The 144,179-nt window shown below is 43.6% G+C and overlaps 2 protein-coding genes and 1 pseudogene across 3 annotated transcripts in view; all 3 read left to right on the top strand.

The window, feature by feature from the left end:
* Positions 1-1,649: 1,649 nt before the first annotated feature.
* Positions 1,650-4,914, top strand: LOC127910373 (uncharacterized protein K02A2.6-like; annotated as a pseudogene).
* A 33,556-nt stretch (positions 4,915-38,470) lies between these two features.
* Positions 38,471-120,277, top strand: LOC118400566 (pleckstrin homology domain-containing family G member 4B-like). Of its 2 annotated transcripts, none has more exons than XM_035797547.1 (24): positions 38,471-38,801; positions 61,975-62,172; positions 63,563-65,162; positions 66,525-66,731; positions 66,909-67,032; positions 69,424-69,517; positions 75,460-75,546; positions 75,814-75,930; positions 76,402-76,500; positions 76,584-76,732; positions 76,993-77,131; positions 79,689-79,763; positions 85,160-85,357; positions 85,810-86,825; positions 88,866-89,115; positions 92,344-92,433; positions 92,743-92,967; positions 95,927-96,097; positions 96,916-97,093; positions 116,057-116,173; positions 116,445-116,720; positions 119,182-119,396; positions 119,667-119,717; positions 119,911-120,277. In XM_035797547.1, exons 1-23 carry the CDS (start codon positions 38,799-38,801, stop codon positions 119,703-119,705), a joined length of 5,667 nt encoding a protein of 1,888 aa, XP_035653440.1. In that variant the 5' UTR covers positions 38,471-38,798; the 3' UTR covers positions 119,706-119,717; positions 119,911-120,277. The 2 variants fall into 2 exon arrangements, with proteins under 2 accessions (XP_035653440.1, XP_035653439.1); XM_035797546.2 differs by having other exon boundaries at positions 38,472-38,801; positions 79,689-79,811.
* Positions 120,278-128,511: 8,234 nt separating this feature from the next.
* The window catches only part of LOC118400567 (protein-glutamine gamma-glutamyltransferase 2-like), a 23,830-nt gene continuing 8,162 nt past the window's right edge, over positions 128,512-144,179 (top strand). Inside the window, exons 1-6 of the mRNA XM_035797548.2 lie at positions 128,512-128,687; positions 135,394-135,573; positions 138,720-138,938; positions 140,865-140,983; positions 142,468-142,596; positions 142,782-142,959. Coding sequence (XP_035653441.1) covers positions 128,678-128,687; positions 135,394-135,573; positions 138,720-138,938; positions 140,865-140,983; positions 142,468-142,596; positions 142,782-142,959 — 835 coding nt within the window. The 5' untranslated portion in view covers positions 128,512-128,677. The remainder of the gene's footprint in view (positions 128,688-135,393; positions 135,574-138,719; positions 138,939-140,864; positions 140,984-142,467; positions 142,597-142,781; positions 142,960-144,179) is intronic.

Here is a 144,179-nt window from a genome sequence, read left to right on the forward strand (position 1 = left end):
ACGGCACCTCAGTACCTCCAGGCTCTGATCAGGCCCTACACCCAAACAAGGGCACTGCGTTCATCCACCTCTGGCCTGCTCGCCTCCCTACCACTGAGGAAGTACAGTTCCCGCTCAGCCCAGTCAAAACTGTTCGCTGCTCTGGCCCCCAATGGTGGAACAAACTCCCTCACGACGCCAGGACAGCGGAGTCAATCACCACCTTCCGGAGACACCTGAAACCCCACCTCTTTAAGGAATAGCTAGGATAGGATAAAGTAATCCTTCTCACCCCCCCCCCCCTTAAAAGATTTAGATGCACTATTGTAAAGTGGCTGTTCCACTGGATGTCATAAGGTGAATGCACCAATTTGTAAGTCGCTCTGGATAAGAGCGTCTGCTAAATGACTTAAATGTAATGTAATGTAATGTGTTATGTTCTGTTAATTACTGATGTCCCCTTTAAGGATGAAGCGCCCTTGGTCATGCGCAGCATTGTTCTATGTTATTCTGGTACTAACCTGTTTGAGTAAATGTGAAGCTCCAGTTCAATTACTTGTATTCAGAGTCTTTCTTATTACATAAATAAGTACTAAGTGTTAAGACACTACAATGGCGACGAGGATGATTACCTGCAGTGTGCATAACGAATACAGATGGAGTTCGTAGGAAGAGAGGAAGATTTTGACCCTTTAGCACAACAGCTAGCAAGCAGTGAGGACGAGGGGAGAGCTGACGAGAACGAGGCGGCAGATCAAAGACCCGTGGAGCCGGAGGTAAAGAGAATTCCTAGCATCGGGAAAATAGATGTGTTTGATGACACGCAAGAAAATTGGGCAACTTACATTGAACGACTGGAACAGTACTTCATTGCAAACGACATTGCTGATAACAAGAGAGTGCCAGCGTTGTTGCGTTTAATTGGCCCAAAAACATACAGTTTGCTAAGAGATCTGACTGCCCCTCTGAAGCCCTCAAATAAAACATTCACAGAGATTGTGGAGATATTGTAAAATCACCTATCACCTAAACCACTCCTCATCGCGGAACGTTTTCGTTTCCACAAGAGAGATCAGAATGAGGGGGAGGGTGTTAGTACATATGTAGCAGTGTTGAAGAAACTGTCTGAACATTGCCAGTTGGGAGAGAACCTAAATGACACATTAAGGGATAGATTTGTTTGTGGACTGAAACATGAACACATTCAAAAACGTTTGCTCACAGAATCAGAGCTCACGTTTGCAAAGGCTGTTGAAATTGCTGTGGCTATGGAAATCGCGACTAAAGATACTTTTGAGTTGCAAAGTAAAAGAAGTACCGACCTGTCACAAATTTCCCTGCACAAGTTTTCACGCAGTCAACAACGCCCCCGTGTGGCCGAAAAATGCAACAGGTGTGACAGAGATGGTCACAGAACAGAGGACTGCCGTTTCAAAGACGAAATTTGTCACAAATGCAGTAGAAGGGGGCACATTCAAAGAGCATGCAAAGCCAAATTCAGTCACAACAGGAAAACTGAGAAAAATAAAGGGTCTGTGAATGCACTAGCAGAGAACAGTGGCAGTGATTCAGATGAACGATTAATTGGTACAATGGAGTTAAAAACAGTGACTTCTCCCAGCAGTAGCATAATATGGGTGACACCAGATATCGAAGGCAAACCTCTCAAAATGGAGCTGGACACAGGATCTGCAGTGTCTATAATTTCCACTACTGTCTACAATGAGCACTTTAAGGCTATCAAGCTGAAGAACACAAATGTGTTGCTGAAGACATACTCAGGAGAGAGATTGAGCCCAATGGGGGCGTTGCAGGTCAGAGTGCATTATGGGGGGCAAACACAGCAGTTACAGCTGTATGTGGTGCCTGGAACTGGGCCCCCATTATTTGGCAGGGAATGGCTTTCAAAAATAAAGCTGAATTGGTGTGACTTGAAAATGCTCCACACGTTCCAGTCCAAAGAGAAAGGCACAGACCAAACACTGGAACACTTGCGGAATAAATACAACACAGTTTTCAGTGATCAGATGGGAACAGTAAAAGGCTTCACAGCAAAACTTGTACTAAGAGATGATGCAACCCCCAAATTCTGCAAAGCCAGATCTGTTCCATACTCCCTGAGACCAAAGGTGGAAGCGGAAATCGATCGCCTGCAGGATACAGGGATCCTGACGAAAGTGGACAGAAGCGAATGGGCCACACCCATAGTTCCTATTGTGAAGAAAGACAGGTCTGTTAGAATGTGTGGGGACTTCAAGGTAACTGTGAATTCAATGTTGCATGTGGACCAATACCCCCTACCACGTCTGGATGACATCTTTGCTGCACTAGCTGGTGGGAAACACTTCAGTAAAATCGATCTGAAACAGGCTTACCTGCAGCTACCAGTTGAAGAGTTCCAAACAGTACCTGACAATAAACACACACAAAGGTCTATACAGGTATAACCGCCTGGTGTTTGGCATTGCATCAGCCCCAGCCATTTGGCAACGAACTATTGACCAGATTTTGCAAGGAATCCCAGGAACCCAGTGTATCCTGGATGACATGATCATAACAGGACATGATCACCGACAAAGAGCACCTGGCTAACCTGGAAGAGGTCCTGAAAAGACTGAAAGAGTATGGTCTACAGGCAAACTTAAAGAAGTGTGAGTTCTTCAAAGACAAGATTGTCTTCTGTGGACATGAGATTGACTGTAATGGATTGCACAAAACACAGGACAAAATCGAGGCAGTGGTACAGGCACCACGACCACAAAATATCACAGAAGTGAGATCTTTCACGGGACTGATCAATTACTACAGAAGATTCCTCCCAAACCTTTCAGCAGTACTGCAGCCTCTAAATCAGCTCCTGGAAAAGAATAGGACATGGCGGTGGACAGAGCAATGTGAAAATGCATTTCTGGAGGCAAAACGGCTCATAACATCTGAACAGGTCCTGATGCATTACAACCCTGAAATGCCAGTGAAGTTAGCTTGTGATGCGTCCCCTTATGGATTAGGGGCAGTCCTTTCACACACACTGAAAGATGGGTCAGAGAGGCCAGTTGCATTTGCGTCACGAACATTGAATGATGCAGAGAAAAACTACTCACAAATCGACAAAGAAGCACTGGCACTAGTGTGGGGCGTCAAGAAATTCCACGCATACCTATATGGCAAGCGTTTCACACTGGTTACAGATCACCAGCCGTTGCTTTCCGTTTTCAGTCCAAAGAAAGGCATTCCGGCAATGACAGCAGCCAGGTTACAGCGATACGCCCTGTTCCTTGCCAGTCATATGTATGACATTGAGTTTAAGCCGTCATCCCTCCACACAAATGCAGATGGATTATCCAGACTGCCGTGTACAAGAGAAAGGCAAAGGAGGGTGGATGCAGTGGACATGTTCCATACCGCTCAGCTCGAGGCACTACCGGTCACAAGCACAGTTATCAAACATGAGACAAGGAAAGATGTGACCTTGTCAAAAGTGTACACCTCCACCATGTCAGGATGGCCAGCTACTGGCAGAAAGGAGCTGACTCCGTATTTCCAGCGGAGAAACGAAATTACAACGTACCAAGGATGTTTGATGTGGGGAATGAGAGTCATGATACCCCAGAAATGCCAACATCGAGTCTTGCAGCAACTACATGAAGGTCATGTTAGAATTGTCAAAATGAAGCTGCTCGCAAGGAGCCACTTCTGGTGGCCAGGTCTGGACCAACAGATAGAAAATATGGCAAAGAACTGTAGTGGATGTTTGGAAACCCTTCACATGCCTGCTCCTGTCCCAGTCCACCCATGGGAATGGCCCGCAGAGCCATGGCAGAGAATTCATGTGGACTACGCTGGTCCCTTTGAAAAGCACATGTTTCTGGTTATAGTGGATGCCCATTCCAAATGGCCAGAGGTGTTTTGCACTGACTCCTCCACCTCAGCTCAGATGATAGAGTGTCTCAGAACAACGTTTGCACGCTTCGGGTTGCCACTGCAGCTGGTAAGTGACAACGCGCAAGCTTTTGTAAGTGACGAGTTTACAAGATTCATGTCAGTAAATGGAATCAAACACTCAACTTCAGCTCCGTACCACCCTGCCACCAATGGGCTGGCACAACGCTTTGTGCAAACCCTAAAGCAAGGACTCCGTGCAGCAAAACGAGACGAAGGGACTTTGCAAACAAAACTGGCCAAGTTCCTGGCCTCCTACCGAAACACCCCACATGCCACAACAAATGAAAGCCCAGCCGCACTGATGTTCGGGAGGCCTCTCCGCACACAGCTGGACATCATGAAGCCAAACAGGCGTAATGAAGTGCTGAACAAACAAGCCAAGATGCTCTCCGGTGGCCGGGAGCGCCATCTCCAAACAGGACAGGAAGTGATGGTGCGAGACTACAGAAGAGGAGGGAAATGGACAAGAGGGATCGTACACACACAAACGGGACCCAGAACTTACCAGGTTCAAGTGAGCCCAGACATAATGTGGCGGCGTCACATTAACCAAATGCATTCCACGGAAAACAGCACAACAATCGAGAGAGAACAGGCACAGAGAGCTCCCGAGAGTGACACACAAGGAACTGTAGAGGACGGTGGGGCAGTAGAGAGACCCCAGGCTGAAAGAAGGGAACGTGTTGATGAAGGTGCTGCTATAGCAGACGCTATAATGGAACAAGCACACACTGAGGATGTTCAGGAGCCTCCAGACAATCTGAGGCGCTACCCAGAACGAAGGCACCGTCCACCAGACAGACTAGACTTATAAACAAACAAACAAAAACTAACTGTTCAAGTTCAAATTAAAAGATGCAAAATAACTACAACAAGTTCTGGGAAATGTTTCAGTTGTGGTTTGGTAAAAGTAACTCTGATTGTATAAGAGAAGGAATGTTATGTTCTGTTAATTACTGATGTCCCCTTTAAGGATGAAGCGCCCTTGGTCATGCGCAGCATTGTTCTATGTTATTCTGGTACTAACCTGTTTGAGTAAATGTGAAGCTCCAGTTCAATTACTTGTATTCAGAGTCTTTCTTATTACATAAATAAGTACTAAGTGTTAAGACACTACATAATGTATGCCATTATGGTATAATGGCAGTGTGGTAGTATGGTAGTATTGTAGAATGGCAGTATGATATACTGGTAGTATGGCAGTATGTTTGTATAGCATTATGGTATAATGACAGTGTGGTAGTATTGTAGTATGGCAGTATGGTATCCTGGTAGTATGGCAGTATGTTTGTATGGCATTATGGTATAATGGCAGTGTGGTAGTATAGTAGTATTGTAGTATGGCAGTATGGTATCCTGGTAGTATGGCAGTATGGCAGTATGGTATCCTGGTAGTATGGTAGTATGGCAGTATGGTATCCTGGTAGTATGGCAGTATGTTTGTATGGCAGTATAGTAGTATTGTAGTATGGCAGTATGGTATCCTGGTAGTATGGCAGTATGGTATCCTGGTAGTATGGCAGTACGGTATCCTGGTAGTATGGTAGTATGGCAGTATGGTAGTATGAGTGTGTCGTGTGTACAGCACTGCAGTATGTGTTGTGCCATGTGTGTGTGTGTGTGTGTGTGTGTGTGTGTGTGTGTGTGTGTGTGTGTGTGTGTGTGTGTGTGTGTGTGTGTGTGTGTGTGTGTGTGTGTGTGTGTGTGTGAGTGTTTAGTTGTGTGATTTATAATCTATGTTATTGCAGGATGTGTGTGTGTGGGTGGGCAGCTTTTGTATACTGAATATGTAATCCTGTGTCTGCAGGCTACCTGGCAGTGTGAGGGGTGCTTAGTTTAGTGTGTGTGCGTGTGTGCGTGTGTGCGTGCGTGTGCGCACGTGCACGTTTGTATTCAGTGTGCATCTGCCAGTGGTTGTGTGTTCAGTCTTTAGTTTGGGTGGGCCAGGGTGACTGGGCTCTCAACTGTTTTTGCAGTCAGAGGGGAAGATAATGTAAGAGGTAGGAATCTAAGGGTTCTAGTCTCTTAGGATAGGGTTTGGAATAATGCAGACAGGCGACCTGAACAAAGGGTACTTCTTATTTACGATAATATTGGTTCTCAACAGCAACTACTCTGTCCTGAGAGTAGTGCCATCAATGAACAATGACTGCAACAAGGCTGCCATTCACAGAGTAGATCAAATCTGCCCCCTAGTGGTTTAATTGTATACGTCTTAGAGAGTAGAAACTAAACTACTTTGAATATGTTGGTGTACGGCAGTATGGTGGTATGGCAGTATGGCAGCATGGTAGTATGACAGTATAGCAGTATGACAGTATGGCAGTTTGTAGTATGGCAGTATGGGTGTGTCATGTGTGTACAGTACTGCAGTATGTGTTGTGCCTGAATTTACCAATGTCAGGCTTGATGAGTATGTGTGTGTCTGTGTGTGTGTTTGTGAGTGCCTAGTTGTGTGATTTATAATCTATTTTATAGCAGAATGTGTGTGTGTGGGTGTGCAGCTTTTGTATACCGAATCTGTAATCCTGTGTCTGCAGGCTACCTGGCAGTGTGACGGGGTCTGGTGCTTAGTTTAGTGTGTGTGTGTGCACATGCACGTGTGTATTCAGTGTGCATCTGCCAGTGGGTGTGTGTTCAGTGTTTAGTTTGTGTGGGCCAGGGTGACTGGGCTCTCTCTTCCGGACACAAACAGTTGTGTTATTGATGTTGTTTTGAGGACCCTGCCATGGTGGCCAGTAAATCTTGTCCATGTTTGTTGTGTCTGGACTGGACTGTTGCCTCACCCACTGAGGCTCTTGCTCTGGGTTCAGCCAAAACATCTGGTGACTGCATCCATAGACCACAAACCACAAAGAAAGGGGGGTTGAGAGGTTGTAGAGCGAAAGAGAAAGTGTGTGTGTGTGTGTGTGTTCGTGTGTATTGTGTGTGTGTGAGATAGAAAGACCGAGACAGACAGACCCAAAGAGAGTGAGAGACAGGGTAGGTGGGGGATCAAAAAGTGAGTGAGTGAAATTAATAGGGTCTGCAAGCTTTGGTTTGGCTGGCACCTAGCCGAGTCGAACGAGTGTACTTGCTTAAAAGACCATTCACTTGAAAATCAAGAAAAAATAGGTAATAGTAGTTTGTTCGTATAGAGACTTAAATCAAGAAATCGGTCATACATTTTAAAGTTTTTGCCGAGGAGATCTTAGTCACGCAATTTTACATCTAAGATGTTTGGTGATATATTTCTCAAGTGAAAAAATGTACAGGAAAATGAGTCATCTCTCGTTGAATGATAACAAGCGCTTCATTGAAGAATCACTACTGTTGACCAATAACTGACGAAGGGGCGTAGACTTGGCAGCGGTCTAAGGCACTGCATATCAGAGCTAGGGGCGTAGACTTGGCAGCGGTCTAAGGCACTGCATCTCAGAGCTAGGGGCGTAGACTTGGCAGCGGTCTAAGGAACTGCATCTCAGAGCTAGGGCGTAGACTTGGCAGCGGTCTAAGGCACTGCATCTCAGAGCTAGGGGCGTCACTACAGACCCTGCTTCGATCCCGAGCTTTATCACACCCGGCCGTGAACGGGAGTCCCATAAGGTGGCGTACAATTGGCCCAGCATCGTACGGTTAGGGGAGGGTTTGGCCGGGGTATGCTGTCAAATAAAGGTTAAATAGGTACTGACTTGCCTAGTTAAATAAAGGTTATAGAAAAACATTTCTAAAACATGCTTTGTAAACACGAACAGCTGAAAAAAAAATTTTTTACAAGATCCATGCAGAGTGAGAGAAAATTATTGAGGGAGAGAGAGAAAAACAGGGAACCAGAGAGAGCAAGTACCATAGAGGAGACAAATAAAAATAAAGTAACCGAGAGAGAAAGGGAGAGAGAGAAATTAAGAACTAAAGCAGGAAGTACCAGTGACTCGCTCAATAAGGAAGTGGTCAGATGATGCGGATGCTACGCTACACGACTGTTTTTCTAGCACAGACTGAAATATGTTCCGGGATTCATCAATAAGAGCATTGACGATGTAGTCCCCACAGTGACTGTACGTCCATACCCCAACCAGAAGCCATGGATTACAGGCAACATCTGCACTGAGCTAAACTCTAGAGCTACGTCTTTCAAGCAGCAGGACACTAATCTGGATGCTTATTAGAAATCCTGCTATGCCCTCAGAGGAACTATCAAATAGGCAAAGTGTCAATACAGGACTAAGATTGAATCCTACTACAAAGGCTCTGACGCTCGTCGGATGTGGCAGGGCTTGAAAAATATTTGCGGACTACAAAGGGAAACCCAGCCGCATGCTGCCCAGTGACGCGAGCCTACCAGACGAGCTAAATGCCTTTTATGCTCGCTTTGAGGCAAGCAACGCTGAAGCATGTGTGATCATGCTCTCCAGAGCCGATGTGAGCAAGACCGTTAAACAGGTCAACATTCACAAAGCCGCCGGGCCAGATGGATTACCAGGACGTGTGCTCAAAGCATACGTGGACCAACTGGCAAGTGTCTTCACTGACATTTTCAACCTGTCCCTGACTGAGTCTGTAATACCTACATGTTTCAAACAGACTGCAATAGTCCCTGTGCCCAAGAAAGTGATGGTAACCTGTCTAAATGATTACCACCCGTAGCACTCACGTCAGTAGCAATGAAGTGCTTTGAAAGGCTGGTCATGGCTCACATCAACGCCATCATGCCGGAAATCCTAGACCCACTCCAATTTGCATACCGCCCCAACAGATCCACAGATGATGCAATCTCAATCGCACTCCACACTTCCCTTTCCCACCTGGACAAAAGGAACAAAAAGGTTCTACAGCTGCACCATCGGGACCAGTACATCACTGGGACCAAGCTTCCTGACATCCAGGACCTATATACTAGGCGGTGTCAGAGGAAGGCCCAACAAATTGTCAAAGACTCCAGTCACCCAAGTCATAGACAGTTCTCTCTACTCCCGTACGGCAAGGGGTACCTGATTACCAAGTCTAGGACCAAAAGGCTCCTTAACAGCTTCTACCCCCAAGCCGTAAGAATGCTGAACAATTAATCAAATGGCTACGGGACTATTTACATTGACCCCCTCCCCTTCTGTTTTTACACTGCTGCTACTCGCTGTTTATTATCTATGCATAGTCACTTTACAAATGATCTCTACTAAACTGATTTGCATGACAATTTATTTTATTTATTTTTTGATTTGAGAGAGATAGAGAGCGAGAGAGACAGAGAGAGAGACCGAGAGAGAGACAGAGAGAGAGAGAGAGCTAGAGAGAGAGAGATACAGAGTGAGAGAGAGAGACTTGAGAACGTCTCTGTCAGGGATTAGCTGCTTCTCTCAGTCCTTAGAGGTGATAAATCATCAGGAGATTAGCAACTTCTTGACGTGCTGTGTTCCTTCCCTCCTTCCCCTTCCTCCTACTGTCCTTCTTCCTTCCTCCCTCTCTCCTACTGCCCTCCTACCCCTCCCTCCCTCCCCCCTTCGAACCATAGCTGACCTGGCCCTGCACAAAGCCCACAACATACTACACTGGGGGATGGAAGGGGAGGGGGATAGGAGGGAGATAGGAGGGAGAGGGGGGAACAGGATTATGGTCATTGTATTTAATTACCATGTTTTCTGCGCTAAACTATGTAGAATATTGGCCTGTTGGAAACTACAACCCCTTACTGCATCAAACAGTTTGGGCTTGATCTGATTTATCTCTAGAGAAACCCACAGTGAGGTGCTGTGGGTGAAGATTCGGGCTGCAGAGATTTGAACCATTTACAGCTTATCAGGGGAGTTTATTAAGTTGATGCCATAGAGTAGTGAGTTGTGTGATGAGATGAATGCATGTATGAGGTTTTCAGCAGCAGGACGAGAGACGGAGGACCTGACTTTGGCAATGTTGCAGCTGTGGAAGAATAAGGATTTGACAGTCTCTCTTTTGTGGTGGTCAAAGGAGAGGGTGGAGTCCCAGGATGACGCCAAGGTTGCGTGGTCGGGGAGGGAGAGACAGTGGTGTCGTCAATGGTGAGGTTGCCAGGGGGAGGATGTAGATGATGAAGATGTGACCCACCACAGAGCCCTGGGGGACACCCTATATAACTGCAGCTGAGTCTGAGCTGTGGCCATGGAAGGAGATGTAGTGGGTCCGGTTGGTGAGGTATGATCGTAGCCAGGAGAGTATGGTGCCCTCAACACCCAGACCCTCAAGCCTGGTGAGGAGGACCTGAAGGCTCCTCACTCGGACAAAGCAGAACAACAGTTGAGGAGAATTGTGGATATGGAGGGCTACAGCATCAGCAGGGGTGAGGAGCTCATTGACAACTTTGAGGATTGCGGTTTCAGTACTGTGGAGGGGCGGAAACCAGCTGTTTTATAGTTCCCTGAGTGAGGGAGAGGTTGACGATGTGTGTGATATATAAACAGAAAGTAGGCAGGCAGGCGTTGATGAGAACAGTGAGGAGAGGACCCATGGAGCAAGTTGTAGTCTTGGATGTCATGCTGAGTTTTGAGATATAGGGAGAGTCAATTTGGGGCAAATTCAGAAACCTGGGTTTCAGTCGTCACGGTTGGGAGGAAGACAGGGGGAGGGTACGCTGAAGGAGATTGATCATTCAGTGATGAGTTTATTATGGTGATCATGTCCAAACTTCAAAAACTGTTCTGTGGAGGGAGTAGAGTTATCCAGACAGACAGACAGAAAGACAAAGTGTGAGTGATGGCGAGCGGGAGAGAGAGAGCAGTGACAAATGTCTGATCTGCAGATGTCTTGCATACTTGTAGTGACTCAGTGGAATTTTTATAAGGCTGCTATTGTTTGTGATTTCCCTAGTAAACAAACACTCAGATTACTCATGCATCTAAGTTTCAATGTAATGAGATGATATGGCCATAAATGAATAAATATTCTGTTCTTATATCAGTCAGTTACCTCCGTTTATGCATATTCTGTATCCACCAATTTAATTATTGTGACGGTATCATTCACTTTGTGTGTGTGTATGTGCAGGTGTGTGTGTGCTTGAGATTAGACCATGAAGATATTTTTCTATTCCATTTTACTCCTTCAATTCCTTAGCCATCTTCTGTCTCATAGTGATTGACCAATAAAATAAAGTCTTGGTGCATCTTCAGATTGTTTGTCCAGTCTGGGAGAAATCGTAACATTATTTGTTTGGTTTGAAAAGGTTGAGGATAGGCACTGAGGCTGCTGCCCCTACTACCCTTCACACCTGTTGCACTCTAAATGAACTGAAAACATATCCGTCACTGACTAAGGTCTGTGTTTGAGCCCCGACTTTCCCAGAAGAGACGTTGTGAAATGTTTTCACATGCTGCTTTCCCAAACACCATGGTGTCCCCAGCTTTGCTTATTCAACAACAGTGAAGCTAGCGCCTTCTAAGGTTAAAAGCTGGCATCCTCTTAGCCAACTTATTGGGTGTTCCAGTCTTGAAGTTTTCTTCAGTTCAGTGACTGCAGTGACTGCCCAAAAGTCATCGTATAAGGCTGGTTAATGCTGGTTAAAAAGATGTCTGTCAAAATGAGCAGGAGCTGAGCAACCTGCTTAGGCGATGGGATGTGTAGCATTTGTTCATGGAGCGATACAGGACTCAGAATTGAGCTGTTTTCCTGTGCCTCCACTACACTTCTTTTGGAGCAACGACAAAAGGGTTTGCTTGTTTACAGTATACACACATGCTTTCTCTGTTTCTCTGTTCTTTTTAAGTCTTCTTGTTCACGTTTGGTGTTTTTTCACTTGTGATACAATATTGTGCAGTATGTTACTCAAGTACATTAATGTAAACGTGTAAAAGGTAAGGTAATAGTGTCCACTGATTTCAACTCAGTGTGTGGCATTGGTTTTACAAGACTGTTGCTCTACTTAGTCCTGTGGTGTCCAAGCACCTGCCTCACAACTGGACCACTAGACAGCTGTGTCCAAGCACCTGCCTCACAACTGGACCTCTAGACAGCTGTGTCCAATCACCTGCCTCACAACTGGACCACTAGACAGCTGTGTCCAATCACCTGCCTCACAACTGGACCACTAGACAGCTGTGTCCAAGCACCTGCCTCACAACTGGACCTCTAGACAGCTGTGTCCAAGCACCTGCCTCACAACTGGACCACTAGACAGCTGTGTCCAAGCACCTGCCTCACAACCGGACCACTAGACAGCTGTGTCCAAGCACCTGCCTCACAACCGGACCTCTAGACAGCTGTGTCCAATCATCTGCCTCACAACTGGACCACTAGACAGCTGTGTCCAATCACCTGCCTCACAACTGGACCACTAGACAGCTGTGTCCAAGCACCTGCCTCACAACTGGACCTCTAGACAGCTGTGTCCAATCACCTGCCTCACAACTGGACCACTAGACAGCTGTGTCCAAGCACCTGCCTCACAACTGGACCTCTAGACAGCTGTGTCCAAGCACCTGCCTCACAACTGGACCTCTAGACAGCTGTGTCCAAGCACCTGCCTCACAACTGGACCACTAGACAGCTGTGTCCAAGCACCTGCCTCACAACTGGACCACTAGACAGCTGTGTCCAAGCACCTGCCTCACAACTGGACCACTAGACAGCTGTGTCCAAGCACCTGCCTCACAACTGGACCACTAGACAGCTGTGTCCAAGCACCTGCCTCACAACTGGACCACTAGACAGCTGTGTCCAAGCACCTGCCTCACAACTGGACCTCTAGACTGCTGTGTCCAAGCACCTGCCTCACAACTGGACCACTAGACAGCTGTGTCCAAGCACCTGCCTCACAACTGGACCACTAGACAGCTGTGTCCAAGCACCTGCCTCACAACTGGACCACTAGACAGCTGTGTCCAAGCACCTGCCTCACAACTGGACCACTAGACAGCTGTGTCCAAGCACCTGCCTCAGAACTGGACCTCTAGACAGCCGTGTCCAAGCACCTGCCTCACAACTGGACCACTAGACAGCTGTGTCCAAGCACCTGCCTCACAACTGGACCACTAGACAGCTGTGTCCAACCACCTGCCTCACAACTGGACCACTAGACAGCTGTGTCCAAGCACCTGCCTCAGACCTGGACAACTAGACAGCTGTGTCCAAGCACCTGCCTCACAACTGGACCACTAGACAGCTGTGTCCAAGCACCTGCCTCACAACTGGACCACTAGACAGCTGTGTCCAAGCACCTGCCTCACAACTGGACCACTAGACAGCTGTGTCCAAGCACCTGCCTCAGAACTGGACCACTAGACAGCCGTGTCCAAGCACCTGCCTCACAACTGGACCACTAGACAGCCGTGTCCAAGCACCTGCCTCAGAACTGGACCACTAAACAGCTGTGTCCAAGCACCTGCCTCACAACTGGACCACTAGACTGCTGTGTCCAAGCACCTGCCTCACAACTGGACCACTAGACAGCCGTGTCCAAGCACCTGCCTCACAACTGGACCACTAGACTGCTGTGTCCAAGCACCTGCCTCACAACTGGACCACTAGACTGCTGTGTCCAAGCACCTGCCTCACAACTGGACCACTAGACAGCCGTGTCCAAGCACCTGCCTCACAACTGGACCACTAGACTGCCGTGTCCAAGCACCTGCCTCACAACTGGACCCCTAGACAGCCGTGTCCAAGCACCTGCCTCACAACTGGACCACTAGACAGCTGTGTCCAAGCACCTGCCTCACAACTGGACCACTAGACTGCCGTGTCCAAGCACCTGCCTCAGAACTGGACCACTAGACAGCTGTGTCCAAGCACCTGCCTCACAACTGGACCACTAGACAGCTGTGTCCAAGCACCTGCCTCACAACTGGACCACTAGACAGCCGTGTCCAAGCACCTGCCTCACAACTGGACCACTAGACTGCTGTGTCCAAGCACCTGCCTCACAACTGGACCCCTAGACAGCCGTGTCCAAGCACCTGCCTCACAACTGGACCACTAGACAGCTGTGTCCAAGCACCTGTCTCACAACTGGACCACTAGACTGCCGTGTCCAAGCACCTGCCTCAGAACTGGACCACTAGACAGCTGTGTCCAAGCACCTGCCACACAACTGGACCACTAGACTGCCGTGTCCAAGCACCTGCCTCACAACTGGACCACTAGACAGCCGTGTCCAAGCACCTGCCTCACAACTGGACCACTAGACTGCTGTGTCCAAGCACCTGCCTCACAACTGGACCACTAGACAGCCGTGTCCAAGCACCTGCCTCAGAACTGGACCACTAGACAGCTGTGTCCAAGCACCTGCCTCACAACTGGACCACTAGACAGCTGTGTCCAAGCTGTCTATCTCTGAGAAGATACCAGGAAAAGAGCTGAAAATAGCTCATATTAATATATGTAGCCTCAGAAATAAGGTTAATGAAATCAATAATTTGCTAACATCAGGTAACATTCATACATTAGCCATTTTTGAGACTTACTTAGATAATTCCTTTGATGATATAGCAATAGCAATACAAGTATATAACATCTATAGAATAGAAATTAATGCTTATGGGGGAGGTGTTGTTATATATATATTCAGAGCCATATCCCTGTAATGCTTAGGGAAGATCTCATCTCAAGTGTTATTGAAGTAAAGTATTGTGGATGCAGGTCCACCTGCCTCATCAAGTGCTAACAGTAAGTATGTTAATAATATGTGTGAAATGCTTGACAGTGTATGTGATGTGTGACGCTCAAGGTCCTAAACTATATCTTAACCGCCATCGATATGAAACAATACTTTGCAGCCGTATTCATTGACCTGGCCAAGGCTTTTAACTCGGTCAATCACCACATCCTCATCGGCAAACTCGATAGCCTTGGTTTCTCAAATGATTGCCTCGCCTGGTTCACCACCTACTTCTCTGATAGAGTTCAGTGTGTCAAATCGGAGGGCCTGTTGTCCGGGTCTCTGGCAGTCTCTATGGGGGTGCCACAGGGTTCAATTATTGGACCAGACCAACTCTCTTCTCTGTATACATTAATGATGTTGCTCTTGCTGCTGGTGAGTCTCTGATCCACCTCTACGCAGACAAACCCATTCTGTATTCTTCTGGCCCTTCTTTGGACACTGTGTTAACAACCCTCCAAACAAGCTTCAATGCAATACAACTCTCCTTCCGTGGCCTACAACTGCTCTTAAACGCTAGTAAAACTATATACATGCTCTTCAACCGATCGCTGCCTGCACCTGCCTGCCCGTCCAACATCACTACTCTGGACGGTTCTGACTGAATATGTGGACAACTACAAATACCTTCATAATAGTGTGTTGTTGTTCCCTTCATAATAGTATGTTGTTGTTCCCTCTTTACTAGTATGTTGTTGTTCCCTATATCCCTTCAAGCTAGTATGTAATTGCTCCCAGGCAGACTAAATAACTTTTTTGCCCGCTTTGAGGACAATACAGTGCCACTGACATGCGGACTCTACTTCACTGACATGGGGACTCTCCTTCACTGCAGCCGAGGTGAGTAAGACATTTAAATGTGTTAACCCTCGCAAGGCTGCAGGCCCAGACGGCATCCCCAGCCGCGCCCTCAGAGCATGCGCAGACCAGCTGGCCGGTGTGTTTACGGACATATTCAATCAATCCCTATACCAGTCTGCTGTTCCCACATGCTTCAAGAGGGCCACCATTGTTCCTGTTCCCAATAAAGCTAAGGTAACTGAGCTAAACGACTACCGCCCCGTAGCACTCACTTCAGTCATCATGAAGTGCTTTGAGAGACTAGTCAAGGACCATATCACCTCCACCCTACCTGACACCCTAGACCCACTCCAATTTGCATACCGCCCAAATAGGTCCACAGACGATGCAATCTCAACCACACTGCACACTGCCCTAACCCATCTGGACATGAGGAATACCTATGTGAGAATGCTGTTCATCGACTACAGCTCGGCATTCAACACCATAGTACCCTCCAAGCTCGTCATCAAGCTCGAGACCCTGGGTCTCGACCCCGCCCTGTGCAACTGGGTACTGGACTTCCTGACGGGCCGCCCCCAGGTGGTGAGGGTAGGCAACAACATCTCCACCCCGCTGATCCTCAACACTGGGGCCCCACAAGGGTGCGTTCTGAGCCCTCTCCTGTACTCCCTGTTCCCTGTTCACTATCCACACTGGAACGTGTTAAGTTCCACGCATACACATCACAGACAAACTGAATTCCAACTCAATCATCAAGTTTCCAGGACACACAACAGTGGTAGGCTTGATTACCAACAACCGAGACGGCCTACAGGGAGGAGGTGAGGGCCCTCGGAGTGTGATGTCAGGAAAATAACTTCACACTCAACGTCAACAAAACTAAGGAGATGATTGTGGACTTCAGGAAACAGCAGAGGGAACACCCCCCTATCCACATCGATGGAACAGTAGTGGAGAGGGTAGTAAGTGTTAAGTTCCTCGGCATACACATCACAGACAAACTGAATTGATCCACTCACACAGACAGCATCGTGAAGATGCAAACTACCTGCCCTCCAGGACACCTACACCACCCGATGTAACAGGAAGGCCATAAAGATCATCAAGGACATCAACCACCCGAGCCACTGCCTGTTCATCCCGCTATCATCCAGAAGGCGAAGTCAGTACAGGTGCATCAAAGCTGGGACCGAGAGACTGAAAAACAGCTTCTATCTCAAGGCCATCAGACTGTTAAACAGCCACCACTAACATTGAGTGGCTGCTGCCAACACACTAACACTGACTAAACTCCAGCCACTTTAATAATGGGAATTGATGGGAAATGATGTAAATATATCACTAGCCACTTTAAACAATGCTACCTGATATAATGTTACTTACCCTACATTATTCATCTCATACGTATATACTGTACTCTATATCATCGACTGCATCCTTATGTAATACATGTATCACTAGCCACTTTAACTATGCCACTTTGTTTACATACTCATCTCATATGTATATACTGTACTCGATACCATCTACTGTATCTTGCCTATGCTGCTCTGTACCATCACTCATTCATATATCCTTATGTACATATTCTTTATCCCCTTACACTGTGTATAAGACAGTAGTTTTGGAATTGTTAGTTAGATTACTTGTTGGTTATTACTGCATTGTCGGAAATAGAAGCACAAGCATTTCGCTACACTCGCATTAACATCTGCTAACCATGTGTATGTGACAAATACATTTTGATTTGATTTGATTTGATTTGATTTAATTGATCCTTATATCCCTTCATTTTTGTACGTTGTTATTCCCTTCATACTAGCATGTTGTTGTTCCCTATATCCCTTCAAGCTAGTATGTAATTGATCCTTATATCCCTTCATTCTAGTATGTTGTTGTACCCTTCATAATAGTATGTTGTTGTTCCCTTCATAATAGTATGATGTTGTACCCTTCATAATAGTATGTTGTTGTTCCCTTCATAATAGTATGTTGTTGTACCCTTCATAATAGTATGTTGTTGTTCCCTTCATAATAGTATGTTGTTGTTCCCTTCATAATAGTATGTTGTTGTTCCCTTCATAATAGTATGTTGTTGTACCCTTCATAATAGTATAGTATGTTGTTGTACCCTTCATAATAGTATTCCCTTCATAATAGTATGTTGTTGTTCCCTTCATAATAGTATGTTGTTGTACCCTTCATAATAGTATGTTGTTGTTCCCTTCATAATAGTATGTTGTTGTACCCTTCATACTAGTATGTTGTTGTACCCTTCATAATAGTATGTTGTTGTACCCTTCATAATAGTATGTTGTTGTACCCTTCATAATAGTATGTTGTTGTACCCTTCATAATAGTATGTTGTTGTTCCCTTCATAATAGTATGATGTTGTTCCCTTCATAATAGTATGTTGTTGTACCCTTCATAATAGTATGTTGTTGTACCCTTCATAATAGTATGTTGTTGTACCCTTCATACTAGTATGTTGTTGTTCCCTTCATAATAGTATGTTGTTGTTTCCCTTCATAATAGTATGTTGTTGTTCCCTTCATAATAGTATGTTGTTGTATAGTATGTTGTTTCCCTTCATAATAGTATGTTGTTGTACCCTTCATAATAGTATGTTGTTGTTCCCTTCATAATAGTATGTTGTTGTTCCCTTCATAATAGTATGTTGTTGTTCCCTTCATAATAGTATGTTGTTGTACCCTTCATAATAGTATGTTGTTGTACCCTTCATAATAGTATGTTGTTGTTCCCTTCATAATAGTATGTTGTTGTACCCTTCATAATAGTATGTTGTTGTACCCTTCATAATAGTATGTTGTTGTTCCCTTCATAATAGTATGTTGTTGTTCCCTTCATAATAGTATGTTGTTGTTCCCTTCATAATAGTATGTTGTTGTTTACCCTTCATAATAGTATGTTGTTGTTCCCTTCATAATAGTATGTATTGTTGTTCCCTTCATAATAGTATGTTGTTGTACCCTTCATAATAGTATGTTGTTGTACCCTTCATAATAGTATGTTGTTGTTCCCTTCATAATAGTATGTTGTTGTTCCCTTCATAATAGTATGTTGTTGTACCCTTCATAATAGTATGTTGTTGTTCCCTTCATAATAGTATGTTGTTGTACCCTTCATAATAGTATGTTGTAATAGTATGTTGTTGTACCCTTCATAATAGTATGTTGTTGTTCCCTTCATAATAGTATGTTGTTGTACCCTTCATAATAGTATGTTGTTGTTCCCTTCATAATAGTATGTTGTTGTACCCTTCATAATAGTATGTTGTTGTTCCCTTCATAATAGTATGTTGTTGTACCCTTCATAATAGTATGTTGTTGTTCCCTTCATAATAGTATGTTGTTGTTCCCTTCATAATAGTATGTTGTTGTTCCCTTCATAATAGTATGTTGTTGTTCCCTTCATAATAGTATGTTGTTGTTCCCTTCATAATAGTATGTTGTTGTACCCTTCATAATAGTATGTTGTTGTTCCCTTCATAATAGTATGTTGTTGTACCCTTCATAATAGTATGTTGTTGTTCCCTTCATAATAGTATGTTGTTGTTCCCTTCATAATAGTATGTTGTTGTACCCTTCATAATAGTATGTTGTTGTTCCCTTCATAATAGTATGTTGTTGTACCCTTCATAATAGTATGTTGTTGTTCCCTTCATAATAGTATGTTGTTGTACCCTTCATAATAGTATGTTGTTGTTCCCTTCATAATAGTATGTTGTTGTACCCTTCATAATAGTATGTTGTTGTTCCCTTCATAATAGTATGTTGTTGTACCCTTCATAATAGTATGTTGTTGTTCCCTTCATAATAGTATGTTGTTGTTCCCTTCATAATAGTATGTTGTTGTACCCTTCATAATAGTATGTTGTTGTTCCCTTCATAATAGTATGTTGTTGTACCCTTCATAATAGTATGTTGTTGTACCCTTCATAATAGTATGTTGTTGTTCCCTTCATAATAGTATGTTGTTGTTCCCTTCATAATAGTATGTTGTTGTACCCTTCATAATAGTATGTTGTTGTTCCCTTCATAATAGTATGTTGTTGTACCCTTCATAATAGTATGTTGTTGTACCCTTCATAATAGTATGTTGTTGTTCCCTTCATAATAGTATGTTGTTGTTCCCTTCATAATAGTATAGTTGTTGTTTCCCTTCATAATAGTATGTTGTTGTACCCTTCATAATAGTATGTTGTTGTTCCCTTCATAATAGTATGTTGTTGTACCCTTCATAATAGTATGTTGTTGTACCCTTCATAATAGTATGTTGTTGTTCCCTTCATAATAGTATGTTGTTGTACCCTTCATAATAGTATGTTGTTGTTCCCTTCATAATAGTATGTTGTTGTACCCTTCATAATAGTATGTTGTTGTTCCCTTCATAATAGTATGTTGTTGTACCCTTCATAATAGTATGTTGTTGTTCCCTTCATAATAGTATGTTGTTGTACCCTTCATAATAGTATGTTGTTGTTCCCTTCATAATAGTATGTTGTTGTACCCTTCATAATAGTATGTTGTTGTTTACCCTTCATAATAGTATGTTGTTGTACCCTTCATAATAGTATGTTGTTGTTCCCTTCATAATAGTATGTTGTTGTACCCTTCATAATAGTATGTTGTTGTTCCCTTCATAATAGTATGTTGTTGTACCCTTCATAATAGTATGTTGTTGTTCCCTTCATAATAGTATGTTGTTGTACCCTTCATAATAGTATGTTGTTGTTCCCTTCATAATAGTATGTTGTTGTACCCTTCATAATAGTATAGTATGTTGTTTACCCTTCATAATAGTATGTTGTTGTTCCCTTCATAATAGTATGTTGTTGTACCCTTCATAATAGTATGTTGTTGTTACCCTTCATAATAGTATGTTGTTGTACCCTTCATAATAGTATGTTGTTGTTACCCTTCATAATAGTATGTTGTTGTTCCCTTCCCTTCATAATAGTATGTTGTTGTACCCTTCATAATAGTATGTTGTTGTTCCCTTCATAATAGTATGTTGTTGTACCCTTCATAATAGTATGTTGTTGTACCCTTCATAATAGTATGTTGTTGTTCCCTTCATAATAGTATGTTGTTGTTCCCTTCATAATAGTATGTTGTTGTACCCTTCATAATAGTATGTTGTTGTTCCCTTCATAATAGTATGTTGTTGTACCCTTCATAATAGTATGTTGTTGTTCCCTTCATAATAGTATGTTGTTGTTCCCTTCATAATAGTATGTTGTTGTACCCTTCATAATAGTATGTTGTTGTTCCCTTCATAATAGTATGTTGTTGTACCCTTCATAATAGTATGTTGTTGTTCCCTTCATAATAGTATGTTGTTGTACCCTTCATAATAGTATGTTGTTGTACCCTTCATAATAGTATGTTGTTGTACCCTTCATAATAGTATGTTGTTGTTCCCTTCATAATAGTATGTTGTTGTACCCTTCATAATAGTATGTTGTTGTTCCCTTCATAATAGTATGTTGTTGTACCCTTCATAATAGTATGTTGTTGTACCCTTCATAATAGTATGTTGTTGTACCCTTCATAATAGTATGTTGTTGTACCCTTCATAATAGTATGTTGTTGTTCCCTTCATAATAGTATGTTGTTGTACCCTTCATAATAGTATGTTGTTGTTCCCTTCATAATAGTATGTTGTTGTACCCTTCATAATAGTATGTTGTTGTACCCTTCATAATAGTATGTTGTTGTTCCCTTCATAATAGTATGTTGTTGTACCCTTCATAATAGTATGTTGTTGTACCCTTCATAATAGTATGTTGTTGTACCCTTCATAATAGTATGTTGTTGTACCCTTCATAATAGTATGTTGTTGTACCCTTCATAATAGTATGTTGTTGTACCCTTCATACTAGTATGTTGTTGTACCCTTCATACTAGTATGTTGTTGTACCCTTCATAATAGTATGTTGTTGTTCCCTTCATAATAGTATGTTGTTGTTCCCTTCATAATAGTATGTTGTTGTACCCTTCATACTAGTATGTTGTTGTACCCTTCATAATAGTATGTTGTTGTACCCTTCATAATAGTATGTTGTTGTACCCTTCATACTAGTATGTTGTTGTACCCTTCATAATAGTATGTTGTTGTACCCTTCATAATAGTATGTTGTTGTTCCCTTCATAATAGTTGTTGTTCATAATAGTATGTTGTTGTACCCTTCATAATAGTATGTTGTTGTTCCCTTCATAATAGTATGTTGTTGTTTCCCTTCATAATAGTATGTTGTTGTTCCCTTCATAATAGTATGTTGTTGTACCCTTCATAATAGTATGTTGTTGTTCCCTTCATAATAGTATGTTGTTGTTCCCTTCATAATAGTATGTTGTTGTTCCCTTCATAATAGTATGTTGTTGTACCCTTCATAATAGTATGTTGTTGTTCCCTTCATAATAGTATGTTGTTGTTCCCTTCATAATAGTATGTTGTTGTACCCTTCATAATAGTATGTTGTTGTTCCCTTCATAATAGTATGTTGTTGTTCCCTTCATAATAGTATGTTGTTGTACCCTTCATAATAGTATGTTGTTGTTCCCTTCATAATAGTATGTTGTTGTACCCTTCATAATAGTATGTTGTTGTACCCTTCATAATAGTATGTTGTTGTACCCTTCATAATAGTATGTTGTTGTTCCCTTCATAATAGTATGTTGTTGTTCCCTTCATAATAGTATGTTGTTGTACCCTTCATAATAGTATGTTGTTGTTCCCTTCATAATAGTATGTTGTTGTACCCTTCATAATAGTATGTTGTTGTTCCCTTCATAATAGTATGTTGTTGTTCCCTTCATAATAGTATGTTGTTGTACCCTTCATAATAGTATGTTGTTGTACCCTTCATAATAGTATGTTGTTGTTCCCTTCATAATAGTATGTTGTTGTTCCCTTCATAATAGTATGTTGTTGTTCCCTTCATAATAGTATGTTGTTGTACCCTTCATAATAGTATGTTGTTGTACCCTTCATAATAGTATGTTGTTGTACCCTTCATAATAGTATGTTGTTGTACCCTTCATAATAGTATGTTGTTGTACCCTTCATAATAGTATGTTGTTGTACCCTTCATACTTGTATTTTGTTGTTCCCTTCATAATACTATGTTGTTGTACCCTTCATAATAGTATGTTGTTGTACCCTTCATAATAGTATGTTGTTGTACCCTTCATACTTGTATTTTGTTGTTCCCTTCATAATAGTATGTTGTTGTACCCTTCATAATAGTATGTTGTTGTACCCTTCATAATAGTATGTTGTTGTACCCTTCATACTTGTATTTTGTTGTTCCCTATTCCTTCATACTAGTAATTATTGGATCCTTATATGTTTTCAATTTGGTATGTTGTTGTTTCCTTCATTCTAGTATGTTGTTTTTCCCTCGTAGAAGGAGGAGAACCCTACATACCTCAATTTATTTTGCCAATTGTAAAGGATGAGTAATGGTCTGAGGCTTTTTTTTAATGGTTCTGGCTAGGCCCGTTAGTCAGTGAAGGAAATATTACTGCTACAAACTACAATGACATCCGAGATGAATCTGTGCTTCCTACTTTGTGGCAACAGTTTGGGAAAGGCCCTTTCCTGTATCAGCATGACGACGCCCCATTGCGCAAAGCGAGGTCCATACAGAAATGGTTTGTCGAGATCTGTTTGGAATAACTTGACTGGCCTCCACAGGGCCCTGACCTCAACCCCATCGAACACCTTTGGGATGAATTGGAACGAAGACTGTGAGCCAGGCCAAATTGCCCAATATCAGTGCCAGACCTCACTAATGCTCTTGTGACTGAATGAATTAAGTCCCCAGAGCAATGTTCGAACATCTACCAGACAGCTTTCCCAGAAGAGTGGAGGCTGTTGTAGCAGCAAAGTGAGGACCAACTCCATATTAATGCCGATGATTTTGGAATGAGATGTTCAATGAGCAGGTGTCCAGTGAACAAAAATAGAATACTGTGTTTCTCAAATCCTATCCCTGCAAAACCTATCCGGCCTACTTTAACACAAAATACCAATAGGGCGATGTTCTAAATCTGTCTCTTCCCAGGTGTAGGAACCCGTTTTGCAGGCTCGGGAAAAGTCTGTCATGTTTTTAGTCTTGTCCAGCCAGAGCACGGATGGTGCATTCATCTTAGTGTCGGATTCACCAAGCTCACGCACATTTCACATATTGTTGTATCTGTATTCTTTTCCACAGGATCGTAGATTGTCTTCGACCAGAGAATCGCTCCAAAATCAGTCTTAGGTATGTAACTGTGTGACGCTAACGTAGCCATCCTCTAAATGTTGCGTTCTCTTATACTTCCTAGCATATAATGACTTTCAGATACATTGGCATTGGAGTCTGTGTCCATGACATTACAAAGACATATTCAGGGATAAACCAGAGTTGTACATAAATGATGTGTCATTATGGAATCACAGATGGGACTGAGCAGATAAACCAGATGGAAAGCAATTTAGAGTGTTGAATAACTCTCAGTGGTCTCGTTTAGCACCTATAAAGATGTAACATAACTTCTGGAACTTGAAAGATTTATGGATTTACAATTACAGACAGCATACATTTGGGAAACTTTAATGTCATGGTATATCATTCAAGTCTGGTTTTTAGATAGTTGACAGTCTACTTTACCATACTGCATAACTTAGTACATGCACACAAGAGCGAGCAGACACACACAGGCACACATGCGCGCACACTCAGAGGCACGCACACACAGAGGCGCACACACCCACGCACACAGAGGGACACACACCCACGCACACAGGGGCGTGCACACACAGAGGCACACAAGCAAACTGACACACACAGAGATACCCACGGACAATGGTGTAAAGTACTTAAGTAGTACTTAAAAATATTTTTACTTAAGTATTTTTTGGGGTATCTGTGCTTTACTTTACTATTTATATTTTTGACAACTTTTACTCCACTACATTCCTAAAGAAAACAATTTACTTTTTACTCCTTGTATTTTCCCTGACACCCAAAAATACTCATTACATTTTGAATGCTTAGCAGGACAGGCAAATCTAATTCATGCACTTATCAAGAGAACATCCCTGGTCATTCCTACTGCCTCTGATCTGGCAGACTCACTAAACACAAATGCTTCGTGTGTAAATGATGTCTGAGTGTTGGTGTGCCACTGGCTATCCATGAACTATCCAAAAAACAAGAATTGTGCTGCATGGTTTACTTAATATAAGACATTTAAAATTATTTTTTACTTTTGATACTTAAGTACATTTAAAACCAAATACTTTTAGATTTACTCAAGTAGTATTTTACTGGGTGACTTTTACTTGAGTCATTTTCTTTTATGGTAGATTTACTTTTACTCAGTTATGAAAATTGGGTACTTTTTCCACCACTGCACAGGCACACAAGCACACGCACATACACACACAGTTGCACAGGCACACAAGCACACACACAGATGCACGCACGCACACCCACACACAGAGACACACACACAGCTTTGTTTTCGTGACATTTCTGGACTTTTTGGAGTGTAAAAATGTTTGACCATTAAAAAACAGATTTTCCTTAACCACAAAACCCTTCAACTTAAAATAGCAGTTGACAAATTCAGGACCTGAAAAAGTCCTGACTTTTCAAAGAAGTTGTTTTCTTATCTTTTCAGGACATTGGGATGAATTGTTAGGACATTATGGTCCTGATAATGTAGAAAAGTAGTAAACACAGAGTTCCAGGATGTTTCACTCACCCTTCAGGAATGCACTTTTTAGTGTTTCCCAATACGATCTGTATTAGCTTAACACAAGTAATTAACACAAGTAATGACACACTAGGAGTCAAAATTGATCTTTTAGTCCCCATAAGCCCCGCTTAAAAGAGAAATGCCCCATGTGAATATCTCACACAAACACACCCAGGGTGAGGACAGATGGTGGACGATGGTCTGCTATACTGCCTGCTGTCTGTTGAGAGAGAATGTAGGGTCGTATTCATTAGGCACCAAATGGAAGATAACAGATTGAAACAGTGAGGGACTACTGGAACTTATCCAATGAGAAGCGCCTGTTTTCGTATCCGTATGGTGACAGTGTGCCCTAATAAATACGACCGTAGAAAGTCTGTCTAAATCACCACGGCGACAACCCAGGCCAGGCAGGATATGATGTCGTAGTCTATATATCTGGAGATCTCCAGACAGAGATAACAAGGCACTCTGCCTGGTGAAGGGAGGAGAGGAAACAGATAACCCTGTTGTCCTCAGTTTCCTACTTTCATCCTCCCTGTGCCCAGATGAAACACTTCAAACATCAAGACTGGGATGGTTGTCATATAGACACATTTAATGACATCTATGTTCTATGAAATGTTATGATCATTGCTATATTTGAGATAGTGTCTATACACACACACACACACACACACACACACACACACACACACACACACACACACACACACACACACGGAAATGGAAAAGGGAAGTGGGAGGTTTTCATTCTTAACCCTAGGGGTCTCCCACTCATTGAGAAGGAATGACCAACAGGAGGGTTGGGGGATTAGGGGTCTCATCCTGCTGTGTGTGTGTGTGTGTGTGTGTGTGTGTGTGTGTGTGTGTGTGTGTGTGTGTGTGTGTGTGTGTGTGTGTGTGTGTGTGTGTGTGTCATCTGTATCTGGCTGCCATTATCTGTGTTCTTTTACATCTCTGTTTGTCTACATTACGTCTGTGTTTATGGTTGTATGTCTTGTCTATTTCCATGAGTGTCTGTGTGTAAAATGATTTGCCCAGATCTGCCTCATCCCTCGCTGCCATGACCATCCAACTAGCCCCCAGTCTTAGTGGAGATGGACACCACATCTGGTTTTAATGAATGGAGGGGGGTTGAGATGAATGTCAGCCGCTGTGGCCTCTATGATCCAGCACAGCCTCACCAGACGAGCATGTCTCATATGGAGCGACAGCACCAGGGATTGTCACAATAATGAATGAAACCCAAACCAGACTCAGAATTCTTCTCTCCACATGCACATTGACCAGAGGAAAATTAAGGCATATTCAGTGAGTTAGGGAAGTGTAGAGGAATGTTTCTTATAGAACTAGAATGTATGTAATGAAATGGAAAATGGTTATCTGCCAAATGGGAGGTTATGTACAGTATGCTAAATATATAAACATTATTTTCAATATTCCCCCTGGTCCTTTTACATACGCAGAAAGCTGACAAAGAGAGAAAGGAAGAAAAGGGAGCGTGAGAGAGTATTGTCAAATGTGTGTACTTCAGAGAAAGAACCTTTTAATAGAGGGAGAGAGAGAGCTATATGGTGAAAGAGAAGAATGGGAGTCTGAGTAACTGCATCTTCTCTTACTGCCATCCCCCCTGCCAAACACATCTTCCCCCAGTGGCACACATACAGTGGGGCAAAAATGTATTTACGATGAATAATTTTCATCGTAAATACACTTCAACTATGACAGACAAAATGAAAAAACAATCCAGAAAATCACATAGTAGGATTTTTTTATGAATTGATTTGCAAATGATGGTGGAAAATAAGTATTTGGTCAATAACAAAAGTTTATCTCAATACTTTGTTATATACCCTTTGTTGGCAATGACAGAGGTCAAACATTTTCTGTAAGTGTTCACAAGGTTTTCACACACTGTTGCTGGTATTTTGGCCCATTCCTCCATGAGATCTGGATACTGGCTAGTCCACTCCAGGACCTTGAAATACCTCTTACGAAGCCACTCCTTCATTGCCCGGGCGGTGTGTTTGGGATCATTGTCATGCTTTAACTTTTTGGCAACAATGCAAAACGTTATGTTTGGCGTAAAAGCAACACACCTCATCACCCTGAACACAACATCCCCACTGTCAAACATGGTGGTGGCAGCATCATGGTTTGGGCCTGCTTTTCTTCAGCAGGGACAGGGAAGATGGTTAAAATTGATGGGAAGATGGATGGAGCCAAATACAGGACCATTCTGGAAGAAAACCTGATGGAGTCTGCAAAAGACCTGAGACTGGGACTTCCAACAAGACAATGATCCAAAACATAAAGCAAAATCTACAATGGAATGGTTCAAAAATAAACATATCCAGGTGTTAGAATGGCCAAGTCAAAGTCCAGACCTGAATCCAATCGAGAATCTGTGGAAAGAACTGAAAACTGCTGTTCACAAATGCTCTCCATCCAACCTCACTGAGCTCGAGCTGTTTTGCAAGGAGGAATGGGAAAAAATTTCAGTCTCTCGATGTGCAAAACTGATAGAGACATACGCCAAGCGACTTACAGCTGTAATCGCAGCAAAAGGTGGCGCTACAAAGTATTAACTTAAGGGGGCTGAATAATTTTGCACGCCCAATTTTTCAGTTTTTGATTTGTTAAAAAAGTTTGAAATATCCAATAAATACAGTTTTATATCTTTATGTTTGAAGCCTGAAATGTGGCAAAAGGTCGCAAAGCTCAAGGGGGCCGAATACTTTCGCAAGGCACTGTATGTTCATTTAAAGGCCCCCTCTCCCCCAGTGACACACATCTGTCCATTTAAAGGCCCCCTCTCCCCCAGTGACACAAATATGTCCATTTAAAAGCCGCCTCTCCCCCAGTGACACACATATGTCCATTTAAAGGACCCCTCTCCCCCAGTGACACACATCTGTCCATTTAAAGGCCCCCTCTCCCCCAGTGACACACATATGTCAATTTAAAAGCCCCCTCTCCCCAAGTGACACACACATGTCCATTTAAAGGCCCCCTCTCCCCCAGTGACACACATCTGTCCATTTAAAGGCCCCCTCTCCCCCAGTGACACACATATGTCCATTTAAAAGCCCCCTCTCCCCCAGTGACACACATCTGTCCATTTAAAGGCCGCTTCTCCCCCAGTGACACACATCTGTCCATTTAAAGCCCCCTCCCCCAGTGACACACATCTGTCCATTTAAAGGCCCCCTCTCCCCCAGTGACACACATCTGTCCATTTAAAGGCCCCTCTCCCCCAGTGACACACATCTGTCCATTTAAAGGCCCCCTCTCCCCCAGTGACACACATCTGTCCATTTAAAGGCCCCCTCTCCCCCAGTGACACACATCTGTCCATTTAAAGGCCCCCTCTCCCCCAGTGACACACATCTGTCCATTTAAAGGCCCCCTCTCCCCCAGTGACACACATCTGTCCATTTAAATTCCCCCTCTCCCCCAGTGACACACATCTCAGCAACCTATCTGATCTTCCACACTTCGCTCTGCAGGTTGTAAACATTACATTTCATTATAGTACAACGGTTGATTTGTCCATTTAAATTCCCCCTCTCCCCCAGTGACACACATCTGTCCATTTAAATTCCCCCTCCCCCCAGTGACACACATCTGTCCATTTAAATGCCCCCTCTCCCCCAGTGACACACATCTGTCCATCTGTGGCTCTTGAGAGAGAGTATAGGGAGAAATGAAGAGAGAGGGGTTAGAGAGAGAGAGGGAAGGGAGAAAGACAGAAAGAGAGGGTATGAATAAAGAGAGAGAGAGAGGGTAGGGAGAGAGTGAGTATAGGTAGAGAGAGAGAGAGGGTATGGAGAGAGAGGGAGAGAGGGTAGGGAGAGAGCAAGAGAGGGTATGGAGAGAGAGATGGGGTAGGGAGAGAGAGAGAGAGGGGGTATGGAGAGAGGAACAGAGAGCAGAGCAGAGGTCAGGATCAGATGAGCTCCTGCATTTTTCAGCATTTTCTTAAAAAAAGATAGATTAGGAGTCAGATAAACTTGGATTTTTTGTCAGGAACACATACTGGATTCTACCCTCTACAACATAACCCCTACTTGAAATCAAAACTTAAAACCTACAAACTGATTTTGGATGGAAATACGGAATCACCTGGAAGGTTCACAACTACCAAGATGTATTATTCTATAAAGCAAATTCTCTGGAATTACAACAGAAACCTGAAAACACCATGGACCTGAGTGAGTAATGTTTAGTCTGAAACTATATTTTATTTCCAAAAGCCAAGAAGAAAAATACACAACATTACTTTATAAGGACTGAATTCTAACATAATTCTGCCAAGCTTGATACAGCTTCAACTAGCACTGACGTGTCAAGTGAGAGGTGTCAAAGCCCATTAGCCCAACAATGGCAGTCTACCCCAACCAAATGTAGAGGCCTTAGAAGCTCCCTCCCGCTGTTCAGAGGTAATTCAAATACAGTACCCTGTGCATGTAAAGAATGATAAGGCAAGAAAATATTACAAAATGAAGCTCCTTATGGAAAATCAAGAGACACTTTTTGCTGACTATTACAAAAATGGGAACATCAGCAACCTTATCTTCCACACAAACCATCCCCTGGCATGGCACATAGCTAGCTATATTAGCACACTACCCCTTTGTTAAGAGAGGGGGGGGTTAACGAGTGGTGGAAACTCAGAATACTTGCCAACGAGGACTCTGAGTCAGCTAATATAAACCGCTAAGTCCGGAACAGTACTTGTACAGGGTAACGCCAAACAGTTTCAGCTGGACTTTCACCAAATTAAAGAATCAGCCCAGCAGGAGAAGCTCTCACTTGATAAAGATACCCCCACCCGAGCAGGTCAGACCAGACCTCTTCATTATGTAACCCCACAGACGAGCAACCCCCAGCGGAGAGTCAAACTCCCAGCACAGATTACTACTCCCTCATTGAAATGAAGGATTATTTTTTTTATTTCACCTTTATTTAACCAGGTAGGCTAGTTGAGAACAAGGATAAATTCACCCAGCTGGAGGTAAGGCAGGTGGAGCTGGAACAGCAGGTGATTACACTTCAGTCAGCACAGACCCAGACAACAGTCCAGCACAACAACACCCCCTTAACCAGACCCGGAGAGCTGGAGGTGGACAGAGACATATCTGCACTCTGGACTGTGGTGAGACAACTTCAACAGGAGAAAGAGTAGGATCAGGAGAAGAACAGAGCACTAGAAGAGAGGATCAGACTGCTGGTGGAGGAGAGGTTGAGGGGGATGGAGGAGAGCGTGAGGGGGACGGAGGAGAGGTTGAGGGGGACGGTGTGTGACAGAGAACAACCCACTAGAGAGGTGGCCACCCCCACAGAGAAGCCAGTAGAACAGCCCACCTCAGCACCCGACAAAAGTCTCGAAACTACAGCAGAACAGTCCACACCAGACCCTGACCATAGAGTCGACATCACAGCATAACAGACAAATGAAGAACCCCAAGCCCAGTGGCTCTCACCCCCTCTGAGCACCTCCCCTGTCAGCCACCCTGATAGCCCTTCTGACAATCCCCCACACCCACTGAGGACAAACACAAGACACAGATTGTACTACTTATGGACTCAAATGGGAAATATATAGAAGAAAAAAAACATTTTCCCAAACACAGTGTGTCTAAACTCTGGTGTCCAAACACCCAGTGCGCCCTCGACCTTCTGTCTGAGGACCAACTAGGCTCACCCAGCCACATAATAATACACACAGGCACAAACGACCTGAGAGCACAGCAGGAAAGGGTTGCCACAGCACTGAAGGGAGTGATTGAAAAGGCTTCTTCTACTTTCCCCAACGCACAAGTGGTTATCTCCACCCTGCTACCATGAAAAGACTTCCACCCTGCCACAATACAGCGGGTAAACGCAAGTATTTCCCGTGACTGTGCCTCAAAACCAAATGTTTTCCTGGCCCACCACTCCACCCTGGACTTGATCAGCCTCTATGACCAGGTCCACCTCTACAAGGCAGCAGTGCCCACCTTTGCCCGAACGCTAAAGGACCAGCAAGACACCCTCCCCGACCTGCAGGACCCCCCCTGGACCTACACATAGAGGACCCACGCCAAGAGGAATTACATCCAGACCACAGCACACCCAGACACATCCACACCCCCACCCCAACAAATCAACACCCCCCCACGTCAACCATGCCCACACCCCATTTAGGCCCCCTCAGATCAGACCTATGCCACTCCTGCCCACCCCATGCACCCCACCCCTGCAAAGAGGGCCTCAACATGGAAGCCACACATATGCCCAGGTAGTGAGCGGGCAAACAGTCCCAACCCCCACTCTCACACTCGCCCAAGCCAATGGCATGTTCCAGATGCTCAGCAGGCTCTGCTCACACTTACTGGCCTGAGGCCAAACCACGACCAACAACATTGGACACTCTATGGAACAAAAATCCTTCACTATATCATCCTGGAATATCCAAGGCCTGAGGTCATCTGCATTTGGCCTAAAGAGCAGAAACCCAGACTTCACAAAATAAATCGGTAATACAGACATTGTCATCCTGCAAGAAACCTGGTATAGAGGAGAGGGACCCACTGGTTGCCCTCTAGGTTACAGAGAGTTGGTAGTCCCATCCACCAAACTACCAGGTGTGAAACAGGGAAGGGACTCAGGGGGTATGCTAATTTGGTATAGAGCAGACCTAACTCACTCCATTAAATGAATCAAAACAGGAACATTCTACATTTGGCTAGAAATTCAAAAGGAAATTATCCTAACAGAGAAAAATGTCCTCCTGTGTGCTACCTATATCCCCCCACTAGAATCCCCATATTTTAATGAAGACAGCTTCTCCATCCTGGAGGGGGAAATCAATAATTTCCAGGCTCAGGGACATGTACTAGTCTGTGGTGACCTAAATGCCAGATCCGGACAAGAACCTGACACCCTCAGCACACAGGGGGACAAACACCTGCCTGGAGGTGACAGCATTCCCTCCCACATATGCCCCCCTAGGCACAACTATGACAACATAACCAACAAAAACATGTCACATCACCTGCAGCTCTGTCGCACGCTGGGTATGTACATAGTCAATGGTAGGCTTCGAGGGGACTCCTATGGTAGGTACACCTATAGCTCATCTCTTGGCAGTAGTACTGTAGACTACTTTATCACTGACCTCAACCCAGAGTCTCTCAGAGCGTTCACAGTCAGCCCACTGACACCCCTATCAGACCACAGCAAAATCACAGTCTACTTAAACAGAGCAATACTCAATCATGAGGCATCAAAGCCAAAAGAGTAACATTAAGAAATGCTATAGATGTCACGCCTTGGTCTTAGTATTTTGTGTTTTCTTTAATTATTTGTTCAGGCCAGGGTGTGACATGGGGTTATTGTATTGTCGTATTGGGGTTTTTTGTAGGCATTGGGATTGTGGTTGATTAGGGGTGTGTCTAGTATAGGCTTGGCTGCTTGAGGCGGTTCTCAATCAGAGTCAGGTGATTCTTGTTGTCTCTGATGGGGAACCGTATTTAGGTAGCCTGGGTTTCACTTTGTATTTCGTGGGTGATTGTTCCGGTCTCTGTGTAGTTTCACCAGATAGGCTGTAATTAGGTTTCACGTTCCGTTTTGTTGTTTTGTATTTGTATCAGTTATTTTCATGTATCGCGATCATTCATTAAAGACATGAGTAACCATCACGCTGCATTTCGGTCCGACTCTCTTTCGACAAACGAAGAACGCCGTTACAATAGATGGAAGGAATACAGTTTGGAAACCTACCAAAAAACAATTAGGCAACAACAAATTCAATCCCTTTTAGACAATTTCCTGGGTAAAACATTCCACTGTAATAGTGAAGGTGTAAACTTGGCAGTAGAAAATCTTAAAAGTATATTTGACCTCAGCTTCCCTATCAAATCTAAAAAATCTCAAATAGAAAACCGAAGAAAATTAACAATAATGACAAAAGGTTTGATGAAGAATGCAAAAATCTAAGAAAGAAATTGAGAAACCAAAAACATAGAGACCTGGAAAACCTGAGTCTATGCCTTCACTATGGTGAATCACTAAAACAATACAGAAATACACTACGGAAAAAGAAGGAACAGCATGTCAGAAATCAGCTCAATGTCATTGAAGAATCCATCGACTCCATAGACTCTAAAATTGGAAAACACTAAACAAACAACAAAACGAAGAATTATCTATCCAAAATGGAGATGTATGGGTAAACCACTTCTCCAATCTTTTTGGCTCTATAACAAAGAATAAAGAGCAAAAACATATACATGATCAAATACAAATCTTAGAATCAACTGTTAAAGACTACCATAACCATCTGGACAAAATAAAAACCCTCCAACCCAAAAAGGCCTGTGGTGTTGATGGTATCCTTAATGAAATGATCAAACAGACCATGTATTCACCCTACACACCCTAATTGACAACCAAACAAACCAAAACAAAGGCAAAGTCTTCCCATTCTTTGTTGATTTCAAAAAAAGCCTTTGGCATGAGGGTCTGCTATACAAATTGATGGAAAGTGGTGTTGGGGGTAAAATATACGACATTATAAAATCCATGTACACAAACAACAAGTGTGCGGTTAAAATGTGCAAAAACACACACATTTCTTCACACAGGGTCGTGGGGTGAGACAGGGATGCAGCTTAAGCCCCACCCTCTTCAATTTATATATCAACGAATTGGCACGGGCACTAGAAAAGTCTGCAGCACCCGGCCTCACCGTACTAGAATCCGAAGTCAAATGTCTACTGTTTGCTGATGATCTGATGCGTCTGTTACCAACCAACGAGGGCCTACAGCAGCACCTATATCTTCTGCACAGATTCTGTCAGACCTGGGCCCTGACAGTTAATCTCAGTAAGACCAAAATAGTGGTGTTCCAAAAAAGGTCCAGTTGCCAGGACCACAAATACAAATTCCATGTAGACATTGTTGCCCTAGAGCACACAAAAAACTATACATACCTTGGCCTAAACATCAGCGCCACAGGTAACTTCCACAAAGCTGTGAACGATCTGAGAGACAAGGCAAGAAGGGTATTCTATGCCATCAAAAGGAACATCAATTTCAACATACCAATTAGGATCTGGCAAAAAATATTAGAATCAGTCATAGAGCCCATTGCTCTTTATGGTTGTGAGGTCTGGAGTCCGCTCACCAACCAAGACTTGACAAAATGGGACAAACACCAAATTGAGACATGCAGAATTCTGCAAAAATATCCTCTGTGTACAACGTAGAACACCAAATAATGCATGCAGAGCAGAATTAGGCCGATACCCCCTAATTATCAAAATCCAGAAAGGAGCCGTTAAATTCTACAACCACCTATAAGGAAGCGATTCCCAAACCTTCCATAACAAAGCCATCACCTACAGAGAGATGAACCTGGAGAAGAGTCACCTAAGCAAGCTTGTCCAGGGGCTCTGTTCACAAACACCACACAGAGCCCCAGGACAACAGCACAATTAGACCCAACCAAATCATAAGAAAACAAAAAGATAATTACTTGACACAATGGAAAGAATTAACAAAAAAACAGAGCAAACTAGAATGCTATTTGGTCTTAAACAGAGAGTACACAGTGGCAGAATACCTGACCACTGTGACTGACCCAAACTTAAGGAAAGCTTTGACTATGTACAGACTCAGTGAACATAGCCTTGCATAGCCAGACTCAGTGAGCATAGCCTTGCTATTGAGAAAGGCCGCCAGACATGGCTCTCAAGACACAGATCCACAAAGAATTCGAAAACAAATCCAATTTTGATAAACTCCCATATTTACTGGGGGAAATTCCACAGTGTGCCATCACAGCAGCAAGATTTGTGACCTGTTGCCACAAGAAAAGGGCAACCCGTGAAGAACAAACACAATTGTAAATACAACCCATATTTATGCTTTTTTATTTTCACTTGTGTTCTTTAACCATTTGTACATTGTTACAACACTGTATGTATATATATATATATATATATAATATGGCATTTGTAATACGCAAGTAATTTAAGAGCCAATTCTTATTTTCAATGACGGCCTAGGAACAGTGGGTTAACTGCCTTGTTCAGGGTTAGAACAACAGATTTTTAACTTATCAGCTCAGGGATTCAATCTTGCAACCTTTCTGTTACTAGTCCAACGCTCTAACCATTAGGCTACCTGCCTCACCATGCCCCCTAAGTATGGTCACATGCACACAACAGTACGATTATTGTGAATAGTCAGATTAATATAATAGTTAGATTTAAACGTTTACATGCTTTGCAAGAAGTACGATTTCCTTAATAATAATTATAATAATAAGAGAACAGCTGAAACGCTCTCCATTCCAGTTACTTAATCTACATTATTCTTGTGTGGTTGGTTCAGAGAAGTAAAATCTTCTCTCTCCTTCTTAATGAAAATGTTTATAGGCTAAGTGCAGTCAAAAGCGTGATTTTCCTGTGTGTCATATATACAGTGCATTTAGAAACTGTTCAGACCCTTTACTCAGTACTTTGTTGAAGCACCTTGGCAGCGATTACAACCTTGAGTCTTCTTGGGTATGACGCTGCAAGCTTAGCACACCTGTATTTGGGGGATTCTCACATTCTTCTATGCAGATCCTCTCAAGCTCTGTCAGGTTGGATGGACAGCATCGCTAAACAGCGATTTTCAGGTCTCTCCAGAGATGTTAGATAGGGTTCAAGTCTGGGCTCTGGCTGGCCCACTCAAGGACATTCAGAGACTTGCCTGAAGCCACCCCTGCATTGTTTTGTCTATGTGCTTAGGGTCATTGTTCTGTTGGAAGATTAACCTACACCCCAGTCTGAGAACCCGAGAGCAGGTTTTCATCAAGGATCTCTCTGTACTTTGCTCCGTTCATCTTTCCCTCGATCCTGACTGGTCTCCCAGTCCCTGCCGCTGAAAAACTTCCCCAAAGCATGCTGCCACCACCACGCTTCACCATAGGGATGGTGCCAGGTTTCCTCCAGACGTGACACTTGGCATTCAGGCCAAATAGTTCAATCTAGTTTTTTTTCAGACCAGAGAATCTTGTATGTCATGGTCTGAGAGTCCTTTAGGTGCCTTTTGGCAAAGTCCAAGCGGGCTGTCATATGACTTTTATTGAAGAGTGGATTCCATTTCCTTCTGGAAGGTTCTCCCATCTCCACAGAGGAACTCTGGAGCTCTGTCAGAATGACCATCGAGTTATTGGTCACCTCCCTGACCAAGGCCCTTCTCCCCCGATTGCTCAGTTTGGCCAGGCAGCCAGATCTAAGAAGAGTCTTGATGGTTCCAAACTTCTTCCATTTAAGAATTATGGAGGCCACTGTGTTCTCGGGGACCTTCAATGCTGCAGAAAATTTGTGGTACCCTTCCCCAGATCTGTGCCTCGAACACAATCCTGTCTCAGAGCTCTATGTACAATTGCTTCAATCTGATTGTTTGGTTTTTGCTCTGACATGCACTGTCCATTGTGGGACCTTATATAAACAGCCTTTCCAAATCATGTCCAATAAATTGAATTTACCACAGGTGGACACTAATCAAGTTGTAGAAACATCTCAAGGATGATCAATGGAAATAGGATGCACCTGAGCTCAATTTCTAGTCTCATAGCAAAGGGTCTGAATACTTACGTAAATAATGTATTTCTGTTTTAGTTTTTTTTAAATAAATTTGCTAAAACAGTTTTTGCTTTGTCATTACATGTTATTGTGTGTGGATTGATGAGGAAGAAAGATAATTTAATAAATTTTAGAATAAGCCTGTAACGTAACACAATGTGGAAAAAGGGAAGGGGTCTGAAAACTTTCTGAATGCACTGTATTTCCACACTTTGAGGTTGGAATAATACTGTGAAATTTGGAAAACTATCCTAATGCCCTTTTAGTGTAAGAGCTGTTTGAAAAGACTACCTGACATTTTTGCCTGTTTTGCTAGAATTTAAGTTTTGGTCTGCCTGGTGACATCACCATTTTTATTGAAAACAATCACAGTGAGGTACTTCATTGTTACCCAGATTTGATTTGACATTGAGATAAAAATGCTGCATTGGTCCATTGAGGAATGTTTAGTCAGTCCTGATGTTCATCGCTCTCGACGACTGGAGAGAGAGAGCAGCCATATTAAATTTTGCCATATTCAAAGCACTTCACTTCCATTCCTTGTAGCTTTAAGCTGCGAGAAATAAACACTATTCTCTTTCTCTGTCTGTCTCTCTCTCAACGAAAATACTCAAGGAATGTTCAAGCAACCGCCGCTCACACACTAGCTCTTGACTTTCATTCACCATACCAGCAACCCCTCAGAAGTAGGCTACAGACCAGAGAGGGTGTAACCTTACATTCCATCATTCTGCTGTGGAAGCAGCTAGCTATAGCTAGCCTATGACTCTGCTAATGCCCTGCTGGTGCACTGGGCCATTTTCATTCGGCACTAAACGTAAGAAAAAAGGTTGGAAACACGGAGGTACTACCTGGTCCAAAAACGTTTTGCTAAGGTGTGCCATAATGAACTGGACCCTGGACGTCTCCTCTATGTCTTCTCTTCCAAGTGTTGTAACACTGGACAGTCTCATAGAGCAGAGGCTCTGTGCAGAGGAAATTAAAGAGGTTGCGTCCTAAAAATCACCCTATTCTCTATTTAGTGCACTACTTTTGTCTCTAGCCCTATGGACCCTGGTAAAAAGTTATACATTATGTAGGGAATAGGGTGCTATTTGGCAGGCAGTTTAAGCCTGCAGCAGCCACTATCCAGTAAAAAGAGGAGACTCTAAAGGGGACTAAGCTATGAAGCTACCCTCCCAAAGCCTTAATGATTAAAATAGACAGAAGGGGGTCGCTATAGAAGGAGGCGATATCAACGGTAGTGTGTGTTGTTATTGAGTGTGGGGAAGAGTGTATGGAAGGGTTTGTGTATGTATGTGTAAGTCGATATTTGAATACTCATTTCACTTTAGATCTCAATACAGACACACACTCATTTTAATACTTTATTGAGATCCAAAATGAAAAAAAGCTTTCAAGTGTGTGTCTGAGCACCTGTGTGTATGTGTGTGTGCCTGAGCACCTGTGTGTGTGTGTGTGTGTGTGTGTGTGTGTGTGTGTGTGTGCGCCTGTGTGTATGTGTGTGTGTGTGTGTGTGTGTGTGTGTGTGCGCGTGTGCGTGCGTGTGCGTGTGCGTGTGTGCCTGTGTTTGTGTGTAAGAAAGAGAGAGAGAGCGAGAGAGAAAGAGAATCCCACACTGGTCTGAAGCTACTGCTTCCTCTGAGAAAAAGCCTGAAAAGCCTAGAGGGATTTTCTTCTGAAAGGAAAAGCTTTTCTCCTCCCCCTTCTCAGGCATTTTCTCTTGCTCCCTCTTTCTCCTGCGCTCCCACTTGCTCCAAAAACACAGTGCTCCCAGAGAAGCTGAAATGTGGAGCCAGTGAAGCAATAGGCAGCTAGACACTTCATAGCTCTGAGCTCAACTCACTGAAACGGGAAAGCCACTAACGAATGGGAGTTTTCCTTCTTATTCTGGGTTGCAGACCACTAACTGTCATGTCGACCTTCCTTTATTGATGGCAGGAACTTAGCTATTGAGAAACATGGCAAGAAGACCCCTCTCTCTCTGGAGTCCAATGGAATTTATCTGGACTGGATTATAAAGAAAAATGTGAAGAAAAATTCATTGGGATAGAAGAGATACTGTCAGAAAGATGGTAATGAAAGGCACTTTTTCTATTGGGCTGTCATGTGGTTTTGTTTCAGTTGTCTCATGTTACAGTACTTCTCCAGGTCTATGAGTTGTGGTGCTCCACTGACCTACTGAGTCAATAACCTGCGGGTTTGAACGAGTCCGTGTTGTCTTTCTCAGTGGCTTCTTCTCTAATGCATGAATGGAGAGTGTTCTGTATGCATTTTATTATTCAAAGCATACTGTTGGCAAACTAAGATATAGAGTACAGTATGGATTTCATAGATGAATAGCAAAGCAAGATAGCCTACTACAGCAGCAGGTGCTATGTTTTTGTATCGCCTTGATAATGTTGATTAAAAACGTATAATCTGAAAGAAATAAGTGAACGCTCACTACAAGTATTTACCAATTTCGGTCTCCTAAAACAGTTGCAGATATTACATGTATTGTCCCTAAAGCACAATGTACTGTATGTTGTTAGGGACACTACACTATTTCATGCAGCTAACTGAACACATCATCTCAAGCCCCTCAGGTGTCCTCCACTACTTAAGAGAGAGAAAAGAAGCTGCAGTACCGTGTTTTTTTTATGTTGCGACTGCAAAACTTCAGCCCTTTGTTTCGAATTGAATTGATATGAATTGCACTCATCAACGGGATAACCAATGACAGTACAGGGGCTAAGCAGGAGTATTTCTCACACTGGGCAGTATACAAGGCAGAGTGCTTTGCATTTTGGAATAATGTGATTCTTCAGTTCAGTGAGCTGCTTCTATAAACTCTGTCAAAGTCCGGCCCAGAACCCCACAGAGCCCTTTCTGTCTGTTAGGGACTAATCCTGGTAACAATGGGGACTAATTAATGACAGCGGTTCAACCACATGAAGAAGCCGAAAGTGGTGCGACCACTGAGACATGAATGGGGTTTTGGAAGGATGTGGCCTTTTTAAACTTTTCTGGAGATGTTTTTGGCTCTATGATGTTGGAAGGAGGAAGACGTAGCGGATAGCTTTAGTGGACCAGCGCTGAGATTGGAGTCAATCAAACATGTGCCAAGATCCTGGAATCTGAGTAAACAAAAGCTGCAGACGATGATTGTTTTCAACGCATTCTCAAAGCAAAAACTATGACGTCTGAATTTGTCTGATCATTTGCATAGCTTATAACGTGCATTGTTTTGCAGTGCATGTTCATTTGATCAGCCTCCAGTTTTTGGCACTGCAGGGTTGATTGAATCCCAAGCCAAGTGATACCATACATGAAATATCTGTTCCACTTTCCGTTTGCATCGTTGAATGTTACAGTAACTTCCCTGCAACCTTGAGAGGGAGGTAGCAGCTCTAGACATACCTCTGTAACTTCCTTTCCATGGTTTGTCCCTTAGTTACACATCTAATGTAGGCTTCACTCACAGGTGCTACAGCTCAAACCATTCCTTGGGAAATTGTGTGACTGTATGGCTGCAATGTTCTTAGAACTTCCTACACTGTGACTGACGATATCGTCACGTTCGGCCCACCTGATTTACATTTGTTATCCTATCAGTTGAAATTATTCGATTACCATACTGTGCCTGTTCTGGTTTTCCATTTTCCAAGCTCAATGCTGTTATACAGTAATACTGCATGTTAGTCATTCACTACTTACTTGTCTGTTTGTTCAATACATGACAAATCACCATGTCAAGTAAACGATTGACTAAGAAAATATAAAAATTCCTATCAAACTTCCTTGGGTCTAGATGCCACATCAGCATGTGTGCACCAGTCAAACACAACTTGGAGGTCTGATGCCGAACAGATTGTATTTGGGACACCACGCCAAAGGGTTTGTCATGGGATTCAAACTTTATTCAAACTTCATGTAAATGATCAACCCCAGGGCCTGAGCAGCTCTTTGGGACCAATTCTCAACAGTTCAAAGTCAACAAATGTTTATTGACAGCTGAACACGTCTCTCCATTGCTCATAAATGACTGTGACACAAACAACAGAGAGTACAACATACAGTATGAGAAGGTCATGAATTTGACAGGAATACAGGTCAATGATTTGGTTGAATCTCGAATTGTTGGCTATAGTATATCATACATTGTGGAACACTTTCTTGGCATGTGCCAACACTACTTGACTCACTGAATCAACCCTATTGATACAGTAAGTTATGTGAGAACTACTTTGTCCATTAAGGATATTTCACAATACCATAGCACAATACAACAACATGATGCTCAAAAGTATGAAGTTGTGGGAACGTATGTTTTTGGTTTTATATTGGTTGTGGGAACGGAGCCATAGGTGTCCTTAATTAATCAGAGAGTGTTTTAATCACTCTGAGAACAGAAGTGAACTTTTCACCTGTTCTGGAAACATTTATTTTTAGGCTGCAGGGAGGTTCTTAGAACATTTTTACTCTGGTTCCTTGAAAGATTTCCTGGGATCTCTTTTATTAAGAGGTATTGGAATAACTTCTTTAAAACTTTCACTGAACGTTTCAATAAAACACTATTAATAACACTGCTAGTTTATTATTGGATTCACATAATTTTTTATTTTTTACTTCAAGCACATATAGGACACATTAAAATTCAGTTCCTTAGGCATTAATCCAGCCTGGTCAATAGAAACAGTATTCTATTTCGGATGTTTGAAAAGGTCTTGAGGACGTCGATATATGCCTTCCTTGGTGCTCAACCCCCCAAAAACAAACAAAAACAAGAAAACAATGACACAACACTGGGCACCAACTCTTGAGACTTGGCACTAGAGCATGCTGCTTGGCACTAGAGCATGCTGCTTGGCACTAGAGCATGCTGCTTGGCACTAGAGCATGCTGCTTTGACCATTGCGCCACAGCAGTTCACAAGGCGGAAAACAGCTAATTGTTTTAAATATTTTGTTTTAAGCCTTCCCCAAACCATAGCCCTAACCTTAAACTTGAAATAAATGCCTAAATTTAACCCTTTGAGTTGTTTCTATTTTAACGCTGCATCCACACGGAATTAACCCTATAACCACGTGGAATTAATGCACCTAAAAATTGACTTTCATCCATAATAAAGCAAATTGCCTTGGTTTTTCTAATGACTGCCTCGCCTGGTTCACCAACTACTTTGCAGACAGAGTTCAGTGTGTCAAATCGGAGGGCATGTTGTCTGGGTCTCTGGCAGTCTCTATGGGGGTACCACAGGGTTAAATTCTCGGGCCGACTCTTTTCCCTGTATATATCAATGATGTCGCTCTTGCTGCAGGCGATTCCCTGATCAACCTCTACGCAGACGACACCATTCTGTAAACCTCTGGCCCTTCCTTGGACACTGTGCTAACTAACCACCAAATGAGCTTCAATGCCATACAACACTCCTTCCGTGGCCTCCAACTGCTCTTAAATGCTAGTAAAACCAAATGCATGCTTTTCAACCTTTCGTTGCCCACAACCGCCCGCCCGACTAGCATCACCACCCTGGATGGACTATCCTACCGATCCTCGACTTTGGCGATGTCATCTACAAAATAGCTTCCAATACTCTACTCAGCAAACTGGATGCAGTTTATCACAGTGCCATCCTTTTTGTTACCAAATCACTGTATACCACCCACCACTGCGACCTGTATGCTCTAGTCGGCTAGCCCTTGCTACATATTCGTAGCCAGACCCACTGGCTCCAGGTCATCTATATGTCTATGCTAGGTAAAGCTCCGCCTTACCTCAGCTCAGTGGTCACGATAACAACACCCACCCATAGCAGGCGTTCCAGCAGGTGTATCTCACTGATCATCCCTAAAGCCAAGACCTCATTTGATAAACAAATCAAAATATATTTTATATTTTTTGATTCTTCAAAGTAGCCACCCTTTGCCTTGATGACAGCTTTGCACACTCTTGGCATTCTCTCAACCAGCTTCTTGAGGTAGTCACCTGGAATGCATTTAAAATAAGAGTGCCTAAATAAATGCTTCACAAGAGTTCAAGTAACAGACACATGTCAATGTCAACTGTTCAGAGGAGACTTAGTGAATCAGGCCTTCATGGTCAAATTGCTGCAAATAAACCACTACTAAAGGACAGAAATTAGAAGAAGAGACTGGTTTGAGGCCAAGAAACACCAAAAATGGACATTAGACTGGAGGAAATCTGTCCTTTGGTCTAATGAGTCAAAATGCATGATTTTTTGTTACAACCGCCATGTCTCTGTGAGACGCAGAGTGGGTGAACGGATGATCTCCACATGTGTTCTCACTGTGAAGCATGGAGGGGAGGTGTGATGGTGTGGGGGTGCTTTGCTGGTGGCACTGTCTGGGATTTATTTAGAATTCAAGGCACACTTAACCAGCATGGCTACCACAGCATTCTGCAGCAATATGCCATCCCATCTGGTTTGCGCTTAGTGGTACGGTACTATAATTTGTTTTTCAATAGGACAATGACCCAACACACCTCCAGGCTGTGTAAGGGCTATTTGACCAAGAAGGAGGATGATGGAGTGCTGCATCAGATGGCTGGCCTCCACAGTACCCCGACCTCAACACAATAGAGATGGTTTGGGATGAGATGGACCACAGAGTGAAGGGAAAGCAGCCAACTAGTGCTCAGCATATGTGGGAACTCCTTCAAGACTGTTGGAAAAGCATTCCTCGTGAATCTGTTTGAGAGAATGCCAAGAGTGTGAAAAGCTGTTATTGGTATACTTTCAGAGATTGTTGAATTATTGCTGTCTATCCCAGTTTTAAGTTAATGTGGTGTAATGCATCCGCATGAATCCTGTGCTCTCCATCTTGTGATAATAGAACTGTTGTAGCCAGCGAAATGCACTTCACAGCTCGCCCACCTTTTAGCCGCAGAGAGATCTTGGCATTAGCAGAGAACAAGACAAAAACACAGCAACTGTCAGTGCCGTTCACCCACATAAACATACACACACATACCACCCACCAGTGTCTCCACACTCAGTGTTTACTGAAGGCAAAATCATTCACTGTGATACCTGGAGTGCAAAGACTAAATGGGATGCCTTACGGGCTAAGACTACCCCTATTAGCGCTGCGTCCAACGCTTTGGCCTTTTTAACTAGGTGAAGGGTACTCTGGGAACCATTACTTACAACTCCCCAAAAAAGCTCAGAGAATAGCTTGGAGATGAAAAAATACAGTGTTTTTTCATGATAAGTGGGTCGTCAGTATTCAGCTGTCAAAAAAGTGCACGGAAAAAAAAAACACATGAACAATTTCGTGGTAAAGGAATCGGAGTCAGAGTAATTCTGCCCAGATATGAAAAACATATATATTTTAAAAAGCTGCCTGATGTGTTCCTCTCACAATAGGATATTTTTCTTTGGGTTGGGTTGCCAGAATTGGCATGTGAACCAGTTCCACAGGTGTGCAACTTCGCCAGGCATTGGTGAAGGGGTTGAGGTGTAAGGATGCAGGGGCTCACTTTGAAAACTTTAAATAATCCTTCCTTCCTTCAAATTATAAATCAATATGATTCGATAGATGAAAGCTAGGTTAAACTTGAACTTTTACCTAGCAAGTGTGACAGGTTAAAGGACATATTCATAGCCTGTTATACATTGAAAAGTATTAGTAAGTTCATAGTATGTGAGGATCTTAAAACATCTAAGGTTAAAAAGATGCATTCAGTATTAGTTGATAGAGATTGATAACATTCATATAATTGTGTTAAAGTTCAAATCTGTCAAAGGGTACGAATTGTGAGAGTAATGTGTAAACGTTATATTGATTACTTTATTTTGTGGTGCCTAAAAGTGTTAATCTGTGATCTACGAAATGCTCTTAATCTATGAGCCGGAGATCGATTGCTCTGGTCTCCACGCATATTCCTGGGGAAATTCGCGGTCTTTTCTCATTGAACTAAATGTTGACTTGAGAATACAACACCGTATCACTCTCGTGATTATTTCTCCCCTGTTTTCAGGTACTTTATTGATGATAAAAATAGTCATTTAAATGTTATAACTAGCGAAGATGTCAAGAGTGTTTAAGGTGTGTTTTAGTAACGTCTTGAGGAAGTTAGAGTTAAGTTTGAAGAGAGTAATATTAGCCCTGCTCGGTTGAAGTGAAGGATAGCGTAGTACTGAGAGTAGCTGCCATTTTATGTCGATTGTGAATGAACATGAGTGTTCTTAATAAGATATTTTGCTGTGTTATTTGTATAATCGCCTCGGTTTTTCGGATGACTGCCTTGCCTGGTTCACCAATTACTTTGCAGACAGAGTTCAGTGTGTCAAATCAGAGGGCATGCTGTCCGGTCCTCTGGCAGTCTCTATGGGGGTGCCACAGGGTTCAATTCTCGGGCCGACTCTTTTCTCTGTATATATCAATGATGTTGCTCTTGCTGCGGGCGATTCCCTGATCCACCTCTACGCAGACGACACCATTCTATATACTTTCGGCCCGTCATTGGACACTGTGCTATCAAACCTCCAAACGAGCTTCAATGCCATACAGCACTCCTTCCGTGGCCTCCAACTGCTCTTAAACGCGAGTAAAACCAAATGCATGCTTTTCAACCGACGCTGCCTGCACCCGCATGCCCGACTAGCATCACCACCCTGGATGGTTCCAACCTTGAATATGTGGACATCTATAAGTACCTAGGTGTCTGGCTAGACTGCAAACTCTCCTTCCAGACTCACATCAAACATCTCCAATCAAAAATCAAATCCAGAGTCGGCTTTCTATTCCGCAACAAAGCCTTACCCTAGTAAAACTGACTATCCTACCGATCCTCGACTTCGGCGATGTCATCTACAAAATGGCTTCCAACACTCTACTCAGCAAACTGGATGCAGTCTATCACAGTGCCATCCGTTTTGTCACTAAAGCACCTTATACCACCCACCACTGCGACTTGTATGCTCTAGTCGGCTGGCCCTCACTACATATTCGTCGCCAGACCCACTGGCTCCAGGTCATTTACAAGTCCATGCTAGGTAAAGCTCCGCCTTATCTCAGTTCACTGGTTTGGCAACACCCATCCGTAGCACGCGCTCCAGCAGGTGTATCTCACTGATCATCCCTAAAGCCAACACCTCATTTGGCAGCCTTTCGTTCCAGTACTCTGCTGCCTGTGACTGGAACGAATTGCAAAAATCGCTGAAGTTGGAGACTTTTATCTCCCTCACCAACTTCAAACATCAGCTATCCGAGCAGCTAACCGATCGCTGCAGCTGTACATAGTCTATAGGTAAATAGCTCACCCTTTTTCACCTACCTCATTCCCATACTGTTTTTATACTGTTTTTATTTATTTACTTTTCTGCTCTTTTGCACACCAATATCACCAATATCTCTACCTGTACATGCCCATCTGATCATTTATCACTCCAGTGTTAATCTGCAAAATTGTATTATTCGCCTACCTCCTCATGCCTTTTGCACACATTGTATATAGATTGCCCATTTTTTTCTACTGTGTTATTGACTTGCTAATTGTTTACTCCATGTGTAACTCTGTTGTCTGTTCACACTGCTATGCTTTATCTTGGCCAGGTCGCAGTTGCAAATGAGAACTTGTTCTCAACTAGCCTACCTGGTTAAATAAAGGTGAAATAAAAAATAAATAAAAAATAATGGGTTTTCTGTTATGTAATGTGTTACTTTTGTGAAATGATTGAACTAAATGTTGACTTGAGAATACAACACCGTATCACTCTCGTGATTATTTCTCCCCTGTTTTCAGGGGCGTAACACAAAGCATTTCAAGATATTCAAGGAAAGGAGGAATTAACAATGCAATATCAAACTATTAAGGATTTTTCATTTAAATCATAAGCATTGTTGCTTTTGCCCATTGTCCTCAGAGGCATGGCAGAATACAGTATGGGGCTTAATGTATTTTATTCATCTGTAACTCCAGATTCACATCAAATCAAATTTATTTATATAGCCCTTCGTACATCAGCTGATATCTCAAAGTGCTGTACGCTTATGAAGTTTGGCATGAACACAGGGTACAGAGGGACCCTAAAAAAAATCTTGTTGCTAACCGTGGCCACTGCTCGTATCAGATCATTTGTATTTTCCCTTGAATCCCAGCACACCCACAGGCACCTCCTTTTAATAGCGGCCCTTCCGAGGACAAAGACAAACAAAACATCAGACACCCCTGACACTGCCGGAGAGTCTTAGAGGCTAGTTAATTAAAACTAGTGCTGTATACAGTAGGCCAAATCCATTTGCTAGCAACACAACATACAAGACTTTGGTAAAGCTAGATAGATGGATGGATGGATGGATGGATGGGTGGATGCACGCAGGGACGTGTCTTGTTGGGGGCCTTCTTTATTAGGCGGGTTCAGCTTTAAAAGAATTTACAATGGCTTAGTTAAATTGTGTGCCCCTTTGCCAAAGCCCTGAGCCATGGTTTACAACAGGGCCTCAGACAAAGACAGTACTGTCCCAACAACCAACGAGAGTAGCTCTCTCCTGAAGAAATAGAGGAAAAAGAGAAAGAAAGGAGGGGGTGGGGGAACATGCTGGGAACAGGGAGCATGCTGGGAACAGGGAAGGAGTTGTTGCACATTGAAAGCTTGAAATACAGACCCTCTTATACCTTAAATCAGTTTGTTCTTAGTTTATTTGCAAATGTGCTGCCCACGTATTATACATGTGTTCGCTAAAACAAGTATCTTGCCCTCTTTACAGCCCATTTACTGTATATCATACTGTCCTAAGTTGCTCTAAATGCTGATACATGAGGGATACGGCACAAGTGACACAAAGTGCATAACTCGAAAATAAGCCATACACCCCGAGTAGGGCTCCCGAGTTGCACAGCAGTCTAAAGCAAAGCATCTCAGTGCTAAAGGTGTCACTACAGACCCTGGTTCAATTCCAGGCTGTTTCACAACTGGCTATGATTGGGAGTCCCATAGGGCAGTGCACAATTGTCCCAGCATCGGCCGGGGTAGGCCATCATTGTAAATAAGAATTTGTTTTCAACTGACTTGCCTGGTTAAAGAAATTAAATACATTGAAACTGCAATTGCGTTTCAGTTATATGATCTCTCTAACGGTTATTTTATCTATCGCTTGTTTTGGGAACAATGTGGAATTGTCCTGCCCACCACCTTGTGTCCACACAGACATAATAATGTGGTTTTGGGTAGATGTGTCCTCTGGGATTTGCTGTCTACCTGTCTGTCTGGCCAGACAAGCATGTTGAGTCACTAGAGTTTACAAATGGTTCACTGCTCTTTCTCTAAAACCACAAACCATCACTTCTAATCAAAAGTGACATTCCTTGGAGCATTGGAGAGTTTATAGCCTACTATCCCTGCGTAGTGGTTAGGGTTGTGGTCTTTACCCCAGAGGGGTTAATGACTTACCTGTCCATCCCTCACGAGGGTTTGTGGAAAAATGTGATGATTAGTTCTTGAAATCATGAGCCCATGGCATGTCGCACAAAGGGATAGGGGGTCATTTGGTTGGAGGTCAGAGATGATCTTTACGCTACGGACATTTGCATTTGTTTTACACGCCTTTAAGCTTTTGACCTTGCTGCTGATTACAGGGTTCAAACACTGCCAGTCTACACATGGCGTGACACACACCTTGACAGGTTGTTTACATAGCCGATGACATCACAGAGCAGTCCTGCCTTCGTTGACCAGTGCCCAAGGCAGTAGAGGGAGGGAGGGAAGGAGAGAGAGGTAGTCAGTGAGAGGGGGGGTATGTAGAGAGAAAGAAAGAGTAGGTAGTGCAAGAGAGAGGGGCGTAGGTAGAGAGAGAAAGAAAGAGGACTATAAACGAATGTCAAAGCTGACGCGCATACCTATATAACGCAATATGACGTAATGACGCCATGAAAAATATAGCGCTACACGTGCAACACAGCATTCCTAACCTAGCCCACAATGTCTGCTGTGTGGATCGAGCAGTCAACAAGTCGAGCAGTCATTTGAAAGAGTAAGACAATTTCAGCGAGGTAACTCAAAAGTGAAACCCATTAACGCCAAGATAATGGGATTCATTGCCGTTGACAATCAACCGTTCTCTGTCGTGGATGATGTTGGCTTTCACTGACTGGTCGAGCACCGGTACACACTACCAAGTAGGGGAAATTTTTCAGATGTTGCCCTACCGGAGTTACACAGTAATGTTGAAACTCACATCCATGAGAGTCACTGCTATTAGCTTCACGACTGACATTTGGACCAGCGATGTCAGCCCCATGAGCATTATGAGTCTGACAGCACAGTGGGTCGATGAGGATTTCATACTGAGGAAAGCCGTATTGCATGCTCAAGAATGTGCTGGTTCTCATACCACTGCTGCCATTTCAATGGCATTTGAGAACATATTTGAAACTTGGAAACATGAACAATCCTAGCTCCATTCGAACAACTGTCTCGAGAAATAAGCTAAACTGCATCTGTCAAGGCTTTGAAATGCCTGGTCAACAAAAATGCCAACACAGACCATCGGGTTAACTTTGAACAAGCGATTCGGTGGCATTCTCACTGTGGCGCCACCATGCTCGATGCTAGGTACAAGGACCGCAACATCGATGCAGAGAAGAAACAGGGTTTATGTTATATGTTATAGACACAGCTGGACAAGATGGAAATGGACACAGTGACAGTGCACACCGAGGAAGAGAGGCCACAGACAGACAGAGCTGGACAAGATGGAAACGGACACAGTGACAATGCGCACCGAGGAAGAGAGGCCACAGACAGACAGAGCTGGACAAGATGGAAACGGACACAGTGACAGTGCACACCGAGAAAGAGAGGCCACAGACAGACAGCTAAAACGTCACTACTTGACATGTACGATGAAATCCTGGTTGAGACTGAACAAATGAACAGCACAGCAAGTAAGTGAAAGAAATAGGTTTTGATTATGTTTCACTGGAAATGGGGACATACGTAAATGCAAACCAAATAACTTGGTCAGTGTGTGTGTGTTTCAACTATTTAACTGTACTAGAAAAATGCAATGGTTGCAAGAATGTTATATATCGGTTATCGGTATCAGTATTGTTTTTTTTTGGCAAGGAAAATATTGGATCTTATTGGTCATATCAGTGCATCCCTACTACATCATTTCAGTTGAGCGTACCAGAGCTTCGCCTGTCTATCGGAAGTTGATGTTGTTGCTTTGCAACCTACCAAGTAGCTTGTTAGCATAACAAATGACTAGCTAAACATTTTACGATTTCAGATGTCTTCGTAAATTCAATCTGTAGTGCCAGAGTATGCTCTGTGCCTTCATAAATTTGGAGCATTGTCCGATTGAGTGCGTTTTGCTCTCGAAGCGTTCAGTGCGCACACTGGATGCTCTGGCCGAGGAGTAGGGTTGATCCGAGCGTTCAATGGCAATCAAGCACCCAAGCTAACTGGCTAACGTTGGCTAGCTACTTCCAGACACAAATGAGAGAACACCTCACTCTGACCATTTTACTCTCCCTAGCAGAGCTGGTTAGGCTGTTTTCATGTTATCCAGAGCATTGGTGACTGTAACTGTGCTGCTGGCAACAATTTAATTATGCTTTTTTGGCAATGTTTACTGACACCGGCCATATTCAACGGGTGTTGTCGAGTGTTCCTAAATTCATTAGTTATTCTGCACGAGAGTGCTCTGAAATCGGAGTAGATTGTTAATTCTATCAATGTTCCTTGATACGCATAATGACAATACCACTTAGCTAAGAATGATGTGAATAATCAAGTCAAAAAAGTTGGGTAGTTAGTTAGATATCAGATAGTTATTATACTGCCTGGCAAGTTAGATGTATTAGTAGCCAACTAACATTAGGTAACTAAAGTTAGCTAACATACCAGTAAAGTACAAACTGTTGTAATTATATGCGGTTCGTAAGGATAGCATAGATAACAAATGGTCAGCAAACATAACGTGTAACATAACTTATTTGAAAAGTCATTACTTTATTACATTGCTCAACATTTTCTGAAATATTTGTCATAATTAGTTAAAGCAATGAATTTGTATCCGCTCTCGTCCGACATCGGTTGCCTATTTATTTTTCTTAAAATCTGAAAAGTTATGAAGCCACGCCCATTTTCTGAAGAATTTCATTGTGGGCCCTAAAAGAACGGAAATAGTGTCCACTGCATGTATACTTAGTATTTTGGCGAACTTAGTATGACATCCAGGAACTTTTGGCATACTAACCATTTCCATACTATGACCAATTCACATCATAAATAGTACAGTTAGTGGGGTTAGTATGAGTATTCAGCTTAACTCTTCAGTGCTTACCTCAGTGAAATACCCAGGGGTCATCCCTCTGATAGACAGGACAAAGACCCACCCATCACGACAGATGCCACAGCAGAGAACAGACAATCCATGTCAAACAATGACCTTTGATTGAAAGGCTTCAAGAGTGTGTTGAATAGGGTTAAACCTCTGGATACACAGGACAATAGATGCCAGATGGAAAACCCCAGGATCTCTCTCACACACACACACACACACACACACACACACACACACACACACACACACACACACACACACACACACACACACACACACACACACACACACACACACACACACACACACACACACACACACACACACAGCAGGGCTTACTTGAGTGGGCGGCAGGGTAGGAGGTACTGGAATGTTGCTGTCAGCTGGATTCAGAAGTAGTCTACTGTTTGTGTGGACTAGGGGGAATCCCAATAGTGTAATGTGCTTTCCTCTCCCTGTCTCCTCTCCTTCGTTTGCACTGATCTGAAAGCATTAGATAGGTGAAAGTGATGTGGTAGATGCCCAACAAGGATTTGCTTACACCAGCTCAGTAACATCAGTGCAGGTAAAGGAGCCGAGAAGAGGAGGCTAATACTTCCTATTGAGATACATCCTCCTTTTTTTTTTTACATTTACATTTACATTTAAGTCATTTAGCAGACGCTCTTATCCAGAGCGATGGAAATAGAGCTAGATAAAGCAATATACTGTAAAGCTGTTATGTGTTGTCACAAGGATGTGGGGCAGTGATAGTGCAAGGGTGTAAATGGGAGTTTCCAAATTTACAAAGAGTTTACAAAGCAATAGCATCAATAATATTGAAAACAATGCAACATACGAATTCATCCTCATCCCCCTTTCCCCTACGCTATGGTATGGGGGTCATTGTTGTCAAACGGGTTTCCTATTTTCATCATCTGTTTTTGTTGCTGAGTTGCTTATACCATCGCATTTCATTTCATCACAAATCATCAGATATTAGATTAAGAGGGCTGACAAGTTGCTATGAGCCTGGCCAATGCTTAGCATGTAGTCGGAGGCCAATAGCCCCATCTGAGACACGGCTCCTTTATGCAAATACCGGACCCATCAGCCATCAAAGACAGTGTTTTCCCTGGGAAGAAGTCATGCTGAACTGCGCACGGCTCCAGCCTGTTTGGCATGTCATGCTGGCAGTTGGTCAAGTGTAATGGGATACAAAAGAACTCATAACACCAAGCTCCCTTCCTCCACTCACTGCACATGGCTTAAAGAGGCATTCTGAACTGGATCCAGCTGCGGAGCTATGTTTACTGTAGCTCAATGGGGTCTCACTCACCAGAATATATCACCAGCCAAGCCACCCATGAGGTGGAATGAGTCAGGGTGAGAGGCAAAATGTCGAATGAGTTCAGCCTGTCTGGATTGAAAATGTACCTTTTCAGGATTTTGTCATTTTAGCCAGGTGTGAAGTTATTGAAAAGAGGTAGCCATTTAAGGTTATATTATATTTTTACCTTAATTAACTAGGCAAGTCAGTTAAGAATACATTCTTATTAATAATGGCGGCCTACCACGAGCAAACCTAGACGACGCTGAGCCAATTGTGCGCCTCCCTATGGGACTCACGGCCGGATGTGATACAGCCTGGATGTGGCGGTCAATGTGCCTGCTAGCTAGCTTCATTCATTGAAAACACAGAGTTGGAACTTATGTAATATTATTTTATAGGTCTGTAAACCATTTACAAGGTATTTAGGTAACACATTACGGTCATAACCATGTCATAATGTCATAACAGCTGACATAACTTGTCATCACATCTCATAATATGGTCACGAGTCTCAACGTCAACAGTGAGGAGGCGACTCCGGGATTCTGGCCTTCTAGGCAGAGTTCCTCTGTCCAGTAATTGTGTTCTTTTGCCCATCTTAATATTTTATTTTTATTCGCCAGTCTGAGATATGTCTTTTTCTTTGCAACTCTGCCTAGAAGGCATCCTGGAGTCACCTCTTCACTGTTGATGTTGAGACTGGTGTTTTGTGGGTACTATTTAATGAAATTGCCAGTTGAGGACTTGTGAGGCATCTGTTTCGCAAACTAGACACTCTAATGTATTTGTCCTCTTGCTCATTTGTGCACTGGGGCCTCCCACTCATCTCTCTATTCTGCTTAGAGACAGTTTGCACTGTTCTGTGAAGGGAGTAGTACACAGCGTTTTACGAGACCTTCAGTTTCTTGGAATAGCCTTCATTTCTCAGAACAAGAATAGTCTGACAAGTTTCAGAAGAAAGTACTTTGTTTGTGGCCATTTTGAGCCTATAATCGAACCCACAAATGCTGCTTCTCCAGATACTCAACTAGTCTAAAGAAGACCAGTTTTATTGCTTCTTTAAAAAGAACAACAGTTTTCAGCTGTGCTAACATAATTGAAAAAGGGTTTTCTAATGATCAATTAGCCTATTTAAATTATAAACTTTGATGAGCTAACACAACGTGCCATTGGAACACAGGAGTGATGGTTGCTGATAATGGGCCTCTGTACGCCTATGTAGATATTCCATTAAAAAATCTGCTGTCTCCAGCTACTATATTAATTTACAACTTTACAATGTCTACACTGTATTTCGGATCAATTTTATGTTATTTTAATGGACAAAAATGTAGATTTTCTTTCAAAAACAAGGAAATTTCAAAGTGACCTCAATCTTTTGAATAGTAGTGCATGTCATTTTTAAATCCAATTTTAAATTACTTTTAGAAAATACACTTTATGACACGGTCAAGAAGCATTATGACCATCCTGTGTCACTTTACTTAGACTAAGAAAATACACTTCATTACGCTGTTAAGAAGCATTATGACCAGCCTGTGTCACTTTACTTAGACTAAGAAAATACACTTCATTACGCTGTTAAGAAGCATTATGACCATCCTGTGTCACTTTACTTAGACTAAAAAAATACACTTTATTATACTGTTAAGAAGCATTTTGACCATCAAATCACATAAGCCAGATAGGCCTATCACATACATGCCCTTATATCAGTCATCAGTCAAAAAGAGGGTTCTTGTCCTGCTCCTGAAATCTGCTCCTGCATTCATCCCAGTCATCGGCAACAGAGCATTGGGGTAAGTACATGTCTGACATCAATGTGTGCAAAAATATAAACGCAATATGTAAAGTGTTGGTCCCATGTTTCATGAGCTGAAATAAAAAATCCCAGAAATGTTCTGTACGCACAAATATCTTATTTCTCTCAAATTATGTGCAGAAATGTGTTTACATCCCTATAAGTGAGCAGTTCTTCTTTGCCAAGATAATTCATCCACCTGACAGGTGTGGCGTATCAAGTAGCTAATTAAACAGCATGATCATTACACAAGTGCACCTTGTGCTGAGGACAATTAAGGGTCACTTTAAAATGGGCCGTTTTGTCACAGATGTCTCAAGTTTTGACGGAGCATGCAATTTCCATGCTGACTGCAGGAATGTCCACCAGAACTGTTGCCAGAGAATTTAATATTAATTTCTCTACCATAAGCTGCCTCCTATGTCATTTTAGAGAATTTGGCAGTACGTCCAACCGGTCACAAACGCACCCCACGTGTAACCATGCCAGCACAGAACCTCCACATCCGGCTTCTTCACCTGCAGGTTCGTCTGAGGGGTGCTGAGGTGTATTTTTTATTTTTTATTCCACCTTGATATAACCAGGTAGGCTAGTTGAAAACAAGTTCTCATTTACAACTGCAACCTGGCCAAGATAAAGCATAGCAGTGTGAACAGACAACACAGAGTTACACATGGAGTAAACAATAAACAAGTCAATAACACAGTAGAAAAACATTGTGTGCAAAAGACATGAGGTGGTAGGCGAATAACTACAATTTAGCAGATTAACACTGGAGTGATGAATGATCAGATGGTCATGTGCAGGTAGAGATACTGGTGTGCAAAAGAGCAGAAAAGTAAATAAATAAAAACAGTATGGGGATGAGGTAGGTAAATTGGGTGGGCTATTTGACGATGGACTATGTACAGCTGCAGCGATCGGTTAGCTGCTCAGATAGCAGATGTTTAAAGTTGGTGAGGGAGATAAAAGTCACCAACTTCAGCGATTTTTGCAATTCGTTCCAGTCACAGGCAGCAGAGAACTGGAAGGAAAGGCTGCCAAATGAGGTGTTGGCTTTAGGGATGATCAGTGAGATACACCTGCTGGAGCGCGTGCTACGGGTGGGTGGGTGAACTGAGATAAGGTGGAGCTTTACCTAGCATGGACATATAGATGACCTGGAGCCAGGGGTCTGGCGACGAATATGTAGCGAGGACCAGCCGACTAGAGCATACAGGTCGCAGTGGTGGGTGGTATAAGGTGCTTTAGTAACAAAACGGATGGCACTGTGATAAACTGCATCCAGTTTGCTGAGTAGAGAATTGGAAGCTATTTTGTAGATGACATTGCCGAAGTCGAGGATCGGCAGGATAGTTTTACTAGGGTAAGTTTGGCGTTGTGAGTGAAGGAGGCTTTGTTGCGGAATAGAAAGCCGACTCTATATTTGATTTTGGATTGGAGATGTTTGATATGTATTTCTGTCTGTAATAAAGCCCTTTTCTTGGGAAAAATTCTGACAGGCCCACCCATGGCTGCACCCCTGCCCAGTCATGTGAAATCCATAGATTAGGGCCGAAAGAATTTATGATTTCCTTATGATTTCCTTATATGAATTGTAACTCAGTAAAATCTTTGAAATTGTTGAATGTAAACTTCCGACTTCAACTGTATATATACTGTACACAGTACCAGTCAAACGTTTGGACACACCTATTCATTCAAGGGTTTTTTCCTTATTTTACTATTTTCTACTTTGTAAAACAATAGTGAAGACATCAAAACTATGAAATTACACATATGGAATCATTAACATTAGTTAGCCAAAAAAGCGATAAACAAATCAAAATATATTTGAGATTTGAGATTTTTCAAAGTAGCCACCCTTGGCCTTGATGACAGCTTTGCACACTCTTGGCATTCTCTCAACCAGCTTCATGAGTACTTTTTTATTGAACATGGCGCTAAGTCTAGGTCAGTGGACATATAGTAGAACTCATTCTTGAATGATGACTCATTCACAGCTGTTATACATTAACATCTGAAGACCGGCCTCAAAGGCAATTCTGTTCTTCAACTCCTGATGTATTGTAACAGATGTGCACAATTAGCAGAAATAAGCATTCTTTTCAGTTGAGGACGTAATCTTTCTAACAGACACAAAGATTTCATGTAATTAGTAAACTATCGATGGACGTTCAATACAACCATAAGTGGTATTATTGTATTTTATTATCCACGTCCTGTTCGTGTAATGTTACTAATGGGAGCACAACTGCAAAGCCATACCTCGACCTACATTAACATAATGGTCAAGGTAGAACAGTGTTTTAGATGAATCCTGAGGGACAGACTCATGTTTGTTTGAGCCCAGCACTAACAAACCTAATCCAACTAATCAGGACCTTGGCGATTATTATTTGAAACAGGTGTTAGTCCGAGGCTAGAACAAAACATTTTAGCACTGTGCCAGAATGGATTCTGAAATGCTGCTGTATAATGCACAGTGTTGTTAATGATTAGTTATTTAACCAGGCAAGTCAGTTAAGAACAAATTCTTATTTTCAATGACAGCCTTGGAACAGTGGGTTAACTGCCTGTTCACAGGCAGAACAACAGATTTGTACCTTGTCAGCTTGGGGGTTTGAACTTTCAACCTTGTGGTTACTAGTCCAATGCTCTAACCACTAGGCTACCCTGCCTCCCCAGTGTGTTTTGCTCATGAGGGAAGTGCATTAGCAGGTTATCATACATTAGCATTTAGCATATATTTTGAGTCATCTGGCATATATTAGCATAGCATATGTTCGCGTGTCTCTCCCTCAGCCAGTGTGAGGCCTTTGAAGATGTTGGAGGCCTGTTTACCCTAGACCTCCCAGTGGCCTTGGCTAAGCCAGAGAGCTAAATCAGGTCAGGTCTAAAAACAGTCATTGCGGGATTGGAGATCAACACAGAGGGGAACTTTAAACTGACTGTGAGAGCAAGCATGCTTTTTCTGCATCTTTGTGCTGAGATATCCTGTCCAATCCAATATACAGTACACTGTGCAAGTCTGAAACGTGGACCAAAGCTGCCAACTGACTGTGCAAAACATGCAAGTTCTCTCTCAGTCCTAGACAAAGCCAATAGCATATTCAAGACAAATACACATGATAGACCTACATACCTAGAGCTCAGCAACATTCAGATGAAATAGGAATCCAGTCTTGAAAATCCATGTAATTTCCAGGTAACTGTTTTCAGGTAGCATGTTCACGAATCCTCACAAAAACCAACAATTAGGCTGCATTTACACAGGCAGCCAAATTCTAATACTTTTTTCATTAATTGGTATTTTAATCAATCAGATCAGCTCTGAAAAAGATCTGCTGTGAAAAGATCTGATGTTATTGGTCAAAGAACCAATTAGTGAGAAAGAAGATCAGAATTGGGCTGCATGTGTAAACGCAGCCATAGCAATCCAAATAGTAAACGAGCTACGCAAATCTGACCAATTGTGTCCAATTGTCTGAAAACAATTGGTCAGATTTATGTAGCTCATCACCAATCACATCATGTTATTCTATATTCTGGTTGGTCCTTGAATCCATAGGAAGCCCATTTGTGAAGGTATAAAGCTTTTTGTCTGTAAAAAGGATATGGGCTACATGTTTGATAATGAAGAAGCATTTCTCCAATAGCAAGCATTTCGCTACACCCTCAAAAACATCTGCTAAATATGTGTATGAGACCAATAAAATGTGATTTAATTTGATTTAAATAGTTCTAAAATGCGCAACACACATGCAAGCAGTTTCATGGACAGATATCAGAATATCCATTAGAAATTTAGAAAGAGGGGCAATCTAAAGATGCAACAACTATCATGGGTTGCTAATATGACTAGGATAGTGACTTCGGCTGCTAGACAATGAAAGAAAGTTGAAAGAAATCCAATAGAACAAGAGAATGCATAATGAGGAAGTTTTCATGAAATAACTGCCTCCACATTTATATGGTGGGATTTTGGCTATAGGCTACTTTGAAGCAAGGTGAGACATGCCTCATAATATGAAGAAAATCTTCCAGGTTTCAAACAAGGAACAGGAACAATATAGCGATGATAGGCCTAACCGTCTTCTGGCAGATGGAAAGGCCTTCCCAAAACCTTCTCTATTAACTGTAACTAGCTACCAAGTAGCCTAGACCTACCTGGCAGAATGATATCAGGATTATTTGCATCAATCCAGTGGCCATTTGTTTTGCAAACTCCATCTCAGTGCTACAGAAACATCACTAACCAAACAGCAGTGCTATAGGTGCCTGTGCATGTGAATTAAAGTAACTACACTCAAAAATCACCATTTCTTAGATTTTTCCCCAGACCTCAAAAATAGTCTCCTAATGTTTTGGAATATTTTTTATTCTGTACAAGATTTCTTCTTTTCACTCTGGTTAATTAGGTTAGTATTGTAGAGTAACTACAATGTTGTTTCTCCTATCACAGCCATTAAACTCTGTAACAGTTTTAAAGTCACCATTGGTCACCTGAGAGCTTTTCATTCCTCTCCAGCAACTGAGTTAGGAAGGATGCCTGTATATTTGTAGTGACGGTGTATTGATACACCATCCAATGTGTAATTAATACATTCAACAAACACTATTATTGCACAGAGTGAGCCCATCCAGCTGTTTATGTGACTCATTAAGCAAATTGTTACTCCTGGACATATTTAGGCTTGCCATAAGAAAGGGGTTGAATACTTATCGACTCTAGATATTTCAGCTTTTCATTTATATTCATTTGAGGAGAAAAACATTCGAAATATAATTCCACTTTGACATTATGTGGTATCATGTGTAGGCCAGTGACAACAAATGTCATTCCCACAAAAAATCTAATTTTAAGTTTAGGCTGTAACACAACAAAATGTGCATAAAGTTAAGGGGTGTGAATACTTTCTGAAGGCCCTGTATATGTGTAGAGTTAGAGAAATCAATGTGTATGTCCCTATCAGTGTCACACAACCTAAAGGGACATTACACTCCAAAATCAAATGTTTTTCCCATGTTTTTCAACATTGAGGTTGTAACAGTTTTCTAGGTGTGGTGAAGGAGAGTCGGACCAAAACGCAGCGTGTAGATTGCGATCCATATTTAATCAAACAAACGTAAACACGAAATAACACAAACACTACAAAACAATAAACACAAACACTACAAAACGTAAAGAAAACCAAAAAAGCCTATACTTGTCAACTAATACAGCGACAGGAACAAAGACACTAAGGACAATCACCCACGACAAACTCAAAGAATATGGCTGTCTAAATATGGTTCCCAATCAGAGACAACGATAAACACCTGACTCTGATTGAGAACCACTCCAGACAGCCATAGACTCTGCTAGATCACCCCACTAGCTACAATCCCACTATATACCAAAACGCCAAGACAAAACACACCACAATACAAAAACCCCATGCCACACCCTGGCCTGACCCAATACATACAGATAAACACAAAATACTTCGACCAGGGCGTGACAGTGGTAATGAATTTATCTTGATATTTGACTAATAAATAAGACTGTTATACCAATCCTTGGTATACAGTCTGAAACAAAGCACTGCAAAAACTTGGTAAGTTTCCTTACAAGCCAGAATGTTGAATACAATTCAGCTGGTCGACCTTTGAGGCAAAATACCCACAGAAATGATTACTTCTCTAGTTTTTAGAGCACTGGCGCAGGAGTTGAAATGTCGATCACCTGTCGCATGCACAAAACAATGTAAACACCTGCAAGACTTCTGTGCATGTACTTCCGTCTTGTGCACGTGCCTTAGGTTATGCACAAACAGATCTTGAATGCCACACACCGAAACCTACATTTTGAAGTCAGTTTAATAATACTTTCGTCCCAAATTTCGACCAGCTGAAGGATGAACTCAACAGAATATCGTCAGAGTAAGTTCAAAGATAATGTTATTCAACATTTGTGATAGACAAGGAATGTTTGTGTTTTTCTATCTAAATGTATATGGCTATACTGTACACCAGTGGTTCCCAACCTTTTTGAGTTAATGTACTGTACTGCAACCGAATTTTGCTCTGCCTGGAGTACCCCTGAAGTACCCCCTCATGTGCATTTTACCAGTATGCTGGTAAATGAGTCTTCTCAAGTACCGTCTGTGGATAGGCCAAGTACCCGCAGGGGTCCTAGTACCCCTGGTTGGGAACCCTGCTGTACACAATGGAAAGCTTCACCACATTCGGGACTACTTGACAGTATACTACTTTCTCAGGTGGGACAATGTCTAACAAACTTTGATTTTGGCGTGCAATATCCCTTTTAAACTCCCCCGATTGCTTCTGTGTGTTTAGTCTGTACTATTGTCACAGCTCTCTTCCTGGGAAGGAGAGGCAAACCAAAACGCAGCGTGGTTTAAGTTCATGGTTCTTTAATAAGAGACACTTGACATGAACAAACCTCAAAACAATAAATGTGAAAACCCAAAACAGTCCCGTGTGGCACAAACACTGACACAGGAAACAATCACCCACAAAATACCCAAAGAATATGGCTGCCTAAATATGGTTCCCAATCAGAGACAACAATAAACACCTGCCTGTGATTGAGAACCAATCTAGGCAACCATAGACTTACCTTGACACCTAAACTGAACACAACCCCATAAATCTACAAAAACCCCTAGACAAGACAAATACATAAATCACCCATATCACACCCTGGCCTAACCAAAATAATGAAGAAAACAAAGATAACTAAGGCCAGGGCGTGACAACTATTCTCCACAGGTGGTCCAAGGAGCAGAAAGCAGAGCACAACCCTGGATAAATGTGGTCTAGTTCTTATTGCCGTGACTATCTAAAACAGACATATGAAGCATAGCATATACTGTATGTAGTAAAACTACCTTCATGCCTAACGCTAGTGCACAATGGTGTCCGTTTACACAACTTCTTCTCTATGGGGACCTGTGATGTGAAGGAGACCATACATTTCTTTGTTCTCTCACTCAGACCATGACTCTTCCCCTGCTTGAAGAGTACCAGCTTAAAGTAGGTGCATTTTGGAAGGACATGAAACACAGAGCTAAGCATATCCAGAGCATGCCAAAGACTTTCAGATTAGTTTAGTTCCCCACTCAAACAAAAAAAAACATTTCCCTGAAACTAAAAATGAAGTCAGAGAGTGAAATTATTACATTTTAGAGGAATGTTTCGGCTTTGGGGCATTGTTCCTTCTTTTCAGCGTTCTAATCACGTTTTGACGGTGTTGATGATTATGCTGAATATGAAGACACAACTAGAGGCTACAATGCCCCTAAAATTATATCCATACAGTTTACTTCAAAGTTCAACATTCTTGTGTTGCTGACTCTCAAGTGATATTGCTTTGAGGCATTCCAGAAGGTCCAGAGCAGGGGTAAAAGCCAAGAAAGATATCGGTCCTGTGGCTTTACGTTTACAGATGATCTATCTTTTTGGACGTTCTACGGTTATGTGGACTTTCTTCAAACAAAACGGCGCTGTCAACACTAGTGGAGGTCAAAATATACACTCACCTCTGAAACTAATCACATACACATATACGCGCGCACACACAGGCACACACACACATATTTTGGGATTTGCACTCTGGCAAACATACCTGCATTGCATTCCAATGGCTACAATGAAAAGGGTCAGGGTCCAATTGCATTATCATTCACTCTTTGGTCATGCGTTCCAATCTTATATGAATGTCAAATGAAATTAATTTGATGTTTGAACTTGTTGATGTGGAAGTTGACTTGAAACTAAAACATTCCTCTATCGCTCTCAGTCACCTTCTTTCTTTCTTTCCTCACTAGAATCCAGAATCCCTGGACTCGTCCATTCAGAGTGCCCTGTCGGCCCTGTTCCCGCCCTTCGAGGCCACAGCGCCCACTGTCCTCAGCCAGCTGTTCAGGACCATCGAGGAGCGATACCGCGGTGATGCTCTGCACTGCCTGCTGGACTTTCTCATCCCGTCCAAACACCTCCTGGAGATCGTGCAGCAGGCGGCGTGTGTGAGTACACACGCACACACACGCACACACACACACACACACACACACACACACACACACACACACACACACATAGATACACACACACACACACACACACACAGACACACACACACACACACACACACACACACACACACACACAGACACAGACACAGACACAGACACAGACACAGACACAGACACAGACACAGACACAGACACACACACACACACACACGTACATAGATACCATACACACACACACACACACACACACGTACATAGATACCATACACACACACACACACACACACACACACACACACACACACACACACACACACACACACACACACACACACACACACACACACACACACACACACACACACACACGTACATAGATACCATACATACAAATGCATACACACACACGTACATAGATACCATACATACAGATGCATACACAAACACACACACACACACACACACACACACACACACACACACACACACACACACACACACACACACACACACACACACACATACACACATACACACATACACACATACACACATACACACACAAACACACAAAAACACACGCACCTCTCTATCTCTCTCAGACAGACACATACACACACATGCACACACAGAGAGAGAGAATAGATGGAGCAACTTGACAGTAACAGTAAAAACGCACAGGTTTACAAGTGAGGTTCTAACTGTATCTCAGCAAAAAGAGATCAACAAAAGGTTTACTTGTCCATCAGGTGATACATCCAAGCTGTTCTTTATGCTTCATCAATTCCGAATTCTGTTATTTTCTGTGGTTGCTAGCCAGATACGCAACTGAGCTGACATCGCTCAGCAAAGGATTATATTTGATTGTTTTTATTGTACAAAAGAAAACAGTCTAGAATACCAGGCATTTGTCTTATTGGAGGCTCAATAACAGTCTGGTTTAGGAAAGAATCAGTTTTCCATAACCACAGCTCAGTAGTGTACTGACATAAAGGTGAATTTGAGGTGGAATTAATGGTGAATCTATCCTTCCCTCATTGCATTCCAGACTGTCAAATGCAATTTAAAGTAGACATAAGCCTGCTTTGTTTAGGATTCTAGTCTCCTCACATGGCAAATGTTACATAGCTTAAGTGCACCCCTAGTGGGCACACCGGGAATTTAAATGATGGATAATTTAGTATTGTTTCTTCTAGTACAGCATTAACACACCTGATTAAATTAATCAAGGGTGTTGATAATTTGTTGAGTTGCGCTGTTGCTGGGCTAAAACAAAAAAGTGCAGTCCTACCGCAGGATTAATGCTGAAAAAATACTGACCTAAGAAATCGTAAATCCATGCAACTTACCCCCTCTCCAACCTCTCCCTTACTCTCCCCAGGCTGCATACTCGGATGTGCTTTTCCTTTGTGAGGGCTGGCCCCTATGCCTCCGCGACAGGACTGTGATCCAGCTGGCCTCACTCAACCCTCTTCTGCTGCGCCCCGGAGACTTTTACCTGCAGGTGGAGCCCTTTGGAGAACAGGCAGCCCGCATCGTTCTCAAAAGTCTCTTGGAGGAGGGCTGCCGTGAGGTGGAGGAGACCCCCATCCCCGAGACCTCTTACCCGTGCATCTTCACCCTTGACTGGCTGAGGGAGGTGAACGACGGCCGCCATGGCACCCCACTCTCCCGCTGCCTGCTTTCCACCGACCAGGGAGTGATGAAGGTGCCCTGGGCACAAGTTGCCATTCCAGAGTTTCTGGACAAGCCCAAGACCATGACTACACCAATTGTTATCCGTGACGTTCCGTTTGAGCCGACGCCGTTGCAGATTCCCTCCTCTTCCAACTCTACTTCTTCCGCCCTTTCCCTAGAGACCATGATCCTTCCTGCCAGGGACGGGATCTCTGTGTCTTTGAGACTCATGGATGGTACCACGAAACTAATCAAGGGGGACCATGAAAAACCCGTTCCCAAACCGCGTGCCAAACCACTAGTCAAGCCTGTGGGCTGGGTGTCGCCTAACACCTGGGACACCAGCCGGAACTACCGCGAGGTTGAAGGAGACTACGTGGATTTAGTGGATTTCGCAAAGGAGAAAGAGTCTCTTACGGGATGCAGTAAGACTCCCAACTCTTCTACTCCCCCTTTGTTCAAACCAGTCAGGCCCCCTCCCCCTGTACCGCTCATGAACAGCAACCCCTGTGGGCGCAGCCTCACATTTTCAGAAGAGGCTTGCATGCCATGCAGCCAGAGGAGGCTAGGTCAGGAGCCTAGTGGACAGGAACTAAAATGCAGGTACAGGGACTCCTACCTGGCAGCTCTGCGCAACCCAGTTCCCTTTGAAAGGGGGAGCATAGGTCTGCTAGCTGCTCTGGAGGAGTCTGGCCCCTGTGAAGGGGAGGAGATGGGCTTCAGGGGTCACGCCAGAGGTCCGGGTCAGGACCCGGGGGAGTGCTGTAACCACTATAAGGAGCCTATTGTAGGTCACGAGCCACACCAACATGGACACTTCGGTAAAGAACCCCCATTGGACCTAAATCACATACCACACAAATCCATTGAACCTGCCATAACTCACAAACCAGGAAAAAATACTATAGAAACTCAAATCATCCATAAACTGTGCCAAGGGGAACCCTATCTTCAGACACACCACATGGCCCATCAATCGGGACCTGACTCAAAGGTAGCGTTACCTCCGGCAATCTCTCACCCGGTCATGGTTGATGCATGCGAGTGTGACTACACCTCCAAGCCAATTTGGAACCCGGAGGCGGTGAAAACCATAGGTAAACACAAAACCAAGCCCAGGTCACTGTCCACCGTGTCTGAGAAGGCCAGAGGAAGTCCTCTGGTCCATAAACTGAACAACAGGAGCCACAGTGACATCTGCCCAGAGATGATTCCCCCCAGTTCCCAGGTGGTGCAATGTAAGAAAGGCAAGGCCTTTGGGCCGATGTCCCCCAAGCTGGACAGACAGCAGTCTGCCAAGAAAGGTAATAGTGACTATGTACAGCATCCATATTAGAACATCTCTCATTTGTCAGATGCAATTTCCTCAGTTCTCAGTTTTCAGATGAAACAACTGGCAGTTTGGTCTGACAGCTGAGTGACTTCAACATATGAACGCCGTATCTGTGACCACTGTGAGAACTAACCGTTTAATAACATGTTTAAAGGGACGTTGATGTTGTTTGGGATAACAACACATTTAGAATTGAATATACTTACATTGAGTTGGCAATGAATTTAATCCTAGATGCAGTGTCAGTATATTTTTACTGCTCTGCTATTGTATGAGATTAATGTTTTGTATTTCCCGAGGGTCGAAATACCCCACAGACAGAATTGCAACATTTAGGCTATAGTATTGTTGTACCACATTCAGCGTACTGTCTTGCTTCATAAAAAGTGCATGTTTCAAATGGACATTGAAACCATCTCTCATCACCAACTCATTTAAACTCAACATTGACCCTTTCTACTGAAGAGAGTGTGCTGTGTCAAAGGCCAGAGGATGCCATAAAGAGGCTCCCTATGATGTAGGGGTCTGGGGGGGGGGGTCCAATTTCCCCTCTCCTGCTCTCTGGTCTGTTCTCCTGGGCAGAATGGCTGCAATCACTTCATTCCAAATACCAAGGGAGAAGGACAGAAATAACTTGAATAAGGCTGTACTCTGAGAAGGGGCCATTAGGCCAGTGTCCATTGGCTATGGTAGTAAACATGGCATTCCTTTAATGGAGAGAAACAGTTCCTGTTCCCTAAGCACTCACAAGGGCCCTAACAAGGACACCCAGAGGACTGTCAGTGAGCTAGGGAGGAAGGAGAGTGCACTGTCCCTATTTCTTATTACATACTTACTCCCTACACCCTCACAAGGGCACTCAGAGGTCTGAAGACATGTTTGTCAGAAACTATTGGACTGGTGAGGGAGAGGGAGCACAGACAAGCCTTTGTTGGCTCTGGAAGAAGTTAGAATGCTAGAAATCAAAGCCAGGCTTAACAGCCTCAAAGTGTTTGGCTACAGGGAGAGAGCATGTCCAATGCAAGGCTGTGAATTGCGTAAATGTGGTGCGTAAGGATAAGGTTTGCATGAAAGACTCCATTGAGATGTATCTCGGGAAAAATAAATGCTCCCAGTGCTAAAAGACCAAAGGTCACTGAACAGGATATACAGTGAAAACAGTACAGAATAGTGTCAGAATTGCTTTGAAAATGCTGATCTATTGTTTCTTCGAAACAACAAGGAAGACTTTACAGTAGAGCATTGTTCTTCAACCCTGTGTGTTTCACAAACTGTGTCTATCTTCCTTGTTAAATTGAAATTCACATGATCTGTCATTTCTTTTCACCACAAGATCCCCAGCCTGGCAAAGTTGAAACGCGGGCTATTGCACCACCCAGCAGACCTGACACCAAACCCCAAAGCCCAAAAATGAAGCCCTCAGCTCCCCCCATCCAACCCCCCTCCCCCGTATCCAGTTCTCCTCCATCTCCCTCCACCCAACACTCCATTTTCAGAAGCATCAGCGGCCTGCTTCACCTGGGCATTGTCAGTCTGCCAGGTACAGTGTTTGTTCTGCATTGTGTTTAGTGTTATCCAGAGTTGTCCAATAACAAACACTCATTTTCGTTTTCAGTTGCAAAGCGTGTTGCTACGGTCTGCTCTTATGAATACGACCCTGTTCCACACCTTTCTCCATCTAACCTCTCCATGACACCCTTGTCTCCTCAACCTCCAGGGAGCAGAGACAGGGTGGGCAGGGCTGTGCTGGAGGTCCATGGGGACAGGCAGGGCTGGACATCTCCTCTGCTGTACGCCCATGAGGTGTGCAAAGTGCTACTCTACCTCCACTCCATCCCCAGGTAATACCAATCAACCCCCCATCATCTTCGGTGATAGTTCAAGGGAGTTTACTGTATGAGATTTGTATAGGGTGTAGGTGATCAACTAGTCTGGTCTGCTCTTACCTTACTATAATATCCAGTCATGCATGTGTTGTGTCCTTTTACTAGACATTGAAATCACATTGTGTGAGATGACCTATGAAATTAATGACATGGAAATGAGTATTTTACATGGTTTGTAAATCATTTAAGTGACACTCTCAGCACTTTCTAGTGCAAGTTGTCAAAACATTCCAGTCATGGATTTTTGGTTATACTTTTTAACCAAAGGGGGGCAGTAAAACATTACTGTACATGCCTCATACACAGGCCTTGTGCTTGAGCCCTATTTGAATACTCTATTAATGCATCCTTCCTTCTTTACTTCCTTCCTTCCTTCCTTGAAGTAATCACTGACCTGACATGGTTTGTGGATTCTACATTTACATTTTTGTCATTTATAAGACGCTCTTATCCAGAGAGACTTACAGTGTATTCATCTTACAGTAAGATAGCTTTTTAAATGTATTTTAAATGTATTTAACCTTAAGTCAGTTAAGAACAAATTCTTATTTACAATGACTGCCTACCAAAAAGCAAAAGACCTCCTGCGGGGACGGTGGCTGGGATAAAATAAATAACTTAATAAAAAAATAACATAGAAATATAGGACAAAACACATCACGACAAGAGAGACAAAACAACACTACATAAAGAAAGACCTAAGACAACAACATAGCAAGGCAGCAACACATGACAAGACAGCATGGTACCAACTATAGCTAGGTGAGACAACCACATATCACAGTCATAGTAAGTACATTTTTCCTCAATAAAGAAGCTATCAGCAATGTCGGTGCTAGTAGTGCATGTTTTTCTTTTATTTTTTTTTAATCTTCTAGCTTTACCCCCAGCTGACATGGTCTTGGAGCTGGGACTGTTTAAAAGCCAAATGTCCTCATAATACACATTTTACAGTCTAATCTGTTTACACAGCTTTAATAATGGACACACTTTGAAGTTCAAGGTGACGGCTGCCTGGTTAAACAGATAGGCCCTTTAATGTTGTTGCCTTTATGTCCCCCATTTAACCCTTTATGATGCATCCAATCCTGACAAACCACAATGACTGCCAACTGGTATGCATGCTTTAAAAGAACATAGGGGAAGGTGGGGGCTTGAGTGGGGGGTACTCTCTCTGTGTGTGAGAGCTAGTTATCAACATCCAGAAAAGAGCCGTTCAATTCTTCAGCCTCCTAAAAGGAAGAAATTCCCAAACCTTCCATAACAAAGCCATCAGCTAGAGAGAAATAAACCTGGAGATAAACTTGCCCCCGAAGCAAGCTGGTCCTGGGTCTCTGTTCACGAACACGAACATGCCCCAGGACAGCAACAAAATTAGACCCAACCAAATCATGAGAAAATAAAAATATAATTACTTGAAACATTAGAAAGAACGTACCAAAAAAAACAGAGCAAACTAGAATGCTATTTGGCCCTAAACAGAGAGTACACGGTGGCAGAATACCTGACCACTGTAACTGACCCAAACTTAAGGACATCTTTGATTATGTACAGGCTCAGTGAGCATAGCCTTGCTATTGAGAAAGGCCTCTGAAGGCAGAGCTGGCTCTCAAGAGAAGACAGGCCATGTGCTCACTGCCCACAATATGAGGTGGGAACTGAGCTGCATTTCCTAACCTCCTGCCAAATGTATGACCATATTAGGGAGATAGGTTTTCCTCAGATTACACAGACCCACAAAGAATTAGAAAATAAATCAAATTTGGATTAACTCCCACATCTATTGGGTGAAATACCAGTCTGCCATCACAGCAGCAACATTTGTGACCTGTTACCACATAAAAAGGGAAACCAGTGAAGAACACCATTATTACATTTACATTTAAGTCATTTAGCAGACGCTCTTATCCAGAGCGACTTACAAATTGGTGCATTCACCTTATAAATACAACCTATATTTATGTTTATTTATTTTCCCCTTTGCACTTTAACTATTTGCTAATCATTACAACACTGTATATATACATAATATGACATTTGAAATCTATGTATTCTTTTGAATCTTTTGGAAGTGTAATGTTTACATTTATTTTTGTATCGCTTATGATCTATTTCACTTTCTTTGGCAATGTAAACATATGTTTCCCATGCCAATAAAGCCCTTAAATTGAATTGAGCGAAATACCCTTTGAATTGAGGGGAGGGGGCGAAAGGTAAAACCACTAAATAGAGGTGAAACCACTAAAACCATTGAAATGACACCTCAATCAGGTAAAGTGAGAGAATGCCAAGATAGTGTGAACAACTTTCTAATATGCCCCAACTCACTTCCCTGTATTTTCCTAGAAAAGAGGTGCGGGACCTGGGAATGACAGTGGTGATCGATGCCAGGAAGAAACCTCCTCCCTCCTTCTTCTACAAAGCCCTACTGATGGTTCAGGTTAGGAAAATATGAGCCATTCCTTTACATTAAGAGTCAACTGTCAAACTATAATCCATCTGCCGATCTAGATTCTGAGATAAAGAGTTGATAGTGGTGTGTCATACCATGAGGTATCTAGTTACAGGGTGTTAAAGGTCAGGAACAGTCTTGTGAAGGGAACCAGATTAAAGTATGATGACCAAAGTATGAAAAATGACAGTTGCTTCTATATTGATAAAGTTTTACCATAAAGTTACTTGTCCCTTCCATTTTAAAGAAGACAAGGTGACATCACCTTAACTGTCATTAAGGTACACCAATGGCAACATGATATTCACTTACCTAATTGAAATAAGTACCGCCTTGTGAACAACATCAGATAATTATTGGTTGCAGAGGGGTGTGGTTTATATAGCTAGATAGCTAATCTACTGGTGCAAAAATTTGACTGTAGGATGGCAGCCTTTGTGACTCGTTTCAGGAAACTAGGCGTATGTCGCGGGTCACTACTTCACAGGAGAGACGTTTGAACGTAAACTTTTCTTTTAAATCAAAATGCGTTTTTTTGGCAGAAATGCCTTCTGGAACATGTGAACTTTCATGTGTCTTAATAACAAACTTTATTTACTGTATTTAATCTGTAAATACAAATAAAATTGTTTAATTAAGAGCCAAGTTGGTTTTGCCACAGAAAAAGAAAGAAACCTTCCTGCTACCCATAATTGGCTGAGATAATGAGTGGGCTGGACATGCAGAGAGATGAGTTTGGATTGGTCTGCCATATAGCTGCTTCTGTCTATTTGAGCTGGTCTGTATGTCTAGGTAATCCTCTCTAGCGCAGCTTTTTTTTTATTGTATTGCGTAGTAAAACTGCATAAGCCCAATGTGAAGTTAAAGTCTCCTGTTAGCTAACTAACGTTAGCTGGCTGGCTCACTAGCTAACATTACGTGTATGGTCTACACTTTCTGGAGGACCCAAGTTTTGAAATCAGTGGAATTTGAGTATGATAGCTAAGGAGATGGAGAAACATGTCTCTGGATTACATCTCAAACTAAGGGCAACCATAGCATCCGACAGGAGATGCGTACATCAATGATGTATAAGGGTAAGATAGTCTAGCTATCTACATAAGGGTAAGATAGTCTAGCTATCTACATAAGGGTAAGATAGTCTAGCTATCTACATAAGGGTAAGATAGTCTAGCTATCTACATAAGGGTAAGATAGTCTAGCTATCTACATAAGGGTAAGATAGTCTAGCTATCTACATAAGGGTAAGATAGTCTAGCTATCTACATAAGGGTAAGATAGTCTAGCTATCTACATAAGGGTAAGATAGTCTAGCTATCTACATAAGGGTAAGATAGTCTAGCTATCTACATAAGGGTAAGAAAGCTATCTACTAGCTATCTACATAAGGGTAAGATAGTCTAGCTATCTACATAAGATAGTCTAGCTATCTACATAAGATAGTCTAGCTATCTACATAAGGGTAAGATAGTCTAGCTATCTACATAAGGGTAAGATAGTCTAGCTATCTACATAAGGGTAAGATAGTCTAGCTATCTACATAAGGGTAAGATAGTCTAGCTATCTACAGTTTCAGATATTACACGTTTTTAATTTTGACAGAAAGTGGTTTAATTTCAAGTTAAAGTGTACTGTTAGCAAACTAACGTTAGCTGGCTGGCTCGCTAGCTAACGTTACTTGTAGGATCTTATTATTCATATCTCAGACCCAAAAAGTTAAATCAGGGTCCATATCATTTGGATCAAAATAAAACATAATATTAAGAGTCTTTCAAATGAACATTAACAGTAGTTTATTTTAAATTAAAATATTCTAACTCACTCCAAAACTTCTGACATAAGAACAGTCCCAGAATAAATGGTCAAGAATCTCTGGGTCACAACCACAAAATACATACTTGTCATAAATAGCTGTTTTTAATCTGTGTTTAATATAGGTTTTTAAAGGGGTGCTTGACTGCTGTTGTTAGTACAGAACGCTCGGATCAACCCTTTAAGAGATGGGTGGGGCTAAAGCTTAAGAGGGTGTGAACAATACTGAATGGGTGTAGACAAAGAAGGTCTCTCCAGTAGTACCAATTTGAGCCGGTCGGTCACAAATATAATTAAAAGCTTACCCTATTCATCTATGGCAAAGATACTTATATGCAATGTTCCCTCACATTTTTTGGGGCACTGAGCTAATTTCAGATATGCTGAGTGCAAACTTGAACATTGTGAAAAATCTGTGCAACTTCCAGCGTGTGTTTCCTGTGAACACTGATGCTGTAACCGCTTTAAGTTACAGTTTTAACAGTGGCCAAGTAGGCTGCTGTGGCTTTGTGATCATTATGTAGACATACCAGTGTGGCCTACCATCAACAACAGTGGAGAAAATACATCCCATAACATTTTAACATGGAAATAGCTGTTCTATCATTCAGCCTACAGTAGCAGCCAATGTGTGTTGTTCAATGTAGGCCTACATTCCATGAGACTTCTGGAAAAAAATATGTAGGGTTTGACTTTAACCTGCTTATTCACTTGTCCTTCAGACACGGAGGTGACTGAAAATGTTGTTGTGTTGTTTGAGAAAGAAACCACTTTGCAAAATAAAATGCGTTATTATTCCCATACTATTATTGCAAAGAATCAGACAAATTATGCTACCATCTGCCTATTGGCTACTTAGCTTATTTGAGCCTGTCTCAAATTGACCCATTGAGACAAAAAAAAGCTCTTTACCTGACTAGCATTTCAAAGATAGAAATGCACACGTGTGGTTCTCTCGTAGGAAGCAATCATTCCCCAATTGATGACTATAAATGATCTATAGCTGGGCTAATAACTCGCCAACTAAATCAAATCAAATTGTATTAGTCACAAGCACCTAATACAACAGTGAAATGCTAACTTACAAGCCCTTAACCAGCAATGCAGTTTTAAGAAAATACCTCAAATATGGTAAGAGATAAGAATAACAAATGATTAAAGAGCAGCAGTATATGACAATAGTGGGGCTATAAACAGGACGTACCGGTACAGAGTTAATGTGCGGGGGCAACGGTGTCGAGGTAATTGAGGTAATATGTACATGTAGGTAGAGTTATTAAAGTGACTATGCATAGATAATAATAGAGAGTAGCAGCAGCTTTCCAGAGGGGGGTGGCTCTTGGACCTAGACTTGGCGCTCAGAAGCAGAGAGAACAGTCTATAACTAGGGTGGCTGGAGTCTTTGACAATTTTTAGGGCCTTCCTCTGACACCACCTGGTATAGAGATTCTGGATAGCAGGAAGCTTGACCCCGGTGATGTACTGGGCCGTACGCACAACCCTCTGTAGTGCTTTGCGGTCGGAGACCGAGCAGTTGCCATACCAGGCAGTGATGCAACCCGCCAGGGTGCTCTAGATGGTGCAGCTGTAAAACCTTTTGAGGATCTGAGGACCCATGCCAAATCTTTTCAGTCTCCTGAGGGGGAATTGGTTTTGTCGTGCCCTCTTAACGACTGTCTTGGTGTGCTTGGACCATGTTTGTTGGTGATGTAGACACCAAGGAACTTGGAGCTCTCAACCTGCTCCACTACAGCCCTATAAATGAGAATGGGGGCGTGCTCAGTCCTCCTTTTCCTGTTGTCCACAATTATCTCTGTTGTCTTGATCACATTGAGGGAGAGGTTGTTGTCCTTGTACCACACGGTCGGGTCTCAGGATCCAGTTGCAGAGGTGTTTAGACCTAGGGTCCTTAGCTTAGTGATGAGCTTTGAGGGCACTATGGTGTTGAACGCTGAGCTGTAGTCAATGAATAGCATTCTCACATAGGTGTTCCTTTTGTCCATGTGTGAAAGGGCAGGGTGGTGTGCAATAGAGATTGCATCATCTGTGGATCTGTTGGTGAGGTATACAAATTAGAGTGGGTCTAGGGTTTCTGGGATAATGGTGTTGATGTGAGCTATGAGTACACGGAGTACACGTCCTGGTAATCCGTCTGGCCCTGCAACCTTGTTAATGTGGACCTGCTTAAAGTCTTGCTCACATCGGCTGCAGAGAGTATGATCACACAGTCATCCGGAACAGCTGATGCATATTTTAGTGTTACTTGCCTCGAAGCGAGCATATAAGTTATTTAGCTCATCTGGTAGGCTAGTGTTAATTTTTAGTCTGGAATAGGTTGCAGTCCCTGCCACTTCTGACGAGCGTCGGAGCCGGTGTAGTACGATTCGATCTTAGTCCTATATTGAGGCTTTGGCTGTTTGATGGTTCGTCGCAGGGCATAGCAGGATTTCCTATAAGTTTCTGGGTTAGAGTCCCGCTCCTTGAAAGCTGCAGCTCTAACCTTTAGCTCAGTGCGAATGTTGCTTGTAATCTATGGCTCCTGGTTGGGGTATGTACATACAGTCACTGTGGGGACGACAACATCGATGCACTTATTGATAAAGCCAGTGATTGATGTGGTGTACTCCTCAATGCCATCGGAAGAATCCCGGAACATATTCCAGTCTGTGATAGCAAAACAGTCCTGTAGTTTATCATCTGCTTCATCTGACCACTTTTTATAGCCCAAGTCACTGGTGCTTCCTGCTGGAATTTTTGCTTGTAAACAGGAATCAGGAGAATAGAATTGTGGTCAGATTTACCAAAATGGAGGGTGAGGGAGAGCTTTGTACGTGTCTCTGTGTGTGGAGTAGAGGTGGTCTAGGAATTGTTTCCTTCTGGTTGCACATTTAACATGTTGATAGAAATGAGGTAGAACTGATTTAAGTTCCCTACATTAAAGTCCCCGGCCACTAGGACTGGCTGAGTGTTTTCCTGTTTGTTTATGGCGTAATACAGCTCTTTGAGTGTGCCTAGCAAATGATATGAATAAAATGTGCACACGTGGCTACATGCAGCTCTCGCTTTGATCTCAAAACAAGCGCATCTACTCAGGACTGCTCATGCTGTAAACACAGTCCATTTCAAAGTGAATGGCACTGATCCATATGTGGCAATGGTCGAATTGCATATAAGCCTACTGCAGCTCTGATTGTTTATGCCGCACCGGTCTGTGTGTCAATACAATAGAATACTACTCTGAAGTGTTCTGTCTCCCACAAAATCTCTTGCATAGTTAGTTTGCATACTAAGTCTTGCATAGTTTGTTTTATTATGTTGCATTGAAAGTGACTATTATTGCGTTCATTCGATCACAATTGTCCCAGTAAAGAGAAACGCTGATAGTTTTAACTGAACGGGAAAAGTCTAGAAAGAGTGAAGTTCAATCTCGTGCTTCTCACTGGTCCTGATATTTCTTCTGTGTGGCTTAGAGGGGACATGCTTATATGTTTCCCCTTTCATCTGTGTCTGGTGTAAGCTAGTTACTGCCTCGCTTGGTCTTCATGCAGCATGGAACAAAAGGGGGGGGATTGGTCATTCAAAACTCTAACGCAGTTGTTAAGTCAACACATCCATCAGTGCTGCTGTGAACAGCATTACTAGACATGCCAAACGGAAGATGTATAAACAATCTATATATAATTGATGCATTTCAATGTTTGAGTTGCTTTGTGTATCCCCAAATTTGCTTGAGATTACTTTCCTGCGACAGTGTTCACTGCATCCAAGTTACTTGAAATAGTTGTTTCAAAGAGCTGTCAGTCAATATAAGCTCCCTGCCCGCTCAGCCTGTCTTTTCAAACTTCCTGGTAGTTAGCTTAGAGAGAAAAAGTACTTTTCATAATGACTGTTCAGGACCTTTAAAATGCTGTATGGAGGTATCTAGTTACTGGATGTTAAAATGCAGTATGAAGTCATCTAGTTACCGGATGCTAAATTGCTAAACAAGCAATCCGTCTGTACTGAAGAACAAGCTATGCAAACATTTTTCAATGGACCCTATATTCATATTGCATACATTGTGATGATCTGCAATGATGTCTTGTCCTGACATGTTTCCTTAATGGTCGTCTCCATAGGAACAAGCCCTGCATGCAGTCCGCATTGTGCTGATGCTAGTTGATAAAGAATCAAGCCCTCGCCCTGAAAGACACCCTGGACTACAGGTCAGAGGGCATACAGACACACATGCGCACATACACACACACACACACACACACCCATAATTCTATTTTGCAAGACACCATGGATTTGTCTAAAGGGGGGGTCCTCCTCTTGTCTCCTCTCCTTCATATACACTAATCTGAAAGCAATACGAGGGATACTTCCTTTCCTCATTTTCAATCCTGCAATCTGGACTATTGATACATGTCCACACAGACCCTCGCTCTGTAATATGACTGACCCCTCCCCACATGCCTCCTGTCAATCAGATGGACATGGTGACTTCTCTGAAGGCCCTGCACAAGCTGGTGGAGGGACAACAGCTGACCTCTGATTTGGGCGGGACCTTCCCCTACAGCCACACTGATTGGCTTCAGTTTCATCAGGTGCAGTATAATATTTATAAATGGTTTCAACATATGTCATGGCCTCTTTAAATCATTTGTATGGTCAAGATTTCTAGTAGATTTCTAGTAAATCGGATATACAAGTGTCATCAAATAAATGTTAAATTGTTGTTGACAGATGTAGGATCTTATTTTGATCAACCTGCTGCAGGAGTACTAACCTGCAATCCAGGAAATGTAAAACTTGTAGTGTAGTTGTATGAAATTCCAGACTACGAAAATGTTTTAAATCAACCCCTACATGTCCATTAATTATAATCCACATAATAATTCAAATTTCCTGTTGTTGCAGGATTAGTCAACAAGGATCTTCTTGGGATAGTGGGCGAGTTTGGGCTTGTTTGCATAGCTGTTGTCATTGGTATTCCAAAGCATAAATCCCCCCCAATCTATTGCATTGGCTTTGTTTTGAGTCTGGATCCTAAAATCTATTTTCTTTATCTTTTTCAGAAGCTAATTTCCTTTGTGACGGACTTGCAAGGGGCAGCCCATATACTACATAGAGCAATCAAGAAAATTGATGGCAATCCAAAAATGGACACCGCCCAGGTAGTTACAGTTTCATGAAGTAACTTAAATAAAACATTATTTTTTTTAGCTTTAGGTTGTTGTTGTTGTTGCTTTTTGTTCAGGACGTCCAGCTATCTATTCAAGATCAGAAGACCTCAATGAAAGAGGTACTGCAGGACATCCGATTGGTTACTTTACAGAGAGAAGGTGGGGCCATCCTGGCCAGAATGAAGAGGGAAGAGTTTCGATTTGCCAAGTCCGATGACTACAGGTATTGGTCTTCATCAAATTCATGATTTGTTGTGGATAACTGATGTGTAACACCCATACAATTGTGAAAGCCCTCCATGACACTGCCCAAGCTAAAACGGGCTATGTGGCAAGTGATCCCCAATTCATGCATCTCTATGGTATCAACCATCAAGGTGATGCCACGACAGCCATTTTGTGCCAGAACTCCATAAACCATCTATCATTGTGAAGTGGTGAGGACAGGAGTGAATGTTTGCTAACGTCCACCTCTTATTACAGTGACGCTTTGGAGTCAGTGACGGTCCTGTATAACCAGGTGGAGGAGAGTGTTCATACGCTGGTGATGAGGTCCAACGAGTCACTGCGGCACCTGGACTTCCTGCTCAAACTCAGGGAGGCGGAGTCAGATCTCGACACGGTAGGTCAGGAGGTTGCAACTTTACAGGATATTCAGATAGAAGTACAGTGTCTTCAGAAAGCATTCACACCCCTTCCCTTGACTTCTACATTATTTTGTGTAATAGGCTTGATTTCAAAATGGACTAAATAGAGATTTTTCTGTCACCTGCCTACACATAATACCCCATAATGTCAAAGTGGAATTATGTTTTTATTTTATTTTTACAAATGCGTTAAAAATGAAAAGCTGAAATGTCTTGAGTCAATAAGTATTCAAACCCCTTTGTTATGTATGACAAGCCTAAATAATTTCAGGAGTAACAATTTGCATTTTGACATGTATTTTATTTAACCTTCATTTAACGGGTTTCTTATTTACAATGATGTCCTACCAAAAGGCAAAAGGCCTTCTGTGGGGACAAAACACATGGCAGCAACACATGACAACACAGTATATGTTGTGTTGCTACCATGCTGTGTTGTCATGTGATGCTACCATGCTGTGTTGTCATGTGTTGCTACCATGCTGTGTTGTCATGTGTTGCTGCTACGCTATGTTATTGTCTTAGGTCTCTCTTTATGTAGTGTTGTGGTTTCTCTCTTGTCGTGATGTGAGTTTTTTCTTATATATTTTTTTATTGTATTTTTTAAAATCCCAGCCCTCGTCCCGAAGGAGGCCTTTTGCCTTTTGATAGACCATCATTGTAAATTAGAGTTTGTTCTTAACTGACTTGCCTAGTTAAATAAAGGTTTAAATAAAATACAAATAAAAGCATGGTAACAACACCACATAACAACAACATGGTAGCAACACAACATGGCAGCAGCACAACATGGTTGCAGAACAAAACATGGTACAAACATTATTGGCACAGACAACAACACAAAGGCAAGAAGGTAGAGACAACAATACATCACACGAAGCAACCACAGCTGTCAGTTCCAGTCGCTAGCTGTGGCGAACTGAAAAGAGGAGCTTAACCAGTCACATAATAATTTGCATGGACTCTGTGTGCAATAATAGTGTTTAATATGATTTTTGAATGACTACCTCATCTCTGTACCCCACACATACAATTATCTGTAAGGTCCCTCAACATTGTAGTTACTCCACAATAGTAACCTAATCGATAGAGTAAGAAGAAGGAAGCCTGTACAGAATTAAAATATTCCAAAACATGCAATTTGACAGAGCTTGAAGAATAATTGGCAAATGTTGCACAATCCAGCTGTTAATCGCTGCCACAGGTGCTTCTACAAAGTATTGACTCAGGGGTGTGAATACTTATGTACATTTCTGTAATTTATTTTCAATAGATAGATTTCTGTATTCTATTTTCAATAGATTTATAAAAATGTCTAAAAACATGTTTTCACTTTGTCATTATGGGGTATTGTGTGTGGATTGGTGAGATTATATATATTTTTCATCCATTTTGAATTCATGCTGTAACACAACAAGATGTGGAATAAGTCAAGGGGTATGAATACTTACTGAAGGCACTGTATATTGTGTACAACAGACGTTCTTATTTGTCACTTAGAATAGGAAACTACGCCTGCCTGCTTTTAAGGATCGTACCATTTTTTTAAATTTTCGCCTAAAATGACATACCCAAATCTAACTGCCTATAGCTCACGACCTGAAGCAAGGATATTCTTGATACCATTTGAAAGGAAACACTTTGAAGTTTGTGGAAATGTGAAATTAATGTAGGAGAATATAACACATTAGATTCCATCATATTTGAAATGCAAGATAATTTAGAGGATGGCCACCAGACAGCAGCAGTGTTTCAGATTGTTTCAGTGAAGCATTACATTACTACACTATATATATTGTATCACGTCTGCCAGGAGTTTGTCCAATTAAGCCGAATTGGTCAATTTATACATTTTCAAGTACATAACTAAGGAGAACATACATTTTTTATTACCATAGCATTTTTGTAAGTTAAGACACTCTAAGGAATGTCATACATGTTGGATAATTAGCTTCCCTACAGAAAAGACACTAACCTTCACACATCTAGATGGTCGGGTGGGGTGGGTGTGGAGCCAAAGACAGCAGGGGTTCAAACTGAAGAACCCAGTTCCTTCATTTGAAAATAAAAATGGATTTTTATCAAACACAACTATGCTACCTGTTATCTCTGGGACCCTCAGGAAGACAAAACAAAGATGACTGAATATAAGTACATTATTTACCTTCAGAGGTGAATGTGTCAAACCAGTTGCCGTGATAAAAGTGTTTTGTGGTTGTGCACTCTCCTCAAACAATAGCATGGCATTTTTTCAATGTAATAGGTACTGTAAAAGGCAGTTAGATTAACATGCTCTCTCTATTATGCCTTCTGCCGATATAAGACATGTCTATGTCCTGGAAAGTTGGCTGTTACTTACAACGTCATTCTAGTCACATTAGCAACAACCTTCCCAGTTTAGGGAAACCAATCCCTTAGAGGTTAAATCAAGGGCACCTAAAATGATTGAAAGAAAATGAATACTCTATTCACGTAGGTCTGATTAGTATGCATTATGATATATATTTTTCTATCTGAATGTGTACTTCATAGGCCAAGATGTGGTTTAATACAGAAGGAGAGCAACAGCTAAAGGTTTCCAACTCAACGGAGGACACCCTGGAGAGTGTGAGCAAAGCCCTTAAGCACTTTGGCTCCTTCCTCACTCAGGCCAAGGTACAGCTGGGTTGGGGTTAGACTGTTAATAAAGCTTATTAGGGAAATTCAAGTCAATGATCAAAAATGTTTGTAAAACTAACAGAGTGGGCCTTTAAGGCCTTTAAGGGCTGATTCCTTAGTTGAGATCTATAGATGTGATTCACATTTCTCTGCAGACCCCCTATTGTCCTTAGTGGAGGCTATTCACAAAGGTCTGGTTTATATAGAAACAGTTTTACTAGTCGGAAGTTTACATACACCTTAGCCAAATACATTTAAACTCAGTTTTTCACAATTCTTGACATTTAATCCTAGTAAAAATGCCCTGTCTTAGGTCAGTTAGTTTCACCACCTTATTTTAAGAATGAGAAATGTCAGAATAATAGTAGAGAAATGTCATGTTCGGACCTTAGTTCTTTTGTTATGTCTTTGTTTTAGTATGGTCAGGGTGTGAGTTGGATGGGTTGTCTATGTTCCTTTTTCTATGATTTGGTATTTCTGTGTTTGGCCTGGTATGGTTCTCAATTAGAGCCAGCTTTCAATCGTTGTCCCTGATTGAGAACCATACTTAGGCAGCCTGTTTTCACTCTTGAGTTGTGGGTGATTCTTTTCTGTTGAGTGTTTGAATTCTGCACCAGACAGAACTGTTTCGGTTTTGTTCGTTTACTTTGTTGTTTTTCTTCAGTGTTCAATGGACACTTACCACGCTACGCATTGGTCCTCACCTTCTTCCACCAACAACGGTTGTTTAAAGAAAATAATTTACTTCAGCATTGAATTATTTCATCATGTTCCCAGTGGGTCAGAAGTTTACATACACTCAATTAGTATTTTGTAGCATTGCCTTTAAATTGTTTTACTTGGGTCAAATGTTTCAGGTAGCCTTTCACAAGCTTCCCTCAATAAGTTGGGCGAATTTTGGCCCATTCGTCCTGACAGAGCTGGTGTAACTGAGTCAGGTTTATAGGACTCCTTGCTCACACACGCTTTTTCAGTTCTGCCCACAAATTGTCTATAGGATTGAGGACTTTGTTGTCCTTAAGGTAATCAAATGGCTACCCGGACTATTTGCAAACTGTAGTCTGTATTTCTTTTGGCGGTTTTAGAGCAGTGGCTTCTTCCTTGGTGAGCGGCCTTTCAGGATATGTCGATATAGGACTCGTTTTAATGTGGATATACAGTGGAGAGAACAAGTATTTGATACAATGACAATTTTGCAGGTTTTCCTACTTAAGTATGTAGAGGTCTGTATTTTTTTAATCATAGGTACACTTCAACTGTGAGAGACAGAATCTAAAACAAAAATCCAGAAAATCACATTGTATGTTTTTTTAAGTAATTCATTTGCACTTTATTGCATGACATAAGTATTTGATACATCAGAAAAGCTAAACTTAATATTTGGTACAGAAACCTTTGTTTGCAATTACAGAGATCATATGTTTCCTGTAGTTCTTGACCAGGTTTGCACACACAGCAGCAGGGATTTTGGCCCACTCCTCCATACAGACCTTTTCCAGATCCTTCAGGTTTCGGGGCTGTCGCTGGGCAATACAGACTTTCAGACCCTCCAAAGATTGTCTATTGGTTTCAGGTCTGGAGACTGGCTAGGCCACTCCAGGACCTTGAGATGCTTCTTAATAAGGAGCCACTCCTTAGTTGCCCTGGCTGTGTGTTTCGGGCCGTTGTCATGCTGGAAGACCCAACCACGACCCATCTTCAATGCTCTTACTGAGGGAAGGAGGTTGTTGGCCAAGATCTCGATATACATGGCCCCATCCATCCTCCCCTCAATACGGTGCAGTCGTCCTGTCCCCTTTGCAGAAAAGCATCCCCAAAGAATGATCTTTCCACCTCCATGCTTCACGGTTGGGATGATGTTCTTGGGGTTGTACTCATCCTTCTTCTTCCTCCAAACACAGCGAGTGGAGTTTAGACCAAATAGCTCTATTTTTGTCTCATCAGACCACATGACCTTCTCCCATTCCTCCTCTGGATCATACAGATGGTCATTGGCAAACTTCAGACGGGCCTGGACATGCGCTGGCTTGAGCAGGGGGACCTTGTGTGCGCTGCAGGATTTTAATCCATGAGAGAGTAGTGTGTTACTAATGGTTTTCTTTGAGACTGTGGTCCCAGCTCTCTTCAGGTCATTGACCAGGTCCTGCCGTGTAGTTCTGGGCTGATCCCTCACCTTCCTCATGATTATTGATGCCCCACGAGGTGAGATCTTGCATGTAGCCCCAGACCGAGGGTGATTGTCCGTCATCTTGAACTTCTTCCATTTTCTAATAATTGCGCCAACAGTTGTTGCCTTCTCACCAACCTGCTTGCCTATTGTCCTGTAGCCCATCCCAGCCTTGTGCAGGTCTACAAATGTATCACTGATGTCCTTACACAGCTCTCTAGTCTTGGCCATTGTGGAGAGGTTGGAGACTGTTTGATTGAGTGTGTGGACAGGTGTCTTTTATACAGGTAACGAGTTCAAACAGGTGCAGTTAATACGGGTAATGAGTGGAGAACCGGAGGGCTTCTTAAAGAAAAACTAACAGGTCTGAGAGAGACGGAATTCTTACTGGTTGGTTGGTAGGTGATCAAATACTTATGTCATGCAATAAAATGCACATTAATTACTTAGAAATCATACAATGTGATTTTCTGGATTTTTGTTTTAGATTCCGTCTCTCAGAGTTTAAGTTTACCTATGATAAAAATGACAGCCCTACATGCTTTGTAAGTACGAAAACCTGCAAAATCGGCAGTGTATCAAATACTTGTTCTCCCCATTGTAGATACCTTTGTACCTGTTTCCTCCAGCATCTTCACGAGGTAATTTGCTGTTGTTCAGGGATTGATTTGCACTTTTCGCACCGAAATACATTAAACTCAAGGAGACAGAACACATCTCCTTCCTGAGTAGTATGACGGCTGCGTGGTCCCATTGTGTTTATACTTGCATACTATTGTTTGTACTGATGAACATGGTACCTTCAGGCATTTGGAAACTGCTCTGAAGGATGAACCAGACCAGTGGAGGTCTACAATTTGTTTTCTGAGGTCTTGGCTGATTTCTTTTAATTTTCCCATGATGTCAAGCAAAGTGGCACTGAGTTTGAAGGTAGGCCTTGAAATACATCAACAGGTAAACCTCCAATTGTGTAAGGGGTGCGGAACTGGTGGCAGGGAAGTCAGACGCAGGAGAGCAGAACTAGGTAATAGCCGGAGCAGTTTAATACAAAAACCCAACGGCATAAAGAAATAACCAATATGGGTAGAAAACCCGACGCGCACCAGTAATCATGTGCGCAAGCACTTACAACAAACAATTTCACACAAAGACATGGGGGGAACAGAGGGTTAAATACACAACACTTAATGAGGGAAATGAGAACCAGGTGTGTAGGAAAACAAGACAAAACAAATGGAAAATGAAAAGTGGATTGACGATGGCAAGAAGACCGGTGAGGCCGACTGCCGAATGCAGCCCGAACAAGGAGAGGAACTGACTTTGGTGGAAGTCGTGAGAGTACCCCCCCCTTGCGCGTCGACACCAGACCTCGAGGATGACCCGGAGGGCGAGGTGCAGGGCGATCCTGATGGAGATGTTGGAACTCCCGCAGCATAGAAGTGTCATAGAAGGGCCAGCCACCACCGGCCTGAGGAGAGACACATGGAACGAGGGGTTAATACGGTAATCGGGGGGAAGCTGTAACCTGTAACTCACCTCGTTCAGTCTCCTCTGGACTTTAAATGGCCCCACAAACCCAGCTTCCGGCAGAGCAGGTGGAGGGGCAGGTGGAGGGGCAGGTGGAGGGTTGAGAGCCATACCCGGTCCCCTGGTGCGAACACCGGGGCCTCACTGCGGTGACAGTCTGCGCTGGCTTTCTGGCGCAGCACGGCGCGCCGAAGGTGAACATGAGCGGCGTCCCATGTCTCCTTCGCGTGCCGGAACCGTCGGAAGCATATCGGAGACATATGTTTACCTACCCGCCGTCTCCGCCTCTGACAGTGGATACACGTGACTCCTGGGAAGTTCAGCGTCTACCAGGAGATTTATCGCACAATCCCCCCGTCGATGGGGTGATAATTGAGTCACCTTCTTTTTGGAGTAGGCGAGAGTCAAATCAGCATATTCGGGGGGAATGCGCACGGTGGAGACCTGGTTTGGACTTTCCACCTTAGTAGCACCAACGGAAACCCCTAAACATCTCCCTGAGCACTCTCGCGACCACCCCGGGAGAGCCCTCTGTTGCCATGAAATAGTGGGGTCATGGCAACAGAAGGGTCACGAGCTAACCAGGGAAGGCCTAGTACCACGGGAAACGCAGGAGAGTCAAAGAGGAAGAGACTGATTCTCTCCTCATGACCCCCTGTGTCACCATGCCCAGGGGGATGGTAGCTTCCCTAAGTACCCAGGACCCTAATGGTCGACTGTCCAGAGCGTGAACTGGGAAAGGCATAACCACTGGAACAGTAGGGATCCCTAACATATGGGCGAATGCTCTGATGATAAAATTCCCAGCCGCACCTGAATCGACGAGCGACTTATGCTGGGATTGCGGGGGCACCAGTAATCATGTGTACAAGCACTTACAACAAACAATTCCACACAAAGACATGGGGGGAACAGAGGGTTAAATACACAACACTTAATGAGGGAAATGAGAACCATATGTGTAGGAAAACAAGACAAAACAAATGGAAAATGAAAAGTGGATTATGGATGGCTAGAAGACAGGTGACGCCGACCGCTGAACGCAGCCCGAACAAGGAGAGGAACGACTACGGTGGAAGACGTGACAAATTGACTCAAATGATGTCAATTAGCCTCTAAAGCATGGCATAATTTTCTGGAATTTTCTGGAATTTTCCAAGCTGTTTAAAGGCACAGTCAACTTAGTGTATATAAACTTCTGACCCACTGGAATTGTGATACAGTGAATTATAAGTGGAATAAACAATTGTTGGAAAGATTACTTGTGTCATGCACAAAGTAGAGTTTTAATGACTCCAACCTAAGTATATATTAACTTCCGACTTCAACTGTATTTAGGCCTTATCTCAAGTTAATATTTGTCTCTGAAGAGAGGAAAAACTACATTCAATACATCCAGATGAGCCAGGTTAATAAATCCCATCTCATTTTTCATAGATGTATGTTTCTTTGACCGGTTTATTTTGAGATATCCATTTCATAATTTATTTCCTCTTACACCACAGCTGCATGAAAGGAGCATATTTCCTCAGAATAAATCATGAAAAACCTATTCATCACAATGAATTGCGCTTATCAGATCTTACGTAATGTGCAGATGGGGAGGAAAAGCAGGAGTTGAAGGAATTTAAATCTTTGTTATTCATCATAGGAGAAAAAACAGCAGACCTTGACACTGATGATGGAGGTTGAGAAGATTCTGGGTCCCAACAACTCTAACACTGAGATGGAGGTTTTTCTGACTGTGATGAACACTTTCAAATCCTATATGGCCGACTTTCTGTTACGAGCGGAGAAAAGGCATACTGAGCTTGACAACATGGTGTATGTCTATCGCTTCTGTGAACAGGTTAGTCGAGCAATACCCTGGTTCTTTCAAAACCTCTTCTTTCTCTTTTTACTCTTTTATTGCTTCCTTTCAGCCTTAATTCTGGATCAAGTCCACTTAAATTTCAGTCAGCTACAGAATATGTATTACACTTTGATGGAGGACTGACAGGAATCAAAATGGAATTGATTCTAACTCTGCGTCATTTCTCCCACGATATTACTTTTACCATCACTACCACCATGTTTCTATGTTGTAAATCATATCATGTATGAACTGAAGGAAGGAAGGATAAATGCATTTATGGACATTCCCCCTCTTTAACCCCTAGCCAGTCATCAATCCCTCCCATCAATCTTTTCTGAACCCCAACTTCTCATCCAAGTAATACACAACAAAAATACTTAACTTCTAACACTTCTGAAATAACACTATGACACTAACAAATCTGCTCTATGTATTGTTTCCTGTAGGTTGCTTCCCTAGCCAAGGAATGCAGGCAATATCTTGAGCAGGTAGAGACAGGGTGTTACCCTGCCAAAGCCAATCTAAGTACACTTAAGACCTACAAGGAGAGATTGGGTGACTGCTTCTCTGCTCGACACTTCCAGACTGTGAAAGCCAAAGCCTACAGTGCGAGGGGCTCTGGGGGGATGAGGCTGTGGAATGCAGCCTGGATCCAGTGCCAAGAAGTCAGCCAGCGGCTGGGGGAGAGATTGCAACGGCCCGGAGGAGCAGCCGACAAAGACCAGCAGCAGCCCACAGCTGGCAGAGCTCAAGTGAAGAGCAGGGTGCTAGAAGCGGGAAAGGAGAGCGAAGAGGAGAAGGGGGAGGGGGCCACTTGCTCCCTCGCTCCGGCCTCAACTTCCCCTCCAGGGGTGGCCGATAACTCGGGGAGGGCCTCCCAGGACCAGATGGAGAGCAGAGAAAGCAATACTAGGGACAGCGCTCACATCACATGTTTTAACCTCCCTTTCAAAGCGGACTCGAAAGGGGGCAAAGGAGCCAAAGAAGTGTCCCAGTCACCTAAATCCCCAGGCAAAGAGGGGAAACTGATGCCAGTGGTGCCTCAAGATGGAGGAGGTGGCCAAGGGAGGCGCCACAGCGAGGCGGACCTCAAGAGGGGGGATCCGATTGGCAAGTGTGAGGCATTTCCATGGAAACACAGTGCCTTGGGGCGATCACTGAGTGAGGGTTCCTGTATGAGCTCTCTCCTGTCCTCAGAGTGTGGCTCCTCCCCCTTATCGGCAAGGCACTCCCATAGCCGGCACCTAGTAGTGGCACTGCAGTCACCCCAAAACCCTTATGATATCTCCCGTAATGGAAGTTTCTGCTCTGGCACCTCCTGCTGTAAGTCAAATGGGGATAGGGAAGGTGGTGACCCCATACAGGTGTCTTCAGTGTCCTTGACTGACCATAGTGGTGACAAGACACAAGAAGCCTCGTCATTAGCCGACACACAAGCTGAAGAAAATGGCAGCAATGTCCTGTGAGTGATGCACCTCCTTCTCAACAGCTATCAGAATTTTTTCCCCCAGAAATACTTAGCATAGATGCAATGCAACGCAGTGGGGGATAGAACAAGGATTTTTTTTATTTTATTTTTTATTTCACCTTTATTTAACCAGGTAGGCTAGTTGAGAACAAGTTCTCATTTGCAACTGCGACCTGGCCAAGATAAAGCATAGCAGTGTGAACAGACAACACAGAGTTACACATGGAGTAAACAATTAACAAGTCAATAACACAGTAGAAAAAAAGGGGAGTCTATATACAATGTGTGCAAAAGGCATGAGGAGGTAGGCGAATAATTACAATATTGCAGATTAACACTGGAGTGATAAATGATCATGTACAGGTAGAGATATTGGTGTGCAAAAGAGCAGAAAAGTAAATAAATAAAAACTGTGGGGATGAGGTAGGTGAAAATGGGTGGGCTATTTACCAATAGGTTATGTACAGCTGCAGCGATCGGTTAGCTGCTCAGATAGCTGATGTTTGAAGTTGGTGAGGGAGATAAAAGTCTCCAACTTCAGCGATTTTTGCAATTCCTTCCAGTCACAGGCAGCAGAGTACTGGAACGAAAGGCGAATGAGGTGTTGGCTTTAGGGATGATCAGTGAGATACACCTGCTGGAGCGCGTGCTACGGATGGGTGTTGCCATCGTGACCAGTGAACTGTGATAAGGCGGAGCTTTACCTAGCATGGACTTGTAGATGACCTGGAGCCAGTGGGTCTGGCGACAAATATGTAGCGAGGGCCAGCCGACTAGAGCATACAGGTCGCAGTGGTGGGTAGTATAAGGTGCTTTAGTGACAAAACGGATGGCACTGTGATAAACTGCATCCAGTTTGCTGAGTAGAGTGTTGGATACCGGCTTGGCGCATGTCCAACAAATCTGCTCTTGCGCTCTTAAAATCCATCATGACGGATTTATTGTAACAGGCCCACAATGTGGTTACTAAAGTCTGATTTGGGTGTATTTGGCTATTTTTGCTGCATAACATTTAGAAGCAATCCCTTTTCAGGTTTAGAAGAAGTGACTGCTAAATGCTAACTCCCGTTCGTATAATCTGGTAGCATAGCTAGCATAGAGAAATCAGAGGTGTTAGTCAAAGTCATTTTTAACTGTAATGCAGTTGATTGGTAATGTGGACATGAACATGTATTCGGTTTGACATCCATACAAGCATTACACTCCGATTTTTACCGCAACATAGTGTGACATACACATTTTAACAATAGCCTAAATGTAGGCTAAATTTGCTGGGGGACAATGAGGAGATTCGGGATCTTTCCCTCACTGCATCATTCCCCCACGAGTTTCCATGGCATTTCCATTGTTTTGGTCGAGTTCCATTGACCTCTTTACAGCAGCTATGCCATTAGTCACACAAGCTATTATCAATCTGTAATTGTTATGGGAATGGGTTTATGGGAAATACGTCTTAAATAAACAAATGAGTGACAAAGGACATTTACAGCATGCAGTGTTAGAAGAAATGCATCATCGAGATGGTTTCTCTTTGGGTCTTTGTTAGATTTCAGATTACGATTAGTTGCCTATAATCTTTACAATAACTACATACTGCACAGCAAGCGGTACCGGAGTGCCAAGTCCAGGTCCAAGAGGCTTCTAAACAGTTTCTACCCCCAAGCCATAAGACTCCTGAACATCTCATCAAATGGCTACCCAGACTATTTGCATTGCCCCCCTCCCTTTACACTGCTCCTACTCTCTGTTATTATCTATGCATAGGCACTTTAATAACTCTACCTACGTATTACCTCAATTACCTTGACGATCCGGTGCCCCCGCACATTGACTCTGGACCGGTACCCCCTGTATATAGCCTGTTATTTTACTGCTACTCTTTAATTATTTGTTACTTGTATTTCTTATTTGTTTTGGTATTTTTCTTAAAACTGCGGGTGAGGGTAAGGGTGAGGGTAAGGGGTAAATTAGAGAACGCATTGTCCAAATTCCTCCTCCTTAAAATTCCCAATTTCCTGTTTCCTGTGTGGACAGGAAGTTGCAGAGGATCATGGATGAGCTGTTGTTGACTGAGAGGGAGTATGTACGATCTCTAGGCTACGTACGAGAGCACTACTTCCCTGAGCTGGAGAGGCCTGATGTGCCTCAGGACCTAAGGGGCCAGGGGGGGAACATTTTCGGCAACCTGGAGAAGCTCCATGACTTCCACCGCCATCACTTTCTGAAAGAGCTGGAGGGCTGCCTCCGAGAACCCTTCAGAGTCGGACGCTGCTTCCTACGACATGTGGGTTCCCATGGTTACAAACCTTAACCGTGTGATAACTAAACCTAACTTGAAAGGGATATTTCAATCTTTTGATCATAAATCCACTGTTAATACAATCCTAAAAATGTTGCATGTCAGCAGTCAAGTTTTCAAAAGCATTTTTACTACAGAGCAAAAACTGTGATGATGCGTTTTAAGTGAAGGACGGCACCCTTTCCAGGGTAGTGTCCTCATCACTTCACAGAGAAGTTCAAATAGACAGTTAGTAACACTGGTATAACAGTATTTATTAACACTGGTATAACAGTATTTATTAACACTGGTATAACAGTATTTATTAACACTGGTATAACAGTATTTATTAACACTGGTATAACAGTATTTATTAACACTGGTATAACAGTATTTATTAACACTGGTATAACAGTATTTATTAACACTGGTATAACAGTATTTATTAACACTGGTATAACAGTATTTATTAACACTGGTATAACAGTATTTATTAACACTGGTATAACAGTATTTATTAACACTGGTATAACAGTATTTATTAACACTGATATAACAGTATTTATTAACACTGGTATAACAGTATTTATTAACACTGGTATAACAGTATTTATTAACACTGGTATAACAGTATTTATTAACACTGATATAACAGTATTTATTAACACTGATATAACAGTATTTATTAACACTGGTATAACAGTATTTATTAACACTGGTATAACAGTATTTATTAAAACTGATATAACAGTATTTATTAACACTGGTATAACAGTATTTATTAACACTGGTATAACAGTATTTATTAACACTGGTATAACAGTATTTATTAACACTGGTATAACAGTATTTATTAACACTGGTATAACAGTATTTATTAACACTGGTATAACAGTATTTATTAACACTGGTATAACAGTATTTATTAACACTGGTATAACAGTATTTATTAACACTGGTATAACAGTATTTATTAACACTGGTATAACAGTATTTATTAACACTGGTATAACAGTATTTATTAACACTGGTATAACAGTATTTATTAACACTGGTATAACAGTATTTAGTAACACTGGTATAACAGTATTTAGTAACACTGGTATAACAGTATTTAGTAACACTGGTATAACAGTATTTATTAACACTGGTATAACAGTATTTATTAACACTGGTATAACAGTATTTATTAACACTGGTATAACAGTATTTATTAACACTGGTATAACAGTATTTATTAACACTGGTATAACAGTATTTATTAACACTGGTATAACAGTATTTATTAACACTGGTATAACAGTATTTATTAACACTGGTATAACAGTATTTATTAACACTGGTATAACAGTATTTATTAACACTGGTATAACAGTATTTATTAACACTGGTATAACAGTATTTATTAACACTGGTATAACAGTATTTATTAACACTGGTATAACAGTATTTATTAACACTGGTATAACAGTATGTATTAACACTGATATAACAGTATTTAGTAACACTGGTATAACAGTATTTAGTAACACTGGTATAACAGTATTTATTAACACTGGTATAACAGTATTTATTAACACTGGTATAACAGTATTTATTAACACTGGTATAACAGTATTTATTAACACTGGTATAACAGTATTTATTAACACTGGTATAACAGTATTTATTAACACTGGTATAACAGTATTTATTAACACTGGTATAACAGTATTTATTAACACTGGTATAACAGTATTTATTAACACTGGTATAACAGTATTTATTAACACTGGTATAACAGTATTTATTAACACTGGTATAACAGTATTTATTAACACTGGTATAACAGTATTTATTAACACTGGTATAACAGTATTTATTAACACTGGTATAACAGTATGTATTAACACTGATATAACAGTATTTATTAACACTGGTATAACAGTATTTATTAACACTGGTATAACAGTATTTATTAACACTGGTATAACAGTATTTATTAACACTGGTATAACAGTATTTATTAACACTGGTATAACAGTATTTATTAACACTGGTATAACAGTATTTATTAACACTGGTATAACAGTATGTATTAACACTGATATAACAGTATTTAGTAACACTGGTATAACAGTATTTAGTAACACTGGTATAACAGTATTTATTAACACTGGTATAACAGTATTTATTAACACTGGTATAACAGTATTTATTAACACTGATATAACAGTATTTAGTAACACTGATATAACAGTATTTATTAACACTGGTATAACAGTATTTATTAACACTGGTATAACAGTATTTATTAACACTGATATAACAGTATTTAGTAACACTGATATAACAGTATTTAGTAACACTGGTATAACAGTATTTAGTAACACTGATATAACAGTATTTAGTAACACTGATATAACAGTATTTATTAACACTGGTATAACAGTATTTATTAACACTGATATAACAGTATTTAGTAACACTGATATAACAGTATTTATTAACACTGATATAACAGTATTTAGTAACACTGATATAACAGTATTTATTAACACTGGTATAACAGTATTTAGTAACACTGGTATAACAGTATTTATTAACACTGCTATAACAGTATTTAGTAACACTGGTATAACAGTATTTATTAACACTGGTATAACAGTATTTAGTAACACTGGTATAACAGTATTTAGTAACACTGATATAACAGTATTTAGTAACACTGATATAACAGTATTTAGTAACACTGGTATAACAGCATTTAGTAACACTGATACAACAGTATTTAGTAACACTGGTATTACATTATTTAGTAACACTGATACAACAGTATTTAGTAACACTGGTATAACAGTATTTAGTAACACTGATATAACAGTATTTAGTAACATTGGTATAACAGTATTTAGTAACACTGATATAACATTATTCAGTAACACTGATACAACAGTATTTAGTAACACTGATATACCAGTATATTTGAATCCAACTGCTCTGAAACAAACAATCAACCAGTGTTTTACCATAACATTGCTTTACTTTTTGGGGTGAGAGACAGTTCAGTCTTTTTATTATAACTTATCTTTTCATCTGTTTGGCACTCACCAACAACAAGTGATGTGGACTGCATGCCACAAGTCAGGTCAATTATAATCTTGAGAAATCAAGGCACGTAGGTTCTACAGCTGTGTAAAACAGAATACAATAATAATACTTTCTATTGAATTCTGTGCTTCTACCCCTATCCAGAGAGAGAGCTTTGGTCTGTACGCCCTCTTCAGCAAAAACAAACCCCAGTCAGACAGCTTACTCATCAACCACGGCCATTACTTTTTCAAGGTGAGGACGTCAAATAAACTGGCAGAGTACACTGATATTACAGTATATAATGCTATACTCATCATTATGTGAAGTATTTGTAGTGCAAGTGCCCCCGGAACAATGCTGTTTGCAAAAAAAAAATTAAATACCCTTTATTAAAAGTTGACTGAGTTTAAATAGAATTGACCACAACCCTGTTAGGACATGCATGTTAAACAATCAAATTTCAATTTTAGAAGAAAATGCAATTGGAATTAAAAAAAAATATTTCTGATTTGAATGAATTGATATGGAATTGTCCCGAACTCTGTTTTCCTAACACTCCAGCAAAAACAGCTGCAGCTGGGGGACAAGATGGACCTGTCTTCTTACCTGCTGAAGCCGGTGCAGCGGATCAGCAAGTACAGCCTACTGCTGCAGGACATGTTGAGGGAGTGCGGGCCCCACAGGAGCCGTGAGGAGGCCGAGGTCCAGCACGCCCTGGAGGTCATCCAGTTCCAGCTAAGGCATGGCAACAACCTGCTGGCCATGGACGACATCCAGGACTGTGATGTGAGTGAGGAATGGGGAAGAGGGGGTTGGAGGGAGAGGTATAAAAGGAGGACTGAAGAGTAACAATCTAAATAATGAAGCCGGAGGAGATGGCTGCCGTTTTACGGGCCCCGAACCAATTGTGCTATTTTGAGTGTTTTTTCACATCTTTTGTAACTTATTTTGTACATAATGTTTCTGCCACCGTCTCATATGATCAAAAAGAGCTTCTGGATATCAGAACAGCAATTACTCACCTCAAACTGGACAAAGATTTTTTGTTTAACTAGTCGGACACGAAGGATTTACCGGACCAGGCCAAAATCCCTGTCATTCGCATGATGAATAGATGCCGATACAGGGGACGCAAGTCTAGGTGCCTTGTGAGAATTAGTCAGCGAGTGGGTAACCCGCCTCTACCATACTGGCCAATGTGCAATCATTGGAGAATAAACTGGATGAGCTCCGTTCAAGACCTATCCTACCAATGGGACATTCTTATTTTTCACAGAGTCGTATCTGAACGACGACATGGATAATATACAGATGGCTGGGGTTTCCTTGACAGAACAGCTGCCTCCAGTAAGGTCTGTGTTTAACTGATCAATAGCAGCTGGTGTGCAAAATCTAATATTAAGGAAATCTCAAGGTTTTGCTCGCCTGAGGTGGAGTATCTGATGATAAGCTGTAGACCACAGTGTTTACCAAGAGAAATTTCATCTATATTTTTCATAGCCATCTATTTACCACCATAAACCGATGCTGGCACTAAGATCACACTCAATGAAAGGTACAAGGCCATAAGGAAACAATAAAATGCTAATGCAGAGGTGGTGCTTCTAGTGGCTGGGGACTTTCATGCAGGGAAACTTAAGTCCATTGGACCTCATTTCTACCACGTGCAACCAGAGGAGAAAAATTCTAGACCACCTTTACTCCACACATAGACGCATACAAAGCTCTCCATTGGGAAAATCTGCCCATAACTCTATCCCCCTGATTCCTGCTTACAAGAAAAAAACTAAAATAGAAAGTACCTGTGACTCTTTCAATACGGAAGTGGTCAGATGACGCGGATGCTATGCTACAGGACTGTTTTGCTAGCACAGACTGAAATATGTTCCGTGATTTATCCAATGGCATTGCGGAGTAGACCACCTCAACCATCAGCTTCATCAATAAGTGCATCGACGACGTCGTCCCCATAGTCACCAAACGTACATATCCCAACAAAAACCCATGGATTACAGGCAACATCCGAATCGAGCTGAAGGCTAGGGCTGCCGCTTTCAAGGAGCGAGACACTAATCCAGACGCTTATAAGAAATTCCGCTACACCCTCTGATGAACCATCAAACAGGCAAAGCGTCAATACAGAATTAAGATTGAATCCTACTATACCGGCTCTGTCGCTCGTCAGATGTGGCAGGGCTTGAAAACTGTTACGGATTACAAATGAAAACCCAGCCGCGAGCTGCCCAGTGTCGTGAGCCTACCAGTCGAGCTAAATGCTATCATGCTCACTTAGAGGCAAGCAACAATGAAACATGCTTGAGAGCACCAGCTGTTCCGGACGACTGTGTGATAACGCTTTCAGTAGCCGATGTGAGCAGGTCAACATAAACAGGTCAACATTCACAAAGCCGTGGGGCCAGACGGATTACCAGGGCGTGTACTCAAAGCATACGCGCACCAACTGACAAGTGTCTTCACAGACATTTTCAGCCTCTCCCTGACCTATTCAGTAATACCTACATGTTTCAAGCAGACAACCATAGTCCCTGTGCCCAAGGAAGTGAAGGTAACCTGCCAAAATGATTACCGCCCCGTAGCACTCACGTCGGTAGCCATGAAGTGCTTTGAAAGGCTGGACACCAAGACAGTTGAGAAGAGGGCACAACAACACCTTTTCCCAACCAGGAGCGTGAAAAGATTTGGCATTGGTCCCCAGATCCTCAATAAGTTTTACAGCTGCACCATGGAGAGCATCCTGACCGGTTGCATCACTGGGGCCAAGCTTCCTGCCATCCAGGACCTACAGTAATATACATTGTCAACGACTCCAGTCACCCAAGTCTTATACTGTTCTCTCTGCTACCGCACGGCAAGCGGTAACGGAGCGCCAAGTCTAGGACCAAAAGGCTCATTAACAGCTTCTACCCCCAAGCCATAAGACTGCAGAACATTGAATCAAATGGCCACCCGGATTATTTACATTGACTTGACCCACCCCCGCATTTCTTTTTACACTGCTGCTCCTCGATGTTTATTATCTATGCATACTTTACCCCTACCTACATGTGCAAATTACCTCGACTAACCTGTACCCCCCCGTACGTTGACTCAGTACCAATACCCCCTGTATATAGCCTCGTTATTGTTGTTTTATCGTGTTACTTTTTATTATTTTTTACTTTACTTTATTTGGTAAATATTTTCTTAACTCTTTCTTGAACTGCTTTGTTGGTTAATTAAGGGCTTATAAGTAAGCATTTCAAGGTCTACACCTGTTGTATTCGACACGTGACAAATGAAGTTTGATTTGATTTCCTTCAGCCGACCCACATTGGAAAAATTGGCTAGACCCAAATCCCCATCTGTGGCCCGTACTGTAAACCACAATTGTGAGTTTGTTCGGATATTAATACTTTCTCCCTTTTTATGTTAACCTCCGTTGTCAAGTTTGTAAGATAAAGATAAAAGTTTGACTCTTCCGGTCATACAGTACAGTGCAGGGGTTTTGAAACTTATTTTTGGGTGACCCACTTTGGCCAAATGATTTACCCGCCTAACCCAAATAACATTGATCTACCACATTCGTGAGGTCGTTCGGAACCTGTAACACTTCTTAGTTTGTTCCTATCAGGGGATGAATACAGTATAAGGTCAAATGTCAATGTACAAAAAAGGGTTCATCTTACCACAGATGCACCCTGACAGAATACATCCTGCCCTCAATGTAATTTCTCTTCTCCTGTAGGTCAACTTGAAGGAGCAGGGGCAGCTGATTCGTCAGGACGAGTTCCTGGTGTCCTTCAGAAAGAAAAAGTGTTTCCGCCACATCTTCCTCTTCCAGGACCTTGTCCTCTTCAGCAAGACTAAGAGGACTGACGTGGGCAACGACACTTATGTTTATAAACAGTCATTCAAGGTATGCAGGTATACAAAACACAGCACAATATACCTCAAAGTGAAACTTGAGCCAAAGCTACCTGTCATGGATCCCTCCGGAACTTTCATTGCCCACACCTGTCCCCTATTCCCACTGATTTGTATTTGTATATTTGTGCCCTTTGATTTCCATTGGGTGGTCAATTAATGTTACAATGTCCGTTGGTTGTGTGGGCACCTGTGCTGTGTGTTTTGGGCTTTCGTGTCATTGTGGATTGCACAGACAATTACGGGTCTCGTCCCGTGTGTTAATCATTGTGTGCTTGTGTTATTTATTCGAGGTACTCCTTGCTCTTTTGTTTGGGTTTCAACCCTGTGTTTTTGTATAGTGTTTGTTTGGTCGTCATCCCTGTGCCTTTACACGGCACGCCGTAACTTGGGGTAAAATAATAAAAAACTATTATGCATTCCTGCAGCTGTCTCACAAATAATTTATTCAGCGTGACACTACCTTCCTTGGAAATCATTGAAATACATGCTTACGTCATAAAAGGGTCATGTGGAGGCCTTGCGTCAGATGAAAAGTATGTGCTACTGTAGTTACCCTCCAAAAGTTTCACTTCCAGGCCCACTTCCTCTATTTCGTGGAAAACTGTATATTATTCACTGTACGTTAACACATACCCTGTTTGTAAATGGAGAAGGAAACCTGTCTGTCTAGGTTGATTACTTTCAAAATATACATACACTGTTATATCCACGTATAGTCCTTTATATGCCTTATAAAGGGTTTATGACCACTTCAAAACCTTTTACAAGCTGTAGTTTGTTTAAAGACCATGTTTTCTGTTCTGACAGACCTCTGACATTGGGATGACCCACAATTCAGGGGACAGCGGGCTGTGCTTTGAGATCTGGTTCCGAAGGAGGAAGTCCCAGGACACTTACACCCTGCAGGCCGGGAACAGAGAGGTGAAGGATGCCTGGACCAAAGACCTTGAGCGCATCCTCTGGGAGCAGGCTGAACACAACAGAGGTCAGAGTTACCCCTGAGACTAACCAGCCAATCAGATCTCTCGTGTCCTAAAATGATCTGGTCTGTATATGAAAACATTACTAGCAGTCAAATCCTTGCTTGCTCTGTTCTTATTTCCTCAATTCCTCTCAAAGGGCATTAGAGGTGACGGTCCCATGGAAAGACTATGATCATCCCCTCCAATGCACTTTGAGAGGAATGGAAAACACAAGGACTGAAGAAGAAAGGATTTGCCAGCTTGGAAAGTTTTCAGATACAGCCACAGAGGTCAACCTACTATATTTTCCCACACTACCACTGATCTGAAAATAGTTGATGGATTAAAGCAATTACTTTTAAACCAACGCTTTCAACTGTAATCATGTGGAACAGACAATGAAAATAAGCAATTTTAGGCTACTGGTATCTGGTTTACAGCTCCCATCACTTGCCAATACTTGGCAAGCAACCAATCAGATTGTAGGACTAAGTGGAAGAAGGGAGGGTCTTGACGGGAAGCTCTTGCAGCAAAGATCTATATTGAGCGCTGATATAATGTCCAAGACACACTGGTGGGATTGAGACTAGCACACACCCATAGATTTGTTGGTTCTATGTTTGAGTTTTCTTATTGTGTTCCTCCCCTAGTAGGTCAATTACTTGCCTACTAAATCCTTATTTTCGTCCCCTTTGGGACATAGGTAAGGCTATAATGAACTCTCTCTACTTCAGGGCTCTCCAACCCTGTTCCTGGAGAGCTACCCTCCTGTAGTTTTTCAATCCAAACCTCAGTTGTAACTAACCTGATTCAATTTATTAACCAGCTAATGATTAGAATCAGAAAGTGTAGTGAGTGTAGTGAACTTTTTTGTTTGCCCATTATTAAAGACCAAAATTGGCATAGTTTTATTTAATGTAAATACAAACTTATACCAGTTTTACTTGATGACCAAAATGTCGAAATCGGCACTATACATGTTGCAAAATAGTTAGGAAGAGATTTTTGATGTGCTGATTCTGTGGCACATGGTTTATGAATTGATACGAAAAACAACTCTTGGAAAAACAATTCTTGCCACAAACAGAGTGTTATGAATATGGGGCGTACAACCATCTCAGCTCTGCAGATTTTGCTACGAAGAGACAATCATTTGATCACTTATTTTGGTATTGCCCATTTGTAGCTTGTTTCTGGTCACAGGTTCAAGAATGGCTGAAAAATCACAACATTTATCTAAAATGAACCCTACATTTAGCATTGTTGGGAGATTTGAAAAACCATAGTCAATCAATCAACAATAAAACAATACGTTTACTATTAGTAGAAATATGTATCTTTAACTTACAATCTGTAGATACTATGCAGTTAGACCGGTTCAGAATTTATGTGAAGAATCACAGCACAGTTAAAAAAAGATATGTCACATGGAAATCATAAGAGGGCGGTTTACGGAGATAGGTGGGATGGACTGAGAGTAGCTGAGGGGTGGGTTTACGGAGATAGGTGGGATGGACTGAGAGTAGCTGAGGGGTGGGTTTACGGAGATAGGTGGGATGGACTGAGAGTAGCTGAGGGGTGGGTTTACGGAGATAGGTGGGATGGACTGAGAGTAGCTGAGGGGTGGGTTTACGGAGATAGGTGGAATGGACTGAGAGTAGCTGAGGGTGGGTTTACGGAGATAGGTGGGATGGACTGAGAGTAGCTGAGGGTGGGTTTACGGAGATAGGTGGGATGGACTGAGAGTAGCTGAGGGGTGGGTTTACGGAGATAGGTGGGATGGACTGAGAGTAGCTGAGGGGTGGGTTTACGGAGATAGGTGGGATGGACTGAGAGTAGCTGAGGGGTGGGTTTACGGAGATAGGTGGGATGGACTGAGAGTAGCTGAGGGGTGGGTTTACGGAGATAGGTGGGATGGACTGAGAGTAGCTGAGGGGTGGGTTTACGGAGATAGGTGGGATGGACTGAGAGTAGCTGAGGGTGGGTTTACGGAGATAGGTGGGATGGACTGAGAGTAGCTGAGGGGTGGGTTTACGGAGATAGGTGGGATGGACTGAGAGTAGCTGAGGGGTGGGTTTACGGAGATAGGTGGGATGGACTGAGAGTAGCTGAGGGGTGGGTTTACGGAGATAGGTGGGATGGACTGAGAGTAGCTGAGGGGTGGGTTTACGGAGATAGGTGGGATGGACTGAGAGTAGCTGAGGGGTGGGTTTACGGAGATAGGTGGGATGGACTGAGAGTAGCTGAGGGGTGGGTTTACGGAGATAGGTGGGATGGACTGAGAGTAGCTGAGGGGTGGGTTTACGGAGATAGGTGGGATGGACTGAGAGTAGCTGAGGGTGGGTTTACGGAGATAGGTGGGATGGACTGAGAGTAGCTGAGGGTGGGTTTACGGAGATAGGTGGGATGGACTGAGAGTAGCTGAGGGGTGGGTTTACGGAGATAGGTGGGATGGACTGAGAGTAGCTGAGGGGTGGGTTTACGGAGATAGGTGGGATGGACTGAGAGTAGCTGAGGGTGGGTTTACGGAGATAGGTGGGATGGACTGAGAGTAGCTGAGGGGTGGGTTTACGGAGATAGGTGGGATGGACTGAGAGTAGCTGAGGGGTGGGTTTACGGAGATAGGTGGGATGGACTGAGAGTAGCTGAGGGGTGGGTTTACGGAGATAGGTGGGATGGACTGAGAGTAGCTGAGGGGTGGGTTTACGGAGATAGGTGGGATGGACTGAGAGTAGCTGAGGGTGGGTTTACGGAGATAGGTGGGATGGACTGAGAGTAGCTGAGGGTAGTTTACGGAGATAGGTGGGATGGACTGAGAGTAGCTGAGGGGTGGGTTTACGGAGATAGGTGGGATGGACTGAGAGTAGCTGAGGGGTGGGTTTACGGAGATAGGTGGGATGGACTGAGAGTAGCTGAGGGGTGGGTTTACGGAGATAGGTGGGATGGACTGAGAGTAGCTGAGGGGTGGGTTTACGGAGATAGGTGGGATGGACTGAGAGTAGCTGAGGGGGGGTGGGTTTACGGAGATAGGTGGGATGGACTGAGACTAGCTGAGGGGTGGGTTTACGGAGATAGGTGGGATGGACTGAGTGGGTAGCTGGGGGTGGGATGGACTGAGTGTAGCTGAGGGGTTTACGGAGATAGGTGGGATGGACTGAGAGTAGCTGAGGGGTGGGTTTACGGGAGATAGGTGGGATGGAGCTGGGGCGGGTTTACGGAGATAGGTGGGATGGACTGAGAGTAGCTGAGGGGTGGGTTTACGGAGATAGGTGGGATGGACTGAGAGTAGCTGAGGGGTGGGTTTACGGAGATAGGTGGGATGGACTGAGAGTAGCTGAGGGGTGGGTTTACGGAGATAGGTGGGATGGACTGAGAGTAGCTGAGGGGTGGGTTTACGGAGATAGGTGGGATGGACTGAGAGTAGCTGAGGGGTGGGTTTACGGAGATAGGTGGGATGGACTGAGAGTAGCTGAGGGGCGGGTTTACGGAGATAGGTGGGATGGACTGAGAGTAGCTGAGGGGTGGGTTTACGGAGATAGGTGGGATGGACTGAGAGTAGCTGAGGGGTGGGTTTACGGAGATAGGTGGGATGGACTGAGAGTAGCTGAGGGGTGGGTTTACGGAGAAAGGTGGGATGGACTGAGACTAGCTGAGGGTGGGTTTACGGAGATAGGTGGGATGGACTGAGAGTAGCTGAGGGTGGGTTTACAGAGATAGGTGGAGATAGGTGGGATGGACTGAGAGTAGCTGAGGGGCGGGTTTACGGAGATAGGTGGGATGGACTGAGAGTAGCTGAGGGGCGGGTTTACGGAGATAGGTGGGATGGACTGAGAGTAGCTGAGGGGGTGGGTTTACGGAGAAAGGTGGGATGGACTGAGAGTAGCTGAGGGGTGGGTTTACGGAGAAAGGTGGGATGGACTGAGAGTAGCTGAGGGGTGGGTTTACAGAGAAAGGTGGGATGGACTGAGAGTAGCTGAGGGGTGGGTTTGAAGAGAAATGTGGGATGGACTGAGAGTAGCTGAGGGGTGGGTTTACAGAGAAATGTGGGATGGACTGAGAGTAGCTGAGGGGTGGGTTTACGGAGATAGGTGGGATGGACTGAGAGTAGCTGAGGGGTGGGTTTACGGAGATAGGTGGGATGGACTGAGAGTAGCTGAGGGGTGGGTTTACGGAGATAGGTGGGATGGACTGAGAGTAGCTGAGGGGTGGGTTTACGGAGATAGGTGGGATGGACTGAGAGTAGCTGAGGGGTGGGTTTACGGAGATAGGTGGGATGGACTGAGAGTAGCTGAGGGGTGGGTTTACAGAGAAAGGTGGGATGGACTGAGAGTAGCTGAGGGGTGGGTTTGAAGGTATGGGATGGACTGAGAGTAGCTGAGGGGGTGGGTTTACAGAGAAATGTGGGATGGACTGAGAGTAGCTGAGGGGTGGGTTTACGAGAGATAGGTGGGATGGACTGAGAGTAGCTGAGGGGTGGGTTTACGGAGATAGGTGGGATGGACTGAGAGTAGCTGAGGGTGGGTTTACGGAGATAGGTGGGATGGACTGAGAGTAGCTGAGGGGTGGGTTTACGGAGATAGGTGGGATGGACTGAGAGTAGCTGAGGGGGGGGTTTACGGAGATAGGGGGGATGGACTGAGAGTAGCTGAGGGGGGGGTTTACGGAGATAGGTGGGGTGGACTGAGAGTAGCGGAGGGGTGGGTTTACGGAGATAGGTGGGATGGACTGAGAGTAGCTGAGGGGTGGGTTTACGGAGATAGGTGGGATGGACTGAGAGTAGCTGAGGGGTGGGTTTACGGAGATAGGTGGGATGGACTGAGAGTAGCTGAGGGGTGGGTTTACGGAGATAGGTGGGAAGGACTGAGACTAGCTGACGGAGATAGGTGGGATGGACTGAGAGATAGGTGGGATGGTTTACTGACTGAGTAGCTGAGGGGTGGGTTTACGGAGATAGGTGGGATGGACTGAGAGTAGCTGAGGGGCGGGTTTACTTGAGATAGGTGGGATGGACTGAGAGTAGCTGAGGGGCGGGTTTACGGAGATAGGTGGGATGGACTGAGAGTAGCTGAGGGGTGGGTTTACGGAGATGGGTTTACGGAGAGGTGGGATGGACTGAGAGTAGCTGAGGGGTGGGTTTACGGAGATAGGTGGGATGGACTGAGAGTAGCTGAGGGGTGGGTTTACGGAGATAGGTGGGATGGACTGAGAGTAGCTGAGGGGTGGGTTTACGGAGATAGGTGGGATGGACTGAGAGTAGCTGAGGGGTGGGTTTACGGAGATAGGTGGGAAGGACTGGGAGTAGCTGAGGGGTGGGTTTACTGAGATAGGTGGGATGGACTGAGAGTAGCTGAGGGGTGGGTTTACGGAGATAGGTGGGATGGACTGAGAGTAGCTGAGGGGTGGGTTTACGGAGATAGGTGGGATGGACTGAGAGTAGCTGAGGGGGGGGTTTACGGAGATAGGTGGGATGGACTGAGAGTAGCTGAGGGGTGGGTTTACGGAGATAGGTGGGATGGACTGAGAGTAGCTGAGGGGTGGGTTTACGGAGATAGGTGGGATGGACTGAGAGTAGCTGAGGGGTGGGTTTACGGAGATAGGTGGGATGGACTGAGAGTAGCTGAGGGGTGGGTTTACGGAGATAGGTGGGATGGACTGAGAGTAGCTGAGGGGTGGGTTTACGGAGATAGGTGGGATGGACTGAGAGTAGCTGAGGGGTGGGTTTACGGAGATAGGTGGGATGGACTGAGAGTAGCTGAGGGGTGGGTTTACGGAGATAGGTGGGATGGACTGAGAGTAGCTGAGGGGTGGGTTTACGGAGATAGGTGGGATGGACTGAGAGTAGCTGGAGGGGTGATGGACTGAGAGTAGCTGAGGGTGGGTTTACGGAGATAGGTGGGATGGACTGAGAGTAGCTGAGGGGTGGGTTTACGGAGATAGGTGGGATGGACTGAGAGTAGCTGAGGGGTGGGTTTACGGAGATAGGTGGGATGGACTGAGAGTAGCTGAGGGGTGGGTTTACGGAGATAGGTGGGATGGACTGAGAGTAGCTGAGGGGTGGGTTTACGGAGATAGGTGGGATGGACTGAGAGTAGCTGAGGGGTGGGTTTACGGAGATAGGTGGGATGGACTGAGAGTAGCTGAGGGGTGGGTTTACGGAGATAGGTGGGATGGACTGAGAGTAGCTGAGGGGTGGGTTTACGGAGATAGGTGGGATGGACTGAGAGTAGCTGAGGGGTGGGTTTACGGAGATAGGTGGGATGGACTGAGAGTAGCTGAGGGGTGGGTTTACGGAGATAGGTGGGATGGACTGAGAGTAGCTGAGGGGTGGGTTTACTTGGAGATAGGTGGGATGGACTGAGAGTAGCTGAGGGGTGGGTTTACGGAGATAGGTGGGATGGACTGAGAGTAGCTGATGGGGGTGGGTTTACGGAGATAGGTGGGATGGACTGAGAGTAGCTGAGGGGTGGGTTTACGGAGATAGGTGGATGGACTGAGAGTAGCTGAGGGGTGGGTTTACGGAGATAGGTGGGATGGACTGAGAGTAGCTGAGGGGTGGGTTTACGGAGATAGGTGGGAGATAGGTGGGATGGACTGAGAGTAGCTGAGGGGTGGGTTTACGGAGATAGGTGGGATGGACTGAGAGTAGCTGAGGGGCGGGTTTACGGAGATAGGTGGGATGGACTGAGAGTAGCTGAGGGGTGGGTTTACGGAGATAGGTGGGATGGACTGAGAGTAGCTGAGGGGTGGGTTTACGGAGATAGGTGGGATGGACTGAGAGTAGCTGAGGGGTGGGTTTACGGAGATAGGTGGGATGGACTGAGAGTAGCTGAGGGGTGGGTTTACGGAGATAGGTGGGATGGACTGAGAGTAGCTGAGGGGTGGGTTTGGAGATAGGTGGGATGGACTGAGAGTAGCTGAGGGGTGGGTTTACGGAGATAGGTGGGATGGACTGAGAGTAGCTGAGGGGTGGGTTTACGGAGATAGGTGGGATGGACTGAGGATGGACTGAGATAGGTGGGATGCTGAGAGTAGCTGAGGGGTGGGTTTACGGAGATAGGTGGGATGGACTGAGACTAGCTGAGGGGTGGGTTTACGGAGATAGGTGGGATGGACTGAGAGTAGCTGAGGGGTGGGTTTACGGAGATAGGTGGGATGGACTGAGAGTAGCTGAGGGGTGGGTTTACGGAGATAGGTGGGATGGACTGAGAGTAGCTGAGGGGTGGGTTTACGGAGATAGGTGGGATGGACTGAGAGTAGCTGAGGGGTGGGTTTACGGAGATAGGTGGGATGGACTGAGAGTAGCTGAGGGGTGGGTTTACGGAGATAGGTGGGATGGACTGAGAGTAGCTGAGGGGTGGGTTTACGGAGATAGGTGGGAAGGACTGAGACTAGCTGAGGGGTGGGTTTACGGAGATAGGTGGGATGGACTGAGAGTAGCTGAGGGGTGGGTTTACGGAGATAGGTGGGATGGACTGAGAGTAGCTGAGGGGCGGGTTTACGGAGATAGGTGGGATGGACTGAGAGTAGCTGAGGGGCGGGTTTACGGAGATAGGTGGGATGGACTGAGAGTAGCTGAGGGGTGGGTTTACGGAGATAGGTGGGATGGACTGAGAGTAGCTGAGGGGTGGGTTTACGGAGATAGGTGGGATGGACTGAGAGTAGCTGAGGGGTGGGTTTACGGAGATAGGTGGGATGGACTGAGAGTAGCTGAGGGGTGGGTTTACGGAGATAGGTGGGATGGACTGAGAGTAGCTGAGGGGCGGGTTTACGGAGATAGGTGGGATGGACTGAGAGTAGCTGAGGGGTGGGTTTACGGAGATAGGTGGGATGGACTGAGAGTAGCTGAGGGGTGGGTTTACGGAGATAGGTGGGATGGACTGAGAGTAGCTGAGGGGTGGGTTTACGGAGATAGGTGGGATGGACTGAGAGTAGCTGAGGGTGGGTTTACGGAGATAGGTGGGAGCTGAGCTGGGTGGGTTTACGGAGATAGGTGGGATGGACTGAGAGTAGCTGAGGGGTGGGTTTACGGAGATAGGTGGGATGGACTGAGAGTAGCTGAGGGGTGGGTTTACAGAGATAGGTGGGATGGACTGAGAGTAGCTGAGGGGCGGGTTTACGGAGATAGGTGGGATGGACTGAGAGTAGCTGAGGGGTGGGTTTACGGAGATAGGTGGGATGGACTGAGAGTAGCTGAGGGGTGGGTTTACGGAGATAGGTGGGATGGACTGAGAGTAGCTGAGGGGTGGGTTTACGGAGATAGGTGGGATGGACTGAGAGTAGCTGAGGGGTGGGTTTACGGAGATAGGTGGGATGGACTGAGAGTAGCTGAGGGGTGGGTTTACGGAGATAGGTGGGATGGACTGAGAGTAGCTGAGGGGTGGGTTTACGGAGATAGGTGGGATGGACTGAGAGTAGCTGAGGGGCGGGTTTACGGAGATAGGTGGGATGGACTGAGAGTAGCTGAGGGTGGGTTTACGGAGATAGGTGGGATGGACTGAGAGTAGCTGAGGGGTGGGTTTACAGAGATAGGTGGGATGGACTGAGAGTAGCTGAGGGGTGGGTTTACGGAGATAGGTGGGATGGACTGAGAGTAGCTGAGGGGTGGGTTTACGGAGATAGGTGGGATGGACTGAGAGTAGCTGAGGGGTGGGTTTACGGAGATAGGTGGGATGGACTGAGAGTAGCTGAGGGGTGGGTTTACGGAGATAGGTGGGATGGACTGAGAGTAGCTGAGGGGTGGGTTTACGGAGATAGGTGGGATGGACTGAGAGTAGCTGAGGGGTGGGTTTACGGAGATAGGTGGGATGGACTGAGAGTAGCTGAGGGGTGGGTTTACGGAGATAGGTGGGATGGACTGAGAGTAGCTGAGGGGTGGGTTTACGGAGATAGGTGGGATGGACTGAGAGTAGCTGAGGGGTGGGTTTACGGAGATAGGTGGGATGGACTGAGAGTAGCTGAGGGGTGGGTTTACGGAGATAGGTGGGATGGACTGAGAGAGCTGAGGGGTGGGTTTACGGAGATAGGTGGGATGGACTGAGAGTAGCTGAGGGGTGGGTTTACGGAGATAGGTGGGATGGACTGAGGAGCTGAGGGGTGGGTTTACGGAGATAGGTGGGATGGACTGAGAGTAGCTGAGGGGTGGGTTTACGGAGATAGGTGGGATGGACTGAGTAGCTGAGGGTGGGTTTACGGAGATAGGTGGGATGGACTGAGAGTAGCTGAGGGGTGGGTTTACGGAGATAGGTGGGATGGACTGAGAGTAGCTGAGGGGTGGGTTTACGGAGATAGGTGGGATGGACTGAGAGTAGCTGAGGGGTGGGTTTACGGAGATAGGTGGGATGGACTGAGAGTAGCTGAGGGGTGGGTTTACGGAGATAGGTGGGATGGACTGAGAGTAGCTGAGGGGTGGGTTTACGGAGATAGGTGGGATGGACTGAGAGTAGCTGAGGGGTGGGTTTACGGAGATAGGTGGGATGGACTGAGAGTAGCTGAGGGGTGGGTTTACGGAGATAGGTGGGATGGACTGAGAGTAGCTGAGGGGTGGGTTTACGGAGATAGGTGGGATGGACTGAGAGTAGCTGAGGGGTGGGTTTACGGAGATAGGTGGGATGGACTGAGAGTAGCTGAGGGGTGGGTTTACGGAGATAGGTGGGATGGACTGAGAGTAGCTGAGGGGTGGGTTTACGGAGATAGGTGGGATGGACTGAGAGTAGTAGCTGAGGGGTGGGTTGGACGGAGATAGGTGGGATGGACTGAGAGTAGCTGAGGGGTGGGTTTACGGAGATAGGTGGGATGGACTGAGAGTAGCTGAGGGGTGGGTTTACGGAGATAGGTGGGATGGACTGAGAGTAGCTGAGGGGTGGGTTTACGGAGATAGGTGGGATGGACTGAGAGTAGCTGAGGGGTGGGTTTACAGAGATAGGTGGGATGGGAGATAGGTGGGATGGACTGAGAGTAGCTGAGGGGTGGGTTTACGGAGATAGGTGGGATGGACTGAGAGTAGCTGAGGGGTGGGTTTACGGAGATAGGTGGGATGGACTGAGAGTAGCTGAGGGGTGGGTTTACGGAGATAGGTGGGATGGACTGAGAGTAGCTGAGGGGTGGGTTTACGGAGATAGGTGGGATGGACTGAGAGTAGCTGAGGGGTGGGTTTACGGAGATAGGTGGGATGGACTGAGAGTAGCTGAGGGTGGGTTTACGGAGATAGGTGGGATGGACTGAGAGTAGCTGAGGGGTGGGTTTACGGAGATAGGTGGGATGGACTGAGAGTAGCTGAGGGGTGGGTTTACGGAGATAGGTGGGATGGACTGAGAGTAGCTGAGGGGTGGGTTTACGGAGATAGGTGGGATGGACTGAGAGTAGCTGAGGGGTGGGTTTACGGAGATAGGTGGGATGGACTGAGAGTAGCTGAGGGGTGGGTTTACGGAGATAGGTGGGATGGACTGAGAGTAGCTGAGGGGTGGGTTTACGGAGATAGGTGGGATGGACTGAGAGTAGCTGAGGGGTGGGTTTACGGAGATAGGTGGGATGGACTGAGAGTAGCTGAGGGGTGGGTTTACGGAGATAGGTGGGATGGACTGAGAGTAGCTGAGGGGTGGGTTTACGGAGATAGGTGGGATGGACTGAGAGTAGCTGAGGGGTGGGTTTACGGAGATAGGTGGGATGGACTGAGAGTAGCTGAGGGGTGGGTTTACGGAGATAGGTGGGATGGACTGAGAGCTGAGGGGTGGGTTTGAGGGGTGGGTTTAGGGGTGGGTTTACGGAGATAGGTGGGATGGACTGAGAGTAGCTGAGGGGTGGGTTTACGGAGATAGGTGGGATGGACTGAGAGTAGCTGAGGGGTGGGTTTACGGAGATAGGTGGGATGGACTGAGAGTAGCTGAGGGGTGGGTTTACGGAGATAGGTGGGATGGACTGAGAGTAGCTGAGGGGTGGGTTTACGGAGATAGGTGGGATGGACTGAGAGTAGCTGAGGGGTGGGTTTACGGAGATAGGTGGGATGGACTGAGAGTAGCTGAGGGGTGGGTTTACGGAGATAGGTGGGATGGACTGAGAGTAGCTGAGGGGTGGGTTTACGGAGATAGGTGGGATGGACTGAGAGTAGCTGAGGGGTGGATAGGTGGGATGGACTGAGAGTAGCTGAGGGGTGGGTACGGAGGGATGGACTGAGAGTAGCTGAGGGGTGGGTTTACGGAGATAGGTGGGATGGACTGAGAGTAGCTGAGGGGTGGGGGAGATAGGTGGGATGGACTGAGAGTAGCTGAGGGGTGGGTTTACGGAGATAGGTGGGATGGACTGAGAGTAGCTGAGGGGTGGGTTTACGGAGATAGGTGGGATGGACTGAGAGTAGCTGAGGGGTGGGTTTACGGAGATAGGTGGGATGGACTGAGAGTAGCTGAGGGGTGGGTTTACGGAGATAGGTGGGATGGACTGGAGCTGAGGGGTGGGTTTACGGAGATAGGTGGGATGGACTAGCTGAGGGAGGGTGTGGGTTTACGGAGATAGGTGGGATGGACTGAGAGTAGCTGAGGGGTGGGTTTACGGAGATAGGTGGGATGGACTGAGAGTAGCTGAGGGGTGGGTTTACGGAGATAGGTGGGATGGACTGAGAGTAGCTGAGGGGTGGGTTTACGGAGATAGGTGGGATGGACTGAGAGCTGAGCTGAGGGTGGGGGACTTAGTAGGAGATAGGTGGGATGGACTGAGAGTAGCTGAGGGGTGGGTTTAGGGAGATAGGTGGGATGGAGATAGGTGGGATGGACTGAGAGTAGCTGAGGGGTGGGTTTACGGAGATAGGTGGGATGGACTGAGAGTAGCTGAGGGGTGGGTTTACGGAGATAGGTGGGATGGACTGAGAGTAGCTGAGGGGTGGGTTTACGGAGATAGGTGGGATGGACTGAGAGTAGCTGAGGGGTGGGTTTACGGAGATAGGTGGGATGGACTGAGAGTAGCTGAGGGGTGGGTTTACGGAGATAGGTGGGATGGACTGAGAGTAGCTGAGGGGTGGGTTTACGGAGATAGGTGGGATGGACTGAGAGTAGCTGAGGGGTGGAGATAGGTGGGATGGACTGAGAGTAGCTGAGGGGTGGGGATGGGATGGACTGAGAGTAGCTGAGGGGTGGGTTTACGGAGATAGGTGGGATGGACTGAGAGTAGCTGAGGGGTGGGTTTACGGAGATAGGTGGGATGGACTGAGAGTAGCTGAGGGGTGGGTTTACGGAGATAGGTGGGATGGACTGAGAGTAGCTGAGGGGTGGGTTTACGGAGATAGGTGGGATGGACTGAGAGTAGCTGAGGGGTGGGTTTACGGAGATAGGTGGGATGGACTGAGAGCTGAGGGGTGGGTTTACGGAGATAGGTGGGATGGACTGAGAGTAGCTGAGGGGTGGGTTTTTGGGATGGACTGAGAGAGAGGGGTGGGTTTAGAGTAGGTGGGGGATGGACTGAGGGGTGGAAGAGAGGTGGGATGGACTGAGAGCTGAGGGGTGGGTTTACAGAGAAAGGTGGGATGGACTGAGAGTAGCTGAGGGGTGGGTTTGAAGGTGGGATGGACTGAGTAGCATGGCTGAGGGGTGGGTTTACTTGGAGATAGGTGGGATGGACTGAGAGTAGCTGAGGGGTGGGTTTACGGAGATAGGTGGGATGGACTGAGAGTAGCTGAGGGGGGTGGGTTTACAGAGATAGGTGGGATGGACTGAGAGTAGCTGAGGGGTGGGTTTACGGAGATAGGTGGGATGGACTGAGAGTAGCTGAGGGGTGGGTTTAGCTGAGGGGTGGGTTTACGGAGATAGGTGGGATGGACTGAGAGTAGCTGAGGGGTGGGTTTACGGAGATAGGTGGGATGGACTGAGTAGCTGAGGGGTGGGAGAGGGTGGGATGGACTTAGCTGAGGGGTGGGTTTTGGAGATAGGTGGGATGGACTGAGAGTAGCTGAGGGGTGGGTTTACGGAGATAGGTGGGATGGACTGAGAGTAGCTGAGGGGTGGGTTTACAGAGATAGGTGGGATGGACTGAGAGTAGCTGAGGGGTGGGTTTACGGAGAAAGGTGGGATGGACTGAGAGTAGCTGAGGGGTGGGTTTACGGAGATAGGTGGGATGGACTGAGAGTAGCTGAGGGGTGGGTTTACGGAGATAGGTGGGATGGACTGAGAGTAGCTGAGGGGTGGGATTTACGGAGATAGGTGGGATGGACTGAGAGTAGCTGAGGGGTGGGTTTACGGAGATAGGTGGGATGGACTGAGAGTAGCTGAGGGGTGGGTTTACGGAGATAGGTGGGAAGGACTGAGACTAGCTGAGGGGTGGGTTTACGGAGATAGGTGGGATGGACTGAGAGTAGCTGAGGGGTGGGTTTACGGAGATAGGTGGGATGGACTGAGACTAGCTGAGGGGTGGGTTTACGGAGATAGGTGGGATGGACTGAGAGTAGCTGAGGGGTGGGTTTACAGAGATAGGTGGGATGGACTGAGTGTAGCTGAGGGGTGGGTTTACGGAGATAGGTGGGATGGACTGAGAGTAGCTGAGGGGCGGGTTTACGGAGATAGGTGGGATGGACTGAGAGTAGCTGAGGGGGGGGTTTACGGAGATAGGTGGGATGGACTGAGAGTAGCTGAGGGGGGTGGGTTTGGGACGGAGATAGCTGAGGTGGGATGGACTGAGAGTAGCTGAGGGGTGGGTTTACGGAGATAGGTGGGATGGACTGAGAGTAGCTGAGGGGTGGGTTTACGGAGATAGGTGGGATGGACTGAGAGTAGCTGAGGGGTGGGTTTACGGAGATAGGTGGGATGGACTGAGAGTAGCTGAGGGGTGGGTTTACGGAGATAGGTGGGATGGACTGAGAGTAGCTGAGGGGTGGGTTTACGGAGAGAGGTGGGATGGACTGAGAGTAGCTGAGGGGTGGGTTTACGGAGATAGGTGGGAGGAATGAGAGTAGCTGAGGGGTGGGTTTACGGAGATAGGTGGGATGGACTGAGAGTAGCTGAGGGGTGGGTTTACGGAGATAGGTGGGATGGACTGAGAGTAGCTGAGGGGTGGGTTTACGGAGAAAGGTGGGATGGACTGAGAGTAGCTGAGGGGTGGGTTTACGGAGATAGGTGGGATGGACTGAGAGTAGCTGAGGGGTGGGTTTACGGAGATAGGTGGGATGGACTGAGAGTAGCTGAGGGGTGGGTTTACAGAGAAAGGTGGGATGGACTGAGAGTAGCTGAGGGGTGGGTTTACGGAGATAGGTGGGATGGACTGAGAGTAGCTGAGGGGTGGGTTTACGGAGATAGGTGGGATGGACTGAGAGTAGCTGAGGGGTGGGTTTACGGAGATAGGTGGGATGGACTGAGAGTAGCTGAGGGGTGGGTTTACGGAGATAGGTGGGATGGACTGAGAGTAGCTGAGGGGTGGGTTTACGGAGATAGGTGGGATGGACTGAGAGTAGCTGAGGGTGGGTTTACGGAGATAGGTGGGATGGACTGAGAGTAGCTGAGGGGTGGTTTTACAGAGATAGGTGGGATGAACTGAGAGTAGCTGAGCGGTGGGTTTACGGAGATAGGTGGGATGGACTGAGAGTAGCTGAGGGGTGGGTTTACGGAGATAGGTGGGAAGGACTGAGAGTAGCTGAGGGGTGGGTTTACGGAGATAGGTGGGATGGACTGAGAGTTGCTGAGGGGTGGGTTTACAGAGAAAGGTGGGATGGACTGAGAGTAGCTGAGGGGTGGGTTTGAAGAGAAATGTGGGATGGACTGAGAGTAGCTGAGGGGTGGGTTTACAGAGAAAGGTGGGATGGACTGAGAGTAGCTGAGGGGTGGGTTTACGGAGATAGGTGGGATGGACTGAGAGTAGCTGAGGGGTGGGTTTACGGAGATAGGTGGGATGGACTGAGAGTAGATGAGGGGTGGGTTTACAGAGATAGGTGGGATGGACTGAGAGTAGCTGAGGGGTGGGGGTTTGGACGGAGATACGGGTGGGATGGACTGAGAGTAGCTGAGGGGTGGGTTTACGGAGATAGGTGGGATGGACTGAGAGTAGCTGAGGGGTGGGTTTACGGAGATAGGTGGGATGGACTGAGAGTAGCTGAGGGGTGGGTTTACGGAGATAGGTGGGATGGACTGAGAGTAGCTGAGGGGTGGGTTTACGGAGATAGGTGGGATGGACTGAGAGTAGCTGAGGGGTGGGTTTACAGAGATAGGTGGAATGGACTGAGAGTAGCTGAGGGGTGGGTTTACGGAGATAGGTGGGATGGACTGAGAGTAGATGAGGGGTTTGTTTACGGAGATAGGTGGGATGGACTGAGAGTAGCTGAGGGGTGGGTTTACGGAGATAGGTGGGATGGACTGAGAGTAGCTGAGGGGTGGGTTTACGGAGATAGGTGGGATGGACTGAGAGTAGCTGAGGGGGTGGGTTTACAGAGATAGGTGGGATGGACTGAGAGTAGCTGAGGGGTGGGTTTACGGAGATAGGTGGGATGGACTGAGAGTAGCTGAGGGGTGGGTTTACGGAGATAGGTGGGATGGACTGAGAGTAGCTGAGGGGTGGGTTTACAGAGATAGGTGGGATGGACTGAGAGTAGCTGAGGGGTGGGTTTACGGAGATAGGTGGGATGGACTGAGAGTAGCTGAGGGGTGGGTTTACGGAGATAGGTGGGATGGACTGAGAGGAGCTGAGGGGTGGGTTTTACGGAGATAGGTGGGATGGACTGAGAGTAGCTGAGGGGTGGGTTTACGGAGATAGGTGGGATGGACTGAAAGTAGCTGAGGGGTGGGTTTACGGAGATAGGTGGGATGGACTGAGAGTAGCTGAGGGGTGGGTTTACGGAGATAGGTGGGATGGACTGAGAGTAGCTGAGGGGTGGGTTTACGGAGATAGGTGGGATGGACTGAGAGTAGCTGAGGGGTGGGTTTACGGAGATAGGTGGGATGGACTGAGAGTAGCTGAGGGGTGGGTTTACGGAGATAGGTGGGATGGACTGAGAGTAGCTGAGGGGTGGGTTTACGGAGATAGGTGGGATGGACTGAGAGCACCTGAGGGGTGGGTTTACGGAGATAGGTGGGAAGGACTGAGACTAGCTGAGGGGTGGGTTTACGGAGATAGGTGGGATGGACTGAGAGTAGCTGAGGGGTGGGTTTACGGAGATAGGTGGGATAGACTGAGAGTAGCTGAGGGGTGGGTTTACGGAGATAGGTGGGATGGACTGAGAGTAGCTGAGGGGTGGGTTTACGGAGATAGGTGGGATGGACTGAGAGTAGCTGAGGGGTGGGTTTACGGAGATAGGTGGGATGGACTGAGAGTAGCTGAGGGGTGGGTTTACGGAGATAGGTGGGATGGACTGAGAGTTGCTGAGGGGTGGGTTTACGGAGATAGGTGGGATGGACTGAGAGTAGCTGAGGGGTGGGTTTACGGAGATAGGTGGGATGGACTGAGAGTAGCTGAGGGGTGGGTTTACGGAGATAGGTGGGATGGACTGAGAGTAGCTGAGGGGTGGGTTTACGGAGATATGTGGGATGGACTGAGTAGCTGAGGGGTGGGTTTACGGAGATAGGTGGGATGGACTGAGAGTTGCTGAGGGGTGGGTTTACGGAGATAGGTGGGATGGACTGAGAGTAGCTGAGGGGTGGGTTTACGGAGATAGGTGGGATGGACTGAGAGTAGCTGAGGGGTGGGTTTACGGAGATAGGTGGGATGGACTGAGAGTAGCCGAGGGGTGGGTTTACAGAGATAGGTGGGTTAGACTGAGAGTAGCTGAGGGGTGGGTTTACAGAGATAGGTGAGATGGACTGAGAGTTGCTGAGGGGTGGGTTTACATATATAGGTGTGATAGACTGAGAGTTGCTGAGGGGTGGGTTTAAAATCTCATGTTCTGTAATAGTTATGACTGAAAACACTATGTATAATGTATCAGTACTATCTATCTAGATGTAATGTATATCAAAGTATCAAATTACTTTATTCTTACTCTGTATCTACTGTCAAAAAAAGCGACATTTAAAATGTGTGTAGAATGTACATAAAATAAAATAAAATAAAAGTTGAGTGTAACGGCGTTCTTCGTTTGTAGAAAGAGAGTCGGACCGAAATGCAGCGTGGTGGTTACTCATGTCTTTAATGAAGAAAAACAAAAGCGATACATGAAATAACTTATAGAAACAAAAACAACAAACGGAACGTGAAACCTATTACAGCCTATCTGGTGAAACTACACAGAGACAGGAACAATCACCCACGAAATACAAAGATACAACGAGAATCATCTGACTCTGATTGAGAACCGCCTCAGGCAGCCAAGCCCATACAACACCCCTACTCAGCTGCAATCCCAATAATACAAAAACCCCAATACGAAATACAACAACATAAACCCATGTCACACCCTGGCCTGACCAAATAATGAAAGAAAACACAAAATACTAAGACCAAGGCATGACAGAACCCCCCTAAGGTGCGGACTCCCGGACGCACCTCAAAACCATAGGGAGGGTCCGGGTGGGCGTCTGTCCATGGTGGCGGTTCCGGTTCGGGACATGGACCCCACTCCATAAATGTCCTAGTTCCTCCCCTTCGCGTCTTGGGATAATCCACCCTCGCCGCCGACCATGGCCTAATAGTCCTCACCCAGAACTCCACAGAACTGAGGAGCAGCTCGTGACTGAGGGGCATCTCGGGACTGAGGGACAGCTCGGGACTGAGGGGAAGCTCGGGACTGAGGGGCAGCTCGGGACTGAGGGGCAGCTCGGGACTGAGGGGCAGCTCGGGACTGAGGGGCAGCTCGGGACTGAGGGGCAGCTCGAGACTGAGGGGCAGCCCGGAACTGAGGGGCAGCCCGGAACTGAAGGGCAACCCGGAACTGAGGGGAAGCCCAGTACTGAGAGAAAGCCCAGTACTGAGAGGAAACCCAGTACTGAGATGAAGCTGAGGCAGGTAGTAGGCTCCGGTAGATCCTGGCTGGCTGGCGGATCTGGAAGATTCTGGTTGACGAGCAGATCTGGAAGAGACTGGTTGACTGGCAGATCTGGAAGAGACTGGTTGACTGGCAGATCTGGAAGAGACTGGTTGACTGGCAGATCTGGAAGAATCTGGTTGACTGGCAGATCTAGAAGATCATGGCTGACTGGCGGATCTAGCTGCTCTATGCAGACTGACAGCTCCTTGCAGACTGACAGCTCTGGCAGCTCCATGCAGGCTGACAGCTCCTTGCAGACTGGCAGCTCTTTGCAGACTGACAGCTCTTTGCAGACTGACAGCTCTGGCTGCTTCATGCAGACTGACAGCACCTTACAGAATTCCGCCGTCTCCATCTGGATCGCCCTGCACCTCGCCCTCCGGGTCGTCCCCGAGGCCGGTGTCGACGCGCAGCTGGAGCCGCGCGTCAGGGGGTACTGTCACGACTTCTACCGAAGTCGTTGCCTCTCCTTGTTCGGGCAGTGCTCGGCGTTCGACGTCACCGGTCTTCTAGCCATCATTGATCCTTTTTTCATTTTCCATTGGTTTTGTCTTGTCTTCCCACACACCTGTTTTCTATCCCATTCATTACCTGTTGTGTATTTAACCCTCTGTTTCCCCTCATGTCTTTGTCAGAGATGTATTTTTTGTCAGTGTAGTGTGATTGTTTGTATAGGTGCGCGTCGGGTCCTCGTACCCATGTTTTGTTTGTTTGTACATTTATTGTTATGGAGCATACTCTTGGAACTTTATTAAAAGACTCCATATTTACACTCAATTTGACTCTCCTGCGCCTGACTTCCCTGCCACCTATTACACCTATGCGTGACATTGAGGGGAGGTGGTGTATGGGTAAATATTAATAATAATAATATTATAATCAGGAGCGCTAGATTAGGGTTGAAATAAAACCTACAGGATGGTAGCTTTCCAGGATCAGGGTTGGCGAGCCCTGCAGTCTACTTATTTCTGTCTATGGTATCATATTGTGCCTCGCTCCAAGAATGGTTGACCTGTGACAGTTTATCTAGGTCAATGTTATTATTGTGGTTGCTTTATTCCAGAGATCCATATGCAGGAGAGGGTGTTCATGGGTATCGGGAACAAGCCCTTCATGGATATCCAGCCTAGCGACGCAGCCATCAATGACAGGGCAGTCAACTGTGCTCTGATGGGAAGAGGTACAAATCCATAGCATACTATAGAGATTACATTAGGACAAGTTTAATTCCATTGGTATTCAATTCATCCCATTATTATTATGTATTCATTCATCAAACTCATCTAATATTGTAATTCAATTCTGAATGGAATGGATATTCAGATTAAGAAATTCACACCATCATAGATGTTTTTGCCCAATCCTAGTTGTTCCTACTTTGGCAATTCTCTTGTTGTCTCAATCACGTCCAGTCCCATCTCATACAATTTGATCTCATCTGGCCCTCCCAGAATCCAAGGCGTTGGCCTCCTCGGGGACGTCTGGCTTGCAGGGCGGGTTTCCGGTGAGGCGGCCAAACTCCTTTGAATCGGGGAGCTGTTTGTCAACCTCCGACAGCCACTCCTCTTCCTCCTCGGGGAGAGGGTCCCTGTCCTCCCCTACGGGGGTGTACCTGTGCGGCCCGAAGCTGAGGGGGGTTGCTGGGGGTCAAGGGGTGTATTCGGAGAGCCCTGGGGTCCTGGATGAGGATGACATGGACCAGGAGAGCGGGAGTCAGAATCTACTGAGTGAGTGGCTTTAATAAGGAAGGTAGCATGTTTGAAATGTAAAGCATGCTACTTTGAGGGATATTGACTTGTATTGGTCTTTTGATGAAAATGCTTATCATTTTGTGACACCAACTGGGTAAAGAAAACCAAAGCATGAATGCTTGTCTCTCCTTGTCTAAATCCTGTTTAAAGAGTAAGGAAACAAATGGAATTTTGTAATTTGGGTGAACTATCACTTTAAGTCTCATATGTCAGACTCTCTTCCTCGCATCAAGCTGAGGCATCTGATGTCAACAGCGCAATATTTCTCTTAAAACAGTGCAGAGGTGGAAGATGGCTGTAGATGCCTGGGTAACTGCTGTTTGACTTCACATGAAACTAAACTACAGTTTTTAATCCTAGTGCTAAACTTGTGCATAGCAGCTAATGTTTGTAGAATGATAAGTCTAATATCGACTCAGGGGAATGAAGCAAAAGCAGTGTCATAACTCTCCTGTGACGATCTGAAGGATCAGGTTACAGTGGGTCCGCTCTACAGCCGTGCTCTCTCGTAGAGGGGGAGAGCGGGAAGTCAGCTGTTTTATGGTCAGTCATAAAATATGCTGCCCCTACACTCTGTAGTGTTCGAGATTGGAATGTAAACTGTGGAACACTGAGAGTCCCTTGGACATCAAAAGTTTGAATAATTAAACAATATTTCTATGTTTGAGAACGTGGGAGTGGTCCGTGGACAATTAAAGGACAGTCATGACGAGTGTGTTTTATTTGGTGATCTTATGAAGGACGGGAAAAACTCATTACTGTGTCTTTGGTTGTGTACACTTCTTAATTATGGGGTTTACATCAAAATATTGTGAAACGTATGTGATTAAACATGACATTATTTGTGAAAAGATGTAATGTGATGTTAACCTTCTAAATGAGAAATTATGGGTTTTCATATAAAGTTAACCAAATCAGGGGCCAGGCCCACGTGAGCATAGACATTATGTCGGCGTCATGGACCGCCCTTTCCTCAGAATTGTATATAACCCGCTCCTGGTGAAATTTACATTAGACCAGAAAATATGGAGCTGACACTACATGTTGAAATGGTTAAGAGCTACAACTCTATAGGCCCAGGAGACCAGACAGCTACACAGTCGGAAATGGTTCAACTCTGAGACTATCAATCACTACAGAATAAGAGTAAATCCTAGACGTAGTATTACTAGTCTGCAGCTGGATATGACGTGAATCTAGTATGAGAATACTGACAACCGCGGAAGCATCTATTCTATGCAACGATCAACTGTCCGCCTGACGTATCCATTACAACAGACACTATCCAGAGCCGCGGAGAAAGCTACAACCACGAAATACATGGTGACTTCTGGGGAAGTTAACTAGAGACTCTGATGAACTGAATCTCCAGCAGACGGACCGGCGATTCCAACAGAAGACAACAACGACATACGGGTGTAAATAAATACATTGCAATTATGGTCGAGAGAGAGGCCGTTCATGTGCAAAGGATTAGTATTTAAATTCATATAATTATCAACTGTGTGTAGTGAATCAATTTTGTCTCTCCCACTCTTTCGCTGTCTCCATCCCTCTCCATTGTCTATCAAGCTGTCATCCGGTTTAGCCCACTACGGACTTATCAATGCATTGAGTTAGTAACCAATAACTATGTTTGTTTATGTATTTCTGTGGTCATTTAGTTAGTTAGTAAATGAATAATTAAGCAAATTTGTATATCGCTGATTCATCATTTAGGCTAGGGTTCGTGCAGATATCCAAGAGTTTGCGTTCTTCAGTAATGAGAACTGATGAGGTAATAATGGTACATTAATAGAAGACTAATTGATAAGATATAAAAAATATCTGAAGAGTCGATTTTGGAAATAAAGACTATATAAACATTTTTCAGTGGTGCCCAGACTTCCTAGTTTCTTGAAGTTTACATGATTAGTTTACTCACATAATACTAATTACACCGAGAATTGTATTTGATAATACAACAGTCTTCACATTAATCAATAGTCACAGACACGACAGCAGCAAAAGGTTATCATGGCTGTAGTCAATTTTGCTTGTTTTCGCTGTTTTCAAAATAGCGTTTTAGTGTTTAAATTGTGAAGAAATGCATTAAATTAGCTTTAACTTGATTAAAATGAATTGGAACGGGTTTGTGGAGGGTCTGTCTGTTTTACTGTCTGGCTACTGTGGATGCCTCAACACAGACCAGATCTGGTCAAATGGGCTTTTGTCAAACAGGCAATAAATTCTGTGTGCTTTATTATTAACATGAGAGGGGATCTATGTTCCACTATATGATGTAACTAAAGACAGAGAACTGCCAGGCACAAAGCGGATGAGTTAATTCTTTTAAATCAGAATGAGTAAGCACTCCTACTCTGAGATGGTTTATGATATGGACCCTGGTGTATACTGCCCCTCAATCCTTTCAGATTAGTTTCCCTTCCTTTTCCAGTGGACAGCTCCGAGTCTTCGGGAGAGAGCGTGAGCGGCTTCAGCAGCTCTGCCTCCTCTGTGTGCGCCTCCATCGTCAGCCTGAAGGAGCCTCTAGCCCGCAGACCTGAAGACAACGACCCCCACAAGGCTAAGAGTCCCATCTGGTCTACAGTAAAAACCACGTCACCCTCGCTCCCACCCAAACCACCTGGCCTGACTAAGGATCCTCCCAAGGTGTGTGTTGAGACTAACCATGAGCTGTTCATTTTCCCATGAATATCATGCTATTAGGCTTATGTCATATGTTCACTGAACCATGCATTGATGTTGTGCACCGGACACCTGGTCCACCTTTCCTCCTGTGTCTCCCCTCTTCATCTCTATCCCCAACTACATCTGTACAGTTTAAATAAAGCATTACAAAAAGTTGACCTTTAAAAAAAATAATCATGCTGTGATGTCAATGGGAGGCATGAATTGATGTTCTGGTCATTTTCCCCACAGGTTCAAAATGCGGTCATTGGGAAGTCAACTGAGGTTTGAGCTCTGAGTTTGGTAAGTTTGTCTGTAACGATGACATCACTCTGCACCATCTACAGTTGGCCTGTATATATGTCTTGCTATTTTCTAATATGATTTTATGTATGTTTGTGTTGTATGTAACTATTTTACACATGGATGTTATTTGTTTTCAGTCATTTTCCATAGGTTATCAAATTCAATCTTATTCGTGTATCTTTTTTCACAGATTTGGAATTATCCAGAACAGAAGGAAAGCATGAACTGTGTTACTGTATAAAGAGGAGTGTTATATGACTCTGTTATATGACAGTTACTGCACTCTACTTGTACCATTCTGTTTTTTTTGTTTTGTTTTTATTTAACCTTTATTTAACTAGGCAGGTCAGTTAAGAACAAATTCTTATTTACATTGATTTACAAGGATTTTATCATTTCCCATTAACAGGAAGTTTTGTATTTTGTAAAAAAAAAAGTTAAAAAAAATAAGCATTTCTGTCATATTCTGTTTGTTTCTGATGTCAATACTTTCACCCATGATCATGTTGTTGTGTGCCTTATTGGACCATTCAATATGTAGTAAATATTCTTAACACAGAAAACCTGTGTTGGTGTGCATTACTTGTACTTATGCTATGTTTCCATTAGTCCAATACCTCAAATGAAAGATAAACACCTTGTTCATCTACCCAGCGTGTCATATTTTTAAAATGTTTTACGGCGAAAACACAACATATATTTATGTTAGACCACCACCAAACCATTTTTTCCAGCAAAATCTAAAAATCACAAAAGCAGGATAAAAAAAATCAATCACTAACTTCTTGAAAATCTTCATCAGATGACAGTCATATGACATGTTACACAGTACATTTATGTTTTGTTCGATAATATGCATTTTATATCCATAAATCTCGGTTTACATTGACGCCATGTTCAGAAAATTCTCCAAAATATCCGGAGGAATTATAGAAAGCTACGCCAGATAACAGAAATACTCATCATAAACTTTGACTAAAGATACATGTTCTACATATAATTAAAGATACACTGGTTCTTAATGCAACCGCTGTGTCACATTTAGTTTTTAACGTTACGGAAAAAGCCTAACATTACAATAATCTGAGACGGCGCTCAGACGTAACAATATTTCTCCGCCATGTTGGAGTCAACAGAAATACAAAATTACAACATAAATATCCCTTACCTTTGATGATCTTTCATCAGAATGTAGTGCAAGGAGTCCTAGTTCAACAATAAATCGTTTTGTTTCATAGTTCAATTCTAGTGTCCAAGTAGCAGCATTTGCTACCACTTTCAGCTCAAATGCCCCAAAAATGACTTCTGGTCCAGGATAACTTTGCATCAAAACTTCCAAATGACATATTACAGGTCGACGAAACTGGTCAAACTAAGTGCAGAATAAATCTTCAGGATGTTATAATCATATATATCCAATAGCATTCCAACCGGATCATTCGTTTTCATCTGGATCTGATTGGAACAGCCGAAGCACTCAAACGCAAACGTGCCTCAACAAAATTGAATTATTTTGTGACACCTACTACTTTCCTTCCCATTAGGTCAAAGTTCACAGCAAATGCTCCATTACACTTTCTACTGAATGAGGACATCTAGTGGAAGACGTAGGAAGTGTTTCCAGATCCATAACTTGTTGGGAAGGGAGGGGGTGATGACGTCAAAGTTGCCCCAACTTTCAGGATTTCAAAACTAGTTTGGAAGATTGCCTGCCCTGTGAGTTCTGTTATACTCACAGACATAATTAAAACGGTTTTAGAGACTTCAGAGTGTTTTCTATCCAATATTAATAATAATATGCATATATGAGCAATTTAGGACAGATTTTGATGCAGTTCACTATGGGCACGTAATTCATCCAAAGGGGAAATACTGCCCCCTATCTCTAACAGGTTTGTCAACATGAACCAGTCTGTCTTTCATATGAAGTTCAAAAAATGTCTTTCATATGAAGTTCAAAAATGATCTCCAAAAATAATCTCTTTCATACTGTCAGGTCTGATGACTTGCATGTGGCACAGAGAAACAGGGAGGTTGTCTTCTATGGCTGTGGGTTTTGGCATAGATATGGAAATATAGCACACGTTCTATCCTGGCAAATGGCGTCTTCAGTTATACCATCGGACAGCACCATCAAAGAGTAAGAGGCGAAGCGATATGGTTCTGTCCATTGCCATGTTAAGCAGATCATTCATTATTAAGCAAAGTAAGGAGTTTTTGTATGGGAGGCAATGAGAGAGTGTTGACTATAGTCAAGATAATAATGTATTGCTGTTATGATATGGGACGCTTATTTGATCTAATAGAAGTTTTGTAATGCTTAAGTTGTTACGAGTGTACTGATATAAGTGTGCACGTGACCTATCAGCAGCTTTGAGAAAAAATGCTTTATATCGAAGTTCGAAATTAGAGACGGTCTATGCATATTCATAGCATCTCACTTTCCACTGATTACAGGCGGTTGACATCAACGCCCCTCATCGAATATTCAAAAAAGTATTGAAATTGCTAAATTTGTCCACCAATCCAAAGAGAGGGATAGGCAGGAGCTTGACAGCTCCGCTATGTGGACAACGAATCCCGTTCTTAGGGCGGAGACACATGCTTCTCATCATTATATCCAGTATCTCTGCCGCCATTAAGAGCTTTTCATAATTTTAAGTAGTAAATATTTTCTTCTTCTACTTCTACGAGTGTATTGGCATTTCGTAAATAAACTGGAAAAGTGCATACCTAGTCTGCTGGAGTGTGTATGGTCTGAACAGGTATCTAGCTAAGGTTGGTGATTTACTGCCGTTATGGAATGTTTGCTCAGGGTTTCATTTCATTGGATGACCCCTCCTGCTGACCTCGATGGAATTTAACCCATAGCACTTTCCACCCTGTTAATGACACTATCCATGCTAAAACGGGTTCTAACTATCCAGAGCCCTCTTTCTCTATGGTTTAGGGAGAATTTATGATAGCGTCAGAGGAGATGGCTGCCGTTTTAAGAGCTTCTAACCAATTGTGCTATTGTGTGTGTTTTTTCGCGTTATTTGTAACTTATTTTGTACATAATGTTTCTGCCACCGTCTCTATCTCAGACTGACATTCTAGGCAGAGTTATTCTGTCCAGGGTCTGTGTTCTTTTGCCCATCTTAATATTTTATTTTTATTGGCCAGTCAATATCAACGATAAACTTGCATCATGGTCTACAAAGTAGACAGTGGCAGATCATTTAAAATAGCTTATCATGTTATGTTATTGCTTCCTAAAATAAATACTTCCTTGCAGGACTGAGCCATATGCCAGAATATGTATCTAAATATTTGAAGCATTTAGAGGATTTCAATATTACCTTAAAAGGCTGGTGAACAATTGATTTGTTTAGAAAAAAAATCTCAAAACTAAAGAGCAAAGTAAAACCTGATCCATCCCTTCACTATGGACCAGGGTTTTCCAAAATGGTCCTCGGGACACCCTGGGTGCACGTTTTGGTTTTTGACTCAGCACTACACAGATAGAGCTTGGGACACCCTGCTATGGACGAATGATGGCAAATAACTTACCGGTAGCTGGTTTCTTTTACGTCTGCTACATTCGGTTAGGTTGATGACCTTATCCAGCGGTGTCAATCACAATTTGTCTGAGGGCCACATGTGCACAATTTTTAAAATATATTTCCTCACCATCAAATTTGACCCAAAATTGTTATCTTCCATTATTTTTGAAAAATTGTATTCTCCCTGGCTGTCTAGCTCTCATTGAGGTGATTATCAGCGAGCTGGACACAGGCAAGAAACTGTATGAATGTAGATCCATGATTCTTTTTACACAGTTTCAATTTGGTTTTAGTTATTTTAAGGTATATTGAGTTTTTTATCCCTCAAAAAAATAATAAATAAATAAATATACTATATAGCCAAAAGTATTGCCCCCCTTTGCTGCTATAATAACCTCCAATCTTCTGTGAAGGCTTTCCACTAGATGTTGGAACATTGCTGCGGTGACATGCTTCCATTCAGCCACAAGAGCATTAGTGAGCTCAGGCACTGATGTTGGTTAGGTCTGGCTTGCAGTCTGGTTTCCAATTCATCTCAAATGTGTTTGATGGAGTTGAGGTGAGGACTCTGTGCAGGCCAGTCAAATTCTTCAACACCAATCTCGACAAACAATTTCTGTGTGGTCCTCCCTTTTTGCACGGGGGCATTGTCGTCATGCTGATGCAGGAAAGGGCCTTCCCCAAACTGCCACACCATTGGGAGCACAGAATCGTCTAGAATGTCCTGGCATCCGCCAAACTCAGATTCGTCCATCAGACTTCCAGATGCTGAAGTGTGAATCATCCCTCCAGAGAACGCATTTCCACTGCTCCAGAGTCCAATGGCGGCGAGCTTTACACCACTCCATTGCGCATGGTGATCTAAGGCTTGTGTGCGACTACTCGGCCATGGAAACCCATTTTCATGAAGCTCTCGACGAACAGTTCTTAGGCTGATGTTGCTTCCAGAGGCAGTTTGTAACTCGGTAGTGAATGTTGCAAACGAGTACAGACAACGTTGAAAGTCACTGAGTTCTTCAGTAAGGCCATTCTGCTGCCAATGTTTGTCTATGGAGATTACATGGCTGTGTGCTTTATTTTATACACCTGTCAGCAACGGGTGGGGCTGAAATAGCTGAATCCACTAATTGTGGTGCTTCTACCAAGTATTGACTCAGGGGTGGGAATAGTTATGTAAATGGCTCTTTCTGTCTTTCATTTTCAATACATTAGCAAAAATGTATAAAAACATTTTTTCACTTTGCCAGAATTGGGTATTGTGTGTAGATGAGTGAGAAAAAAAATAATTTGAATCAATTTTGAATTCAGGCTGTAACACACAACAACATGTGGAATAAATCAAGGGGTATGAATACTTTCTGAAGGCACTGTATTCAGTAAAACCTGCAAAACGGCTAATGTAAACCAGGGGGACAATACACACTATCCTCGCATGTGCCCAATAAAACACACACCCCTCACCAAAGCAAAACAAAAAGTTAGACAACGCTCTATTTTGGATGCTATGCTGTGATGCGTAAACACTTTGCCTAGCTGCCAACCTGATTGCACCAATCCGCTATAATTACAGTAAAATACTGAAATGTAAAACCTTCCCCTCAATGAATTTCAGGTGAGGTACAGTGTAATATGACATACAGAATTGTCCTTTCCACTGAGCTGCCTGTAAGTTAAATTCACAGCAGCCTCTTTACAGTGCATGTTATAATGGTGTGAAAGTTCTAGTATCATGTTTCAATGTCACATGCACAAATACAGTGAAATGCCTTTCTTGCAAGCTCTAACTCCGACAATGCAGTAATCAATAACAATGTACTACTACATATAACATAAGGAGGAACAAAAAATCAGACAATAAATTTAAGTAAGAAATAAGAACACAAGAAAGTAAGTAAGCATACTATGTATAGAGTCAGTCAGTTCCAGTAGCAAATATACAATGTTCAGGGATACTAGCATGATAGAGGTATGTACTGTATGACTAGGTGACTAGGGATCAGGATATATGATAAACAGAGTAGCAGCAGCGTATTTGATGATTGTATGTGAGTGTGTGTGCGTGTGCATAGTCCGTATAAAGGTGTGTGTGTGTGTGTGTGTGTGTGTGTGTGTGTGTGTGTGTGTGTGTGTGTGTGTGTGTGTGTGTGTGTGTGTGTGTGTGTGTGTGTGTGTGTGTGTGTGTGTGTGTGTGTGTGTGTGTGTGTGTGTGTGTGTGTGTTGGAGTGTTAGTGTGCGTGAGTATGTAGGGTCCTGTGTGTGCATAGAGACAGTGCAAAAGTAAAGGGTCAACTCAGATAGTTTGTGTGGACATTTTGTTAGCTATTTAGTTAGCTATTTATCATTCTTATGGCATGGGTATAGAAGCTTTTCTGAAGCCTGTTGGTGTCAGACTTGATGCAGCGGTACCGCTTGCAATGCTGAAGCAGACAGAACAGTCTATGGCTTGGGTGGCTGGAGTCTAACAATTTTCTGGGCCTTCCTTACTCACAGCCTGATATAGAGTTCCTGGATGGCAGGGAGCTCGGCCCCAGTGATGTATTGGGCTGTATGCACCACTCTTTGTAGTGCCATGCGATCGAGGGCGGTGCTGCTGACATACCAGGCATTGATGCAACCAGTTAAGATGCTCTCAGTGGTGCAGCTGTGTAACTTTTTGAGGATTTCAAGGCCCAAGCCAAACCTTTTTTGTCGCACCTTCTTCACAACTGTGTGGCCTCCCAGTCATGTGTAAACAGGGAGTACAGAAGGGGGCTGTGCATGCACCCTTGTGGGGCCCCTGTGTTGAGGATCAGCGTGGTGAAGGTGGTAAGGGTAGGCAACAACAAGTCTGCCATGCTGATCATCAACTCTGGGGCCCCTCAGGGGTGTGTACTTAGTCCCCTACTGTACTCCCTGTTCACCCACGACTGCGTGGCCGAATACAACTCCAACATCATCATTAAGTTTGCTGACGACACAACAGTGGTGGGCTTGATCACCGACAACGATGAGACAGCCTATAGGGAGGAGGTCAGAGAACTGGCAGTGTGGTGCCAGGACAACAACCTCTCCCTCAATGTGAGCAAGACAAAGGAGCTGATCGTGGACCACCCCAAGCCATTAGACTGCTGAACAATTAATCAAATTACCACAGGACTATTACATTCACCTTCCCCCCACCCTCCATTTGTTTTGTACAATGCTGCTACTCACTGATTATTATCTATGCATAGCCACTTCACCCTTACCAACATGAACAAATTACCTCTAACCTGTACCCTCGCACACTGACTCTGTACTGGTACCCCCTGTATATAGCCATGTTATTGTTATAGCCTAGTGGTAAGAGTGTTGGACTAGTAACTGAAAGGTTGCAAGATCAAATCCCCAAGCTGACAAAGTACAAATCTGTCCTTCTGCCCCTGAACAAGGCAGCTAATCCACTGTTCCTAAATGTAATTGAAAATAAGAATTTGTTCTTAACTGACTTGCCTAGTTAAATAACGGTAAAATAAATATTATTGTGTTACTTTGAATATTTTTTAACTTTAGTTCATTTTCTTAACTCTTATTGAATTGCCCTGTTGGTTAAGGGCTTGAATGTAGTCATTTCACAGTAAGGTCTACACTTGTATTCGGCGCATGTGACAAATAAAGTTTGATTAGATTTTATTTTATTTGTTGCATACCGTCACCACCTGGGGGCGGACCGTCGGGAAGTCCAAGACCCAGTTGCACAGGGCAGGGTTCAGACCCAGGGCTACAAACTTAATGATGAGCTTGTAGAGTACTGTGGTGTTGAAGGCTGAGTGATAGTCAATGAACAGCATTCTTACATAGGTATTCCTGTTGTTCAGATGGCATAGATACAGTGCGATGGCGATTGCATCATCCATGGATATATTGGATTGGTATGCACATAGCAGTAAGTCTAAGGTGTTGGGTAAGGTGGAGGTGATATGATCCTTAACTAGCCTCTTAAATGACTTCATGATGACAGAAGTGAGTGCTACTGGGCGATAGTCCTTAAGTTCAATTACCCTTGCTTTCTTGGGTACAGGAACAATGGTGGACATCTTGAAGCTAATGGGAATAGCGGACTGGGATAGGGAGAGATTAAATATGTCCGTAAACACTCCAACCAGCTGGTCTGCACATGCTTAAAGGACGCTGCTAGCGATGCCGTCTGGGCCGGCAGCCTTGCGAGGATTAACACGCTTAAATGCCTCGGGAGCGGCCCGTGTCGTTGGCAATATGTTCTCCTCAAAGTGGGCGAAGAAGGTGTTTAGCTTATCCGGGAGCAAGACGTCGGTGTCTGCGACGTGGCTGACATTTCTCCTTTGCCAATGTAATCCATCCACCTGAGAAGTATGGCATATCAAGAAGCTGATTAAACAGCAAGATTATTACACAGGTGCACCTTGTGCTGGGTACAATTAAAGGAAACTCTAAAATGTGCAGTTTTGTCACACAATGCCAAAGATGTCTACATTTTGAAAGAGCACACAATTGGTATGCTGACTGCATTAATGTCCACCAGAGCTCTTGCCAGAGAATTGAATGTTAATTTCTCTACCTCCAAAGTCGTTTTAGAGAATTTGACAGTACGTCCAACCAGCCTCACAACTGCAGACCACGTGTAACCTCGCCAGCCCTGGACACCCACATACGGCTTCTCACCTGTGGGATCATCTGAGTTTAGCCACCCGGACAACAGATGAAACTGAGGAGTATTTCTGTCTCTAATAAGTCCTTTTGTGGGGAAAAACTTATTCTGATTGGTTGGGACAGGCTCCCAAGTGAGTGGGCCTATGCCCTTCCAGGCCCAGCCATGGCTGCACCCCTGCCCTGTCATGTGAAGTCCCTAGATTAGGGCCTAATTAATGTATTTCCATTGACTGATTTCCTTATATGAACTGGAACTCAGAAAAATTGTTGAAATTGTTGCATGTTGAGTTTAGATTTTTGTTCAGTATATTTCCTAGAATGAAATTGTATTTTGACATTGATGTACATGTTATTCCTGACATGATGACTAAAGTAAAATGTCTTCCCCATTCCCTATTGTCACACAAATGTATGCAGGAAATTGTGCAACTATTATATAGGACGAGGTCGCTACAAGGTCAATAGGGTGTATGTGGATGTTTCTGTGTGAGTGCGTGCGTGCTTGCTCATGGATGTGAGCACGCGCACGTGGGCGTTCGACGGAAGAAAACCAACACGCCCCGATGACTTCCCACCGCAGGTTATGCATTATACCGTCAGCTTCCGCAAAATTGTGAAAGGAAGGAGTCGACTACCAATGGATTTTGGTGACGCGCATGACCACTACAAATATCAACTTTCGTTCAGTCAGAGTAGCTGCGCAGAGTAGAGAATACTTTCAACAGCCTAATACAGACTATTACCCAGCAGTACGTCAACGCGATAATGGCTCACGGTAAGAATTTAATAACTGTTTGAAATGTTTTTTTTTGCAATGTTTTATTGAATGTGTTGTACCTCTGTAAATATTCTCTCTAGTACGTGCATAGCATTATTGAACATTTGAACATAACTGTGAATTACATTTGTGAGTTTCATCAGCAGTATAACAACTAATGCATTTTTATTTTCAATATCAACGATAAACTTGCATCATGGTCTACAAAGTAGACAGTGGCAGATCATTTAAAATAGCTTATCATGTTATGTTATTGCTTCCTAAAATAAATACTTCCTTGCAGGACTGAGCCATATGCCAGAATATGTATCTAAATATTTGAAGCATTTAGAGGATTTCAATATTACCTTAAAAGGCTGGTGAACAATTGATTTGTTTTGAAAAAATCTCAAAATTAAAGACCAAAGTAAAACCTGATCCATCCCTTCACTATGGACCAGGGTTTTCCAAAATGGTCCTTGGGACACCCTGGGTGCACGTTTTTTTTATTTTTTTTAAATTTTTTTTATTTCACCTTTATTTAACCAGGTAGGCTAGTTGAGAACAAGTTCTCATTTGCAACTGCGACCTGGCCAAGATAAAGCATAGCAGTGTGAACAGACAACACAGAGTTACACATGGAGTAAACAATTAACAAGTCAATAACACAGTAGAAAAAAAAGGGGAGTCTATATACAATGTGTGCAAAAGGCATGAGGAGGTAGGCGAATAATTACAATTTTGCAGATTAACACTGGAGTGATAAATGATCAGATGGTCATGTACAGGTAGAGATATTGGTGTGCAAAAGAGCAGAAAAGTAAATAAATAAAAACAGTATGGGGATGAGGTAGGTGAAAATGGGTGGGCTATTTACCGATAGACTATGTACAGCTGCAGCGATCGGTTAGCTGCTCAGATAGCTGATGTTTGATGTTGGTGAGGGAGATAAAAGTCTCCAACTTCAGCGATTTTTGCAATTCGTTCCAGTCACAGCACTACACAGATAGAGCTTGGGACACCCTGCTATGGACAAAGGATGGCAAATAACTTACCGGTAGCTGGTTTCTTTTACGTCTGCTACATTCGGTTAGGTTGATGACCTTATCCAGCGGTGTCAATCACAATTTGTCTGAGGGCCACATGTGCACAATTTTTTAAATATATTTCCTCGCCATCAAAATTTACCCAACATTTTTATTTCCCATTATTTTTGAAAAATTGTTTTCTTCCTGGCTGTCTAGCTTTCATTGAGGTGATTATAAGCGAGTTGGACACAGGCAAGAAACTGTATTAATGTAGATCCATGATTTTTTTCTACATAGTTTCAATTTGGTTTTAGTTATTTAAAGGTATATTGAGTTTTTTTATCCCTCCAAAAAATAATACAAAAATAAATATACTACATAGCCAAAAGTATGTGGACACCTGCTCATCGAACATTTAATTCCAAAGTCATGGGCATTCATATGGAGATGTCCGTCCCCCCGTCCCCCCTTTGCTGCTATAATAACCTCCAATCTTCTGTGAAGGCTTTCCACTAGACGTTGGAACAGATCATTTGGCCCAAGTCAAACCGTTTTAACCTTTTGAGAGGGCAGAGGTGCTGTCGCACCTTCTTCACAACTGTGTGTATGTGTGAACCATTTTAAGTCTTTAGTGATTTGGACACAGAGGAACTTGAAGCTCCACTGCATCCCTGTCGATGTGGATGGGGGCAATCAGTTCCTTGGTCTTACTGACGTTGAAAGAGAGGTTGTTGTTCCGGCACCACACTGCCAGGTCACGGACCTCTTCCCTATAGGCTGTCTCATTGTCGCCGGTGATCATGCCTACCACCGTCTTGTCGTCAGGAAACTTGATGATAGTGTTTGAGTCATGCGTGGCTACGTAGTCGTGGTTGAACAGGGAGCACAAGACGAGACTAAGCAGACACCCCTGTGGGGCCCCCATGTTGAGGGTCAGTGTGGTGGAGGTGATGTTGCCTACCCTCACCACCTGGGGTCGACCTTAAGGAAGTCCATGATCCAGGTGCAGAGGGAGGTGTTCAGTCCCAGGATTCTCAGCTTGGTGAAAAGCTTAGAGGGGACAATGGTGTTGAATGCTGAGCTGTAGTCAATGAACAGCATTCTGACAACTGCACCAACCAAAACTGTCATCCAACATCTAAAAGCTGGATGGGGTGAGAACATCTTTTCACATTGCCAATGCTGAAACCATAACCACTAAATGACAGCTTAACTTAACATGCTGTCTATAGGCCATTGGGGTTGATGTCTTAACAGAACCAAATGTAATTTCTATATATATAAAGGCAGCCTTTTATTTTTCTGGCTCATTTTTCTGGCTCACTGATGACACAAGTGTTGTCTCCCAGCTTGTCAGCTGACCATAAGCTTTAGCCTAGTCGTATGCATCTTTAATGCATCTGAGGAATGTGTTTCAGAGGGAGTTAAGTGTTGCTAAGGGAACTTTGGGCTTTTAATAGCAGACAGCAGCTGTAACTGCAACCAGAAACTGTGGCTAACTTAATTTGTCCTTGGAACGATTTTGCGAAGCCCCTATGAACCCTTTCAAACCTTTTACACCTTGCACACACACACACACACACACACACACACACATGCACACGCACACGCACACACACACACACACAAACCTTGCACACACACACAAGCACACACACACACACACACACACACACAAACACACACACAAGCACGCAGACACATACAGACAACGCTGAAAAGCACGCACCCACATACAGACAGAGAAAGAGATGTTTGTTTTTGTTTTGTTTATTATCTATTTCACTTGCTTTGGCAATGTAAACATGTGTTTCCCATGCCAATAAAGCCCGTTAAATGGAATTGAGAGAGAGAGAGCTCTTGCCACTTCATTCATGACTAGGCTGGATAGGTTGCTGTTAATAGCTGAGAGAACGTATCTATTCTTCCTGGGATTTACTGTACCTGCTTCTGTGCATTTTTCCCTGACTAGGATCTTTCATTGCCCAACCTTATTGGGTTTATTCTGGCCCAGTAATTCTGCTTGGCCTATAACAGGATACTTGATGTGGTGTTGTTCAAGTTTAGTAGACTGGAAGCAAAACAAGGGAGTGTAAGTCTAGAGTGATGGCATGGTAGACATGGTGACTTCATGGTAGTAGCCTGCTCAATGGAAGACACACCCCCTACACACATAGCTCACTTTGCTCTCTGTCCGTAAATGTATTTTTGCACTATTCATGTTTGTGACAGACTGTAATACATTGCTTTCTTCCCAGTGCAATAGAACAAAAAATAATAATAATAACTACACCTTAATTACAGAAACCGTTCCGTTTAAATTCAGACTGCACATTATCTTACATCAGCTTTCATTCCGCAATGCGAGAGTGGCTAATAAAATGCATTTTATTTGATACCAACTGTGTAGTTCAAGAATGAAACACAGCAATAATTACACTTTACCATTACATTGATTGAACCTGCGTTGTTTGGACTGTGTTGTCGAAAACAACATTTTGGTTGTTTATCTGCTATCAATCTGCCTAATGGTCTCCAGATTCTAGGTTTGTAGTCCTGTTGCCTCCAGCTGTGGAAAAGCACAAGTTCCCAGATGCTTTATGACTGAGTAAAATAGGCTTATTGACAACTTAATTTCTCTTTAGGATGAAAGAGCTGGACTGGAGACTTAAGTTTGTCTCCTTTGAATGACCACTTTTCTTCAACTACAAGGTGTAAAACACATGGTTGGCCAAATGTAGAAGATACACTATCCAGATGTTCCTACAGAAATGGATTTGTGATACATGTAGTCAGGGTTGGGTAGGTTACTTTTTAAATGTAATATGTTACAGTTACTAGTTACCTGTTAAATTATAATCAGTAATGTAACTTTTGGATTACCCAAGCTCAATAACATAATCTGATTACTTTTATGTACTTTCCATTTACTTTTCCCTTAAGAGGCAGAAGAAGACAATAAAGAATCTTTTGGTGTGTCATCATAGAGGTCTCTGACCTGTGGTCAGACTCACTCAGATGGAACAAATTGAAACACCTTTTTTTCAATTCTGATTGGAATGTCATTGAGAAAACAGAACTGTGGCATAATGTATTTTTTTCTCTCGCAAACACATTATGAAATTAAAGTAATCCATTAAATACAAATCTAGGTTTTAAAAAGTATGTGTAATCAGAGTTTTGTTGTTATAGTAACTGATTATTTTGTTTTTTGTAATCAGATTGCATGTAAGTGACTACATGTAATGAGGTACTCCCCAACCCTGCATGTAGTTCAAAGTAGCACTCTAACATTATTCAAGAAGTAGTACACTGGAAATAGGGTATATAAGCACCCTAGGGCAAGCAACCTTTTACAGCTTGAACAATATTCCTTTGATTGTGTAATATGGCAATCAGAAGTAACATAATTACATATAAGCCGTTTGACGTTAAATTCTTTCTGGAATATATGTCATTTTGTCTTATAAGAAATTGGGATAAGTGAGTGTTGACAATGCAGCTCTAAAGTGATTGGTGAAACAAGATGGTGTACTACTTCTTGAATAATGTTAAAGTGCTACTTTTAACAACAACCAGTCGTGTCTTAAAGAAGCCAGATGACTGTAAATAGGAAATCAGAGGGTGGGATCTTATTCACACACCGAGCCCTGGGGACAAGGAGGTGTACAGTATTTGCTTGCACATTCACTGCTCATTCATGTTTTCTTGTTTTCTCTCTTGTGAAATACTTCCCTTTTTTTAAATGAATCAATGAAAGAGTTCAAGTCTGTGTCTCAATGGGTTGGTGTAGTATTTACCCACTAGTGGTACTTGAGTAAATATAGTTCCCAAGATAGTTATTTGCAAAGCAGCATTTCCTGTCTGAAGGATTCCTATGATTTTTACGGCAATACAAGTCTTTCTGTTACACAACAGGTAAGATTTTTTCTCTTTCCACTCAACAACAGGAAGTGAACTCTTATGGTAAGTTTAAATAACAATGAATGTCCTTGGATTCATGCCTGCTGCCAGAGATAAGATGGCAGAAGGTCTGAAAATGTCTGGAAACAATTTGCAGCAGTCCTTTAACCATTTGTCTGAGGCCTATGTACCAGAAGTTAATTCGACACCCTTAATGATTTAGCCATGCATACGTTTTATTCTATAGGCTATACACTTATTAATATGATTAAGTATACCATAGCTTATGTACATTTTCTTTCAAACTAAAACCGCTAAAGCAGTCATTTTGACAGCTCATATATAAGAAAAATGTAAAGTCATGCCCCCCTCCGTCCTTGACACTTGGAGCTTATAATGATGTTTAGGCTTTACTGATGTTTTCATAATTTGACCGCACGTCTTGCGTCTTTGTGGTTGGGGTATTTTATTTATTTTGTTATAAAAGTAAACTGTTGCCGTGTTCCAACATATATGCTTTTAGTTTCATAGTTGTAATAAAGGCATTCCCCAAACAAAATTGATTGAACATATGAAATGTTGTAAAGTACTGGGTGTCGTGAGTGGGAAGTCAGGCGCAGGAAAACAGAGAGTTCAATATAGTGCTCTTTTAATGCACACACGGTGAACCACGGCCATCCCACTAAACACTGGGTGCTCAAAACAAAATGCCCCAGACACGGGGAACGAAACAGTCCAGCACTAGACACAAACATACAACACGTTCGTCTGTATCAAACCCCAGGGTTACCATAATCAATCCCACATAAAGAAATGGACGGGCCGGCTGACTAATAAAGCCCAACTAATTACAACAAACTCAAAACAGGTGATACCAATAAACATATAAGAAGGGGGAGGAAAGAAATCAGTGGCAGCTAGTAGGCTGGCGACGACGACCGCCGAGCGCCACCCGAACGGGAAGGGGAGCCACCTTCGGTCGGACTCGTGACACATGTTGTGTTTTTTGTGTGTTTATATTTTTACATACAGTATATCCTATAGTAAAATAAACTAATGGAAATGCTATGGTCTAATTTTTTAAAATTATATTCCAATGTTACCTACGACCTTCATAAACACAACCAAATTACTGTTTTTGCAATAGCATATATGAAATGTTCTCAATTACACTGTTAGAATGTTGGAGTCAGAATGACTGCTCGTGAGCTTGAGGCCCAGTGGTTCTAGTGTTAACAGACATTTAGAAGACGCTCTTCCTGTAAAAGCACATAGTCAAAGAGCTGGACAGCTAGCATAAAAACAAGCAACTCTCTCTTCAGAGGTCAGTAGAATACTTCATTGTAGTGCTAAAAATAGAATTAAGTACCAGAATTGAAATGCAACAATACAATGTAAAGCAACTATTATAGACATTTCCAGAGTAGTAGTGCCATTGGTGGTGAGAGGAAGGGGTGGTCTACTTGGAAGGAACCAGCGTTGAGAGTTGGGGAGACAGTTTGAAGAGGAAGGTCATCAGTCTATCTAAAAACAGGTATAGACACAATTGTCTTAAAAGCAATGGGGGAGTTTGGTCCACCACTGAGGCACCATGAAAGAGAAGACAATCAATCGATAAAATAATATTTGTATAGCACTTTTGACGAACATATTTGTCAGAAAGTGAAGACTGGAAAGTGAAGACTGGAAAGTGAAGACTGGACTGACAGTTCCCTTGTAACTGGCTGGGTAGATGGTCAATCCTGAGGTAATTCTACTCACTGTTTCCTTTCTCTCTCTCATCCATCTCCCAGCACTGGACATTGCCCGATGGGACCTGGAGTGTGAGTTCAACAACACAGACCACCGCACGGAGCTCAACGGGGTGGAGCGCCTCATCGTGAGAAGGGGCCAGTCGTTCACCATCAACCTGCACCTCCGCTCGGGCGTCTACCAGCCTGGTGGCAGCGCCCTCGACCTCACCGTAGAGACAGGTACTGTGTTATCCCTGGGTTGTCGACTAATCAATTCCCTGTGAAAAGCACTAGATAAATGTTGTTGAATTTTTATTAAATCCTAAAGGTTAATCTTTATTAAAACACAAGATCATTTCAGTGTTTCCCCTAGATATTTCCAAAAGCATGACACAAAGGGTCCCAAAACAAACATCTACGGTTCCTGACAACAGAAACTGAAGCCTGGGCAGTGAGTAATGGTAAACGAGGCAGGGTAGAGTGTCAGCTAGCTAACTGTTCTGTAAGAGTCAATAGTCTTCTCACTGATAATTGGAGCGGGATCAAACAGTTTCCCTATCCTCTAAACAACATTAGACCTCAACATTAGCTTTTTGTATCGCTATCTCCCTATCACTGGAGAAAATAAACAAGTTCCCTGTGCCAATAGAAACACACAATTAGGCGTTGCCGTGGTACTTTTAACATTTCCTAACAGACACGACCCAGTAAAATAAGGCTTTCCATTCTCTACTCAAAATCGAAACAGAAACCCAGTTCCAAAATCTTTGCCATGAGCTCCACTGAATACTTCAATACTTCAATTCTTCCTTGATTGAATGAAGACAGTCTATTGGGCTGTGACCGATAAATCTCAAGTCTAAATCTTAACTTCCCTGCAAGTTTGAAAATACCTCATGCATGTGCTGCTGCATAGTGTGTAACACTATAACAACATACTCTATGCTATATTTTGCTATTGTTTTAACCCCTTAAAGTCTAAGGCCTTTTTTAACTACCTGTACATTTTTGGCTTCTACAAGCATTTCTGTAATAGGAAACATTCACATGTATTCACTGGAGCTATCCAATAAATCGATTTTGGAACTGGCTTGCTGTTTAGATTTTGACCAGAGATTCAGTCTGTAATACCTAAATGTTTCAAGCAGACCACCATAGTCCCTGTGCCCAAGGACGCCAATGTAACCTGTCTAAATGACTATCGCACCGTAGCACTCACATCTGTAGCCATGAAATGCTTTGAAAGGCTGATCATGGCTCACATCAGCACCATCATCCCAGACACCCTGGGCCCACTCCAATTTGTATGTCGCCTCAACAGATACATAGATGACGCAATCTCTATTGCACCCCACACTGTCCTCTCCCACCTGGACAAGAGGAAAACCTATGTGAGAATGCTGTTCCTCGACTACAGCTCAGTGCTCAACACCATAATGCCCTCCAAGCGCATCACTAAGCTGAACACCTCCCACTGCAACTGGAATCTGGACTTACTGACGGGCTGCCTCGAGGTGGTGAGGATAGGCAACAACACATCCACCACGCTAACCCTCAACACGGGGGCCCCTCAGGGGTGTAGTAGGGCAGGTCGAGACCTTCAAGTTCCTCTGTGTCCACATCACTAAGTAATTAACATGGACCAAACACACCAACACAGGTATAAAGACTCATCACAAACGCCAGTGTTTCCTACCTCCGGTTCTCCAACAGCCCAAACACACCTCATTTAACTCATTGAGGGCTTGATGACTAGTTGGCAAGTTTAATCAAGTGTGCTTGTCCAGGGTTACAACTAAAATGTGTACTGTTGGGGTGTACTGGAGGACCAGGTTTGGGAACCACTGATATACGCTGCTGCTGCGGTTTGTTAAAAATCCTGATGCCTAGGCACTTTACCCCTACCTATATGTACATGCAGTGCATTCGGAATGTATTCAGACCCTTTTCCACATTTTGTTATGTTACATCCTTTTTCTAAAATGTATTACATTGTACATTCTAAACACAATACCCCATAATGACAAAGCAAAAACAGTTGTTTTTTTTTACATTTCAATTGGGCCAATTTATATATACAGTATATATATGTATATTTATATATATAAATGAAATATCACATATACATAAGTATTCAGACCATTTACTCAGTACTTTGTTGAAGCACCTTTTGGCAGCGATTACAGACTCAAATCTTCTTGGGTATGACGCTACAAGGTTGGCGCACTTGTATTTGGGGTAGGTATTATGGCAACACCTACTTGAGTGTTTCTATTGGCATTGGGAACTTGTTTATTTTCCCCAATGGTCATTGTGATCTACGAAGTGATAAGGAGTAAGAAAAGCTAATGGTGAGGTCGAATGTTGTTTCAAGGAAAGGGACACCGTTTAAGCATGTTCAAGTTTTCAGTGATAACGCTATTGACTCTTGCAGAATAGTTAGCTGACACTCTACCCTGTCTCATTTACCATTACTCACCCTGCCCAGGCTTTGGGCTTTGGTTCTGTTGTCAGGAACCATAGATGTTGTGTTTGGGACACTTTCTGTCCCGCCATTGGAAATATCTAGGGGAAAACACTGAAATGATCAGATGTTTTAATCAAGATGAATGTGTCAGATGTAAGTAACAGTCATAAGAGGGGTGGAGAGGCCAATGTACAGACCACAGCAGTTTCTACAGTATCCACCAGTTTGATAACAGGAAGAGGATCATTCCACAGGAAAGCATGTGTCCTGTCAAAGATAAGGCTATCACAGTGAAAGTTAAACTATTTCTTCATGGGCTGTAATATAAACTTTAATACACAGAACAGCCAAGGAAGAAATCTAAGTTGTTTCAGCATGCTGCTGAAAGCAAAGGGGTTAAAAGGGGTGATTATTTGTCCTTATGCCCAGTCTGAACACAATGGAATTTCAGTTCAGGCAGTTTATTTTAGCGGAGGTCACTTGAAGGATGCTGAGTTTCCATCGTCTTTGATCCCTGTGGAATTGTCCACCATTGTCCAATGTTCTCGCTGAAGGGTTTGGGAATAGTATGTCAATTGTACAGTCTGAATTATGAAAATGTTTCATGTGTGACCTGAAAGCATCTGTGTGCTTCATATTTTTCACAATACAGTAAAGAACGTAATTCTTATAAAGGACAGCAACTTCTGTCGAGGTCATGAGTTTTGTCAAGGCCTATTTAAAACCCCACTTTAGACTATTGAGATCCATTTACACATCTCATGACAAAGAATGACAGAATAGCTATGGCCAATATTACTTTCCCTCCAATGGTAAAATAAGTAGGTAAGCTCTAGTGTTTTGGCATTGAAGTCCTTTACATCATCCCTAGTCAAGTGTTCCATTTGTAACCATTTCTCTTCTTCATGTCCTCTACTAGGTCCCCAGCCCTCTGACCAGTATGGTACACAGGCCTCCTTTGGGCTGACAGACCAAATCGATACCTCCTGCTGGAGCGCCGCCATCACCAGTCCCCCCGGGAACATGGTGTCCCTATCCATCTGTTCCCCCCCGGACGCGCCCATCGGACGCTGGCGCTTGACTCTGGGTCAGGGGGGCAGGGTGGACTTTGTGCTGCTCTATAACCCCTGGTGCACCGGTAGGTAAACATTCCATACATCATTCTGTCTGCGAGTATAGTAGGGGCTATGCATAGTTGAGTGGAATGCCTTAAGAGTAATTCACAGACACAGAGACAAGACATAGCTATGCGGAATGTGTTGACAGTTGGAAAAATTGCTTGAGCCGTGCTGAGAATTCGAAAAGTAGGAGAGCCAAAAGTCCAATATTTTAGAAGATGTATGCGTACATGTTTTGGACTCTGATAGGCGCCTTAGATGTCTCTGTTACAAAGACAGCCAGCATGACCAATGGAGGGATGCAGGCTTACAGGAAGGATCCCATAGTGGGGAGAACAGGATGGCATGGATGGATGGTAGTTTTGGAGAGAATATGATGATCAAGCAATGGAGAATGGGATGGATAAGTATTTTCCAGTATCTCTAAATGTTTAGCCCTATCATGTGCTGTATTTACAATACATCTTACCTTAGACATTTTGTTACCATAGACATCAAAGTAAATAGACAGCAGATAGTCTCATTAAAGATGTACTCTCAAATTTTTTTTATCATTTCAGCCAGTAGATTTGAAAGTGGTGCTCACGAGCCAAAAGTGGTCCCCATTTTTTGTGTACTAATTCATCCAATTGCTTACTACATCCACTCCGTATGATATGTAACATCCTGAAAAAACAATACGTTTTATTTTTTGGCAATTCGTATTATTCGTATTATATGTTACAAATCCAAATTAAATTGTTGTACTGTGGTAGAAAAACAACAAAGAAAGAACGAAACAACTAACCGTAACTAACTCAAAACAATATCCCATAAAACCTGAAACAAATGGGAGGGTAGGGGGGTGATTAGTGTCGGTGGCGGCTCTGTTGCAGGTCGTAGCCCCCACTCAGCTCGCGGATCCACCATCTTTGGTGGCGGCTCTGGTGCGGGCCGAAGAACCATCTCATCCCGTGGATCGCATGAAGCTCTGGACTGGGGACCATCGCCTGAAGCTCTGGACTGGGGACCATCGCCTGAAGCTCTGGACTGGGGACCATCGCCTGAAGCTCTGGACTGGGGACCGTCGCCTGAAGCTCTGGACTGGGGACCGTCGCCTGAAGCTCTGGACTGGGGACCGTCGCCTGAAGCTCTGAACTGGGGAAGCACACTGGAGGCCTGATGGTCTGAGGTCCTGTAGCTCAGTTGGTAGAGCATGGCGCTTGTAACGCCAGGGTAGTGGGTTCGATCCCCGCGACCACCCATACGTAGAATGTATGCACACATGACTGTAAGTCGCTTTGGATAAAAGCGTCTGCTAAATGGCATATATTATTATTATGATGCGTGTGGCCGGCACAGGTGGCACCAGACTGGTGACACGCACCTCAGGGCGAGTGCGAGGAGCAGGCACAGGACGTACCTGACTGGGAAGGCGCACTTGAGGGAGAGTGCGAGGAGCAGGCACAGGACGTACCGGACTGGGAAGGCGCACTTGAGGGAGAGTTCGAGGAGCAGGCACAGGACGTACCGGACTGGGGACACGCACTTCAGGGAGAACAATATCCCATAAAACACAAGTGGAAAAAATGCTACTTAAATATGAACCACAATTAGAGACAACGATAGCCAGCTGCCTCTAATTGGGAATCATACCAAACACCAACATAGAAAAACTAAACTAGAACCGCAAATAGAAAATAATTACTAGAAAACCCCCCAGTCACGCCCTGACCTACTATACCATAGAAAAACAAAGGCTCTCTATGGTCAGGGTGTGACAGTTTCATAGAAAGTTATATTGAAAAGAAATTGTAATTTAATAAGCCCAATGCATTTTGAAATACTGTTGCCTACTGCAAGCAGATAATGAGGCACCCTTTATTCCATTCAGCCTTTTGAGACCTTGTCTTTTTCTATGGAGGACGATACTTTATCCCTGTATTATTTACGTCTCTCGTCAACAGGTGATGTGGTGTACATGGACAGTGAGGAGAAACTGAGGGAGTACATCTTGGCTCAAGATGGTATCATCTACCGAGGCGGCTGGAAATACCCCATCCCTACACCTTGGAACTATGGCCAGGTACCAACAACAGCACAGCTCTGATGGTTGTATAAACAACCAGAATTTGGCGGTGGCAGTGATAAAGGCTTGGCTTTTGAATTTGGCTTACGCTTACCCTGATAAGGGAGAAATAGCCATTCATCAAGAGATGTATGTTGAACTGCTTTCCATTGTAACTACTGTACTGTGCACATTCAAAGGTGAGATCATGCTGCCGCATAGTACTGTATATTTAGAGATGTAGGATCTTAATTTGATCACCTTGTTGCAGGAGAACTTTCCTGCAATGCAGAACATTAAAAACTTGTAGTGTATTTGAGGTTTAAAAGGCTTCTGAAGTTTATAATTTCCATTTTATTCTTATGAAAGAAATGGTCAACACCTACAAAAATGTCCAATAATTATAATCCACATAATAATTCACATTTCCTGTTGCTACAGGATTATTTTCCTTCTGTAGGAAACTGTAGGCTCAAATTAAGATCCTACATTTGCATGAGTGGCCTGACAAGTTTGATAAAGTGAGAAGATAAATTATGGTTAAGAAGAACTTGTGATGAGTGGACTTGTCACGTCCTGACCTTAGTTCCTTTTGTATGTTTCTATTTTAGGTTGGTCAGGGCGTGAGTTGGGGTGGGCATTCAATGTTTTTGTTCTATGTTTGGTATTCTTTTTTGTTTGGTCTGGTATGGTTCCCAATCAGAGGTAGCTGTCAATCGTTGTCTCTGATTGAGAACCATACTTAGGTAGCCTGTTTTCCCACTCTTGTTTTTTTGTGATTATTTTCTGTGTCTGTGTTTTCCACACAGAATTGTTTCATTTTCATTTTGTGTAGTGTTCAGTTTTAATAAAAAATATGACTATTTTTACCACGCTGCGTATTGGTCCGATGGGGGGCACACGGGGAGTGTGGCTAAGTCAGGTAGGAGACCTGAGCCAACTCCCCATGCTTACCGTGGCGAGAGGTGGACCGGGAAGGCACCGTGTTCTGCTGTGAGGCGCACGGTGTCCCCAGTTTTGTTTTGTGTATTCAGTTAATAAATTAACATGGACACTTACCACGCTGCGCATTGGTCCGATATTTCATACTCGTCGTCAGATGACGAAGAGATCCGTTACATAACTGTTGACTGGTAAAATCCAATTGAGGCTATTTTCTTTCCACATCAAGATGCTTCCATTGGTTCAATCTGTGTATAATTGACAGATCATGATAATCCTACTGAGATGGTGAGACCAAGGTTCAATTGTTGATACAGCTCATTATCTAATTGGTGTGTGTCATAGTTGCATATTGTGCACACTGTTTATGCATATGACTGGCGTCCAGCTTTACTAAACGTTTGCACATTATATTTTCAGGAGAGAATCAAAGACGAGAAGCAAACTTCTAATCCTTTGATCTTTATTCGATCTTTTGCTCACCTTTGCATGCTTAGTTCCCCTTTGAAAATAAGTAGCAGGTTGATTTGACCTTGTGTGGTTTTCTTTGTGTGATGTAGTTTGAGGATGGGATCCTGAATGCCTGTCTGAGAATCCTGGATATGAACCCGAAGTGCCTGCGTAACCCTGGGAAAGACGCTTCAGGGAGGAGAAACCCAATCTATGTGTCCAGAGTTCTCAGTGCCATGGTGAGATCACATCAATCGGTTTCGCATCCTGTCATGCACTGCATTACACACTGCAGTTCATACAGTAGAATATAATATAAAATATACACTTGAACATATAGTAGATGGCAAATAGCAAGTCTCAATATAACAACAAAGCTGAATGTGAAGTCAAGAGCCTGACCATTGTTGTCCATGTCCCTCAGGTGAACTGCAATGACGACAAGGGAGTCTTGCAGGGCAGGTGGACTGATGACTATGACGGCGGGGTGAGCCCTCTGTCATGGAAGGGTAGTGTGGAGATCCTCCGGAACTGGGACACAAATGCCTGTCAGCCTGTGCGCTTTGGCCAATGCTGGGTGTTTGCAGCAGTGGCCTGCTCAGGTTAGAAATGAATGCATAGAGTATTTTACACACTGTATCATTATATTATGTAAGAGACATTCTGTCCCCTTTTTGTATTTTTTATTTTACTAGGCAAGTCAGTTAACCTCGTGCTCCTACCTGACACGCAGACGTCCCATCTAGACATCTGGAAATGCAAATGCGCTACGCTAAATGCTAATAGTACTAGTTAAAACTCAAACGTTCATTAAAATACACATGCAGGGTATTGAATTAAAGCTACACTCGTTGTGAATCCAGGCAACAATAATATATGCCATTTAGCAGACGCTTTTATCCAAAGCGACTTACAGTCATGTGTGCATACATTCTACGTATGGGTGGTCCCGGGAATCGAACCCACTACCCTGGCGTTACAAGCGCCAAGCGCCATGCTCTACCAACTGAGCTACAGAAGGACCAACAAGTCAGATTTTTAAAATGCTTTTCGGCGAAAGCATGAGAAGCTATTATCTGATAGCATGTAACACCCCAAAAGATCCGCAGGGGACGTAAACAAAATAATTAGCATAGTCGTCGCTACACAAACCGCACAAATAAAATATAAAACATTCATTACCTTTGACCATCTTCTTTGTTGGCACTCCTAGATGTCCCATAATCACTATTGGGTCTTTTTTTCCGATTAAATCTGTCCATATTTAGCCTAGATATCGATCTATGAAGACTGTGTGACAACGAAAAAAAATAGCGTCTTATAACGTAACGTAATTTTTTTAAATTAAAAAAGTTGACGATAAACTTTCACAAAACACTTCGAAATCCTTTGTAATGCAACTTTAGGTAATAGTACATGTTAATAAGCGACCAAATTGATCACGAGGCGATGTATATTCTTTAGCTGTCCGTCTGGAAATAATGTCCGGGTAAATCTCAACCAAAATATCCGGTCGGAGACCTGAAGAAATGGCTTGTCTCTTCTTCGTTTGACCAAGAAACAAAGCCTAGGCAAATGACAAGACTGTTGACATCGTGTGGAAGCTGTAGGTATTGCAACCTCAGCCCCATTTATTGTGGTTCGCCTTTATCAATGGGTTGAAGTGGCGGATGGATATATATTTCCATTTTCAGTGATCAGATTTTCCTGCGCTTTTCGATGAAACGCACGTTCTGTTATAGTCACAGCCGTGATTTAACCAGTTTTATAAACGTCTGAGTGTTTTCTATCCACACATACTAATCATATGCATATACTATAT

The sequence above is a fragment of the Oncorhynchus keta genome, chromosome 21, assembly GCF_023373465.1.
Source record: "Oncorhynchus keta strain PuntledgeMale-10-30-2019 chromosome 21, Oket_V2, whole genome shotgun sequence".
Classification (NCBI taxonomy): Eukaryota; Metazoa; Chordata; class Actinopteri; order Salmoniformes; family Salmonidae; genus Oncorhynchus; species Oncorhynchus keta.

Excerpts from the sequence above, each read along its gene's own strand:
- LOC118400566 (XM_035797546.2), top strand. Across the intron at positions 67,033-69,423 it reads TACCTCCACTCCATCCCCAG|AAAAGAGGTGCGGGACCTGG; the intron begins GTAATACCAATC and ends GTATTTTCCTAG. Across the intron at positions 116,721-119,181 it reads CGGGAGTCAGAATCTACTGA|TGGACAGCTCCGAGTCTTCG; the intron begins GTGAGTGGCTTT and ends TTCCTTTTCCAG.